The sequence below is a fragment of the Halichoerus grypus genome, chromosome 8 (genome assembly GCF_964656455.1).
Source record: "Halichoerus grypus chromosome 8, mHalGry1.hap1.1, whole genome shotgun sequence".
NCBI lineage: Eukaryota > Metazoa > Chordata > Mammalia > Carnivora > Phocidae > Halichoerus > Halichoerus grypus.
In genome coordinates this window covers 20,894,543-21,038,721 of record NC_135719.1, presented here as the reverse complement: position 1 = coordinate 21,038,721, position 144,179 = coordinate 20,894,543, and positions in this window count along the sequence as shown.

The window sequence follows — 144,179 nt, the reverse complement described above, 5'->3', positions numbered from 1 at the left end:
CAACAATAATCTAAAAGGAGGTAGCCAAGGGGCACCTGGGGGGCTAAGCTGTTAAGTGTCTGCCTTCGGCTCAGGTCATGATCCCAGGGTCCTGGGATCGAGCCCCACATCGGGCTCTCTGCTCGGCGGGAAGCCTGTTTCTCCCTCTCCCACTCCCTGCTTGTGCTCCCTCTCTCACTGTGTCTTTCTCAGTCAAATAACTAAATAAAATCTTCAAAAATAAATAAATAAATAAAACAAAAGGAGGTAGGCAAGGTGAATTCCTCACACGTTGCCCACTGGCAAAATCAATGAAGAATTTCCTTTGATTCATCCTTTCCCAGTACCAGGAAGCCAGTGGTGCTCAGCCACACAGTTTCTAGCCCCTCCAATCTCTGAGTTGGGAAAAGATCCATTTGAAAATTTTCAGTTAAGAATGCTTGATGGAGAGAGGAAGCCATGAAGCATTCATAATGCCATCTTTAATGCACAATAGTCCAAATCTTAACTTAATTTCTCATAGAAGCTCAGAAATGAAAGAAACAACCATTCTCTCTTTCAACCCTGTTTCCCTTCTCTGATCTGGAAAAAAAAAGTTCTCACAGAAACACCAAGGTTTTGACAATGCTTTGAAACTAGAACTCAATCACAAGAGGAAAGTCGGAAAGAACTCAAATACATGGAGGCTAAAGAGCATCCTACTGAAGAATGAATGGGTCAACCAGGAAATTAAAGAAGAATTAAAAAAATTCATGGAAACCAATGAAAATGAAAACACAACTATTCAAAATCTTTGGGATACAGCAAAGGCAGTCCTAAGAGGAAAGTATATAGCAATACAAGCCTTTCTCAAGAAACAAGAAAGGTCTCAAGTACACAACCTAACCCTACACCTAAAGGAGCTGGAGAAAGAACAGCAAATAAAGCCTAAACCCAGCAGGAGAAGAGAAATCATAAAGATCAGAGCAGAAATCAATGAAATAGAAACCAAAAGAACAGTAGAACAGATCAACGAAACTAGGAGCTGGTTCTTTGAAAGAATTAACAAGATTGATAAGCCCCTGGCCAGACTTATCAAAAAGAAAAGAGAAATGACCCAAATCAACAAAATCATGAATGAAAGGGGAGAGATCACAACCAACACCAAAGAAATACAATTATAAGAACATATTATGAGCAACTCTATGCCAACAAATTAGATAACCTGGAAGTAATGGATGCATTCCTAGAGATGTATCAACTACCAAAACTGAACGAGGAAGAAATAGAACACCTGAACAGACCTATAACCACTAAGGAAATAGAAGCAGTCATCAAAAATCTCCCAAAACACAAAAGCCCAGGGCCAGATGGCTTCCCAGGGGAATTCTACCAAACATTTCAAGAAGAATTAATACCTATCCTTCTGAAACTGTTCCAAAAAATAGAAATGGAAGGAAAACTTCCAAACTCATTTTATGAGGCCAGCATTACCTTGATCCCAAAACCAGACAAAGACCCCATCAAAAAGGAGAATTACAGACCAATATCCCTGATGAACATGGATGCAAAAATTCTCACCAAAATACTAGCCAATAGGATCCAACAGTACATTAAAAGGATCATTCACCACGACCAAGTCGGATTTATCCCTCGGCTGCAAGGTTGGTTCAACATCCGCAAATCAACCAACGTGATACAATACATTAACAAAAGAAAGAACAAGAATCATATGATCCTCTCAATAGATGCAGAAAAAGCATTTGACAAAGTACAGCATCCTTTCTTGATCAAAACTCTTCAGAGTATAGGGATAGAGGGTACATACTTCAATATCATAAAAGCCATCTATGGGCTCCCTGCTCAGCAGGGAGTCTGCTTCTCCCTCTGACCCTTCCCCCTCTCATGCTCTCTCTATCTCATTCTCTCTCTCAAATAAATAAAATCTTAAAAAAAAAAAAAAAAAAAAAAAAAGTCAGATAAAAGCCATCTATGAAAAACCTACAGCGAATATCATTCTCAATGGGGAAAAACTGAGAGCTTTCCCCCTAAGGTCAGGAACGCGGCAGGGATGTCCACTATCATCACTACTATTCAACATAGTATTGGAAGTCCTAGCCACAGCAATCAGACAACAAAAAGAAATAAAAGGCATCCAAATTGGCAAAGAAGAAGTCAAACTCTCACTCTTTGCAGATGATATGATACTTTATGTGGAAAATCCCAAAGACTCCACCCCAAAACTGCTAGAACTCATACAGGAATTCAGTAAAGTGGCAGGATATAAAATCAATGCACAGAAGTCAGTGGCATTCCTATACACCAACAACAAGTCAGAAGAAAGAGAAATTAAGGAGTCGATCCCATTTACAATTGCACCCAAAACCATAAGATACCTAGGAATAAATCTAACCAAAGAGGCAAAGGATCTGTACTCAGAAAACTATAAAATACTCATGAAAGAAATTGAGGAAGACACAAAGAAATGGAAAAACGTTCCATGCTCATGGATTGGAAGAACAAATATTGTGAAGATGTCAATGCTACCTAGAGCAATCTACACATTCAATGCAATCCCCATCAAAATACCATCCACTTTCTTCAAGGAAATGGAACAAATAATCCTAAAATTTGTATGGAACCAGAAAAGACCCTGCATAGCCAGAGGAATGTTGAAAAAGAAAAGCAAAGCTGGCGGCATCACAATTCCAGACTTCCAGCTCTACTACAAAGCTGTCATCATCAAGACAGTATGGTACTGGCACAAAAACAGACACATAGATCAATGGAACAGAATAGAGAGCCCAGAAATGGACCCTCAACTCTATGGTCAACTAATCTTTGACAAAGCAGGAAAGAATGTCCAATGGAAAAAAGACAGTCTCTTCAACAAATGGTGTTGGGAAAATTGGACAGCCACATGCAGAAGAATGAAACTGGACCATTTCCTTACACCACACACAAAAATAGACTCCAAATGGTTGAAAGACCTAAATGTGAGACAGGAGTCCATCAAAATCCTAAAGGAGAACACAGGCAGCAACCTCTTCGACCTCAGCCACAGCAACTTCTTCCTAGAAACATCGCCAAAGGCAAGGGAAGCAAGGGCAAAAATGAACTATTGGGACTTCATCAAGATAAAAAGCTTTTGCAAAGCAAAGGAAACAGTCCACAAAACCAAAAGACAACTGACAGAATGGGAGAAGATATTTGCAAATGACATATCAGATAAAGGGCTAGTATCCAAAATCTATAAAGAACTCATCAAACTCAACACCAAAAGAACAAAGAATCCAATCAAGAAATGGGCAGAAGACATGAACAGACATTTTTCCAAAGAAGACATCCAAATAGCCAACAGACACATGAAAAAGTGTTCAATATCGCTTGGCATCAGGGAAATCCAAATCAAAACCTCAATGAGATACCACCTCACACCAGTCAGAATGGCTAAAATTAACAAGTCAGGAAATGACAGATGTTGGCGGGGAGGCGGAGAAAGGGGAACCCTCCTACACTGTTGGTGGGAATGCAAGCTGGTGCAGCCACTCTGGAAAACAGTATGGAGGTTCCTCAAAAAGTTGAAAATAGAGCTACCATATGATCCAGCAATTGCACTACTGGGTATTTACCCAAAGATACAAAAGTAGGGACCCGAAAGGCTACGTGCACCCCGATGTTTATAGCAGCAATGTCCACAATAGCCAAACTGTGGAAAGAGCCAAGATGTCCATCAACAGATGAATGGATAAAGAAGAGGTGGTATATATATACAATGGAATATTATGCAGCCATCAAAAGGAATAAGATCTTGCCATTTGCAACGACGTGGATGGAACTGGAGGGTATTATGCTGAGCGAAATAAGTCAAACAGAGAAAGACATGTATCATATGACCTCACTGATATGAGGAATTCTTAATCTCAGGAAACAAACTGAGGGTTGCTGGAGTGGGGGGTGGGGTGGGAGGGATGGGGTGACTGGGTGATGGACACTGGGGAGGGTATGTGTTCTGGTAAGCGCTGTGAATTGTGCAAGACTGTTGAATCTCAGATCTGTACCTCTGAAACAAATAATGCAATATATGTTAAGAAAGAAAAAAAGAAGAAGAATGTAGCAGGAGGGGAAGAATGAAGGGGGGGAAATCAGAGGGGGAGAAGAACCATGAGAGATGATGGACTCTGAAAAACAAACTGAGGGTTCTAGAGGGGAGGGGGTTGGGAGGATGGGTTAGCCTGGTGATGGGTATTGAGGAGGGCACGTTCTGCATGGAGCACTGGGTGTTATGCACAAACAATGAATCATGGAACACTATATCTAAAACTAATGATGTAATGTATGGGGATTAACATAACAATAAAAAAATTTAAAAAAAAAAGAATAAAATCTCAGGCATAACAAATTGAAAAAAAAAAAAAAAGAAACACCAAGGTTTTGGAAAAATCTTGAACCCTTTACATAATTCTATTCGTAATTTTAATAATGGTAGGCATGAGCAACCATACTTAATTCATTCTAGCTCACTCTCTTGCCTTTAATTACACATCTGACACACACACTCACACACACACACACACACACACACTGCAATTCCAACTGAAGAACCATATTATACATAGCTTGAATCTTGCTACTTCTTTTCTGTTTAGTTAAAATTAGAAAATGTCTTAAATATCTTACAGTCTAGGTCTTAGGTAAAGACTTAAAATTTGTATAATTCCTTTTGTGAAAAATCAAATGACAAACTTATGTTGAATATTTAAACTTCTTAAAAACTCTCTACAGATGAATGAGCCTTACCCTTCACCCCGAAGCCAAGCCCAACTTCTCTCTGTCCAGCCAGAAGCTCATTGTCATCTTGACTGACACCTTACCTTCTTTTTGCTCTGTTATCTTTCTGTGTTGGCAGCCAGAGGGGTGGAGATTTACATGGGGTCTAGAACTGTGATTTGGACTTCTTTAACTGTTCTTGGGAATAAGTAAAACTGAGGAAAAGGGATGAGGTATGCGTAAAGAGTGTCTCTTAAACTCTGTTCCTTGTTTTCATCGTCAGTAAATTTGGGATGAGGAATACTGTTTTGAGGACTGAGTGGTATAGCATGGGTACAGCTTCCAGTCAAGTGCTTAGCTGTCTCTCAAGTGCCATCATCATGATCATCATCAGGAACATTAGCATCATTGTTTTTATTTTTTTCCTGTTGCAATCTTTCTCTTAAGTCCTAATGGAGTTCCATGATTCTTTCCCTCTGGTGTTCCATGGACTCCCTTCGACTCTGTTTTGAGCATGGCTTTGGCCTCACTGGTTTTCCATTTTTCTTAGCACTTCCTCTCACACTCCTATTTTAACCTAAGAAATAACACAATGGTAAGAACTTTCAGCGATGATCTTTCCAGTGCAATATATAGTTTACCAAGATATTAGCTGTAAGCCAAAGGGATAGAGTTTAGACAGTGGAACATGAAATAGCAGCTGGCCAGGAAAGAGTTCAAACATATAGGGTATTTGGAGCTTTCTCTGAAAGGAAATGATGATGGTCTTCTCCAGGATACCATGATATTAGTTATAAGCATGAGAAACTTATGGTGAGGTGGGGGGGGGAGGGGTAGGAAGGAAAGGGAGGGAAGGAAGAAGGAAGGAAGGAGAGAAGTGGGAGGGAGAGAGGGAGAAGGAGAGAAAGAGAGAGAGAACAGAAAATGGGGGAAGGAGGGAGAAAGAAAGAAAGAAGAAAGAAAGAAAGAAAGAAAGAAAGAAAGAAAGAAAGAAAGAAAGAGAAAGAGAGAGAAAGAAAGAGGTAAAAGAAGAAAGAAAGAAAGAAAGAAAGAAAGAAAGAAAGAAAGAAAGAAAGAAAGAAAGAAAAAGAAAGAAAGAGAAAGAGGTAAAGGAAGAAAGAAAGAGGTAAAGGAAGAAAGAAAGAAAGAAAGAAAGAAAGAAAGAAAGAAAGAAAGAAAGAAAGAAAGAAAGAAAGAAAGAAAGAGAGAGAGAGAAAGAAAGAAAGAAAGAAAGAAAGAAAGAAAGAAAGAAAGAAAGAAAGAAGAAGGGAAGGAGGGAGGGAGTAATGGAGGGAGGGAGGGAAATCAATTTACTGCAAGCTTTGTTTTCTCCTAGAAAAATGGAAAGATAATGGTTTTTTAAAACTTTACAAGCAGTTTATTCTTACTCTGAGTATCTGAGTCTAAGAAAATGTCAGCTAAAAAAGAGTTTCTCAGAAGATTCTGAATTCCAAGAAATTAGGGGAAACATCAAAGAAAGGGAGTCAATTAAAAAAGGTTATGACCAAATCTAAGTAAAATTTTCTACCGTAATAATCGATGATAATTGCTTTTTTTTGTTCTTGAAGGTATTTTCATTTTCCAGATCTATTATAACTTCCTAAAGTACAAAATTATCCATTATACTGTGAAAACTAGAAAAGCAAAATGTCTATATAATAGGAATTCCTAGAAATAATTCAGAGTCTTTTAAGGGGCTTTTGATTGAACCAGAGAGAAGAATGTACTTGCTTATTTTAGTTGAAGGGCAGAGCCCCAGAAGAATATCTTTCTGTATAGTGTTGGAAATAAATTTGCTTGATGGTCTTATGTAATTTTTATGTCATGATGTATCATGGAAAAAGGAAAAAGGGGGAGATATAACTATCTCTAGACTTATTGAGATATACAAATTTCCCCCAAATAATTAGCTAAATATTCTATTGCCATATCTTTAGAAGTTATTTATCAGGAGAATAATGATTGTATGCATTAAGGGAAGCCAGTTCGAGCTAAGAGAGATGGATATTTCTCATGCAGAACCCACTGGAAACTACGGGAGCTCTCCCTGCTTCCCGTCCCTTCACTTGGCATGTCTGTGTCATAAAGTGCCAGGCAATAAACACCATTCAAAAATAATGTGGTTATAATTTGCAATGGTTTGATCAACATGATCCAGGACCTGTATATGGATTCTCTGACCCACTTCCTTCTCCTATCGATCTCCATCCTGCCCCTCGCATACATTATAAATCCACCGGGTGGCATGCCGCGCTGCTCTTCTGTAACATGAATTTATGCTAATGGCTGTCTGCATATGCTTATATCACATATCTATATTAAGCTTAATAGTCTGTTACATTGCTTCTTAACCCTGTGTCCACACATGATTAACTTTCCTGATTTCTTTCAAAACCGTTATTAACACAGTGTAACATTTCACTCAACATGTCACTAAGTTTCTCTGCCTGGTGCTGGAGTTGGGGTGATTACAAAACCCCTCAGCTTTTGCAAGTAAAAAAGCACGTAAAAGATTAAGAGACCCTGAAAATAGGCTCCTTTTTTTATGTGTTTGTACAACTTGAAGCTGACAAGAGCCTAAAGTCTAAGCTTCTTAGGCAGTAAGCAAACCGACTAGTTCTCTCCAAGCCAAAGGAACAGGGTTTCCTGAGAATCTCACTAAGAACTTATGGAGAAATACAGCACTGGGGTGGTGACGACAGACTCATGTAATGAGCTATGTTATACTTCTCGTCCTCCGTTTTTGAGGGATTTTAGAGGAATTTCAGAAATGGGCATTAATATATTTTAAATGTTCCACTACATAGTTGATGATGAATGAATAATCCTCAAAATTTTTGAAACTTCATCCTTATTACTGTAGAGTTTAGAACAAATGAAGAAGGGTAACCAAGCTATCAAAAAGTGCCTAGGGGAAAAATAATCTTTGAAGTGTATATTGAGACATATCTTGAATGCATTCTCTTCATTCGGTAAACTTATAGAATCCCCTGGAAGAGAACTTGAAAACCCGAAAATGGTCAATATTGAGACCAATTCTATACCTCAAGGCACTGCAATCGGTCAGGAATTAGGAATTTTATTTTATTTATTTTTTTTTTTTTTTAAAGATTTTATTTATTTGACAGAGAGAGACACAGCGAGAGCAGGAACACAAGCAAGGGGAGTGGGAGAGGGAGAAGCAGGCTTCCCGCCGAGCAGGGAGCCCGATGTGGGACTCGATCCCGGGACCCCGGGATCATGACCCGAGCCGAAGGCAGACGCTCAACGACTGAGCCACCCAGGCGCCCCAAGAGGAATTAGGAATTTTAGAGATATAAGCATAGTAGGAATTTGCCACACATCAAACAACTTATGGGTCATGATTTGAGTTAAATGTATCTTGTGTGGCATGCAAACTTTGTCCATAGCCATGAATAAACTTTGGACTGAAATAATGATGTCATACATCTATGAATAACGAAAGAACAAACATTACTATATTTTTCAAAGCTGTGTGTGTGTGTGCACATTGTCAGTACTAAAAAGGGTACATAGCTATCTAAAAAACAAAACAAAACAAAAAACAAACAGACAAAAAACCTTAACACAGGGCACCTGGCTGGCTCATGTGACTTTTGATCTCAGGGTCCTGAGTTCAAACCCCACACTGGGCATAGAAATTACTTTAAAAAAAATAAACTTAAATAACTTATTTGTGTTTTTATATATTATGCACGATATACACATATTGGGATAACTTCTAAACACTGCCCTGAAGATAAATTTTATAAAAATGTTGAAATTGAGCAGTAGGTCACCATATACAAGTCTTTCTCTGATATCTAGTTCAATCATTTCTATATGTATGTAAATGACATAATGATCATTAAAAACCGTGCCCTAGGAATAAAACATGAAGGCTATCCAGTAAGTGAATAGATGGATCTGGGTATAATCCAACCACTGCCTCGCTAGCCTGTTGACCTTGGGCAAGTCACTTAACATGTTTTAACCTCATTTTCCACATTTACAAAATAGGTATGTTAACTCTCTTAATCTTGAATGCAATGTACCCCCACAATATTGTAAACATAGTATTCCGCCTATAAGCAGGAGAGCCGCATAAGCTTCTGCCTCCTGGAGAACCTAGCTCCAAGCACTGAGAAGCTCTGGTTCAAGTGAGGAGCACACATCAGCTGTTTCTGGGCTCCATTCTTGGACCCTTATTCCCTCCTGGCCCCACTTTTCTTTCCATTCATTTGCAAAGCACACCACTATCGAAAGTCTCTCAATTATAACATGCTTTACTGAAGGACAAGAAATGACAGTGGAATATCCTGGCAGAATTCAGACTGAGAAACTACTTCAATTTACCTATTAGATATCTCCAGGTTTTCCAAGGCATTTGCTGCTCAGGAAGTGTATCAATTGGGTTATTTCTTCTTTAGATTTTTGCCTCCCACCCCAGAGTCCTTGGGCGGTAGAAACTTTTCTTGTTCAATCTTCAAGTCGCTACTGCCACGCTCCAAATTTCTCTAACCTTAACACAAGAGCAGTTTTAACTCTCAACCTCTAAACCAGGCTAGGCATATTTTAAAAGGCCAAGTTCGGTAATTTATTTTTCTCATATTACATTTTTTACTTCCCATTAGAAGAGCTTTTATTAATGGCAGTTCTCAGATGGGCACATGCAGCTACGCTAAGGGACAAATCAGACATTTATTCTTTAAAAGAATATAGATTATAGTCCATATTCAACTGCCCAAGATAAGACCACAAATTGTATTTGTTCCATAAATATCTATGCAACACACATTTTAATGTGTTTTTTCAATTTTTTTTTTTTTTTCTTTCTCAAGTGCAACTGGGTGAAATTAGTCCAGGAATTGTAGGTACACATGTTAATAGGAGTCAGGCAGGTAACAGATCTGAATATGGTGAAATGAGCAGGCATGTCTTTTCAGACTGACTTGTTTCTCTCAAGGTCCACTATGTGTTAGCTCTCATGCCAATTGCTGCCACAGGTACTGAATTCTTCGAGAAAAGTCTGAAATCATGTTTATGTGAAATATTCTATTTTTAAAAATTGTATTATACAGGCAAAGACAAAATAAATCAGTTTGGCGACTGGCTTCAGCCAAGGGCTGCCTCTTTGCAAGCCTTGGTTCAAGCCCCCCACAGGTACCATTGTTTAATGAAATTTCCAAGATCCTGATTGGTGGCCATTTGCGGAAGACCTCATGGGTCTCTCTTGTCGGCAGTAGACTTAATTTGAGGTTAAATCCTACGGCAAGCTGGAGTTTCAAGATAAAGGAAATCTAACCTTTGAGCTTCTTCAAATATTTGGAGGACTGTATGAGCTGCTGAAGGTCCCAGAGAGCCTCTAGCAGCCTAAGGACCATTGACAAAATCTCACATTTTGTCTGCTATGAGAAACACGCCTCGTCAACATTTCTTCATATGATGCCTTGTTCATTAGTATGTTTAAACGTCTTTCTCCTATTGTTTTACATGAACAAATGTTCTGCACTGTAAGTTTTTGTTCTTGCTGATCATATACATATGTATAACTCTGAAATTGCTGAATATCAGAGCTTACCTGTTGATTAAACATATCATACCACCTCTTATGAGAGGACACTATCACAGTCTACTTTCCAAAATAAAGGTGTGAAGGTTTGAAAATATTTATGCACTTCACTCTTGACTTCATTGATACTAGTTATATAAGACAAAGCTCAAAATGTATTTCATACTAAATATGCTATAATAGACTTCTGTGTTTAAAATGCAGTCATCTAATGCATAACACAGAAGATATTAAATATGCCTGGTTGGATAATATTTATTTTGTTATACATTAATATTTATGTCAAAAGCATATGTAACACATATGCTAAATAATAAGAGAAAACATGTTTTCTATCAGATCAAAATTATCTCTGGTAATGAAACATGCTTTCATTTTAATAAAGATGTTTTATTAGATTTCAGAAATGAATAAATGATTCATCATCCTTGAACCCTGAGACATTTCCCTGTGAACAAGTGGCTTGATTTCAGTTCTCCTTTTGTCTCTACAAATTCCATGTGTGCACTGCATGGTTTTGTTTGAGACAAAATGCTTGGGAGAATCTTTCACACCACGTTGCATTAATGAGACCATGAGTTTTTTTTTTTTTTTTAAGCCAAGTTTTCAAATGACTGCTTGCTAATTTCAAATTGCCTTTCACATTGCCTGTTTTTTCTCATTTGTGACTCTGTTGCAGATTTCACAGAATAAGAAGAGTAGTAAGAACTACAATAAGAAGAATTTTAATGGCCCAGTAGTAGCGTCAGTCAATTCTAGCAGGTACTTGGGCAATTTTAAATATAATCAATGGGTTAAAATGGGAGAAACCATTTATTCAGAAACTAGATTATTTGTATTCATTATTCAATCAACATGAACTCCTGAGTGTTCTAGGACATTTTGCTATATTTTCAACAGTTAAATACCGTTCATGTATTAACAACAGGACAGTTATTCCAATAAATATATTAACCCTAATATCCCTTTTCATTACATAAGTGACAAAGGTTAAGAAAGTACATTGATTTTATTACTGAAACACTTTATAAGGATAAAGATAAAGATTTGTGAAATATTTCAAAGCAAGTTACCAATTAAAACATGGTTGAGACAGCAGATAGTAATAAAAGATGAGAACAATTCTTTATGACAAATACTTGACTATGGATTCTTTATTAGTAACTCTCACGCTTCAAGTTGTTTTTCCATTTGCCCTTTTAACTAACATTTTCTTTGACTGGACAGAGACACTTTGCTCAAGTGTAAAGAGTCATTTAAAAACGACATTTCCTAAAAGAAGTTCTCTAAGGAAGGAAAAGATTTTGAAATCCATTAAAGTAATGGTAAATACATATACTCCCACCCTTGGAGTATTGCAATGATTATTAGCATATTAAGAGGAGTGGAGAAAGTTGTTTAATAGCTCTTAACTCAGTGTATCCCAAATATTTGGTCAAGGAAATCCAATTTTCAGTAACACTTATTGAGCAGGAAAAGTTACTCAAATCCTGAGTATTCCTGAGAAAGACTTTTCTTCAGGACTGACCCTTGGCTGGCTCATGGGAGATAAGTTCCAGTCCTTGGAATATTCTGCATGACAAAAGTGTACACCTGAGGTCTTGGACCATTTTGTACCAGTTTGATCACATACATTTATCCTATCAGTGTGATTTGTGATGAAGGCCTATATTGCCCTGATGAGGCTGTGAACTGAGTATCAAAGATCCCAATAAAAACCCTGGCTTGAGTGAGCTTCCCTGGTTGGCAACACTTCATGTGTGTTGTCATGCATCATTGCTGAAAGAATTAAGCATATCTTTGACTCTGCTGGGAGGAACACCTGGAACTTTGCATTTGGTTTCTCCTTGACTCTGTTCCCTGTGCCAGCTATAGGCTGAATGTTTGTATTCTTCCCAAATTTATATGTTGAAATCCTAATGCCCAATGTGATGGGGGAAGTGATCGAGTCATGAGGGCAGAGCTCTTATAAAGGAGGCCCTTCTACAAGAGGTTACAATGAGAACTTTCCCCACGGAAAAGGGTCCTTATTCCACCAGGCTGGTATCTTGATCTTGGACTTCCAGTTTCCACAACCATGAGAAATAGATTTCTGTTGTTTATAAGCCACCTAGTCTGTGGTATTTTACTATAGCAACCCAAATAGACTAAAACAGTTTCTTTTCCCTTTGCTAATTTTGATCTGTATCATTTTGCTGTAATAAATTATCACCATGGGTATAGAAACTTTTCTTAGTCTTTTGAGTTCTTCCAGAAATTTGTCAAGCCTCAGGGTGGTCTTCAGGACCTCGGACACACCTACTCATTAATACTGAACAGAAAAGAATTCGGGGGGAAAATGTTGTAGCTATTTGCAACCAACTGAACTTATAAAACAAATTTTTTTAAAGACTGATGATCACGGTAATATTGAGTTCCCTCTGATGCAAATTTAAGAGAAGAAATAAAACAAACAACTATCAGACCAAAGCCGTCTTTGGTAACTTTGATGCTGGCCTGTGAATATTTTATTCATTAAATTAAGTTAAAAGATAGAGATATCTGACTTTGAATGGGCATGCATGCACATACAACATAGACACACACAGACAAATATTCTTTCCACACATTTTTCACCAATTGGTGAAACAGATATACCCAAATGAAGCCTTTAATGATTGATATCTGAATTACTACTTACTACTCTGGTTTGCGCTGACTGGTAAGGCGGTAAATAATTCTTCTCATTTAGAATCTGACCTGAAGACAAATGGAGTAAGAAACACGATGCCAGGGATATGTCTCCTAGGCTTGATATATACCAGTAAAATCATAACTCAGGTATGTCAGATTTGTTACAAACCAAAAGGTAAGTCAATTTTTTTATTGTTCATATAGTGGTTGAACAATCAGGAAAAATGTGTATCACTCAAATGCAGAACAGGGAGGCACCTCAACTGGATTAACTCCCTTATTGGACATTCTCTGGGATAAAAAGAGCATTGGTGATGAAACCAGATAAGAACTAAGAGACTTAAATACAGTGGAATGTTAGACCATTATGGGGATTGAGTGAATTGCATAGAAGAATAAAAAATGGAAAAGGAAATTAGACTTTTCACTAGTGGAAAAAAATGACTAAGCAACTCTGGGATATGTTACAACAAGCTCCTGAATAAAATAAATAGGAAGTATTTTTCAGGCTGTGGGGGATTGAATGAATGCAATCAATCTTTCTTGTGTGGGAACTGCATCACTCCTACCCATAAGCTCCCTCTAGTGAATTAAAATCTCACAGCAACTCAACCGATAAACAGTAGGCTTGAGCAATGGCCACTTAACTAGGGCAATCTCCTGCACATAACCAGTCAGTCCCACAGTAACACTACATTTTGTTGTGAGCTTCTCCTGCAGTAAACCATTTTATAGTCACATTTTCTTCCTTACTTTGACAATAAGATAATTGCATTATTTTCAATGTAAAAAAGCTGACCTCATTTTTGTTTTGTTCTGTATAGTATAGTTCTCTGTGTCTTTGGGAAATTGCTCTTAGTTAAGTATGGCATAAATATTATGAAATTTATTTAATAGGCCCAACACAGGTGGCTGGCTTTTGGGATACCTCTGCATTCTTTCCATTTAACAAATATATATCAAGCATGCAGTACATAAAAGGTCATCTACTAGACCAGTAAAATGAGATATTAATTCCATTGGCTCCTGATAAATTAGTAATCCTGTCATGAAGGAGTTAACACATATTATTAGAATAAAAGGCAAAACATATAAGAAACAAAATTATAAGCATTACAATAACCCATGTTCCTGCTACTGAAAAGAAGCTCTTTTATATCTGAATTGATGGGCTATAGACTTTGAGCTGAGCAGTACAATGGAAACATTTGCTTAACTGGAGATACCCAGAGAGGTCAAGTCACTTAATGAGAAAGTATGAGGAAGAGTAAAAGACAACTAGATGGAAAAGTAGGGAAGCAAAAAGAAGACAAGGATAATTAATTAAGAGACACAGGGAGTAAGGATGCATGAAAAAAGATGGAGAAAGAAAAAAAAAGTGGGGAAATGACAATAAGTTGAGTATTTGGCATTAAATAAGGAATTAGAAAATGTATTTTAAAAATGGTTTACTTTGAGACTATGCTATGAACTCTATCCATATCCCTAATAAATATTCACTAAACATCTATATTACTCTTCAGTAGAGTTGCTGGGTATTTAAAAATTCTTCTTTATGTATTTACTATGCCATAAATAATAGGTACTCAACCATTTGCTGAGTTGAATCTTCTTGGTATTCAATTCAGTGGAGAATATTTCAATTTTAAGTCTGTTGTGTTTAGCCTAAAAACAATGATAGAAAAATATAATTGTATGATATCATTTGTTCAGTGGAAGCAGTTAGTGAATTTCCAGTCTTGTTTAGGGGAGTGGTTAACCTGGTAGATTTGAAAACTTGTGTGATATTATAAGATGGCAGCCAGCTAGGGGTGGCATTCAGGATCACATGGGCTACACATAATATGCCATAGCTGTATGCCAACCCAGGATTAGCCATTTGATCAAAGACATTTAAAGCTTAAGCAGAGCACAGCATGTGAAAGAATTTCTAGAAAGTTTACTATATCAGAGATAAATAACTATTTTCTCATCCATAGAACCTCAGGTGTCTTCTTTGTGGCCCTGTCCCAAGTATGGTATACTTTAAGCAGTGGGGTATGTGCAAATAAGCCAGCTCTCTGGGAGGAAAAAAAAAAAAAAGATATAAATTAATAATTAAGAAGCATATAAATAAATGTCCTGATTTGTAGTTCTTGCCAACTTCTGTGGTGTACATATGTACATCCCAGTTGATTTCAAGCTACCATTGATTTAATAACCAGCTCACAATCATAAACTAGCTCCAGCTCACTACAAAAGATAAGCCCTAATGCTCTGAATGGATGAGAATGGCCCCAGCAGTCCATGATCAGGGCCTAAGTCAGACTTGGAGCCCAGATCTGGAGCCTGGGGAAAAGCCTATGACTCCTCGTCATTATGGCCATCTTCTGTGATCTGGCTACCCTCCTGGAACATGAGGACACTGCTGTGGACAAATACATCTTGCATTGACCAAGACAGAAATTTAGACAAAGCTGAAGCCAAAGGGAAACATTTATGGCCTGTTTACCACAGTTTTTAGATACTTCACAAATTTCTTAACTTTTCTAGATGTAACGTCACCATCTACAAAACCAAAATAATACTATGTGGAAATTATGAGGGTAGCACAGGAAGATAGGCTTTTTGAAATAACATCTCAAATCACAAGATGTATTATGGTCTGATATCTGTAAAACCAGACTGTGAATTAGCTAGAATGCCTCAAACAGGGGAACAGACTAGACATTTGCACTGTCTTCTCAGATACAAGGAAAGGATTTGAGGAACAGAGAAGTTGCTGAGGTGGCAGAGGGTAAAACTGGATCTGGAGGAAGGGCCCTGGAGAGTTTGGGAACAGAGTGTACTGCTCAAGTGGGGGACATGGCTAGGGGACTGGGGGTCTCAATGGATGGATCAGACCTTCCTGGGGAAAGATGCCCTGACTTGTTCCTTCCGTTCTCACCTTCTTCCCCTCTCAGCTGTGAACAGTGAGGAAATGACTGTAGATGATGTGCTAGTTTACAGCATTTTACACTGAGGCTCTTTCTCCTTTGCCTTTGACTTGTGAATGACTGAGAATTGTCCTATTGTAAAAAGTTTCTCAGAGAACAGGACTTCTATTTTACCTAATAATGCCAGAATGGACAGCAGGCAAACAGGCAGCGCTTTGTATCTAGCTGCCAGTCAGACTCTAGAATTGTTAATGGGGTCCCCAGGCTGGGCCAGCTCTCCCTCTCTGGCTTTTCTGTCACTGGCTGCAAAGACATGAAGTAGACACACTTCACAGATAAGCCACTCTCTTCTCTTTAATTCTACCTTTAATTTGTCAGCTGAAATATCAGGGGCTTTTAGCATCAAAAAATGAGAACCTCTCCTGAAAGCCTAGTTCTCCGTGGGGTTGGAACAGAGAGGAAAGGAAGGACTGCAGTTTATCCCCTTACACAAGGAAGTGCTGAGATGGAAAAAGGGGAGGAATGGAGAGCCACCGGGCACGCTCCGTATTAAAAAAGCAGACACTGAAACTTGTTTGCACCAATGTCATAACTGCAGGTTCATACTTGATCGCTAAATGTTGGCCATTTACAGCTTAACCAGACCTTTTTAACCCTTCTCTACAGCAAGGGACATTAGGATAAGAAATTACAGCATAGAGGGTGCCTGGGTGGCTCAGTTGGTTAAGCGACTGCCTTTGGCTCAGGTCATGATCCTGGAGTCCTGGGATCGAGTCCCACATCGGGCTCCCTGCTCAGCAGGGAGTCTGCTTCTCTCTCTGACCCTCTTCCCCCTCGTGCTATCTCTCATTCTCCCTCACTCAAATAAATAAATAAAATCTTAAAAAAAAAAAAGAATTCTGTTTAAAAAAAAAAAAGAAAAGAAATTACAGCATAGAAGGGAACTTGGAATGGGCAATAGCATGAACCCTGTACAAAAATGTCAGGACCCTTAAGAGAAGAAAATGTAAAAATATTATGCCAAGGGCGCCTGGGTGGCTCAGTTGGTTAAGCGACTGCCTTCGGCTCAGGTCATGATCCTAGAGTCCCTGGATCAAGTCCCCATTGGGCCCCCTGCTCGGCGGGGAGTCTGTTTCTCCCTCTGACCCTCCCCCTCTCGTGCTCTCTCTCTCATTCTCTTTCTCAAAGAAATAAATTTAAAAATATATATATTTAAAAAAATAAAATAAAATATTATGCCAAGTGCTGTAGTAACATTTGATGTCTTCAGCAACCAAGGATGAAGATTTTCCCTAGAGTTATCTTAGCTTAGATAACTAGAAAGAGTAAGACACTTTTAGGTTCATCTTAAGGGAATTTGTTTTGAATAAGAAAAGAAGGTTCGGTTCCCTTTGCTTATTTTAAGCTTATAGTGTTGTTTAATGGGTCTCATGGACAAAATATGCAGAAGTTCAAGAAGTAAAATTTATGAAAAAATAAAACTATAAGATTTCTAGCATTCCATTTAAAACACTAAAACAACAGGTAAAAATTTTATAATATATATTTAAAAATAATAAAAAATAAAGTATATATCTGTAGACATAAAAATATAAAATGACAGTGATTTAATTTAATTTAAAAGTTGAATTAGATAAATTATGAACATTTTTGTTATTTATTGTGCATGCATGTGTTTAATTTACAACCAAAACCTTCAATTCAACTTCAGAAGAAAAAAAATACATATATATAAACACACACATATATAATATATATAAAATTGGAGGGAGGAAACAGAAATATTACCCAACTGTTTAGAATAGCATCCTAAATTTAAGACAAAATTTTGTTTTACATATTAAGCTTCATCTTCTATATCAGAAAATATACTCATGAAAGGAAATATAACCATGCCTCTTTTTTTCTTATGTACAGAAATGCTTTTTCTCCAAAATCAAGATTATATACATATAAGGAACACCCCCACAGATATAAGCCCCTAAACAGCATTTATAGAGGATTAAATGTAGATTTCTACATTTAATATAGTAGATTAAATATAGATTTCTACACTATTACAATAGATATAAACTCCTAAACAGCAGTTATTGTAGATTAAATGTAGATTTCTAAGACTTCACATCTTTTCTACAATAAACCAGCCCCCAGTGCAACAGACAGAGGCAAGAGGAAAGGGGTGGGGTTAGATGTTGGGGACAGCAAGACAGAGGGTAACCCAGGTGAAATCACACCAATGTCACAATTTTGCCTAGAGGCAGTACTGGTAAATATTCAACTAGCTTTTTTCTATCCTGCCCCCTCCCCCTTTTTTTTCTTTTTGGCAGAAGGAGAAATGTCATCACTATGCTTATTGTATAAAGAGATCTTTTTGCAGTATATCCAACATACACAAATTTAAGAAAACCTTGAAATGACTACTCCTGAACCAGTCACATTAATATACATAGTATGGGGATTCATCTTCTTTCATTCAAAAAACATTAATCAGACAAGTGTCTCACGCTAGGACTATCTCAGCTTCTGGGTGAACAGAGTGAGAAATAAACAGTCATTGCTTATAGTCTTAGGGAGGAGACAGGTGTGTAAGAAAATATCATGCACTGAATTCTATAATAGACATGATGGATAAAGTATTATGGGACATCAGAGGAGGGAAAAATTAACAGTGCACCCCCGCTGAGTGCAAGGATTGAGCAATCCTTTGTGTGCAGAAAAGGTGACATTTGTGGCTCCCATAGTCTCCAACTTTGGATGGCAGTGAGGAAAATGTTAAATGAAAATCATCACCGTTGAATTCCACTTCTAGTGAAAGCAGAGTAAGTGACCACCAGACAGACTCATAGTCAGAAAATGAGGGTTAACCCTTCATATAAGGTAAAAAGCAGCAGACAGACCCTAGTGGACAGTGCATAATAGGAGGAGGGGGCAATGAATGAAGTCTGTTCCCATTTTTTTCAGCTTTTGGGGAAATGAAGCAAAAGGGGTTGCTACATGGCAAACCAGAAATTTGAAACTAGAGAATCCATGATTTCCAAAGAGACTGGGGGAATCATGAAACAGAAATGGCCAGAAATGGGATTCCCAAATTCTGTCTACCAACATTTCTGACTGATCCTCCACCATGCATCCATGGAAGAGACTGAAAGCAATGTAGATGAAGTCAAAAGATGTGAGAAAAGACCAAATTTAATGCCCAAGATCATATTTGTAGTTTAAGCTCAACCAAGATAATTCCTTGCTAAAACAAAACATGCATCAGAGAAAAGTAAAGAACTCAAAATCTCCACATTTTAACACTCATAATGCTTAAAACATAATCTAAAATTATTTTACATATGAAGAACCACAAAAACAAGTACATACCTCCAAGACAAAAGAAAATCAGCTGAAACCAGTCTAGAGATGGTCCACATGTTAGAACCACTAGGCAAGGTTTTTAAAGTAGCATGTGTAACCTTCCTCACTTAAGTAGAACTATACATGCTCACTATGAATGAAAAAAATAGAAAAGAATAAGAAATAGCTTTAAAGAAAAGCAAATGATATGTAAGAACCAAGATCAAAATAGAAGCTGCCTAGAAGAGATGCACTGCAAGTATAAAGTAAATGAATAGATAGACCATGCAAATAGTATGTATGAGAAAGAAAAAGATGGCTCTACTAATATCAGATATAATAGATTTCAAGACAAAAACTATTATCAGAGATAAGAGGGACACTTCATAATGATGAAAAGATCAATGAATCAAGAAGACATAACAATTATAAATGTATATGGATCAAATAACATAGCTAAGAATAATTTAACAAAAACTAACAGAATCAAAAAGGAAAATAGACAATTCCACCATCATAATTGAAGAAGTTAATATCATTCCCTCAGAAACTCATGCAAAATCAACAAAGGATCTGAACAATGCTATCAACCACTTTGACTTGAATAATACTAAGACACCAAAATCCTACAGAATATCCATTCTTTTTCAAGGGCACATGGTATCTTTATCAGGAAAGACCATGCGCTACACTATAAAACAAGTCTTAATAAACAAGAAAAGATTGAAATAATTCAGAGTACATTTTTGACCAAACTGGATTCATACTAGAATAATAATAATAATAGTAACAGTAATAATAAAGCAAGGAAAAAAAATAAAATTAAAGAACACAATTCCAAGAATATATGAATCAAAAGAAATTACATGGTTCTCTATAATCTAGAGAAGAAATTACAAGAGGTGATAGAAAATATTTTGAATGAGTATACAGTGTATCAAAATTTCAGGGCTTCAGTTAACACAGTACTCAGGGAAATTTTATAGCTTTAAGTGTTTGTGTTAGAAACAAAGACCTAAATCCAGTCACCTGAGTCTTCATCTTAAGAAATTAGTAAAGGAAGAAAAATTAAACCCAAATGAAGGTAAATAAATTTTTTATGAAAGCAGAAATCAATGAAAGAGAAAATAATAGGTAAGTTATAAAACCAAAAGTTGTTTCTTTGAAAAGATTTAAAAAATATTTTTTTTAAAAAACTGATCAAAGAGGGGGGAATAGGAATAGAATGATCAAAATTAGAAATGAAATAAGAGACATCACTACAGATCATGTACATGTTACAAAGAAATACCATGAAAAACTTTATGCCAATAAAGGTGACAATCTAGGTGAAATAGGCAAATTTCTTTAAAAACAAAGACTATCAGCTAAGCCAGGAAGATATAAAACTTAAATAGCTCTAATCATGAATTCTAAATGAAGAACCTTTCCCACTGCAGAGTTTAGCGAGAGAGGGATCCCAAGAAAACCTTGACTCTGAAACCACTTGCAAGTTTGGGGGTCTCTAATCCTACCCTCAGATTTGATAATTTGCTAGAAGGACTCACAGAACTCACAAAAGCTGTTGTATTTTTTTAAATATTTTATTTATTTGAGAGAGGGAGAGAGAGAGAGAATGAGATAGAGAGCATGAGAGGGGGGAGGTCCAGAGGGAGAAGCAGACTCCCTGATGAGCAGGGAGCCTGATGCGAGACTCGATTCTGGGACTCCAGGATCATGATCTGAGCAGAAGGCAGTCGCTTAACCAACTGAGCCACCCAGATGCCCTCACAAAAGCTGTTATGTAGAAGGGTATGGTTTATTGCAAGAAAAGGAGACAGATTAAGAATCAGCCAAGGGGAGACGCTTACGTTACATAGGACAGGAAATTTCCAAAAACTGTGCCATGGAGTCATAAGCAGTGCCAGTTCTTCCGGCAACAATGTGTATTGATATACATGGAGCACTGCCAACCAGGGAACCTCACCTGAGCCTTGTTAATCTAGTTTTTTTTGAGCTCAGTCTCTCCTGCGGATATGATTGACCATACAAGTGGTCATGTGGCTGACCTTTAGTCTTTTGCACTTATGGAGGTGGGGTTGTTACAATGTGACCCAAAGCCCCACCATAAATTACACTGTGAGACTATGTGGTGTGGCCCAAGGCTTCCAGGTAAACAATGGCACTCTTATCAGGCAGGACATTCCAAGGTTTAGAAATCACTTCCCAGGGTCTAAGATCAAAGGCCAGACCTTTGGATAGGCAAATTCTTCACTACACACCCATGAGGAAAACTCCAGATCTTGCTCTCCTCCTTAATAAATGCTATCAAACACCTAAGGAAGAAATAATATTAAGGCTACAAAAGCTCTTTCAGAACACGGAGAAGGAAATATTTATTAGGTCATTTTATGAGGGCAGAAGAACTGTGATCTTAAAATCAGGTAGAAGCATCAGTTTTGAGTACAGACACAAAAGTATTTAACAAAGTATTAGCAAGTGAAATCTATCAAGATATAAAAGGATAGACATCATACCCAAGAAGTGTTTGTCCCAGGATTTCAATGTTGTTTCCACATTTGGAAAACCAATCCGTGTAACTACCCAAGTGAACAGAATAAAGGAGAAAACCAGATGATCATTGAAGTAGATGAAGAAAAAAATCATTTTGATGAGGGAGCAGAAGGCTAGCTGAAGACAAAGCATAAGCTGACACCCTGCAACCTCCCCCCCTCCCCTCCACTCCTGGGTGTGATAGATGTGACATTCTTCTAGGAATCTCCCAACTATCTTAATGTTAATACCTTGCTAGAGGAGAAAACAACCTTAAGTGACAATGGCATGGGCTCCAGTATCTTGAGGTATCTTGTAGGTCAGTCCTCTTTAGCATATGAACTTTAGAAACCTCCCTTTTCCTTACTTCCCCCAACTCCCGAGTATATAATCACCACTCAAGACCCCGGTGCAGCAGCTCTTTTTGCCCATGGGTCCTGTCCCTGTGCTTTAATAAAACCATCATTTTGCACCAAAGACGTCTCAAGAATTCTTTCTTGGTCGTTGGCTCTGGACCTCACCCCACCGAACCTCACCTATATTCCAAAACCACGTCAATTTCACATACTTTGACATGGATTTATGAAGAAAAAAAAAAAAGAAACAAACTAAAAATAAAAGGGAAATTTTTCAGTTTTTAGCAAATGAAACATAGATGGAAATTTCTCCAATCTTAGTAAAAAGATGTAGGAAACTTACAGTTAAATCATCCTCCACAGTGAGTGGATCAAGGCTTTCTACCTAGGATCAAGACCAGGCAAGGATGTATCTTCTCACCACTTATTTGCAACAATATCCTACATTCTTAGCCAAAGCACCAAGGTAAGGAAAAGAAAAAGGCATACAGTTTGGAAAGAAAGAAATGGAAGTGTCTTTATTTGCAGATAACATTATGGCTTGCGGGGAAAATCCTAAGGAGTCAAGAAAAGACTTCTAGAAATAAAAGTATACTTAGTTAGCTTGAAGGATATAAGATCTGTATTAAAAAAGACATAAGGTAGTTGTATGTCTGCATGCTAATACAGAAAACTGGAAAATGAAATTGTCTCCATTTACAATAGCATTGAAAAAGTACTTTGAAATAACAAAAGATATGCAAGATATCTACACTGAAAACTGCATAACACGGCAAAAGGAAATTTTTAAAAACCTAAAAAAATGGAGAAATAGACCAGGTCCAGGGGTTACAAGATGAATTGAAACATTTTTTGACAAAAGTGCCGATGTAATTCAATAGTGAAGAGAGAGAGGGGTTTTTTGGGTTTTTTTGTTTTGTTTTGTTTTCAAGAAATGGTGCTGGAACAAATGAATATCTGTGTGGAAAAAAATCAACAATTTCTTCACATTATAAATAAAATGGATCAGATATGATAAAACTATTAAATATAAATCAGAACATACAGGAACAAAATTGTGCTATCGGACTAGGGCCATATTTCTTAAATAAGACACACACAAAAAAACCCACAATTCCAAAAAGTGAAAATAGAAATGACAATAATAATAATAATAATAACTATACAATTAAAACCATTTGCTTTTTTAAAAATGCAGTAAAAAAACAAAAGGAAAACCGCAGATAGGGTGAAAATGTTTGCAAAACATGTATCTATAAAGGGTTTATGAAATCAAGAATTTATTAAGAACTCTTAGAACCAAGTAATAAAGCAAGCCACCCAATTAAAAAGTGGGCAAATAGTTGTTTCAAACAATTCACAATAGAAGATACAAGAATGACATGAAAATACATTCAGCATCACTAGTCATCAGGGTGATATAGTTAAATCTGTGTGTGTGTGTGTGTATGTGTGTATATATATACATGTATAAACATGTATAAACATATGTGTGTGTATATATGTGTGTATTATATATATGTATATCTACGTATATACAATGGAATATTATTCAGCCATAAAAAATGAGTAAGTCCTACCATTTGTAAAAATAAGGCATTATGCTAAGTGAAATAGATCAGACATTAGAAGACAAATACTGTATGATCTTACTTATATGTGGAAACAAACAAACAAAAAAAAACCCACAAAAAACAAAAAAGCCAAACTTAGGGAAAAAATAGACCAGATTTATGGTTACTAGAGGTGAAGCGTGGGAGAGATGGAATTGAAGGAAGGTAGTCAAAAGATACAAACTTCCAGGTACAAAATAAATAAGAACTGGGGATGTAAAGTATAACATGAGACTCTGGGTAACACTGCTGTAGAATATAAAGGGAAGTTGTTCAGAGAGCAATCCTAAGAGGTCTCATCACAAAGGGAAAATTTTTTCTTTTTTGTTTGCTTTTTCTTTTTATTGTATCTCTACGAGATAATGAATGCTAACTAAAATTATTGTGGCAGGGGTGCCTGGGTGGCTCAGTTGGTTAAGCGACTGCCTTCGGCTCAGGTCATGATCCTGGAGTCCCAGGATCGAGTCCCACATCGGGGTCCCTGCTCAGCAGGGAGTCTGCTTCTCCCTCTGACCCTCCCACCTCTCATGTGCTCTCTCTCTCATTCTCGCTCTCTCAAATGAATAAATAAATAAATAAAATCTTTAAAAAAATAAATAAAATTATTGTGGTAATTACTTCACAATATATGTAAGTCAAACCATGATGCTATACACCTCAAGCAGTAATGTATGTCAATTATATCTCAAACTTGAAAGAACTTAAAACCATAATGACATACCACTGCATCCACATGAATGGCTAAAATTCAAAAGTTTGTCAATATAAAAAAAAAAAAAATGGAGCTCTCACATATTGTCAGTGGGATGGCCAAATGGAATAGCCACTTTGGAAAACAATATTGAAGTCTCTTATAAAGTTACACTTACACTTCTCATAGGACCCGGCAATCTGACTCCTAAGTATTTACGTAACCAAAGGAAGTGAAGGCACGATTTCAGAGAATGACTTTCGCGTGTATGTTCAAAGCAGGATTATTCATGGATGAATCTCAAAAATATACGCTAAGTCAAAGAAGTCAAATCAATGGCAAAATATTGCATGATTCTATCCTATGAAAGTGTAGGAAGGGCAAAACTATAATGACAGAAAGGAGGTCAGTGGCTGCCCCTGCCTGAGGGCAGGGGAGGCAATCAACTGCAGAAACCACGAGGAAACTCTAGGGCCTTGGAAACGTTCTATTTCTTGATGGCGGTGGTAGTCTCCTGATAGTATACAATTACCAAAATTCATCAAAGGTATAAACTGCATGTTTTGTTGTATGCAAATGGTACCTTAATAATGATAAAAAATGATAAATTCTCCAGCCATTTAAAAGATTAGTAAAGCTCTTAATGTCTGTTGGGGTATATACCCTGCTGTCCTTTTCTTAGTGTGGAAGGTCTGCAGAGTTGAGACTCTGCCTAGGAGCAATAGCTGAGAGACATCACCATAGCAGGAAGAAGAGAGGGACCTTCCTTCGGAGGCAGAGCCTCCTATCCCTGGGGCACTAACTTCTTTTGTCCTAAATTTGAGTGTGAAAGCAACTTCCATCAGTATAGCCCATGGATCCTTCACAACTGCTTGGACATGCTTTGCTTCTGAGGTCTGTGTAAATTGACATTCTCAGGTATTCTTTGGGCCCAGATTATCTCCATAATTGCTTTCTACACCAAAACAATAACCATGTGAGGAAAAAAAAAAAACAAGATAAAACTGAACACTACTGATGAATTTGACCATTTCCTTCAGGTAAATATAATTCACCGAGTGCAGTGATTTCTCCATGCATTTTTATCTGTGGATTCCCCTTCTATCTTTATCATAGAGAGCTCTTAGTTAACTATTGCTGAAATTGGAATCTCAAAAGCAATTCTGACCGAAAGAGCAACATTTCAATTAAATGAATAATCAAATTCAAAATGTTATTTGAATAATTTGAGTCCTTAAATTAAGCCCGCTGATTTTTTTTTTTTTTTTTTTGGCAAGTAGGCTATAAATTACATTTTCCGCTACATTGACAGTAAACGGGTAATTAATATCTCAACTTTTCCTTCTCAATGTTGATTTAAAAAATAAAATTAAATAAGCACAGAACATAAATCAGCATAGCTATTCCAGATTCGACGTGATTACCCATCCCCTGTTTATCCTACTTTCTCTGGAGTGTGTTCTTCCGTTTTGGAGTGCTGCCTGGACCTGAGAAAGAATGGTACACACAAGACAAAAGTTGACGTCATTGTGGAGGTGGCAACTGAAACTTTAGTAACACAATAAAATCTATTAAATAACCAGTAGATTTTTTTCTACTCCAAATATATAAATAATAGCCATACAAACATGGCACCTTCAACTTAATATACTATTTCCACTGTAACTGTCTTCACCATTGGAAAAAGATAATTGAATAAGAAACTAAAACATTACTCTTTACTCTGTGCTTTCTACATGTTCTATGATTTTGGTAAGAACAATAAAATGTTATTTTAAAATATCATAAGAGGATTTTTTGTGTGTGCCATGGAGTGCTATAAATGCTTTAGGCATACTAATTCATTGAGTTTCACTATAACCTTAGAAGGATGTTATGTTTACTGTTTTTATTTAATGGATGCTCAAACTATTAAAGGAAGGGTAGCTGTTTGTCCAAGCTGGGAAGTGGCAGAGCTGAGATCGAACACAGGTGATGTTTCACCAAAGCCTTAGAACCTATTTCCCGTGTCAGAGTGCCCGTTCCCACCACAGTGTGGACTCACTCCTGCACTATACATCAGAACAGGTATTTTACTTCTTGGTGCAGTATAATTCTGAACACTAACTACTTCGAGTTGGGGTTAATGTCTCAGGTTAAGGGCATGGTTCACCATAAGACTGCTCTGACTTCTGACACCAGCTACAACCGATGGGTTCCCAGATGACCAACTGGCTAAGAATTTGGGGGTATCCACTACCCCCTCAGGTTTGATAATTTCCTGGGATTACTTACAGAGTTCAGAAAAGCACTACATTAAGATTACAATTTTATTATAGTGGATACAGATCAGGACCAACCAATGAAAAGATGCATAGTGTGACGCCTAAAACTGTCCCAAATGTTAAATTTCCATGTCCTCAGGACATGTCACTTTCCCAACACATCGATTTATAATTACCAACCAGGGAAGTATATCTGAGAGTTGGTGTCCAGAGACTTTACTCTAGTGTCCAGAGATTTTGTTGTGTAGACATAACTAATTGTTACTTTAGGGAGACAACATAAGAGTTACATCCAACTTCTCAGAAACCATGCAAACAAGAAAAGTAGAGTGAAATACTTAAAAATGTTGAGAGAAAAACCCACAAGCCTATAATTATGCACCTTGCACTGGCTACATCATTGAACTCAATCTCCAAACTCCCTCTTCTCCTTGGATTTTGGGAAGTCAGGCCAACATCACATGGCTTGAAGTCAACCCTCCAGTGTTACGGTTGGTCTTTCTGGTATCACTAGCCCCCAACCTGAAATATCTGCAGACCTACTATGTGTTGACCTATTAGCAAAAAGTCAGTAATGGTCTAAGGGGCCCACCAAGAATAACAAAGACACTTCTATCACTTGGTAAATTCCAAGGGCTTAGAGTCCTCATCCCAGGAACCAGGAACAAACACCATGCTTTATTATACAATAGACCAATCTGATGAACTTTCTTCTCCTCTTGGAGCACTGTCCCTCTCCAGCTTTTTAAAAGGCCATACCACAAAACCCTCCTAAGGACTCTAGGAGCACATCTTGCTTGCTACCAAACCAACAGCATCTGTGAAATCCAAGAGTTGGTGTTCAAACAGTAGTAGGTAAAATCTGCCACCCTTCGTGTGACCCAAATCAAAAGGCAGGAATCAAAATTAGCCACTTCTCTGTCTCTTTCACCCTCTCTATCTTCAGTTCTGATAACCCTCTCACTTCTTCTAACCCATCTCTGTCCCTTGGTACCAGCCTCCTAGCACAGTTGTTCTTTTACACAGGTCTATTTCTTCTTAACCACATATTTTGATGCATTTCCATTCCCTCCAGTCACAGTTTGGCTCCATATGCCTTTGAGTTCCTTTCAGCATTTAAATGTTTTTTTCAAAATAAGATGTGATACTGAACCTAAAGAAATGTGGTATGTCCTCTGGCATATCTGCCACCAAACTACTTTTCTAACTTTATTGTCACAGTTACTCTATTTTACCACACTCTGCTCTTTCTTAACCAAATAACACAATACTGACTCTCTAGGGAGAAAGAAATATCAACAACTTTTGTTTCTTCTAAAATCTCTCTTAATTTTATTTATTTTTAAAGATTTTATTTATTTATTTGAGAGAGAGAGAGAGAGATAGACCAGGAGCGGGGGTGGGGGGTGGGGGAGGGGGACAGAAGGAGAAGTGGGCTCCCCGCTGGACTCAATCCCAGGACTCTGGGATTACAACCTGAGCCAAAGGCAGATGCTTAACTAACTGAGTCATCCAGGTGCCCCTAAAATCTCTCTTCATTTTGATATACTCAAACACATCACTTTACAATTGGACTCATAAGTTATATCTATGTGTCAAAATATCACTAAAATGTAAAGAAATAAAAACAATCAACTCTTTATAAACATAACTGGTTCCATTTTATTGTCTTCAAGGTCTTGGTTGTAAAGATACTTTAACACCCTTTTCAAAACTAAAAGATAATTTTATTTTTGATTTTTCTGTCATTCACCTGTTGATTAAATTAATGTGCATCCATCGAGTTTCAAGCATGTAGGGATGGGGAGGTAAGAAACAAGTGTAGGGGGGCACCTGGGTGGCTCAGTCGTTAAGTGTCTGCCTTCGGCTCAGGTCATGGTCCCAGCATCCTGGGATCGAGCCCCGCATCGGGCTCCCTGCTCGGCGGGAAGCCTGCTTCTCTCTCTCCCGCTCCCCCTGCTTGTGATTTCTCTCTCGCTGTGTCTCTCCCTGTCAAATAAATAAATAAAATCTTTAAAAAAAAAAAAAAAAGAAAAAAGAAACAAGTGTAGGGGCGCCTGGGTGGCTCAGTTCTTAAGCGTCTGCCTTTGGCTCAGGTCATGATCCCAGTGTCCTGGGATCGAGTCCCACATCAGGCTCCCTGCTCAGCAGGAAGCCTGCTTCTCCCTCTCCCGCTCCCCCTGCTTGTGTTCCCTCTCTCGCTGTGTCTCTCTCTGTCAAGTAAATAAGTAAAACCTTTAAAAAAAAAAAAAAAAGAAACAAGTGTAATAAAACATGGTATTTCTCTTTGACCCCTTGTCTCTGACACACCTGTGGTAAAAAGTAGAATCGTGAATTATTAGTTTGACAGAAACTTTAAACACCTTCTTCAATATCATGCTCAAGGTAGAAGTAGAGTCTAAAACATCCCATTCATCTAACTACATTTTGAGTACTTTCAATTTTAACCTTCTCTAATGCTTAAAAACTGTTTTAAAAATGTTTTCCCCTTTTCTGTCTCACCCCCATTCTATATAAAACAAAGAAGTATTCTTAGTTTTATTAAGTAAATCTCCCCTCTGGCTTCCAGTAAGGGATCCAGTATCTATGCTCATACACTACACAGAATAAATATAAACTCTTCTCAGCATGACAAAGTGCTCACTAGATTTTTGCTTTTACTGTCTTAATGCTACTATTCCCTTGGCAAAATTTGCTCATTGTTTCAACTGTTCTTCATGTGGCATGGTATCTTGATGCTTCATCATCCTAAAATCCTTCCTCTGAACCTACTTTAGTCTACTTTATGTCCCCCGTGAGACTCAACATAAATAGTTAAACCCATAGAGGCATAATGAAATGGATATGAGTTTGAGGGCCAGACAGACCTGGGAACAAATGATAACTTGGCCACTAAAATGAGCTGAGTAACCTTGTGTTAGATACTTACCTTTTCTCATCTGTAAGTGAGGATCGTTATCTTTCAAGGTAAGGATTTAAAATAGTATATGCAAAAAGCCTAGTTTAATATAATACATGTATAGACAAATATTTGGGATTTTTACTTTAGCTATCACTTATACAATGAGAATGCCATTGTATCCTTTTATCTTTCTGATAACTACACTATATTGTTGGCTTATTATCCATCTATCAATTCACTGAAGCCACAAACCTTTTGCTTGTTTGTTTTCTTGTTCTGTATTTTCTTACATAAACAGGAAATCTTTGCCATTCTGTTAATTTATGAATTTCAGAAGAGGATTTAGTTTAGTATTTTCCAAAAATAATATATTTTAAGACATGAAATAATAATTAATATACCCCTATTTCTACCTCCTCTACACACACACACACACACACACACAAAATCTAAACATACTTATTGGCTTTATTCTGGTGACTCTTTGTCACCACTATCCTCATATATACTAAAGAAATCTAATAACATCACAAGTGAATGATATCAATCATAACTTAAGAATAAATATCAACAAGCCAATAATCAGACTTTTGCTACTGGAGAATTACTTGACTACAGAACTGAGATTCAGGAAAGGTGACTCCACTTTCAACTTTGCTAGCTATTTGTATGACCTTGAAAAAGTTAGAACTTCATCTATAAAATGAGAGTAAATGATTTCTGAGGTCCCTTCCAGAGGAGACCACTATTTAATTGCTTACTGATTTGTAGGTTCACATTGTAAGCATCTTTGCTCAGAAGAAAAGAAAAATTCCCAATTTGATATTTTGATATATTAGGTTCTCATATTTGCCTTCTGTTCTACAGTTACTGTTATAATCATTAAACAAATGCCCCCCCCCCAAAAAAAAAGAAGTGAAAAGAAAGGAAAGAACACATCCATCACTTTTGAGTTTAATATTCAGGCTGTTACTTATAATTACTTTTAGGCAACTAATTCATTTGCCATCTAAAAAATCTTGCATTGACTGTTTTGGACTTTAAATGAACAATGCCATTATTCTTGAGAAATCAATTTATTTGCAAACATCTCTTTTACTCTCAATGAGCCAAAAAGTATAAAGATGCTTGCTTCAATGATAAAAGAAGGAGGATAAGAGGTAAATGGAAATTCTTGGATTATCTCATAATTTTTCAAATGTTCTTCCTAGAATATGTGGGTGGAAATAATTATATCCATTTTACAGAAAGGAAAACAGTGTCAAAAGAGTAAGGTAGGTCACCAAGATAGCAACATAGGTTGTTCCTGACTTCACTGCCCTCACAAGAACAACAACTATTCAAGAACAAGATACTACTAAGAGAATCCTAGAACGCAGGGGTGAGGCTGAAGACCGGCCAGAACCACAGAAACCAAAACAGGCTGTATTAGAAGGGTAAGAGTTGTGGCTACACATTGGCCATATTGCCCTTCCCTTAGGTCAGTCAGTACCATGTAGAGAGTTCTCCCCTGAGCCTCCAGATCCTCCAGTGGGAAAAGAGAACTCAGGGGGAACATCCAACCTCTCTCAACATTTGTGGGAGCCCCTACTCTGATCTCTCACCACAGGGACTGCAAGGGAATCTGTGGGCTCAACCACTAGGAATCTGCCTGTGACCAAGAAGAGTGGAAGGGCATGCAACAACCAGCACCCAGATCTGGGCACCAACTTCATATCTGCAGTGCCCAAGTAGTAATCCCAATCAACACCTTTGCTCATTGACAGAATCAATTTGGGGATATACTCTGACCAGGGAATTCAGAGGGGTGCAGATCTGCCTGATTCAGATCCTCAAATGAGTTTTGCTGCCCTAGAACCTGGCTTGCCCACAACTAGGCAAGGAGCTGACTTACAGCCCCGCCCACTGTGGAGTATGTCTTCTAGCTCCATTTGACCAGAAGGGCTGGTGAAAACTCCTGGAAGCTGTTCTGGACCAGTGGTGCTCTAGCAGAGGGCTGGTGGGGGCAGAGCTGATTGCCCCTAGGGCAAAGCCAGTACTGGGAGTTTGTCGATTAGAAGAATTGATATTGTTAAAATGTCAATACTACCAAAAGTCACCTATACATATAATGCAACCCTACCAAAATTTATGTGACATTCTCTACAGAAGTAGGAAAAAACACTGCTAAAATTTATATGGAACCCAACAGACCCTGGATAATTAATGAAATCCTAAGAAAGAAGAACAATGCAGGAGATATCACACTTCCTAATTTCAAGCTATACTATAAAGCTATAGTCATCAAAACAGTTTAGTACTGAAAGAAAAACAGGACCAATGGAACAGAATCAAGAGCCCATAAATAAACTCAAGCATAATATGGTCAACTAACATTTGACAAGGGAGCCAAGAACAGTTAAGGGAAAAAAGACAGTCTTCTTTTTTTTTTTTTTTTTAAAGATTTTATTTATTTATTTGACAGAGAGAGACACAGTGAGAGAGGGAACACAAGCAGGGGGAGTGGGAGAGGGAGAAGCAGGCTTCCCACGGAGCAGGGAGCCCGATGCGGGGCTCGATCCCAGGACCCTGGGATCATGACCTGAGCCGAAGGCAGACGCTTAACGACTGAGCCACCCAGGCGCCCCAACAGTCTTCTGAGTAAATGTGCTGAGATAATTGGATATTCACATGTAAAAAAACAAAATAGGACTCATGTCTTATATCTTCACAAAAATTAACTAAGAATGGAAGAAAGACTTACATCTAAGACCTGAAGCCATGAAACTCCTAGAAGCTAACATAGGAATAAAGCAACTGGACATGGGTCTTGGTAATAAATTTTTGGATATGACACTTAAAGCACAAACAACAAAATAAAGGGAGGCCTGGGTGGCTCGGTCGGTTGGACACCTGCCTTTGGCTCAGTTCATGATCCCAGATTCCTGGGATCGAGTCCCATCATTGGGCTCCTTACTCAGTGGGGAGCCTGCTTCTCCTTCTTCCTGCCATTCCCCCAGCTTGTGCTCTCTCTCTCTCTCTCTCTGATAAATAAATAAATAAAATCTTTAATAATAATAATAATAAAACAAGTGAGACTACATCAAACCAAAAAGCTTCTGCACAGCAAAAGAAACCTTCCCACAAAAGAAAATACAACCCATGGAATGGGAAAAATATATTTGTAAACTATATATCTGATAAAAGATTAACAACCAAAATATATAAAGAACATATACAACTCAATAGCAGAAAACAACCTAATTAGGAAATGAGCAAATGACCTAGCTAGACATTTCTCTAAAGAAGATATATGAAGTCCAACAGGTACATGAAGAGATAATCAACATCATTACTCAGTAGAGAAATGTAAGTGAAAACCACAATGAGGTAACATTTCACACCTGTTAAGATGGTCATCATCAAAAATACAAGAAATAGCAAATGCTGGTGTGGACGTGGAGAAAGAGGAACATTTGTACACTGTTGGTGGGATTGTAAATTGGTGCATCTACTATGGAAAGCAGTGTGGAGGATCCACAAAAAATTAAAAATAGAACTGCCCTATGATCCACTTCTGGGAATACACCCAAAGAAAACAAAAACACTAACTCGAAAAAATATCTGTATCCCTATGTTCATAGCAGCATTATTTGCAATAGCCAAGATATGGAAATAGCCTAAGTGTCCATCGATAGATAAATAAAGAGGTTTTGTCCATAAAATAAAAATGAGAAAATCTGACCATTTATAACAACATGGATGGGCCTCAAGGGCATTATGTTAAGTGAAATAAGTCAGACAGAGAAAGACAAATACTGTATTATCTCGCTTATATGTGAAATTTAAATCAAACAGACAAACATTCTAGAAGAGATTAGACTTGTTACCAGAGGTGGAAGGTTGGGGGGCGGGGGGGTTGGAGAGGGAAGTGTATGAAGGTTAAGTCAAAAGTTACAAACTTCCAGTTATAAGATAGTAAGTACTAAGGATATAACATACATGATGACCATAGTTAACACTGTTGTATAATTTATAGGAATGTTGTTACTCTCGAGTAAATCTTAAGAGTTCTTATCAAAGAGAACTTTTTTCCTTTTTTTTCTTTCGTTTTACTGTATTTATATGAGAGGATGAATATTAGCTGAAACTATCATGGTGATCTTTTCTCAATATATGTAAACAAAACTATCATGCTGTATGCCTTAAACTTAAACATGATGTATGTCAATTATAACTCAGTAAAACAAAAAAAAAAGAGTAAGATACTTCCTTAATTTAAAGCTCAGGAAGTTCTCAGACTTTATAAAAACTGATGTTACCACTTTTCCCTCCATATAAAATAATATGAATTGTATTCTGTTGTATATTCAACATTTTAGATAGTGTGGTTTGCCAATTCAAGAAAAACAAAACAAAAATTTGCAACATTGATTCTCAATGTCCGAGAATATTCCTGTTCTGTGTCATTTCTTATCAATAGTTCTATTCCCTGACTTATGGTTTATTAGAATGATCTGTGTGTTGAGCTCATTAACCTACTTACATGGAAGAATTTGTTAATGAAAAAAAAGAAAAGTCAATATCTCATAACTCATGAATAGTAAATCTTGGTATTGATGCTGCTTCCACAAAAAGAAACTTTAATCATTTTTGATACATAACTGTATTTGAATAAATAATTATCAAACATTTACATCCATTGAGTATTAAGTAAGTTCAAGAAAAACAATCCATAATGCAAAGGCTCCTGAATCACCATAGTAATCATATTAGTAAACCTGGTACTACACAAAGTCATGTCATATCCTGTTTTGAAATACATGTGTGTCTATTATCAGCATCTTCAATGGGAAACAACTGGGGCTTTATCTACATACTAAAACATAAAATAAGGAGTAGACATTACTATGTAATTTAACACATTAGTGATTTTTATTATCATTATTATTATTTATTGGATTAGGTAGTAGAACAGACATCATGACACCCTATAGAGGTGAGATTTTATAAAAATCACCCATCCCATGTCAAAAGGTTTTGATGTTACCAGCCCTTCCTGGGACTGGCATATCTTTGAGAAACACTTGCAATACTTCAGCGAGCTACTATTGCCAATGGAAATGTATTGTCCTCCTTAGGGAAAGGAAAATTAATAAAAAAGGAAGAGACTGAAAATCATTCAGTATAGAATTCAGGAGTGCAAACTCCAATTTCTGCAATAGTCAGATGGGTAATACAAAAGTGTGACTCTTCCAGGGGAAGTATTATAATACTAAGTATCGGTCAGAGACTAGAAGTCTATAGAGTGCATATGCTATTTAAGAAGATGCAATTTTTATTTGTTTGTTTTTAAATATGGAGCTAGCCAAATAAAGTACATGTCAGTGCTGTTGGATTTTGATCTTTAACAAATAATCAAAAAGGGAAAAAGCAAAAGGGAGCCCATAATACTTGGAATGGCTTATAATATTGATCAAAATAACTGAATGTCTCAAAGGTCTGTAGGAGGGTTACTCAACCTCAGCACAACTGACATTTCAGTCTGGCTAATTCTTTGTTGTCAGGAACATTTGTGTGCTTTGCAAGCTGTTTAGTAGCATCTCTGGCCTCTACCAACTAGATGGCAACAGTACCCTCTCCCACTCCAGTGCAAGTCACAACATTTCAAAATGTCTTCAGAGGTGGCCAAATGTCCCTTGGGAGGTGAAATTGCCTCCAGTTGAGAACGAGTGGTACCAGATACAATACAAAGTTTATAAAAGCTTATGAAGGTATTTTCATTAGTAAATAAGGGAGAATGAGGATAAAACATTTACATTAAGGTAAATATATAATCAAATAAAGATCCAAACAAGCCTAAGGTAAAAAGAAAGAAGAAAATAATAAAGAAAAAGAGATTAAGATACTGATTGAACAAGCAGAGTGAATATTGATCTCCACCCCCCCCAGAAAATTTATGGTTGATTTTTTGAGAGGGAAAAAAAATTGTTGACAAATGTAACATCAAAAGTAGAACAAAGAAAGCCTAACAAATATATAAAGAATATGAAAGGTATCAAAAAAGATATTGAAAGGTATCAAAAAAGATATTAAAAGAAAATATGTATAAATTTATGTCAAAATACTTAAAATCATCAGTGAAAGAAAATTACTAGAAAATAGAATACGAAAGTGACTAAAAGAAAGCTAAAGATATAAGATTTAAAAATTACAAAAAATAACCTCATAAAAAAAGATGCTGGGCTACAAAGTATTCTAAGTGAATTTTTAAAACTTAAAAAAGAAAAACTAAGTCTTACACTTCACAAATCTTAAAGCAGAGAATAATATGAAAAATTAATTTATTTTTCAGAGTTCTTAATATTTGCATATTAGGAAAACCTCCTCCTCAAAAAAGGAAGAAAATTTATATCTCTATCCCAACCAACAACCATCGTTACAATTAAAATATTAGAGGAATTCCCAGTGCCACCACTATTAATAATTATTATTTTGCTAGTACAATATTATAAGCAATATAAAACAGAGGTAAAACCACTGAAAAAGATGAAGATATATACATAGAAGAGTACTTCCTTAAGCTGAAGAGTGAGAAACATCTTCTAATAGAGAAATATTGAGGATAACTTCTAAAATAAGAAAAAGAAAATAATGCTCAATATCACCACTTTTACACAACATTGTTTTGAGATATTAGCCAGCACAATAAGAAAAGAAGAAGTTATTAAGATTGGAAAGAAAAAATGAATCTGATCATTCTGCAGTAGATATGGTCTATGTAGAATCCTAAAATATCAACAAATTATTAGAAATAATTTGAGTTTAGCAAAATGGTTAGATATCCATTGCCAATCTCATTTCTGTACACTAACAACAAATAACTAGAAAACATTTTTACAAAGTACAGCATTTGCTATAGAAGCCAAAATTATAAAATATCAAGTATAAACCTAACAAAAATGGTAAAGACCTATGCTCAGAATACTTTAAAACTTCAGTGAAATTCATTAAATAAATGGAGAAGTTGAACATATTCATAAAAAGAGAAAATATCTTCAGAGATCAAATCTCCTCAAATTGATGAATGTTTTTAATGGAGTCCCAATCAAATTTCCAATAGACTTCTTCAGGAAATTTGACACGTTTTTCAGAAGTTTATATGAAAAACAAGGGATTGTCTCCCACCAATATTTTCTGAGGTAGAAGAAAATGTAGACGGTTTTACCCCTATCAGATATTAAAACATATTAAAAAATATATTCTATAGCTATGTTATAGCTATAAAACATATTGTAGAGCTATAGCAATTAAGAGAAATTGTGGAATAAATATTAAACCAGAAATGCCCATGCTATACAGAACTTCAATATGTAACTGAAATGTATGTAAGATCATTGAAAATGAAAGCTGTTAATCAAGAAAAGGAAAATGAAAATACACAAAATAACATACTGAAAGATATTTGCAATACGTACATATATTTTTAAAGATTTTATTTATTTGAGAGAGGGAGGGAGCCTGCGCGCCCACGCACAGGCACTCTCACACACATGCACAAGCAGCAGGGAGGGGCAGGCAGAGGCAGAGAGAGAAGCAGACTCCCTGTTGAGCAGGGAGCCCTCCTGGTGGGGCTCTCGATCCCAGGACCCAGAGATCATGACCTGAGCCAAAGGCAGATGCTTAACAGACTAAGCCACCCAGGTGCCCCAGCAATACATATATTTCAAGAGGTTAAAACTCCCACAAATCATTAAGAAAAGTGAAGCTCAGTAGAAAAGTAAGCAAAAGATATGAGAGACAGTTCACAGAAGAGGAAACCTATATGTCCAGTAAACACATGATAAAACCTTCAACATCACAACATCAACATCATTAATCAGGGAGGTATAAATCCACACCAATTAAGGTAGTTGTTGACAATTATTCATATTGTAATAATCAAGTATTCTTGATAATACCAAGAGTTGAAGAGGAAGTGATTCAATGTAATCTTGTATTTTGCTTGTAGTAGTGTAAACCGCTGTGACAAATTTGGGAAATAATTTGGCATTATCTTATAAAGTTGAATACTTGCGTACCCCGGAATTTCCACACTTAAGTACACACACAACAGGAACTTACACATATGTACAAGAATGCCTACTGCGTCACTTTAGTCATCCAGAAACAATGTAAGGGTTCATCAACAAGCAAATGGATAAAAACACTAAGGTATAGTTACACAAAGGAATTGCAGTGAGGATAAATGAAGTGAAATAAAATGCAATGGAACACAGCCACACTTAATATTATGAATGAGTCTTGGTATCATTTAAGTGAAAATTCCAGAAGACTACCTACAGAATGATATATTCCCTTCATAAAGTTCAAACCCAGCAAAATCCCACAATATGTTAATCATGTATGTATGTCTGCATGTGGGGTAACTGCCTTGCTCTCTCTGGGAAGGGCTGTATGTCTTCAGCGGTTTCTCTCATTTCTTCTGATCAGCAGAGATCACTCTCAGCTCCCCTAATATGTCACCAGCTTTCAGTGAAGCACCTGTAAGTAGTCAGTGAAGATGCAGGAAGAATTGGAGGATACGGACAGGCCCGCTATGAGGCTGATGCGCTGTGGAATTCTAATCTGTCATGCCAGCCCACATAGAACCATTAAAAGACCATTAAAAGTTAGGCTGGTTTCTCCTTACTCTTATCTATGGCCTGCCCTCTTCCTCCTGAGCTCCATCAGAGAAGACAGCAGCTGTTGGTCTATTGTAATCTATCAAGGGATCTTAGCTTTCTAGAATTAATTTAACTTTCTTTGTGTTCTTGTTCCTCTGATGTTTTTAAAATAAACTATAATTTTGTAGCCTATCCAGTTTATTTTGCTTGTTGTGGTGAGAGCAACAATCTCTTTCCAACTTTCTACATCCTGAGCCTGGATGGTACAACATTTTAAGGCTACAAATTATTGAAAACAATCAACTTTGGTCAAATGTGTTATTGTCATTTACCTAATTTTGTCATTCACCTTTTATTTTTTTCAATATATATTGACTTATTAATTTATACATCTTTAGAATCGTTCCTTGAGGTTTTCTATTATGCTTAGAAAGACCTTCCTTAGTATGGGATTACTTACAAAAAACATCTTCTCATGTTTCTAATAGTACTTTAATGCATTTATTTTTAGCATAAAATCTTTGGTCCATCTGGAGTTTATTTTGGTGTTGGAAATAAAGTAGGAATACAATTTTATTTTTTTTCCAGATGGCTACTAAGTTGTCCTAACTCCATTTATGGACAAAGAATATGAACAGAGTTTTACATACAAGTAATTTTTAAACATATGAAAAGATGTTCGACTACAGTCATAATTTAACAAACTGAAAATAATAACTGTAGTTAAATATTATTTGGCACTCTACACCTAAATTAAGTGTGTACATATCTTTCAATCCAACAGGATTATTTCTGGGAGATTAGCCTTTAGATATTATCACATATATTTATAATATCACATGGATATTCATTGCTACTTTGTAAGTAAATAGGAAAAATGAAAGTACAACCATGTAAATGTCCTTTAAGATGAATTGGCATAGAAATTTTTATACACCCATAATAAAGGACTGTGAAGCATTTACAAAGATGTAGATTACACACTAATGTTGAGGTATGATATTTAAGACATATTATTAAACATAAAAAGCAAAGTGCTTTTATGTATGTACCATACACTATCAGCTCACCAAAAAGGAACGCACATACATACACATACATACACACACATACATATGTACACATGCAAGTTTATTTGCATAAACTGCTCAGAAAGGCTTGTAACAGGATTAGGTGGGGAACAGGATGAGTCTGGAGGGAGGAAGTCACCTCTAGTTATTTGAAAGTAATGAGTATTTTTCTGAATGAGATTTCAAGAATATTGTTGGGGCACCATCAAATCAAGAGAAGTGACTAGTCAACTTTGTGAATAAAATGGCCCACCTGTAAATTCTTGTGATACTCACAAGTTCTACTGGTTGTTTTTGTAAACAAAAGCCGAACCAGGAGCAGAACATCAGATTTAAAGTTTAACCTGCAGCTGAAATGCACTGTTTGCTTAATACAAATTTGCTAAATGTAAAAGAGAAAAATTCAGTTTCCAACACTTCCTTCTTCTATCACCACCATTACTAGTAAAATACCCCTACACACTCATTTTCTCAGCCACTGGTTTTTACAGTGAGGTTGGTAGGGAGCCAGGCTTTCCCCATACAGGTTTCAGGTGCTGCCTTGTGAAGTGGGGTTCAGAGAGGCCAAGGGCACATCCCTCCTCCCTCCCCGGCTTAACCAGCACAGCTCCACTGTTGTCTTCTTTTACTAATAAGGATGAGGGAGGATTCTAAACAATTTTTCTTTTTAAGAAACAAATCTTCAGTCAACTAAAGAAAGAAATCAAAGCCTATTCTCTGTCACTGTTATTTCAATCAACATGATGCATTTAACAATAAAACAACTTTATAAACTTTATGAACTTACAAACCTGGAAGTTTAGGGCTCGGAGAGACCATACAGATAATGTGGTCCTGTCCTGTCATTTCACAAAATAGAAGGACAGGGAAGTCACAGAGATGCAAGGATATGTCCAGAGCCACATTGAATTATTGGTGGCAGATTCAGAATTAGGGAGTCAGCCTCCAATTTCCTTGGGCTTTTTCTCTGTATTCCTCATTGGTAAATGATTAACCGGCCTCTCAATATTGACATTTGACAAGGGATTCAGACCAATATTTTGCTGCTGTGGCTATAAGTTACTCATGTGACCAAGCTCCCCAATTCCTCTCTTTGGTAAATATTTACTTTTCAGTTCAATTTTTTGAAGGTTCCCACCAATCAAATTCTGCCCAGGAAAGACAACGGCTCCCACTGGTTGTCACCTTTGGCAGTCATGTATAAATCCAAACCTAGTCAAAGACAAAGCAACTCATCCAAACAGGAAAACACATCTTTAGAATAGGTCTGAAGGTAAAAGCCTTGTGATCATTGTATCTATCTATGCATTTGTATTATCATTTCATAAGGTAAAACAGAAGGTGGCAAAAGCCTACTGCCATCCCCTAGTTTTTGATGGAACATATTCATCAAAAAAGCATCCAGTCCCCTGAGCTTGCAGCCATATGCTACAGGAAAATGTCACCAGTTAAAGATGTATTCATTTGCTGTTTTGAAAACTCTGTTTGATATTCATGCATTCCAAGTGTTTTGACCTAGATTTCTGTAGAGGCATTAGATCCAGTCTTGTGCAGGCAGCTAGACAGCTGTTGCTTATGTAGTCAAAGGAAGAATCTAAAGTTAAAAAAAGAGAGAGAATGAAAAAATGAAAACATTTATTAATGGGTGCCAACATTTCGCACAGCCAATATGTTTAATACTAGATGAACTAATATAAGCATATGGGGATGCATTTGTTGCAAAGCTTTAAAGAAAAGAACAAAGAAAAAAGTTGGAAGTAGCTAAAGTTCAAGGGGAATGGAATTTGCACTTTCTTCTGTAAATGAAAGCTTGGTGAAATGGCAACATACTTTAATTATAAGCAAGTGGCTAATGTCATAGCATTTAAGATATTTTCAGAGGAGATATATGATGTTCCATGCTCTGTGCACATCTTAGATAAACCTAAAGTCTAAGTATCACAGCACATCCTTGAAATCTTTTTGGATATCTATCTTGTTCTTAGCCAGAGTTGTCTATTTTTTTGATGTTTATAAGGTCTAGTGAGTTCAGTAGTAAATTCATGTTAATAATTTAATAGTAATGGTAGTAATAAATATGAATACTGATGTGTCCTCAGCTCTAGGTCCTTCCAGCAAGGAGAGAAAAAGGCTATGTTACTCATCTAACTACTTCCATGTCACGTGTCTACAAGTTCTACCAAAGTATTCATCAACATCTCCTCCCTACCTCAGTAGGATGATAGTAGTCAGTTGAGTTATACTGCAGAATCATTTAGCGACACACTCCCAGAGTGTCTTCCTCTACCTTTTAGGCACAGTGTCATCAAATATGTATTCATACAGCAACTGGGAGTGTGAATCCATTCATTTGCCCAACCACAAATGGTTATTGAGCATCCAGTAAGAACAGACACTGCATTAGATTCTGGGACCATAGAGATGAAAGGCAAAGTCCTTGTCTCCTACTGTGCTAGAAAATGATGGGTAATTACTCCTCAGAGACACAAAATAACTGTGTGAAATCAGGTCACTGGAAGAGTTTCCTTCAGCTAAAGTGTGGATTTGTTGGAAGCACAGTGAGAGATCACTATACTGGTATGCCATGCAGAGTTGTTCCATCTGAGCACCTAGGTTCTGACAGAAGAATGCAGAAGTTAGACTGACCACAAACCATGTATTTCTAATCGCTGTTTATTGTTGGCTATTCCCAATGCCCAGTAGGGGAAATTGACTGAAACTCTCCCTTTCACACACAGGTGTAATACTTATTCAGTAAATACTTATTGAGTGTGTACACTGCAGTTGACATTGTAAAACTAAGGTGGTCGCCCAAAGTCCTTGCCATTAAGATGCTTGGAGATCCAAAAGAAAGATAAGTATATATACACACCTGATTATAAAACAAAGTAATAAACACTGCTTGAGACTTTTGCAATGCCACTGAGTTGCAGAGTCGAGAATGATTTATGAGTGGGGAGGTAATATACGGAATGGGTCATAAAGGATGTGTATAACTTGGCCATTTGGAAACTTGGGAATTGGCATTTTAGGCAGGAATAATGGAATGTGTGTGGAGAGAGAGGCCAGAAAATGTAAGGTATGTTCAGGGAAGAGATTGAGAAGAAAAAAATGACTGGCTATCGTATGCTGGGATTGAGAAACCCAAAAACAATACGACCATGTCCTTGAAGCTTCTACAGATGTAGGAGCTTCCTTTCTTCTTCACAGGGGCAATCTTACTTTCCAGAATAGTTTCCTGAGGGACTTGAATAAACACTTTAGTAAATTTCTTGGGTAACTGGCAAGATCCTCAGGACATGGTTACTTAAGAAAAACCTTGCATGAATGTATCCCAGAAGAAAAAGGAACATATGCCTGATTGTGGAGGATGATGAAATAAGAGAATGGAAGGAAGAGAAAGAGAGAGCCATGAGATAATAAAAGTGACTGACACTGAAGACTTATTTGGGACCAGGAATGTTCCATATGCCTCATATGTAATAATTAATTCATTTTTTACAACAACTCTGAGATGGAAATTACTTGTGTTCCCACTTTAAAAGAGAGAACTGAGGCACAGAGAGATTAAGTAATTTACCCAAGGTCACATAGGAAGTGGGAATGGAAGAATTCTGGTTCCAGGGGCACCTGGGTGGCTCAGTCAGTTAAGCATCTGACTCTTTCAGCTCAGGTCATGATCTCAGTGTCATGGGATCAAGCCCTGCATTGGGCTCTGTGCTCAGTGGGGAGCCTGCTTCTCCCTCTCCCTCTGCTCCCCTTCTTCTCTCTCTCTCAAACAAGTAAATAAAATCTTTTAAAAAAATGTTTATGAATTCTGGTTCCAGTCAGCACTTTTAACTTTTCTGACCCACTGCCCAAGAAAGGTATGAGGTACATGGTATACCTCTGCCCAGGTCAAAACTTCAATAAGTCTTGGTGAAGTAGGTTTTTAGTGGAACTACCTGAGGAGCTAAAGTTAGCAGCTAGATTGGGTGTGAGGCAAATGAGTGGACTCAAACGAGGAAACACAACATGTCTAGGGTGGTCTTCATCTGGGATACCCTGTATAGTTGGAACTGAGAGAAAGAGATGATTTGGACTTTCCATTCTAAACAACTCTATTTCCACTTTGCAAAATACATGCCATCAAGCACAGGTAAAAAGGTCATCTTCAAAAGTGGGTCCTCCAGAATTTTTAATAAGTGGGAAGCCACATAAATCCCACTGTAAAGTAGTCAATGTTATTTATTGAGGACTAATCGGTGAATGCATTTCAATTCAACAGGCTGATAGTATATTTGAGATTAACAGTATCGCAGCTAAAAAGAGTTATTCTGCATTGATCAACCCTACTGTTTCCTGACTCAGGCTGCAGCCACTGCCTCTGATGGGACCAGAAGGGGCTCCAGCTACACCAGGCCCCATGGGGATCCATAGGGGGAGTTTTCATCAAATGGAAGCAAAACTGTCAGGTGGGCTCTTGCCTGTCGTAAGGTATAGGACCATTCGGTGCTGATCCACAGAAAGAGCTTGCCAAATGGGTATAACTTCCTTTGAATCCAAACAAGAGTTGAGAGTCTACTTTTTCTTTGTCATAACTTGGAGTTCAGAGGTAAGGCAGAGTAGAAACTGAGGCCCAGATTGGATTGGTTAGCAAAGGATATTTGGAGATGGACTCACAGGCCAGTGATTATCACAGAGTTGATTCGTGGTGAGCCCCTAGCAGATGAGAAGCTAGAATTAGGCAAAGTTCAAGGTTTTAAAATTGGCCTATATTGATTCCTCTGCCAAAGCCTTTTAAAATCCACCAGATACTCACGGCAAACAATCAACTTCCTTCAGTTGGAAGGAGGGGGCTCATGTAAAAATATACACATATGTTAAAGTTGAATTTAAAAAGTACATGAATTATGTGATTAAAATCATACATAAGACTTGAGATAATTTTTTTTTTTTTTTATGGTAAGATACATGCAGGACATGCCCACACCCTCCCCGCCTCCCTGCCTCCTAGAGAATAAGGTTGGTTTCCTCTGCTATTAGAAGAATTAGTAGAAAAGACTGAGATGGTCCCATGAAGAACATTTGCTTTCTGCAAGAATTGAGTATGAGACCTGGGGAAGAAAATGGCAGAAATGATGAGAAAGGAGCTGCCTCTCCCATCTGATTTTATTTTATTTTTTAAAAAAGATTTTATTTATTTATTTGACAGAGAAAGAGAGAGAGAGAGCATGAGCAGGTGCAGAGGGAATAGCAGACTCCCTGTTGAGCAGGGAGCCCGATGTAGGGCTCGATCCCAGGACCCTGGCATCATGACCTGAGCTGAAGGCAGATGCTTAACGACTGAGCCACCCAGGCGCCCCTCTATCTGATTTTAAAGACTTTCAGAGCTGGTGGCCTTATTAGTATTTTGCCCTGTTATGAAGGAGACCGGCTAAGTTTATTGCCCTGTTATGAAGGAGACCGGCTAAGTTTATTACTGCCAATAAAGAATCAGATTTTGATTAGAAAATGAAAGACCCCTGCCTTCCAAATCACAACTTTTCAAGGATATAATGAACACAAAGTCCAAATTCTTCTGCAATAAATGTTAAATTCCTTACCTATTACCAATACTCTAGATTCGGAAGGTTTTCTTCCCCAGTGTGATTGACTGTGTCAATTTTATTAAAATCCCTCCACCAATTATAATTAGAGTAAAATGAGAAAATATTTGTCTTAGCAGGCCAATTACACATGGTATTATTTTCAGTCCAGCAAGCTTTGATTGATGACTTGCCGTCTGCCCACATTGATTTCGTAGCAGTACCTGTGGTGTGTATATATATATATATATATATATGCACATGTGTCTATATGTGTTTACATCTGGACACATACACATATCATATGAATTTTTCCAGGTCAGAATAAAAGAGCATACTCGATTATCATGGGAGCAGTTGTTAATGAGAACATTCCTTCATTGTTTTTTTCTTTCTTAAGAAGTCAATAGAGTTTTTTTGGTGCAACGTATTTAGTGGGGTCCCTTGCTTTTGGGTTTCACAATCTTAGTGAATGTGGTCTTGGAGAAGCCACATTCAACTAAACTCATGCCACCCCATGTTTCACAAAATATTTTAGTGCCATAGATTCATGCTTGTCTCAACAGCCCTTAGGGACATTCTCAGAATAGACTCATTTCTACTCTGGCAATAACTACTTAAGCATCCATATGTAGCCTACCGGAGAGTCACGGGGAAAAAGCCCCATACACAGTAAGGATGTTTGGAGCCATACAACAGAGAAGATGAGTTGTCGATGTACATTCACTCCTCATGGTTACATGTGTACACATGGGAGGCAACTTTGCGTAATTAGGATTGCAGATCCGACAGTTTCCCTATGAGCTGCCACATTAGGTTAAGAACTGAGGATTACAGAAGACCAAATGTTTCTGTTTCAGCTCCAGAGGATTAATTTATTTTTTCCTCCTTTCTAAACTTGGCAAAGGAAGACATCTAAATGTGAAAACAGAGAGTAACTAAAGAACTGTAACCAATGCATCTTGGTTAGTCATCGTAAAGGTAACGGCCTATGTAGACCCTGTTTGAGACTTTTGAGAAATGGACCTGGGTGGGTATTGTTCCATTTCTAACTGAAGTAATTTCCCAAGGAGCTTTTAGACTGTGACTCTCCTATCCCAGGAGCCCAGATTACTGTATCAGAGGGGTGATGGGAAACTCTGAATATTTTTTTTTCATTAGTATCATGCCTATCTCTAGCCATAAAGCTGCATTTCCTAATGTGCTCCAATTTAAAACTACATGCAGCTAGCTGTATTACAGCCAGTTTGAACAGATGGATTTAAGAGAATCAGAGTCAAATATATTTCTTTTTGGAATTTGGCTGCTTCAGTCACTCATGTTACATTACTGAAGCTGTCAGATGTTTACTCTTTTGCAAAGCTCTCTAGTAGGGTTCCCTTACTCCACTTGTAAGTAGAATTACTGAAAAGATGAGCCTACAAGAGAATTAAAACATTCTCTGGGATCTGTCCTCTTCTCTCCAGTATCAGGTATAGAAGTGAGTATGTGTGTAGGCCAGGCAGGAGGTTGGCATCACCTCAGAGACATTCTCGCAGAGCTAATGGGATCAACAGGGAATCCAGAAACAAGAATCTGCAGAGTTCCGGAAAGCCTGACAGTAGAGATGGAGGTAAGTCCAGTCGGGTAGGAGCCAGCCTAAGGGACAGTAAGTGGAGGGCACAGTCCTTGGACCAGTGAGTAGCTGCAAAATCAAGCTAAGTCTCCAGGAATCTGTGAAGGGTATTAAGATAAGGAATTAAATGCAAGGAGAAAAGAAGAGGAAGCCTTTGCAAGAGCTGAGAAGAAAGGGTAACCAAGATTGAGGAATGACTTAATACCAGAAGGAGCCAACTTGGCCAAATGGAAAAAAAGTCAATTGAGCCTAACCTCAAAAAGAACTTTTGCTAACTGAAGCCTGTGCCATGAGACTCTTTAACAAATGCTAAATACTTATTCCCATGGCATTAGAGTTAATTTACTCGGAATTATTTGCTGCCATTATTTGGATGTAATGTTACATCTTATAACAGCATTAAATTCTGAAATCTGTATAAAGGGTGAAAACCAGCTATTATAAAGAAAACAGTTGAGAGAGTCTCACAAATCTCCTATATACAATTTAAAGAAGCATTCTTATGCACATGAAGCTTGAGAATACCAGTTAGACTATAGAAAGGAATAAAAGGAAAGTCTATATGCAATATTAGGGTGTTTAAATCAGGGTGCCTGGGTGGCTCAGTCGGTTGGGCGTCTGCCTTCGGCTCAGGTCATGATCCTGGATTCCCGGGATCAAGCCCCGCGTCTGGCTCCCTGCTAGGCTGGGCGCCTGCTCATCCCTCTCCCTCTGCTTGCCACTCCCCCTGTTTGTGCTCTCTCTCTCTCTGTCGAATAAATAAATAAAATCTTTTTAAGAAAAAAGGATGTTCAAATCATCCCCCTTATATTAGCAAATACTAACAAATCTCTCTTGACAATTAGGTGATACAGGAAGAGTTCCAGCATGGTGTCTGGCCTGCCTGCAAGATTATGTTATTCTTATTTTACTATCAAGTTTCTATGACTTGAACACATGTGCATAGATTGGCATTTTGTTGTAAAAGTTAAATAAGACAATCAAGTAGTGTCTTATAAGGAATCAAGAGCCAAAAGTCTAGAGGAAACCAAAGTACTAGGTTATAGTTCAGTATAATGTAATACATAGTTGTAGCAACTTCTTTCTTTCTTTTAAAAAAGAATAAGGTAGAAATAGCTGGGAAACCTTGGGCTGAATACATTGTGTACATTAGTTAGCTTAATCCTATGTGCAATCTGAAAGTTAGACATTTTTATGTCTATTTTACAGATGAGAAAAGCAAAACTCAGAAATATTAAGTGACTTCCAAGTCCATACAAATAAACCTATGATTTTTTAAATGTCCTGCCTCTGTAGACATTTTCACTTAACTTGCAAATGTAATTCAATGTTAATAAGTTACATTTTTAGAAGAGCTGCCATAAGAACCTCAGAAAATATCCCCCAAACTTTTCTATCCAATTTACACAGGACAGTTCAAGCTGGCTGAAAAACAACCATAGCCTTTTTGGACTTTTTTCCCCAACTTGTAAGACCCAAATAAGCAGGGAAATCATGAATTGCTGGGAACCTACGAGATGAAACAATCTAATAAACATCCATCTGTCTCTCCCAAATAATAATAATGATTAAAAATTAAATGAGGCAAGGTTATTTTTCAAGGACATGACTTACAAACCCTGTTAATTTCATTCAGCTAATTAGTGAAAGAAGGAAAGAAACTTCTCATTTTTAGCTGCTCACCGTGCCAAACTGCGTCTAGACAAAATCCATATGAAAACCAAATTCACTGACAAAAAAAAAAAATCAGTAATGTGGTAGGTGAGATTCTTTCCTTCCTTACAAAAAATAAACAGGAAATCAGGAAATATTTAGTGATTTTATTTGAATATTGGAGGATTAGATTCAACTTTCTGACTTCTGTTGAGTTTGCTTTGTGTGTGTGTTTGCGTTTTGGTTTGTTTGTTTTTTGTTCATTTGCTTGTTAAGTTTTTGGGGTCTACTTTTTTGCTAAGCCCTGTCCAAATGGAGAACTCTATCTTATTTTCAAGAATATGGATGTCCATTTTAGATCCTCGGCTGTCTGAATTCATTAATCTAGCAAAACACATGACTAACCAATGAGGCTCTGGGGTCTCAGCACCCCCTTTTGTGAGCTTTACAAGATAAAGGTGGATTTACGAACTCAGCCACCATTGGGGAGCAGACACCATGTCACATGTTTCCCATGAACTGGAGCAGGGTTATGCTTTTGGCTGGGTCGTCAGGGAAGGTCTCTCCAACCTGTGATCCAAAGGAAATGCTTCACAGCAACTCTCCACTGCATTTTCTCACATTTGATAGATGGGCAAGCTAAGGTCCAGAGAGATCAAGCAATTTGTTCAAGGTCTCAAAAGTATGGAGTGAAAAAGGTGAAACTCAAATCCAAGTCCAACCAACTTCAAAGCCAATAACCTTGTCACCACATAAAAAAGGTAAGTGTGAAATGATTCTCAGAGAAACAGACATGTGGAGAAGAAGCTCACACATCTACCCAACTTGAGACACTTAGAAAGAAAATAGGCTACCTTTTTATTTTATTTTTTAATGTGCTGAGCCTGCTTTTAGCTCAGAGAAATTTGTCTCATATCAGCCAAGTACAAGAGGGACTATTCAGAGAGACCCAAGTCATTAACAGCCAAAGAAAACTGGAAAAGTTGTTCTTCCCTAGCAAATTGGCTCTGGTTCTTCTAATATACACAAAAACAGAATGATAAAAAAGGAAGAATTTAGACAAATATTTATACATATGGTGGGTGAGGACACCTGGCAGAGCAGGTGAATCAGCTACAGAACGATATGCTGCCTGCAGATTCAACTATGAGGAGAAGTGACACATTTTACAGTTAAATTTAATGCAAACCAGATCTCCAAATTATCCCCCAAACTCGATAGAAACGAAGGATCTCTTTGTTTTCTCTTATGTGCACAAGGAGATTTTAAAAGTAGGTGCTTGTGTGAGTTGACCCTTACTCTGCACAGACCAATTTTTGAGGACAGAATTGAACATTTCTGCATCTTACCCAAACTTGGGATGATGCCTACATCATCCCAGAATAAAATCCAGCCTTTGCAAGTATAGTTCTTACATTAGTGTAATGCACAAACACGGGCAACTGTAATGATTATTTAATTGAATATAGAGGTTGGCTGAATACCAGGGCAAAACACCATGCATTTTAAATCAATCATGATCTATATTAATTCAGCACTCATAATAGGCTATTTCCTATAACAAATGTAAAAGGACAGAATCTCAGCCTTGTGGGAGTTTACAACTTACATGAACACATATTCTACATTTAAATCTTTCATATTTCCTTGGAAAATAAGGGGAGAGTTTAACAAAAGTTTTAATTTGGCATCAATGAGCAATTTATTTTTGCATAATGATGGTAATGTTTCTGAGAAAGCACTTTAAGATTTTGCAGTATTATTAATTATATAAATGGTCATTTTGCACAAATATTTATTGAGACACCTACTCTGTACCAGGCATTATTTTAGATGCTGAGTGAAAAGCAGTGAACAAAAGAAAAAGCGGAGGAGGGGGGTTGTCCTCATAAACTTATATACTAAGGGGTAAAGATACACAATAAAAGAAATAAATAAATGGACACATAAAACCGCAGACAATAGCCACTGCTATGACAAAGGCAAAAAAATAATTCAAGAAAATAGAAAGTAGCAGTAGGGAAGGGAAATGGTTTTATATAAGATGTTCAGAGAAAACTCTTTTAAGGTACTAATTCACTGTTGATTTGAAAGAACTCTAGAACTAGTTATGTTGATGTCTATGGATGGAATATTCCAGAAAGAAGAAATGCAAAGGCTGTATTGGCATGTACATGAAGGTGGGGTAGGAAAGGCAGTGTCATGAAAGCAGGATGACCTTGGAGGTCAGTGGTTGAAGGTGAAGACAGAGATTGGGTATCAACCAAATCACGGAAGCCTCTGAGGCCATTGTTATGATCCTATTTTCCTCCCAAAGAGATGCGGTACCCTTTGAGGATTGTGAGCAGAGAGTGATGATGGTTTTATATGAATGCAGAGTGGAATCCCTAGAAAGCAAATGTTCATCATTCAGAACTTGCAGAATTTCCAAATTGAGCTTTCTCTCCTAACAGACTGATGTTTTAGTCCTAGAAGCAATAAAGTTGAATAAAGCATAACTACTGAACTGATGTAGACATTCTTCTTCATTTACATCTTTCTCACCTAAATTTGAATATGCTTATAATTGCATGATTGTGCTTTAGCTGATGTGGACTTCCAGTGCAGAACTGGATAAGGAGGGAGATGTTCAAGAGATTGCAGAATGCTCTCCCACACCTTTAAAAATTGACTCTACTCATGTTTTGGTAAGTATTGAATGTTTAATGTCCAAGCACTTTACTTACGTTATAACATTTACTCTTTCTAACACCCTGTGAAGTAAACATTATCCTACATTACAGTGTGCCCATATTATAAGGTAAGGGAAATGAGCCTTCAAGAACTGTGTGACTTGCCCAAGTTCATGATTAGTAAGAGGCAGTCCTGCAGCATGAGTCAGGTGCCCTCTCTACAACTGCCTCCCTTATCAAAAGCAGTGTTAAGGAGACAAGAATAGAAGAGAAAACATGAAGAATTAAAAATGAGTAACATGCTGTAGAAAAGAGCTTGGTGGTTTCTCAAAAGCTAAGCATACAATTACTATCTGAGCCTGCAATTCCACTCTTTGGTATATACACAAAGGAACTGAAAATAGATATTCAATAGATATGTACATTAATTTTTTATACGGAACTATTCACAATAGTCAAAAGGTAGAATAAATAAAACAAATTGTGGTATATCCATACAATGAAATATAACTCCACCATAAAAAGAATGAAGTACTGATACATGTTACAACATGCATGAAACTTGGAAACATTATGTTAAGTGAAAGAAGCCAGAGACAAAGGGCCATCATATGGAGTAATTTGGTTTGTAGAAAATTTCTGCAAGAGGGAAATCCATCAAGACAGGAAGCAGAATGGCAGTTTCCAAGGGCTAAGGAAGAGGAACGGGGAGTAACTGTTTATTCGATACGGGATTTACTTTTGAGGTGGTGAAAATGTTTTGAAACTTGATCGAGGCAGTGGTTGCACACCATTGTGAATGTACTAAATGGCGCTGAACTGTTCATTTTAAAATGAATAACTCTATGTTATGTGGATTCTCCTTAGTAAATAGAAGGAGTAACAAAGGAAAGAAAGGCAAATTAGTAAAAGGCAGGAAGTGAATGGTTCAGGGTTTCTCACAACTGTTCAAAAAGAGCGGAACAGAACGGGAGCTGTATGTACATGGCCCCCTTTGGTTCCACTGTCATGGGCACTGGCTACACGTCTATTACACAGAATCAGCATAAAGCTGTATCTCTCCTGAACTACCTTTTCTATTTTATTTTATTTATTTATTTATTTATTTATTATTTTTAAAGATTTTATTTATTTATTTGACAGAGAGAGACACAGCGAGAGAGGGAACACAAGCAGGGGGAGTGGGGGAGGGAGAAGCAGGCTTCCCGCTGAGCAGGGAGCCCGATGCGGGGCTCGATCCCAGGACCCTGGGATCATGACCTGAGCCGAAGGCAGACGCTTAACGACTGAGCCACCCAGGCGCCCCTATTTTATTTATTTTTTAAAGATTTTATTTATTTATTTGAGAGAGAGTGTACACAAGTGGGGGGAGGGGCAAAGGGAGACTCCCCACTGAGCTTGGAGCCCAACGCCGGGCTCAAATTCAGGACTCTGAGATCATGACCTGAGCCAAAGGCAGACAAGGCAGATGCTTAACCCACTGAGCCACCCAGGTGCCTCTGTTTTATTTTATAATTCACAGATAAGAAGTCTCATTGCTTAAAAGTTCAAACAATTATAGTAGGGCAGAAAATAGTAAAAGGCAGTATTCCCCTGTTTCCACTCCTCAGTATTAACTGGTGTTAACAGTTATCCATGATTGTTTTTTGGTTTGTTTTTTGTTTTCATTTCGTGAAAAGTGATTGTCTGGAGGATCTAGGTCTTACTTAGGAAAACAACATCATAGTTTAATATTAATGACACTTCCACAAAAAAGCTACTAAATCCTCTGAATCTTACCAAGGTTTTATAAAGAACACTTTTTCTATGAGACATATTTACTTCTCACTAGTTGACCAGTTATATCTCAGTGAATATTAAAAAAAAAAGATAAAAAAATGAATAAAATCTTTCATAACCAGCCATTGACCTAGTTGAATGAAGTGAGGACTGCAGGTTAAATTAGATAGGCTGCCATTCCATTGTGCTAAAGATGACAAACAAACTGAAACAGATGGGGAGGCAATGAAAGTAAATGATCCCAAAGAGCTTGCAAATAAACCTTGCTTCACCTCATCAGAAAATACAAGAACTTCCAATATATTGCTGCCTTATTGTATATGGCTAGTTTTGACCTGCTGTATCACAAATAAGGGCTTATCATCTGAACAACTACTGCTTTTTTTATAATCTTAAACATAGAAGTCTTTCCTGTTCCAAGAAGAAAAGTCAAGTAAGTTGTCATAAATTCAAATAAAATATCTCCCATTACTATTACTATTAGCTAAATAAAAACAAGTAAGAAATCCAGAAGTCAAAATACACAAATATCACACACTACTTTTAGTGTTAAATTGAAGATTTTACAAGCTGTTAAGTTTAATATGAATAGTATTCTTTGCTAGATGAGCTCTTATAGTTGTCTAGCTCAAAATATACTAAGATGAAACTTTGATATATCTCTTCCCACAGAAACAAATATCATGACACATACACTTTTTTTAAAAAAAGTTATTCTTGAACCTAGCTATCACTGCAATAGCTGTATTGGTACAACACAGCTAATCATTTTATTATTATTAATTATTATTATATAATTACTTTCTAATTCTTGTTTGATTATTTTTCAGTACATATTTGCTCTACAAGATTTTTCAAGCAATGATTTGCATAACCAATCTGCACTCATTATGAAATGCAGCTATAATTATGATAACACAGGTAGGAGTATCATATGGACATATTTATTTTCTTCCTAGGATAAAGTTACTGAAGATTATTTTATGCCATTAGCAAAGTGGCACAGATGCCTAAAATTTGTTGTTGTAAAATTTATCCTTGGCTGCATTGAACACTTTGGTCAATATCCATGTCCATATATCCTCTGGTCATCCATGATGTACTATCTGTGAAGAGAACTGTGTGATCTTCTTTGTTCCTTAAGAATCCCAAGAAACTAAATATTTCTTCTCACTCATATAATATATTCAGTGTGAGATTTTTGTATAAATTACAGAACTTAAGAAGTCACCTGGGTTCCCATATAATTTTTTTTTTCAGAAAGAGAGAACACTCAAAGTGAGGGAAGAGGGGCAAAGAGTGAGAGAGACCTTTTTTTTAAAGATATATTTATTTATTTGAGAGAGAGAGTGCATAGGAAGGGGGAAGGGCACATGGAGAGAGAGAGAAATCTTCAAGCAGACTCCCTGCTGAGCCTGGAGCCCAGCACAGGGCTCAATCCCAGGACCCTGAAATCGTGACCTGAGCCAAAATCAAGAGTTTGGTGCTCAACTGCTGAGTAACCCAGGCACCCTGGGAGACAATCTTAAGCAGACCCCAATGTGGAGTCCAATGCGGGGCTCAATCTTACCACCCTGAGATCATGGCCTGAGTGGAAATCAAGAGTCAGATGCTTAACCAACTGAGCCACCCAGATACTCCCCCATATAATATTTTTGATAATGTACTAAAAAGATGAACTAAAACACTCTCCTGATGACATGTCTGATATAGTTAAATGCTTCAGAAAGTTCTGTACTGAAATTTAGTTGGTTTGTTAAAAATTTGTTTTCTGCACTCTCAGACACTACCTCCCAACAGGGAAATAGAGCATATCTCAGAAAAACTAGCATGAATGGCAATGTTTGGCAAGTAACTTGCTAAGTTGGATAAGAATGATTTACACTGAAATTTGAAAAAGAGAATGCCATTATACAATATAGAAGAATCTAATATTAGCAAAGATAACAGGTGAGACATGAAAAGATCTGTAACTATGATTCTCAACTGGAGAGAAATTTACCTGGGGAGCTTTTAAGAATATGAATTATCAAGGCAGAATATTTGAAATTAGGAAGTGTTGTGTTTTGTTTTGTTTTTTCCCTTAATTAATATCTCAAGGGTATTTGAGTGGACTGGATAAAATAAGGAGGATGAGTGCAGACAAGTATGAAAGGGAGAAGCTCCTGGGGGTCACAGTCACAGGTGGAATCTCAAACTTTTGTGGACTATCTCTCCATGAACCCCACCACCTTTTCATGGTGAATACAGGTAAAAGTTCCCCAAGCTGCCCTGTCAATGAAGAGGAAGAGGAGCCATAGTGAAGGCCTTCCAGACTTTTCTACCTAAAAATGCCTGGTCTACCTGGGGTAGGACATTTCCAAAGGGCACTTCTGAAACTTTATCCCAGTTGAGGGAAGAGAGCTCTGCCCCACATCAGCCCGCACCAGCTTTTCTATCACATCTCAGGAACAATAAATAAACAAGAACCATAGTTAACAGAGGAGAAGGCTTCGAGGAAATAGATTGCGATTGGGGTAGCTAGGGAATGGACAAGAGGTAAAAGGTAGAGAAATAGCTCTACTCCCGAAGGGACAAAATACCTCTGAACTCTATACTTCTAAGAATTGAACCTACTAGGGACGCCTGGGTGGTGCAGTTGGTTACACAGCCAACTCTTGGTTTTGGCTCAAGTCGTGAGATCAAGCCCTGGCATCAGGCTCTGCACACTCAACGTGGTCTGCTTAAGACTCTCTCTCCCTCTCCCTCTGCCCCTCCCCCACTTGTGTGTTCTCTCTCTCTCACTTTCCCTCTCCCTCTCTCTCTCTAAAGTAAATAAATAGGGCGCCTGGGTGGCTCAGTTGGTTGGGCGGCTGCCTTCGGCTCAGGTCATGATCCTGGAGTCCCTGGATCGAGTCCCGTATCGGGCTCCCTGCTCGGCGGGGAGTCTGCTTCTCCCTCTGACCCTCCCCCCTCTCATGTACTCGCTCTCTCTCATTCTCTCTCTCTCAAATAAATAAATAAAATCTTAAAAAAAAAAATAAAGTAAATAAATAAATCTTACAAAAAAGAAAAGAAATGAGCCCACTAAAAGACTGAGACTTGATAAAAATGTTAACTCCCTCCGCTAAACTCTACCGCCACATTAACAAACCTCCAGTAATAATAATAGTAAGCTATGACAGAAAGTGCTTCAGGACACAGACTGTTTCCGAGAAACAGTAAAAAGGGAAGCCACAAAGCAAGAGCAGATAAAAACAAGGACATTGAAGGTAGTAGAAACCTCTGGCGCCTGTAGCTACAACCATTAAACACAATCCACTCCCTAGCTAGATTAATTTAAATCCTCACTCTAAAGCCTTTTTTTTTTTTAACCTCAGTTCCTATTATCCCCAAATTTCAACAACAGCTGCAAAAAATCACAAAAGGAAAGAAAAACACTGTGTGAAAAGACAGAGTAATCATCAGAACAAGGCTCAGGTATGGCACAGATACCGACATTGTCTGACAAGGAATTTAAAATAAGCATAATTAATGTGTTAAATGATTTAATGAAAATAATTAGGCAAAATATAAGATCAGATGGATAATGCAAGCAGTGAGATGGCAACTCTAAGAAAGAATCAAAAGAAATGCTAGAAATTAAAAAACAAAACAAAACACAGTAACAGAAATGAAGATTCCATCAAGAGGCTCATCAATACAATTGACACAGCCACAGAAAGAATCAGCTAACTTGCAAATAGGTTGATAGAAACTTCCCTATTGAAACACAAAGAGAAAATTAAAGAATGAAACAAACATTACAGAACATCTAAGACTTATGCAATAATATTAAAAGGTGTAACATATATGAAACTGGAATATCAACAAGAAATGAAACAGTAGGGAAGAAAAAATACTTAAAGAAATAACAGCCAAGAACTTTAAAAGATTAATGACAGACACCAAACCACAGATCTAAGATTCTCAAAGAACACCAAGAAGGATAACAAAAAATTCATACCCTAGACATATGATATTAAACTCAGAAAACCAAAGAAAAAGTGAAAATCTCCAAGGAAGCTGGGGGTGGGGGGTGGTGGATGGGAACCTGACCTGCAGAGGAGTAAGGATACAAAGTAGAGCCAGTGCTCATCAGAAACCATGCAAACAGAAAAAAATTTCAGTAAAATCTATCAAGTATTGAAAGGGGAAAAAAAGAAAAAGAAAACCCTATCAACCTAGAATTCTATACCCAACAAAAGTATCCTTCAAAAAATGAACGATAATCAAAGACTTTCTTGGCAACAAAAACTGAGGGAATTCCTTATCAGTAGAGCTGTCCCATAAGAAATGTAAAAAAAATATTTTTCAAACATAAAAGAATATTATTCCTTTTTTTTCTTTGTCTTAACTGATTTAAAATGTAACTGCTGTTTAAGATGATAGTAGTAACAATGTATTTGGGTATTCATATCATATGGAAAAGTAAAATAAATAACAGCAATGTCATAGGAATGGGAGAGAGGAATTTTGAAGAGTCCTTTATAAGTTACCTGTACTCCCTGTGAAATGATATATTGTCATTTGAAGGCAGACTTAGATTAATTAAAAATATATCTTACAACTAGAGGGTAATTCCTCAAAAAATTAAAATACAAATGATAAGTCAAGAGAGAAGATAAATTGGAATCATCATATAAGCTGCTTATGTAAAACCAGAATATGCAGAAAAAGAAGTCTAGGAGAGAGGAAGAAACAAAATACAAAGGCCACAGATAGAAAACAGTTATAAAGATGGTAAATTTTAATCTAACTATATCAATAAACACTTTAAATTTGAATTGTCTAAACATACCAATTAAAAGAAAGAGCTTGTCCAATTGGATGAAGACCCAACTATGTGCTATCTACAAGAACCCAACTTTAAATATAATGACTCAAATAGGTTAAATGTAAAGGGACAGAAAGGGAAATGTCATGCTAATACTAATCAAAAAGAAAGTAGGGGGGAAATCGGAGGGGGAGACGAAGCATGAGAGACTATGGACTCTGAAAAACAAACTGAGGGTTCTAGAGGGGAGGGGGTGGGGGGATGGGTTAGCCTGGTGATGGGTATTAAGGAAGGCACGTTCTGCATGGAGCACTGGGTGTTATACACAAACAATGAATCATGGAACACTACATCAGAAACTAATGATGTAATGTATGGTGATTAACATAACATAATAATAAATTAATTAATTAATTAATTAATTAATTAAATAAAGCAAAATACAAAAAAAAGAAAGTAGGAAGAGCTGTATTAAATTTAAGCAAAGAGAACTCTAGAACAAGTAAGATGATCAGGAATAAAGGTGGGATATTACATAATGATAAGGTGGTCATTTCTCCAAGAAGAAAGATCTAAAATCAATAATGTAAGCTTTCTTCTTAAGAAATTAGAGAAAGAAGAGCAAACCAAACCTAAAGCAAGCAGAAAGGAAATACCCATTTGGAAAGAAATCAAAGAAATTGAAAACAAGGAAGCAAAAGGGGAAATCAAAAATACTGAAAGTGATTTCCTTGAAAGTAGTAGCAAATGTGTCACTTTCTAGCCAAGCTAACCACAAAAGAGAGAGAAGACATAAATTACACCACCATCAGAATAAAGAGGGTCATAACTATTGATACCATGGACATTGAAAAGATAATAAAGAATATATGGAATATGTTTCCATATGTTACCAGTAGGAATGAAAAATGATACTGTCACTTTGGAAATGAGTTTGGCAGTTTCTTAATCAGTTACTCATCTCTTACACATATGATCCATCAACCCCTCACTGCTCTATGGTATTTACCAGAGAGACATGTAAACTTAGGTTCACACAAACACTGTACACAATGTTTATATCAGCTTTATCCATAATTGCTAAGACATGGACATAACCCCGTTAATATAACATTCTGGAAAAGAACAGTTATAGGAAAAACAATACACCAGAGGTTTCCAGAAGCTATGGAGGTGAGGGGTGGGGTATTTGCTACTAAGTGGCACAGGGGAATGCTTGTGATGATACACTATTTTGTACCTTCATTGTGTTGGTTGTTATTTGACTGTTTACGTTTATGAAAAGTCATGGAACTGTGTATCAAAAAGAGTGACATTTTCTGTAATTAATTTTTTTTAAGTGAATTAAAAAAATCCAAGGTCCATCCATGTTGTTGGCAAGAGCAAGATTTCATTCTTTTTTTCTGTATAAAGTTTGGTTAAAACACAAGTCAACAAGGAGAGAGGCAGCTCAGGAAATATTCTAAATTTCTAGTATAGTGTTTGTATCTATATAACTATAATATATATATATATATATATATATATATATATATATATATATATATCCATATTTCCATAAACTTCATAGAGAGAGGGAATATATGTAGCTGTTTAAATCATGTGGGGAGATTCTTTGCTGAATCAAGTTCTCAAGAAAATTATCTAAAACAAAAACAAAATACAAAAACAACAACAACAGAAGAAAAATCCTTGAGGGCATTATGCTAAGTGAAATAAGTCAGAGAGAAAAAGACAAGTACTGTATGATCTCCTGTATATGTGGAATCTAAAACAAACAAAACCAAAAATCCCAAATTCATACAAGGTCATAGATACAGAGAATAGTTTGGTGGTTGCCATAACCCGGGTTGGGAGTGGGTGAAATGGGTGAAGGGTATCAAAAAGTACAAACTTCCAGTTATAAAATAAATAAATCATGTGATCGAATGTACAGCATGGCAACTATAGTTAAAAATAATGTATTGCATATTTAGAAGTTGCTAAGAGAGTAGGTCTTAAAAGTTCTCATCACAAGAAAAGTCAGTAACCACAAATGGTGACAGATGTTAGCCAGAATTATTGTAGTGATCATTTCTCAATATATACAATATACATGTTATATACTTTATGTTGTCCACTTCAAACTATAATATAGTATTGTATGTCAATTATACCTCAATAAAAAAAAATCCAAGACTGTTGATTAATCAGAAATATGTATGTCTACAGTTTCCATGGATACAGAACGAAAACAAACACACAAAATAGCAAGAGTCAAACAAATTAATCACACACATTTTGCCTGTGTTTTAAAAACTTGAGTATCCAGATTAACAAATTTAGTAGTGAGTTTCTAGAACTTTTTTTTTTTTAGCTTAATTGGGTGCCAGCAAATAGTTCATCTAACTCCCAAGGAACTATCTGCACTTGAGTATAACTAAATAATGCTTTCAAAGATGTACAGTTGGTAAGTAGATCAGCCCTGACTCTGCTCAGTGTCCTTATTTAGTATTTGTCAGTCATGCCTGAAGTATTGTGTCTGTATCTTACAGGAAAAAAGTATTTTTCCTGTATCTTACATGAATCATCCAGAGAAAGGCAATTTTGATAGTGAGAGATCTTGAAATCTATCACATGTGTAACACAATGAAATTGTTACACATGGTCTATGAGAGAAGGTCCAAAGAACGGTTTTCAGTGATTTGAGAGACTCATAAAACAAATAAACAAAAAAATAATTGGGCTTACCTCACATTTTTGAATGAGTTCAAAGAGAATACATGATAAATATCAGAAATCTTATGAAAAGGGTACATAATAGTACCTGAAAGTTATTGTAATCCCTTCAAATTCCTCACATTCTTGAATTTGAATTGGAGTTCTATTGATGAGATGGGTGTCTTGAAAAATAGTGAACTCATCTTCACATGAATTCTTAAAAACCTCAGTTGGAAGTTTCACCGGGATGACTTTTAGGTTTCCTATCAACCCAGAACTTTATGAGGTGTATCTGCCATGTTATAAAAAGGAAAGTCTTCACTGGGTGATGAATTAATGTTGGTGACCATGTTTTAACTCTAATACTCTGCAGGTCTTAAGAAATAATAGGAAACAGATTGCTTCAAAACTAGTGAGGTCGTGTTTGGGTTATGAGCAGAAAACTATGAATTCTGATTTTTCCCTCTTTACCTTCCTACTGATACTACTGAGAAAGCATAAAAGGAGATGCAGAGTTCAAAGAATATTGGTTGCTAACGTGTCCACCCATACGGGAGTTCTACTGTTGAAACAGAACAGCAATGACACACAAGAATAAAGAAAGGAGGCTAGTTCTATCCACCCAGCATATCCTTACCTGAGAGAAAAAATTTCCTAAGTAGAGGTATCATCTCCAACCCCATCAACACATGACACACACACACACACACATATCACACATCACATTCATACTGCACAGAAGCAATTTAAGGTGAATAGACTTTCACTTCTGTATTAGCATTCTGGGTCTTTATTTCTTAATTGCAAAGGGCTATTGTGAATATGGGGATGAATTAGAAAAACAAAAATGACTGTCCAGTAGTATACTCAGTAAGTGATAGTTATAATCATCAGGAAACCTTTTCCATCTGTGTTGCTCTCTTTCTCTCTGTCTTTACTTCTTACCCTTTTATTTATTTTGAAATATATATACATATATATATATATATATATATATATATTTTTTTTTTTTTTTTTTTTGAGAGAGAGAGAGAGAAAGAGAGTGGGAGCAGCGGGGAGGAGCAGAGGAAGAGGGAGAAAAAGAATCTCAAGCAGACTCCACACCCAGCACGGAGCCCAAAAAGGGGCTTGATCTCACAATCCAGAGACCATGACCTGAGCCAAAATCAAGAGTTGGATGCTTGGGCGCCTGGGTGGCTCAGATGGTTAAGCGTCTGCCTTCGGCTCAGGTCATGATCTCAGGGTCCTGGGATCGAGTCCCGCATCGGGCTCCCTGCTCCTTGGGAGCCTGCTTCTCCCTCTGCTTCTCTCTCTGTCTCTAATGAATAAATAAATAAAATCTTTAAAAAAAAAAAAAAAAAAAAGAGTTGGATGCTTAACCAAATGAGCCACCCAGCCGCCTCCTGAGACATATTTTAACTATTATTCAGATATCAAGTACCTAAAATATACACCAGGAATATGAAAAATGTTCCACAAAAAGCAACATTTGGCATAAAGACTGGGTTCTTTATTTCCTAGTGTGGACCTACCTTCAGGTTCTTCTGTAACAAAAAAGGGGTTATTTGTGGGTAGGGAGTGTCCCACATGTATTCAGACAAAGGCAAGATTTTTGAGGTTCAAAAGAACTGGTGAAGTGGAATTTTAATGGAATCTTGAAGAATTGGTACACTTGGAAAAGAAGGAAGTCATATTCCAAGCAAAAATAGCCCGCCACATCTACTTGATGATATCTCGATGACTCAAAGGCACCTGAAACTCAATATACCTAACACTGAACTCATCACTATACCTCCCTCCACAACTCTGACTATTTTCCACATTGCCTGCACTCAGGAGTGGTTCCATCCTCCATCTAGGTTCATAAGCTGGATAGTTGAGGTCCTCTTTGTCTCCTGTCTTTCCCTTCCATCTCTCTTCATGTTCTCATCTTAACTTTCTGAATACCTATGGCTCCATCCCCTCTTCCTTCCATTGCCATTGAATCAGCTCTCCTCTTGGAACTGAACTAATACAATAGAGCATCTCACAAATCTGTTCTCCATATAGCAAAGCCACCTAATGGGGAGGGGGAGACATATATATATATATATATATATATATATATATATATATATATATATATATTTCAATCCTTTTTCTAAATCTTTAAATGGCATTCATTGCCTTTTTCTAAATCTTTAAATGGCATTCATGATATAAAGACCCAAAGGTCTAGGGGCGCCTGGATGGCTCAGTCGGTTAAGAAGCCAACTCTTGATTTTGGCTCTGGTCATGATCTCAGGGTTGTGAGACTGAGCCCCACCTTGGGCTCTGTGCCGAGCATGGAGCCTGCTTAAGAATCTCTCTCCCTCCCCTCTTATCAACCCCCCCACATGCACATCTTCTCTCTCTCTCTAAAAGAAAAAAAAAAAGACCCAAAGATCTAGCATGGTCCATAGAGTGTGCATAGCATTGCCCTGCCCACACCCTAGCCTCATCTCCCACCACACTGTCCCCCTCACTCCACTAGCTGCAGCCACACTGGCCTCCTTCCATTCTCCCTTAAGATGCACCATGCTCCTGGGACGCCTGGGTGGCTCGGTTAAAGCATCTGCCTTCGGCTCAGGTCATGATCTCAGGATCCTGGGACTGAGTCCCGTATTGGGCTCCTTGCTCAGCGGAGATTCTGCTTCTCCCTCTGTCTGCCACTCCCCCTGCTTGTGCTTGTTCCCGCTCTCTCTCTCTCTTTCTCACTCTCTAACAAATACAAAAATAAAATCTTAAAAAAAAAAAGCGTGTTTTGAAACATTTGAACTCCATAGCATTCTGACCCCAAGGTGTAAGTATTGATCTCTCATCTGTGTTCTTCTTTCATATTATATAACACTTATCACATCAATTTTTAGTTACTGTTATTATCTTTCCTGGCAAGCCAGTGACTTATTGCTTTGGGTATGAAGAGTGTCTTATTCATTTGTGCATCCTCTGTCCCCAAAGAGCACTGGACCTTAGTGAGAACTCAGCACAAGGTAATTGGGGTGACCTCTGTGGCTCTAACAATGTAGAAGAAGGGGTTGCCATTTTTCTGTAACAACACAACCGAGGCCAGATGTATACAAAACAGACTCAGTCATTCTTCAGAGGGGAATTTAGACCACATTCACCCAACTTGAATAAAGCAGAAAATTGAAACTCCAGCCTCATTATCCAGGTTGATTAATAAATTGGTTTCAAATTTATTGGTGCTCATTTTGCTTTGATTTCCAGTTGAACACTTACCATAGAAATGACATGTGCTTTTCACAGAAGGGACAAATTCCATTTCAATTTGACAGCCCTTCATTAAAACCCCAGGGAGAGCCTAAGTCCTAAAAAGTGTAGGAAATCATTAATAAGGAAAAACATACTTAATGAAGTTCCTTGCTCCTCTGATTTGTGAATTTTTGCTGTTACCAGATTTCCTAGATAACCAGCTTCCAATTGGAGAAGAGCGTGGTCTTGAGAAATGTCCTTTATTTTAGGAATCAAAATTAAATTAAAATCAAAACCATGGCAACGTCTAGGTGAAAAAAAAAAGTTGCAAGACATCATTCCAGAAGTTACGAGTATGGATTCTGGAACTAGCAAACTCAGTTGCTATCCCAGCTACCCCATCTATTAGTTCTGTGTGCTCTTGGGTTTCCTCTGTGTTTTCCTCTCCTCATCTAGAATATGACGAACTCACAGGGTTGTTATGGAGAGTAAAGAATTAATACATACGAAGCGCTTAGAATAGTGCCTGGCACATTTTAAAACCAAATGAATGTTGGTATCAAAATCATCATCATCATCATCAAATTACTCCGGGGATAATCAGAATTTTGCCTCTTAGGAAATTTAAAGAATGCTCCCTCCCCAAATAATAATAATAATACATTTTTAAAAAGCTCAGTCGTAGCGTGAGAATCATAAATGATATCAAAGGCAGTGTTGAAACAAAGGGGGTAATTCTAGGATGGGCTTGGGATAGAATTCCTGGGGCTGGCCATCGCGTTAGAAACCCTCCCGGGCGCAAAAGCCCCGTGCTGTTTGTTTGGCTGTCGATGGGTTGATAAGCGGCGGCAGGATGTGTTAATTTCTTGTTAAGCGCGTGTGGATGTGCGCCCGGCAAACAATAGGCTCCGAGAGGGAGAACTGCGCCCGGCCCCCGGGCCCCCGGCCCCCACCGGCGCCCCGTTTCCGGACTTTCGGCCGCACACATCCCCCCTTTGTTTTCCCGGGCCCGGCCGCGCGTGTCGCTGCCGCGGCCACCCCACCAAGCTTTTCCGCCGGCCGCGCCTCGCCCGGGGGTCGGGGGGTCGCGGGGAGGAAGCGCGGGAGGAAGCGGAGGGCGGCGGGCGGCGGCGGCGGGGGCCGGCCGGGGGCCGGCGGGCGGCCGGGGGCTGGCGGCCCGGGGCCCGCGGAAGTGCCGCCGCCGCCCGCCGCGCTCGGGGAAGGCCTGCGCGCCGCGATAAGGCCCTGCCCCGGCCCATTGTCTGCGCGCCGCGGACGCCCAGTGAAAGTTCCCCGGGCCTGGCGGGATGCGCATTGCCGCCCGCACCTGCGCGCCGCGCCCTGCGGGGGAACTCTGCCCAGGGTGAGCCACCCCCACCCTGCCAAACCTCGAGGGTGGAGGGGCCGCACCCCGAGTGTCGCCGGCCAGTGCACTCCAATGGACTTTTAGGGGAGCCCTGTCAGACTGATCGCACGTCCAGCGATTTGCCAGGGAAAATGCCCTTGGTCTGGAGGCAACGTAGGACCTACCAGTTCTCAATTCTGGGAGAGCCCAGGCTTCTTGCACTGATAAGCCTCCTGGTCAATAAAAAAAGAAAAAAGAAAGAAAGAAAAAAGAACGATGCAACGCTGAAAGCAAAAGTGTTAATTTCTACAAATTAACGTGTTTAATATACACACACAAGGGGGCACACATGGATAAAAGGTTGCTATTTACAAAATAATTACAGGAGTTCAAAAAATAACATTTTTTAAAAACTCCAAGCGATTGTGGTTGGAAATGATACCGCACCGTTGAAAGATGTATGATGAAATTTTTTCTCTCTTCAGTACATTTGGTGTGTAGTTGTGACTGTTCAACGTCATTTGGAGACCACTGGGATTGCAAAAGTGTAAATGTGAGACCCTTTCCAGAAGGCAGGCCAGAGCCCTCCTACTCTCTACTCTCTTTCTCAGGCAAAGCCAGGATGGTCTGAACCCTTGTCCTCTCCAGGAGGAAAGGGTTTCAAGCCCATTTTCTCTGCTTTGGTAGGCTTCTCTGTGTTTGCCTTTTGCCAAACCTACCGGGAGATTAATTACAGAGACCACCACGCAGAATCAGGGAATACCATAGAAAAGAACATGCCATTCATTCGGAAACTATTATATATGAAAATGTCGCATTGTGTTTCTTTCAAACTACCTGCTTATCTTTGACTACATATAATGCTCTAAATGAGCTACTCAATACTACACCAAGAGCCAGATGGAAAACAAAATGTACTTTAATAAAGAAAAATGTGCATCATGTATAGACCACCCTTCCAGCCCTGTTCGTCCTCTTTGAGCTATCTGGCAACTCTTTATGAATCGTAGGTTACTGATAGTAATGTAAATTCTGTCCTATCTGGTAAAGATTTCTTTTTCTTTTTTTTAATTTTTATTATTTTTTTAAGATTTTATTTATTCATTTGAGACAGAGTGATACAGAGAGAGAGAGAGCATGAGCAGGGGGACAGGCAGAGGAAGAGGGAGAAGCAGGCTCCCGCTGAGCAGGGAGCCGGATGTGGGGCTCGATCCCAGGACCCTGGGATCATGACCTGAGCCGAAGGCAGACGCTTAACCGTCTGAGCCACCCAGGCACCCCTCTGGTAAAGATTTCATTGAACACTAGTGATGTGGTTTTAGAATACAGGTGAGGTTTGGTGGGGTGAGGTCCAGAGCCGATGGCCAAGAAAGAATTCTTGAGACGTCTTTGGTGCAAAAGGTGGTGTTATTAAAGCACGGGGACAGGACCGTATACACACCTCAGCTAGCCTTCTGCTCCCTCCTCACTACCACCTCATTTGTGGACAAACCAGGGTAGTTTCATTCTGCAAATCCAACTCAACATCCTTTTATGGACCTGTGTCTGTTGTATATGTGCCATATACCTTTGTGGTCTTTTGACTTTCCCTTTGAACTGGTTATAAAATCTGCCTGATTCCTTCATATCATAGGAGAACAATAAATTCTTTCGTATGTTTTCATATTTGTATCTGTATGAGGATCATGATTTTAGCTATTTCTGAGAACTACTTTTAATCAAGCCTCCCAATTAAGAGTAACACAGGTCAAAAGGAACACATGAAGGAAAAGCAGTCAATAAATAAATAAATAAATAAATAAATAAATAAATAAATAAAATAGTGACAGCTTTAGTTCACCATTAGATGCAGAAGCTAAATTCATTAATTTGTTCACTATATATATATGGATCACTACCTGAGAGCTTATTACAGCAGGAGGCAAATGTGAAGGAATTATTATCTTGCTGGATTGTTTTTATTGATCAGTGAAGAAGTTGAGCAGATGTAGAAAGAATTGGGGGCAAAACATCTGTATTCAAATCCTGGATGCTGCCACTTAAAGTGTGTGGCCCAAGCAAGCTACTTAAAACTTTGAACCTCAGTTTTCTATTCCATAAAATGGGCAGAATATTTACCCCCCGGGGTTGTGGAAGAAATAAATGAAGTAGTCTTTGTGACAGTGCTGCTACTGGGTCTGATGTTCCCGAAATGCTGGCTGACTCCATACTCTGTTGCATTCTGCTAGTTACTTTGGGTACAGATACAGGAAATAACAATATAGTACAAGATCCTCAAATTGAGGAGCTATCAACATAGGGTGGAAATAAGATTTGGAGGCAGAAATACTTTTTTTTTTTTAAGTCCTTTCCTTTCTTTTTATTTTTTAAATTTTACCTATTTATTTATTTAGAGAGGGTGGTGGGGAGGGCCAGAGGGAGAGGGAGAGAGAAAAATCTCAAGCGACTCCCCACTGAGTGCAGAGCCTGAAGCGGCGTCACAGGGGCTCAATCTCAGGACCCTGACATCATGACCTGAATCGAAATCAAGAATCAGATGCTCAACAAACTGACCACCCAGGCGCCCCAGAGGCAGAACTTAATTTAACATTCATATCTTGTATTTAGCAGTGGACCTTCAACAAGTAAAATGATCTCTCTGAACCACCACTTCTTCATCTGAACAGAGATTAAAATGTTTACCTGGGATAGTTGTCAGAAGTGAGACCAGGAGTACAAAATGTGGGTTGGGACAGTGCCCAGCAGAAAGAACACTCTGTAAAATATACCTATCAATAAGGTGTATCCAAATAATTAAACTCAACATCTCTCTAATTATGATTATAACTTCTGATTTGCAGCAACATATTTCATGGACAAGCCAAACGCTGTATTCCTTCTTTTCAAAGAAACCACCAATTAATCAAAAGTCTTCCTTCCAACCTGGCCATACTCTATTTCCTGAAGTGGCTGAAGACTGAAGAAGGGAACTATATTTTGAGAATTAAAATAGCAGGTGCTTGGGTGGCTCAGTTGGTTAAGTATCTACCTTCAGCTCAGGTCATGATCTCAGGGTCCCAGGATCTAGTCCCCATCGGGATCCCTGCTCAGCAGGGAGTTTGCTTCTCCCTCTCCCTCTGCCCTCCCCACCACTCATCCTCTCTCTCTCCCTCTCTCTCTCTCAAATAAATAAATAAAATATTTTTAAAAAAAAGTAAAATAACAAATCTGTTTCTACATGGAGAAAGGGATGTTTATTTGTCATCTGTAACCAGGACCACCACTGGGGTATAAGGAAGCAGGAGCTTCAGGAACCAAATAGAAATATCCGTGTGGTTTAGTGGTTCCTTAAGGTGACATGGAATGTGGAATATTTTCAGTCTGTGGAAAGCTACATAGAGTCTTCATTACACTGTGTCTGATATTTGATAAGTGGGGGTTGGGGGAGAGGAAGCTATAATACAACATGTAGTAGACAAGTAACATCAAGGGTGGTCAGAATTACTTCTAAGCAAAACTTCATCAAATGCAGCCACTAAATGGTCACCCAACTCCCAAACCCCTACCCTGCACCATAAACGAATGGCACAGCTGGTTAGATTAAAGGTGTACAGCAAACATACAGGCCCCAGTTGACAGACCCCTCAAGTAGCCTATCATGGATGATATCAACAAGATTCCCTTTCTGAAATTCAAATCGGAAAACAGAAGCATCAAGTAGTTGAGAGTAAAATCTAAAGTTCTACAGAAACGTAGAGAGGCACCGAGAGGTGTCAGGAACCTAATATGTCAGGCTGAATCCAAATTATGAGTTAGCATCAATAATAAGTAAGTGGCTATATTAGTAGAGAACAGAGAGCCAAGCAAACAAATAAGCCAGAGTGTTATGTGATTAGCCAGAGATTACTGGCTGTGCACCTCCTTTTCCAGAATGGGCAACAGCCCAGCCAGGGACATTTCCCAGCCTTTGTGTACCCACAGAAATTATATGTGGTAGCCCCTGGGTTGTGAACTTTAGGATAAAAGAGTTGATTCATCTCTCTTTCTTTTACACTGGTAGATGCAGAAGAGCTCAAAGCTCTAAGGGACCGAAGAGCCACAAGACAGAAGGAGCCTGGATCCCTAAATCCTGATGGGAGCTGCTCACTGACTGGAATTCCTGCATGGGACTGTTTCTCGAGTGAGTAGCGCACCTCTACTGCAGTAAGTCACCTTCACGTCTATGGCCTGTGAGGGCTCACTGCCCCAAGTTCTAGGCCACGTGTATCCCTAAAACATATCTCCACTTATTTGAGGTGACTTGAGACAATCATCTCTGACCCTTATATTTATGGAAAGACAGATAGATGGATAGATAGATAGACCTATACACACACACACACTTATGCACTTAGAAGAGACTTATAATTTTTATTTTTTACATACATTTCAAATTTTCTAACATGAACATATGTTTTCTATAAAACAAATATGGGCATGCACCCATACATACAAATACAGTCACTCTATATTTGGTGTAGCGAGTCTTTTCGTATTCATTGAGGCCCTAACATTCCTGATAAGTAACATGCAATATCTTGATCCTCCTTGATAAAATACTTACTATATTAGAAGTGGGGCAAATAAGCAGTAAAAGAGTTCCTGAACTTGCTGAAACAAAATATTTTCCTATAAAATGAATAACTAAGATTAGGGTTCTTGTTTTCCCTGGAGACTTTCATGTCAATGATATGCTGAGAGGCTACCTATTGTTATTTATTACTGAAACATGACTGGAAATGGGTCTTTTGTTGAGCTAGCGTCATTCCTTAATGATTTGAACATGTCATTTTTACACTGAACTGTTTCTAGAATAAGCCTGGGATTTAAAAAGGGGGGGTGTGCATTAGCCCGTTGAAACTTCCAACTCAGGAAAGAGAAAATATTCTGCCCAAGTTAGGGGTTCCCAGGAACTAATTTTGTGTCAAGAGGTGTTTGGGATCTCTCCTGTGACTCAAAAATATGTCTAGAACCTTAAAAGAGAAAGAGAGAGAGAGAGAGAGAGAAGAGGGAAGGGGGGAAAAAAGCGAAATCAAAGGAACAAAAACGCAGAGCTATATTTTCCCTTGACACCCAAGGCCACAGTGTACGAAACAGGGGACAAGTGAGTGTCAATTTCTGTTGCGGCTACAAGGTATAATAGCAGTGTGACAACCTTAATGCAAATAAATGAACATCACAGCCAACTTCGAACATCCTTTAAAAGTTAGTGGAAAAATGTGGCATTATATAAATTTGTGTGTGTGTGCAAAGAACAGCAATAAGCAACATATATTTCAATAAACATATTTGTTGTAGCCAATATTCATTGGCTCTCGATTCTAAATATTCATTCAAACTTCTGGCACAAAGGCATGAAACATATGAATTATGGAATCCTGACTGATTATTCTATCTTTATGTTTTGCCTTTGAAATGTGAATTTCTGCCTACCAGAATTAACAAACTCCATCCTAATCCCATGCCCCTTTGGGAAACCCTGTGCTTACGGTCTTTTCTGAGGTACTGAATCATCTCTTTTGTAATACGATGCTCCTGGAACTTTTTGAGACTTCCCAAATATGGGCTGGGAAGGAACACATCTGTGTAGCGTAGAAAGCATAAGGTACTTAATTTTAATGGAAATCTCTTCTTTTCTTTCTTTTATTTTTGATAGAGGCAGATCCTGCTGTGTTTGACAAATATGTTCTAGAAGAAAGCTCAATCTAGATGTTATGTGTAACTTTATCTTATTCCCCTCTGAGCACTACCGTTCTTACAAAATGATCTCTCCACTGCCCAAAGTCATTACATTCCTTCCCTTTCACATGGTCCCTTTGTAAATGTCAGGCATAACCACATTTGTATTTGCAGAGATACCACTGCTATGAATGAGTAAAAATTTTCTGCTCCCCCGCCTCTTTCTCTTTACCCTCTGCGCATTCTACTAATATGATTTGTTGAACAAATTGTTCCATTAATCTGGGGCTGTTTGACAGAGTGAGAAAATAAGTGCCAAAGTGAGAAGATTCACAAGAATCGGAAATCTCCGTGCCTCTTTCTCAAGGTAAATAGTTATTATATCAGGGTGTCAGACTGGTGAAATGGATGTGCTTTCATTCTCAGTTTGTAAATGTCACTTTTCCTCAGCCCATCAGGGTGACAAATGAGGTGTGGGTTACAGTAAGAGTTCATTCTTTGACAAAGTTCTTAACAGTCTATTTCAACAGAAAGCATCCAACCTTCCTCACTTTTACAATCTAAACCCCGCACCACCGCCAGAAACTTCCCAGGGCTTGTCTTACTGCTTCATCACCATCCTCAAAGAGAAGCATATCTATAACACAATACAAAATCTCAAATGAAAGTAAAAGTAAATAGACTAAAAGCGAGTTTATAAGCCGTAACCCTGATTTCCCAGGGAAATTCCATTGACTGCTTCTCAAGAGTTTATGATCCCAGGGAAATTTATTATATTTTGTTTTTTCTTTAAATGTTCTTTCACTTTTCTTATATGCATTTAATCTCAAAAGAGATTTTTTTACACCTTTTTTGTATGAGTTAATTAATGAGTATATCATATATATGGGACGCCTGGGTGGCTCAGTTGGTTAAGCGACTGCCTTCAGCTCAGGTCATGATCCTGGAGTCCCGGGATCGAGTCCCGCATCAGGCTCCCTGCTCGGCAGGGAGTCTGCTTCTCCCTCTGACCCTCCTCCCTCTCATGCTCTCTGTCTCTCATTCTCTCTCTCTCAAATAAATAAATAAAATCTTTAAAAAAAAAAAAAAAAAAAAAAAACAAATAGACAGAAAAACATCGTCATTAACGGCCACACATACTATGATGGGAAGTTCGATGCTAAAATATGGTGTGTAAGTTGATGCTATTGCCCCAGGAATCACATCCAATTGTCTCTTGAGTGCAATTAAACATAGTTTGTTGGTGAGGCTCATCATCACTGTGATCTATCATCTGCCAGTTTGCCACATCGGCACTTCTGTGATTAACAACGGAACCACAAGATTCGATTAGTGATGCCTCATGGTCTACCTCATACCATACCATTTGCCAACCCAGTTTTCATCTCTGTGTCATTTAAAATCCCTGAGCCTTGATTCCATCTATAGAATGGATATGATCGCAGTGTTTAACAAGACTCACAACTGTGAGGACCAAGTAAAATAATAGAAGTGCACCCTATATAAAGCACACTTATTTTCAAATATGTATTTTTCCTGGGATGAGCATCAGTAGATTTCTAAAGTTCAGGAATCCCCAAAAGGTAACATACCACTGATTTTAAAATTGTTAGATACAGAGAAAAAGAAAAAAAAAATGAATAGGAAGATAGGAGAAAAAATCTGGCCTACTAGAAGCCAAGAGAGAAGAAAGATGTATTATGGATCAACAATGTCAACCTCAACAAGAGAGACAAGTCCTTGGTGTTGAAGAACCAGGATGTAAAAAAGGAACAAGAAGATGAAAACTATCTGCCAGTCCAAAGGCTCCAAGTGAAGATCCTTAAGGAATGGAGGATGACCAGCAGACCACTATGAGCAAGCTCTAAGACAGAAGAAGCAGAGGGGCAAAGTACCTCAAGATGCATGAGCTGAGGAGGACAATCACTCTGCCATGGATCCTCAGGCTTTGGACCACATGAGTGTTGCTATGGTGAGCAAGAGGGAAGTTCACAGCTACAAAGACAAAGGATGAAAACACAGAGAAAGTATTTTCCCTGCTTCTTTCACATGGGTCATGGAACCAAGCTTCTTAACTGTACATACTTTCAAAACTCATCAGTCCTTAATTTAAAAAAAAAATACAGAAAGCAGTAATAAAGGGAAATTTTATTGAATTCAACCAAATTATAATTGAAAACTTTGTCAAAAGATGCCATAAACAGCGAGAAAACAAGCCACAAGCAGGCAGAAGTTGTTGTCAATGCATAAAGCCAAAGAGTCTACTATCTAGAATATATATTTTTAAAACTTACAAGTCAATAAGAAAATGACAGTCAACCCTAGAAAAAGACTTCAATGGCACATTCCAAACTAGAAAATCCACATGACCAGTGAATATAAGAAAAATGTGCTCAATGTCATTAGCATTCAGGGAAATTAAAAGAAAACTGCAATTGGCGATATTTGAAAACTGACTGAGGCTGCTTGAGACATTGTAGCCAGGGGTAAGGACTTTATTGTAGGAAAAGAGCAAAAGAAAAGGACTTCACCAGGGATGAAAGGTGAGCTAAGACCATAAATGAGGTGATAAATAGTGATGTCACCATTTATTTATTTATTTAAGCTCTCTGCCCAACATGGAGCTTGAACTCATGACCCTAAGATCAAGAGTTATCAATGAGGTGATAAATAGTGATGTCACTATTTATTTATTTGTTTGTTTATTTGTTTAAGTAAGCTCTCTGCCCAATGCAGGTCTTGAACTCATGACCCTAAGATCAAGAGTCACATGCTCTACTGACTGAGCCAGCCGGGTGCCCTAAGGAACACTTTAGAGTAAAGCTCCCATAATGGTTTGTGTCGGGCAGTTAAGGACTAACCCCTGAATGGTGAGAGTATTTTAGAAACCAGTCATAGTGATGCTGCAGCTCTGAGCGTGAGTCAACCAGGCAAGACAGGGAAGGAATGGATTTCAAATATCAACATGGTACGTAACATGGGAAGATTTGAGTTCTGCTTCTAGACCACTGCCTTTCTTTAAATAACCAGAAAGTGACCTCTAGCCAACTAACCCATGTAGTTATTTGGACAGCAGTACTTCCAAGTAGTTAACAGTCCTCTTGAATTAATGTCAGAGGTTTCCTGTCTTGCCCTGTGCTCATTAAATATTATCTGGGAAAGCAAAAGAAGTCTAACAAGATAGCTTCCCACTGTGCCAGAAACCTGGGCTGGGTAAGAAACTCCCATCAAAATGTACAGGTGGAAACTGTGCATATAGATTTAGTCAACAAGAAGTCAGAATTTGCTATGGTGAAATAATATTCCTCAGAAAGTAATAACTGACTTACTCAACTCAGATTTTAAGGCTATCAAAAATTAGTAGTGGAAACCTGAGTGACTCTAAATCCTTTTGCCTTGTTTTGGCTTTGTATGTATTTTCCAATTCTTAGAGTGTTAAGGAGGTATGTTGATGGATTGAGAGATGTGATTACAATCCCATTGCCTTTTTTTGATAAACTGTATTCATATGATATTATCTTATGTTCCCAACAAACTTATAAAGTAGGCAAGACAGGTGTTAACGTTCCTCAATTTACATTAAGGAAACTGAGGGGGGGCGGAGCAAGATGGCGGAGGAGTAGGAGACCTGGATTTCGTCTCCTCTCAGGAATTCAGCTGGATAGGGATCAAACCATTCTGAACACCTACAAACTCAACAGGAGATCGAAGAAAAGAATAGCAACAACTCTCTGAACAGAAAAGCAACCACTTTCTGGAAGGTAGGACGTGCGGAGAAGTGAATCCAAGGCGTTATTCGGGAGGATAGACGGCGGGGGAGGGGCCTCCGTCGGCCGCTTCTGGCAAGTGATAGAGCCACGGAGCACAAAATCGGAACTTTTAGAGTCTGCTCCGCTGAGGGACGTCACTCTGGTGGCGAAGTGGGGGTGGAGCCCTCGCGGGACAGTGGGGTCTCAGGACCCTCGGGGTCACAGAAAGACCGGGGGTGCCTGAGTGCGGCAGAGCTCCCAGGTATCGGAGCAGGGAAGCCGGCTGCAGAGACAGAGCCCAGGAGCAGGCTCTCAGCTCGGAGTTGCTATAAACCATGATCCGCGGCACGGTCGGGCCACTGCTCCTCCAGCAGGGACCCAACAAGCGGCAGATCCGGGGAGACTCACCTTCTTCCCCCGGGAGGAGAGGTGCGGGAGCGCACCGCGGGGATCTGCTGGGTTTGGAGACTCCACCCGGGGTCGGGTGCCAGATAGAAAGGCGCGGTCACAGGCCGGGTGAGTGCGGAGTGTGGCCGGAGACCGGGGACACGGGAGTGACTGACTGCTTTTCTCTGGGGGCTCGCTGAGGAGCGGGACCCCGAGTTCTCGGCTCCGCCGGGGCGGAGACTGTGAGGCCGCCATTTTCACTCTCCGCCTCCAAAGCTGTACGGAAAGCTTGCAGGGAACAAAAGCTCCGGAGAGCAAACCTGAGCAGATTACCTAGCCCGGACCGGCAAGGGCGGGGCAATTTTGCCTCCGGCAAAGACATTTGGGAACCACGGCAACAGGCCCCTCCCCCAGAAGATCAGCGAGAACAGCCAGCCAAGACCAGGTTTACCGATCAATGAGAACGGCAGAAATCCAGCGCTAGGGGAATACTGCACATAGAATTCATGGCTTTTTTACCATGATTCTTTAGTCTTTCATAGTTAATTATTTTTTTTAACTGTCTTTTTTTCTTTTTTCCTTTTTTCTTTTTTTTTGGATTTTTCTTTTTCCCTTTTTCAACCAACATCTTATCAAAAATCCCTTTAAAAAAAAAAACATTTTTATTTTTCATTTTTAAAGTCATATTCTATCCCTTCATAGTAGTTACCCGTATTTTTGGCATATATATATAAGTTGTTCTCTCTTTAAAATCTTGAGATAGTTTCTTCTAACAGATCAAAATATACTCTAAATCTCTAGTGTATGGTTTTTTTCTACTCCCCTGCCTGATCACATTCTCTCCCTTTTTTCTTTCTTTTTTTTTTTTTATCCTCTTCTTTCTTTTTTCAAACAACTTATCAAATCCTTTTTTAAAATTTTTTATAATTTCCATCTTTACAGTCATATTCCATCCCTTCATCATATCAACCCTTATTTTTGTACATATATAAGTTTTTCTTTCTTTAAAATTTTGGGAGGGACTTTCTTTTAACAGACCAAAATACACCCAAAATCTAGTGTGTGGCACTGATCTATAATCCAGCCTGATCATATTTGATCACATTCTGTTTTTGTTTTGTTTTGTTTTGTTCTGCTTTTGTTTGTTTTTATCTTTATCTTTTTCTTTTTTCTTTTTTTCTTTCCTTTTCTTTTTTCTCTCTTTCCCTTTCTTTTCCCACTGCTTCAGGTCTTTTCTGATTTGTTTAGAGTATATTTTCTGGGGACGTTGTTACCCTGCTAGCATTTTGTTCTCTCATTCATCTATTCTCCTCTGCACAAAATGACAAAACGGAAAAAATCACCTCAACAAAAAGAACAAGAGGTAGTACCGACTGCCAGGGACCTACTCAATACGGACATTAGTACGATGTCAGATCTAGAGTTCAGAATCATCACTTTAAAGATACTAGCTGGGCTTGAAAAAAACATGGAAGTTATTAGAGAAACCCTTTCTGGAGAAGTAAAAGAACTAAAATCTAACCAAGTAGAAATCAAAAAGGCTATCAATGAGGTGCAATCAAATATGGGGGCGCTAACTGCTAGGATAAATGAGGCAGAAGAAAGAATCAGTGAGATAGAAGACCAAATGATGGAAAATCAAGAAGCTGAGAAAAAGAGAGATAAACAACTACTGGATCACGAGGGCAGAATTCGAGAGATAAACGATACCATAAGACGAAACAACATTAGAATAATTGGGATCCCAGAAGAAGAAGAAAGAGAGAGAGGGGCAGAAGGTATAATGGAGCAAATTATAGCAGAGAACTTCCCTAATTTGGGGAAGGAAACAGGCATCAAAATCCAGGAAGCACAGAGAACCCCTCTCAAAATCAATAAAAATAGGTCAACACCCCGACATCTAATAGTAAAACTTACGAGTCTCAGAGACAAAGAGAAAATCCTGAAAGCAGCTCGGGAGAAGAGATATGTAACCTACAATGGTAGAAACATTAGATTGGCAACAGACTTATCCACAGAGACCTGGCAGGCCAGAAAGGACTGGCAGGACATATTCAGAGCACTAAATGAGAAAAATATGCAGCCAAGAATACTATATCCAGCTAGGCTGTCATTGAAAATTGAAGGAGAGATAAAAAGCTTCCAGGACAAACAAAAACTAAAGGAATTTGCAAACACGAAACCAGCCCTACAACAAATATTGAAAGGGGTCCTCTAAGCGAAGAGAGAGCCTAAAAGCAACATAGACCAGAAAGGAACACAAACAATATACAGTAACAGTCACTTTACAGGCAATACAATGGCACTGAATTCCTATCTTTCAATAGTTACCCTGAATGTAAATGGGCTAAATGCCCCAATCAAAAGACACAGGCTATCAGATTGGATTAAAAAACAAGACCCATCGATATGCTGTCTGCAAGAGACTCATTTTAGACCCAAAGACACCCCCAGATTGAAAGTGAGGTGGTGGAAAACCATTTACCATGCTAATGGACACCAAAAGAAAGCTGGGGTGGCAATCCTTATATCAGACAAATTAGATTTTAAACCAAAGACTGTAATAAGAGATGAGGAAGGACACTATATCATACTTAAAGGGTCTATCCAACAAGAAGATCTAACAATTGTAAATATCTATGCCCCTAACATGGGAGCACCCAATTATATAAGGCAATTAATAACAAAAGCAAAGAAACACATCGACAACAATACAATAATAGTGGGGGACTTTAACACCCCCCTCACTGAAATGGACAGATCGTCTAAGCAAAAGATCAACAAGGAAATAAAGACTTTAAATGACACACTGGACCAAATGGACTTCACAGACATATTCAGAACATTCCATCCCAAAGCAACGGAATACACATTCTTCTCTAGTGCCCATGGAACATTCTCCAGAATAGATCACATCCTAGGTCATAAATCAGGTCTCAACCGGTACCAGAAGATTGGGATCATCCCCTGCCTATTCTCAGACCACAATGCTTTGAAACTAGAACTCAATCACAAGAGGAAAGTCGGAAAGAACTCAAATACATGGAGGCTAAAGAGCATCCTACTAAAGAATGAATGGGTCAACCAGGAAATTAAAGATGAATTAAAAAAATTCATGGAAACCAATGAAAATGAAAACACAACTATTCAAAATCTTTGGGATACAGCAAAGGCAGTCCTAAGAGGAAAGTATATAGCAATACAAGCCTTTCTCAAGAAACAAGAAAGGTCTCAAATACACAACCTAACCCTACACCTAAAGGAGCTGGAGAAAGAACAGCAAATAAAGCCTAAACCCAGCAGGAGAAGAGAAATAATAAAGATCAGAGCAGAAATCAATGAAATAGAAACCAAAAGAACAGTAGAACAGATCAACGAAACTAGGAGCTGGTTCTTTGAAAGAATTAACAAGATTGATAAGCCCCTGGCCAGACTTATCAAAAAGAAAAGAGAAATGACCCAAATCAACAAAATCATGAATGAAAGAGGAGAAATCACAACCAACACCAAAGAAATACAAACAATTATAAGAACATATTATGAGCAACTCTATGCCAGCAAATTAGATAACCTGGAAGTAATGGATGCATTCCTAGAGATGTATCAACTACCAAAACTGAACCAGGAAGAAAGAGAAAACCTGAACAGACCTATAACCACTAAGGAAATAGAAGCAGTCATCAAAAATCTCCCAAAACACAAAAGCCCAGGGCCAGATGGCTTCCCAGGGGAATTCTACCAAACATTGAAAGAAGAATTAATACCTATCCTTCTGAAACTGTTCCAAAAAATAGAAATGGAAGGAAAACTTCCAAACTCATTTTATGAGGCCAGCATTACCTTGATCCCAAAACCAGACAAAGACCCCATCAAAAAGGAGAATTACAGACCAATATCCCTGATGAACATGGATGCAAAAATTCTCACCAAAATACTAGCCAATAGGATCCAACAGTACATTAAAAGGATTATTCACCACGACCAAGTGGGATTTATCCCTGGGCTGCAAGGTTGGTTCAACATCCGCAAATCAATCAATGTGATACAATACATTAACAAAAGAAAGAACAAGAATCATATGATCCTCTCAATAGATGCAGAAAAAGCATTTGACAAAGTACAGCATCCTTTCTTGATCAAAACTCTTCAGAGTATAGGGATAGAGGGTACATGCCTCAATATCATAAAAGCCATCTATGAAAAACCTACAGCGAATATCATTCTCAATGGGGAAAAACTGAGAGCTTTCCCCCTAAGGTCAGGAACGCGGCAGGGATGTCCACTATCACCACTGCTATTCAACATAGTATTGGAAGTCCTAGCCACAGCAATCAGACAACAAAAAGAAATCAAAGGCATCCAAATCGGCAAAGAAGAAGTCAAACTCTCACTCTTTGCAGATGATATGATACTTTATGTGGAAAATCCCAAAGACTCCACCCCAAAACTGCTAGAACTCATACAGGAATTCAGTCAAGTGGCAGGATATAAAATCAATGCACAGAAGTCAGTGGCATTCCTATACACCAACAACAAGTCAGAAGAAAGAGAAATTAAGGAGTCGATCCCATTTACAATTGCACCCAAAACCATAAGATACCTAGGAATAAATCTAACCAAAGAGGCAAAGGATCTGTACTCAGAAAACTATAAAATACTCATGAAAGAAATTGAGGAAGACACAAAGAAATGGAAAAACGTTCCATGCTCATGGATTGGAAGAACAAATATTGTGAAGATGTCAATCCTACCTAGAGCAATCTACACATTCAATGCAATTCCTATCAAAATACCATCCACTTTTTTCAAAGAAATGGAACAAATAATCCTAAAATTTGTATGGAACCAGAAAAGACCCCGCATAGCCAGAGGAATGTTGGAAAAGAAAAGCAAAGCTGGCGGCATCACAATTCCAGACTTCCAGCTCTACTACAAAGCTGTCATCATCAAGACAGTATGGTACTGGCACAAAAACAGACACATAGATCAATGGAACAGAATAGAGAGCCCAGAAATGGACCCTCAACTCTATGGTCAACTCATCTTTGACAAAGCAGGAAAGAATGTCCAATGGAAAAAAGACAGTCTCTTCAACAAATGGTGTTGGGAAAATTGGACAGCCACATGCAGAAGAATGAAACTGGACCATTTCCTTACACCACACACAAAAATAGACTCCAAATGGTTGAAAGACCTCAATGTGAGACAGGAGTCCATCAAAATCCTAAAGGAGAACACAGGCAGCAAACTCTTCGACCTCAGCCGCAGCAACTTCTTCCTAGAAACATCGCCAAAGGCAAGGGAAGCAAGGGCAAAAATGAACTATTGGGACTTCATCAAGATAAAAAGCTTTTGCAAAGCAAAGGAAACAGTCAACAAAACCAAAAGACAACTGACAGAATGGGAGAAGATATTTGCAAATGACATATCAGATAAAGGGCTAGTATCCAAAATCTAGAAAGAACTCATCAAACTCAACACCAAAAGAACAAAGAATCCAATCAAGAAATGGGCAGAAGACATGAACAGACATTTTTCCAAAGAAGACATCCAAATGGCCAACAGACACATGAAAAAGTGTTCAATATCGCTCGGCATCAGGGAAATCCAAATCAAAACCTCAATGAGATACCACCTCACACCAGTCAGAATGGCTAAAATTAACAAGTCAGGAAATGACAGATGTTGGCGGGGAGGCAGAGAAAGGGGAACCCTCCTACACTGTTGGTGGGAATGCAAGCTGGTGCAGCCACTCTGGAAAACAGTGTGGAGGTTCCTCAAAAAGTTGAAAATAGAGCTACCATATGATCCAGCAATTGCACTACTGGGTATTTACCCCAAAGATACAAAAGTAGGGACCCGAAAGGCTACGTGTACCCCGATGTTTATAGCAGCAATGTCCACAATAGCCAAACTGTGGAAAGAGCCAAGATGTCCATCGACAGATGAATGGCTAAAGAAGAGGTGGTATATATATACAATGGAATATTATGCAGCCATCAAAAGGAATAAGATCTTGCCATTTGCAACGACGTGGATGGAACTGGAGTGTATTATGCTGAGCGAAATAAGTCAAAAAGAGAAAGACATGTATCATATGACCTCACTGATATGAGGATTTCTTAATCTCAGGAAACAAACTGAGGGTTGCTGGAGTGGGGGGTGGGGTGGGAGGGATGGGGTGACTGGGTGAGGGACACTGCGGAGGGTATGTGTTCTGGTAAGCGCTGTGAATTGTGCAAGACTGTTGAATCTCAGATCTGTACCTCTGAAACAAATAATGCAATAATGTTAAGAAAGAAAAAAAGAAGAAGAATGTAGCAGGAGGGGAAGAATGAAGGGGGGGAAATCGGAGGGGGAGAAGAACCATGAGAGACAATGGACTCTGAAAAACAAACTGAGGGTTCTAGAGGGGAGGGGCGTGGGAGGATGGGTTAGCCTGGTGATGGGTATTGAGGAGGGCACGTTCTGCATGGAGCACTGGGTGTTATGCACAAACAATGAATCATGGAACACTATATCTAAAACTAATGATGTAATGTATGGGGATTAACATAACAATAAAAAAATTAAAAAAAAAAATAAAGTCAATGATGACACCAAAAAAAAAAAAAAACAAAACAATACATTAAGGAAACTGAGACCCAGAGTTTCTAAATTATTTATCTAAGAACTCAAGAGTAAGTGAGGAGCCATGATTGTGAAACTCCAACCTTCTTGTGCTAAGTCCAGCTCCCTTTTAGTGATACCATACTGTTCCTGAGGGATTTTGCTGTGAAACTATGGATGCTACCTGGAAGGAAACTTGTTTAACATGTTCACCTGGAGTCATTTATTGTGCATAGTCCTTGGTTCATATAGTAGTCACAGAGGTGACAGAGTAGGTGGTGGTGATTTGCAGGATCTATGCCATAAAAGACAGGTGTGGAGGGTCTTGGCTGGGGTGGATGGTGATACTGACAGAAGACACTGATAAAAAGGGACTAGGAAGAGTAAGGGTGGGCTGGGGTGGGGCTGTCAAAGATAAACCCTATCTCCTTAAATTATTTGAGGCCAAGTCCTATAACAGGGACTTTATATCTCTTCTCCAAATGCATACTCATTACTTTTATTTTCACAGGGAAAAATTAACCTATGCATCCAAGGATGCAAATGTTGAAGCTAAGATTCTGATTTTGAGAAGGTCCCTATATATAGAGACCATTTACCACCATATTAGATATTTTTAGATTACTTCTATCTGTGTTCTTAGTGGTTGTGGTTGAGAAAATAACAAACTGGGAAAATATTTGCTACATATTATTAACATGCTTAATCTATAAAGAGCTCTTTTAAATCAGAAAGAAAAGGAGGAATACCCATGAGAAAAAGTATAAAGATTGTGTAAACTCAATTCTCAAAAGAATGCAAATGACCACAATAAATATATAAAATAATATTCTCCTTTGCTAGTGATCAAAGAAATTCAAATTAATAAGAGATGATTTTCATCTTTCATTTAAAAAAATTAATGATATTTCCTGGTGTTATGGAAGATATGGGAAAAGAGATGTTATATATTGCTGTTGGAAGGTAATTGGTATGTTTTTCTGGAGGGCAATTTGGTAATATATATCAAAAGCCTTAAAAATGTTCATAGTTTTGATTCCTTAATTTCCACTTCGAAGAGGAAAAAGTAAAATCAAAGTGATTAACTCCTTGTATGCAGCCAGAACTATCCTGATTTTACAACCAGACAATGACATTACCAGACAAAACAATTAGAGATCAACATTCCTCATCAATATGGATTTAAAATCTTTAAGAAAATACTTGCAAATCCAATCCAGCAATATATAAAAAGTACCATCAATATCAATTACAGTTTATTCCAGGGCCACAAGTATGGTTTATCTTCTGGAATAAATCAACGTAGTTCTCCATTTTATTTTTTATTTTAGGGAGAGCGTGAGCAGGGTGGGAAAGGGAAGGACAGAGGGACGGGAAGAGAGAGAATCTTAAGCAGGCTCCATGCTGCGTGAAGCCTGATGTAGGGCTCGATCTTACAACCTTGAGATTATGACCTGTGCTGAAAGGAAGAATTGGACGCTTAATGGACTGAGCCACCCAGGCACCCCTAATTCTCCATTTTAATAAAATAAATAAAAACATATTTATTTCAGTAGGTGTAGGAAAAATTCCCTGACAAAATTCAATGCTCATTCATGATAGTTTCTACATACTAGGGATAGTAAGAAACTTCCTCAACTTGATAAAGAACATACATGATAAATCTATAGCTGTCATCATAAATTATGCTAAAACTGAGAACATTTTCCTTTAAACTGAGAACAAAGCAAGGATGTCTGTTCTTACCATTTATGATCGGCATTTTACTGGAAGTCCTAACCAATGCAATTAGGTAATAAAAAGAAATAAAATACATGCATATTAGAATCAAACTATCTTTTTAGATGATGACATTATTCTATACTTTTAAATTCCAAGTAATTAAAAAGAATGGAAAAAAGAAAAAAAAAAAAAAAGGAGACAAAGAGGAAGGAAAGAAACCTGTTCTTCAAAAGACACCATTAAGAAAATGTAGTCAAGCCATAGGCTGAGAGAAAATATTTGCATTGTGTATCCAAATTGTTTCAGTTGCTCTTGAAACTAAATTATAAGACAACCCAGTAAAATGTGGGGCATACAGTTGAACAGACACCAGAAAAAAACAAACAAACAAGAGGAATGATCAATAAACAAAAGGAAAATGCTCAACTTCATTAGTGACAAGGAAATTCAAATTTAAAATCACAATGAGGTACTATTCTCCATCTACTAGAATGGTGAAAATTAAAAAGATTATAGAAGCAAGTATTGGTGAGGATATGGAACAACTGAAATCCTTAATTGCTGATGGGAGTGTAAATGATTCATCTATTCTGGGACACATGTTGATCATTTCTTACAAACGTAAACATATACTTAACATAGGACACAGAAATTTCACTTCTAGATATTTACCCCCCAAAATGAAAATGTATGTCTACAAGAAAATCTGGATGCAAATATTTGCAACAGTTTTATTTATATTATCCATACCAGAAACGTTCGAATTGTCCATCAGCCAAGGAATAAACTGTTGTTATAAAATCATAGAATGGAATACCACCTAGCATTTAAAAGAAATGAACTACTGATATACACAATAACATGCAAGAATCTCAAAAACATTCTTCAGAGCAAAAGAAGTCACAAACACACAAAAGATTACATCCTGTACAATTATATATATATAATGGAAAAAACCAATCAATAGTGACAGAAAGGAGATCAGTAGTTGCCTGTACTGAAGGCAGGGATAGATTGACTATAATGGGTTAAAAGAGAACTTTATGGAATGAACCATTTAACTATGGTTTCTAAAGGAACTTTGCACAAAGTACTTTATTTTTTCTATGCAAGGGAAATAAAGTAGGTATTATTATGCCCATTTCAAAGATTTAAAAAATCGAGTTCACAGAGTTGGAATAAATTGGAACAGTCACAAGGCAATTAACAATAGGCCTACTAAAGCTACAAGATGGGTCTCCTGGCACAGTCTCCCCAGGCTCTGGAATATGCTGGCTCTTCATCCTAAACAAGTAGAGAGCAAAGAGCAATATCCAAAATAGGGCAATACACTCGACAGACCGGATTGTGATGGGATAGACTTCTAGAGCCATGGCCTAAGGGATCCTGAAGATAGAGGATGGCAAACATCATCTTTCAAAAAGTCAAGGTCTTTTTGTTAAAAATGTTGTCCCGGAATTGGGTGTCAAGAAGATAAAAAGGCAGCCAGGTAGATAACAAAAGGTAGTTTGTCTTTTATGATGCAGTGATGGGAGACATGAAGAAAGCAAAAGGAAAGTGTACTCAGAGTTCATTGTCTGGAGCCGAGAAGTGTAAGAGGGTCTGGAGAAGTGAGAGTACTTGACTGAACTCAATAGCGCCTGCCATGTGACTGTCATGGCAGAATTAAAGCTGAATGCCAGATAGTTTGCATTTCTCACTCTAGACCCACTTTCCACTTCTTGTAAATCTTTTGGGATTGAGATACTGACTCTTATGTGATAAATCAATGAGACTCCCTGGCTTTCTGGCTTCCAGCTGGGTTCAGACAATAGGAGGCACTGAAGAGAGATTGGAGGTAAGGAGGAGTATGAGAAATCAGAGTATTTATGTTCCTATCCCCATGACGCCATTGCTTCCTAAATAAAAAGTCCTCTCCATGCAGCTTATTTTGTCTTTACTCAAGTAACTGTTCCCTCTTCTCGCTGGTTAGACTTATGGATGGCAATGGCTAAGTGTTACTAGTTCTAGAACAATTTGTTATCCTTTGTAGGTTCCTTAAGTCCTACTCAGACCTCAGTAAATACTACCTGTGTTAAACTCCACAAGTCATCCTATCTGAGTCTGTGATCTGTCTCTTACTGTGACAGTAGTTACCTCTAAATTGGGGAGATATTTCCCAGATATTTGAGTTAAATTGCTTAAGTAAATGATACTTTTTCTTCTTTTATTTTCTTTTAATTTCAGACAGCAATTTTATTTATATCAATTTTCTTTTTTTAGCATGTGCACCAGATTATCTTGTTTGAGACGAACTTTCATTTTGTCAACCATACTCAGTACTATTCAACTTCATTTTACTTTGGTTAATAAAGGACATCCTATTTAAATGCTGTACCCATGACTGAAGATTAGCTTGCTCTTCTTATTCAAGCTGAGCCTCTGCTCCCATTCAGTAGGGACAAACACAATAGGAAAATTATTTTCCCCATCCCATTAAAATGTCAAGATCTTCCTGGCTGACCAAAGAACAAAACGTTGTTCCTAGAAGGGAGAAATATTAATCTCTTTAGCTGTTAGATTCTTAGTGTCCAGTAGTACCGCTTTCATTGCATATCAGTTTCCTCTGGCATTTAATCCCCAAAGAATATAGACCCAGAAGGTAACTGTAGCTCTGTTCTCCCATTATAGGGGGGCTCTTTAATCTACAATCCTCATGTATATCTTTGGAATAACTAATTACTTATGTGTGACATAGTTTATCAGAAGATATATTATTCCCAGAAGCTGTTCAATGTTCCTTCCCATTCTTTCCTATAGAAATGATTAGTTCAGGACTCCTGCATGTAGTTTCCCTGTCTGATCATCAACATGGATCAGATAAATGGGGACTCACACCCACCAATGTTTGAGTCAAAATCTTAAAGTATCTGCCTTTGGGGAGCGACAGGGGACCTCTTAAAAATCCCAGGTTGTGTAATAAATACATATTTTATTTTAGGAGTTCAATGCCTATTTTATATCACTGCATACCTTCTTTTTTTTTTTAATTAATGTATTGTCATGTGTTAGTTTGTTATCTATCCTTTTCACTTAGGTAATTGAGAAGACAGGCTATTTTTGATTTTGCTAAAATTGTAATTGTAAAAAATAAGTTTTCTGGTTTAGGGTGAAAATGTCATGACACCCTATGGCAACTTGAAAAAGCACATGGAAGGTATCAGATAAATATTTGCTGTCATATCAATAATAATAAAAAAACACACTTCATAATGGTAGTATATAAGATGAAGTTGTGCTAAATACCCCCAGAAGACTGACATAAGGCACACTCCTGTTACAATATTTAGACTTTGAAGTCATGCTCTCTATTAACATACATTGGCTTCTATCTGTGGGATCATATTTGCATGTGATATTCTGCTTTTTTTTTTTCCTCCCTGCTCAAAGCCTGTTGCCCAAAGAGGATGGCCAAATCAGCGAACAAAAGAAGGATATCAAGAACAAAATCTGTCATGCAACAACACCCCTTTATTTGTAAACACCATGCTTTACACATCATTATCAGTGATTTATGTGCTCACCAAGCATATAGCTTTATTACTATAATGTGAGCAAATTGCCTGTAATTCGTGGTCCTGGGAACACATATCTATAATTTGGGTCAAAATATGTCTGCTCACTCTAATTTACAATAAACCCTTAATGTAGTTCCATTCACAGTGGAAATTTGTGAGTTTTCATCTTCACTGTAACTCATAGAACTACAAAAAGGAAAATAACCAGAGAGTAGTTCCCAGCTTTGAGTGAGATAAATACAACTAGGATTGGAATCCTCCGGGACATACTAAAAAAGAAAAATCTTGCCTTTACCTAATATCAGGAGAACATTGTATTCATTGTAGGAAAAGCCTGGAATTTGAAGTCAGGAAGACCTATGTGTAAATCCTTGCTCAGTTAAATATTTCCTGAAGGCCTACTTCAGTCTTCTCATTGTGGCATTAATAATGCCAACTTTATAAGAATCTTTTGCATGCATTTAATTTAGAGCCTAGCAAAGTACCTTTCACATTGTGTTTATAGATTGTGAATTTTCCTCCTTTCTTGTATTTGGACTATCTTTTCAGGGAAAAAATAAAAGTCAGTTGCCAATTATAGATGACAAAAATGGCTCCAAATGCTTGCCCTCTTATGATCCATACCATTGAGACATGATGCTGTGAATCCTCTCACCAGGAGGTGGAATCTGTTTTCCTACCCCTTGATTCTGCATTGGCCATGTGACTTTCTTTGGCCAGTGGATATTAGAAAACATGATGCAAGCTTAAAAAGCACTTGCACTTCAAGACTTGTGCTCTTGTACTTAGAACTGAGAGACCACTGTGTGAATGACTCCAAGTTAACCTGTTGGAGGATGGGAGGCCATATGGTAGAGGATGGAGGTACCCCATCCTCCAGTCAATTCAGTAACTGATAACCACCCATCGGCAAGAGCACCACAGCCTTGGCCCAGACCAGAAGAGCCATCCAACTGACCCACAGAATTATGAGCTAAAGAAAATGATTACTGTTTTAGCTACAAAGTTTTGTGGTACACAGAAAAATCTAACATACAAATGAAATTTCTTATACTTAGAATGCTGATATGGCAGGAGTGGCTCTTCAATAATGTATACTGCCTATGTGTGTGTGTGCTGTAAATTTGGAAGAACCAGAATTATGGTGGTCCTTTTAGGTTTGGCTAATAAAGGTATAGACATAGTGTATTCTCAGTATCTTAAGACCAAAGGGAAGTAAACTCTGGCTGGTCCTATGAAAAGAAACAGTCATTGAAGAGAAGAGAGAAATAAAAGAGAGAGAGAGAAGAGAGAGAAGTAATGTGTAAAGGTGCTAATTTACAGGAGGAACCAAGCCAAACATCCATGATGTCTAAAGAGTTTGTAAGGCCACCGGCAATGGGCTCTACAATCAAAACAATGGATGAGTGCTACCAACGTGATAATATGGTAACTGATTAAAACAAAGGCAGGAGAGCATCTCAGCAGAAATGTTATAGAAATATTCCTATAAACACAGAACCTATGAGAAGGGACAGAAATAAAGGGGTACATGGAGAATATGAGGTTTTGAGCTACCTATGCCCAAAGACCTCACTCTCCAGGAATCAAATCTTGAACCTGGCACTTATGAGGGAGATGCTGAGAAATATGAGTGAGACTGTGACTTCAAAAATCTAGTCAGTGTTGGCTATAATACTTTCTATACATTTCCTGCTTATAGAATGATGGACATAGGACTGATGGGGATTAGGAAGAAGTGAATTTGCTATTGGAAGATTTTAGTGGATTTAACTCTGAGAAAGTGGCACAGAATTAGTCTGTGGGAACAAGGAGGAGGACTATTAGTGCAGATTTTATAATAGAAAAATTAATATAAAAGGGATACAAAAGGTGTTTGTGTGTAGTAGATTATCACTCAAGGACACAAGGACCTAGGCTGATTTATTAACATATATGTCACCCTTCACCTCATGCAATTTTAGACTTGGGGAGAAAATATCCTGATCATTTTCATTTCTTTTTTAAACTTTGGACACTTAACCGTCAACACTTACAGACTTAGTGCAGGGAAAGAACCCCAACTCAAGCAGTGTGTGGTGCCACCTGAATGCATTTGGATGAACTAGTCCAGCACTCATTCATCTCATTAAACCACAGAATATTATATGTTAATATATAACATAATATAACATAATATAATATGTTAATGTTACAATGCATTGGTGGAGCATCATACATATTTATGAGATTTCATTTTTATTTGACTTATTGTACCATTCAACATTATTTTGAAGTTTTTGAACATGGCAATAAGAAAAAAAAATGAGGCATATATTGGACAGGAAACAATAAAGTGATTAGAAATTAATGATATTATATTCACATACCTAAAATTTCCAAGAGGATTAACTGAAAAATTACTAAAACTATTACTACCAAAAGAATATTATAGGTAGCCAGATATGATACAAGTTAGCTTTCTTTTTTTACAATAAACAACCAGTTATGTCATTTTAAAAGCATATTTAGAATGCAACCAAAGTTATGAAATACCTAGAAATAATTAAATAAGGAATATATAAGCCTCATAAAAAATAAAATTTTCCTGAAGGACATAAAATAGGACCTGAATTGTTGACGAGATATTGCCTTCCTGGATGGGATAACTAAAAATTGTAAAGATGTCAGTTTCCCCCAAATCATCTTATAAACATGGTGTCACTCACATCAAAATCCTAATGTATTTTTTTAAACCTTGACAACTTGATAATAACTTTTAACTGAAATAATAAATACATGACGGTAGGCAAGAAAATTGTGAATAAGAATAATGAGAAAGGACTTGCTCTGTCAGGTATCAAAATTTACTGTAAAGCTACAGTAATTAAAGTAGCATGTTGCAGATAGAGAATCAGCAGATAGATCATTAGAAGATTAGAAATTCCCAAGATTTATCCATGCTTGTATACATTATGTATTTCGTAAAGGTTGAATTTCCATCCCAGGAGGGAAAGATAGTTATTCAACAATTGGCTTGGCATTTGGAAATAAAATTAGGAATAACCCACAACCTCTTAAGTAACATCAAACACAAAAATACACCTACTAGAGTAGTTGCGTAAACTGGGGGAGAAAACCAATAACAAAAGCCCTTTGAGAATATCTTTTATAATTTAGATACAGAAAAGACTTCTTAAAGCATTTTAGGAAGGTAGGAAGCAACAGCAAAAAACACAGTAGACTTGGACCAAATAAAAAATGTTTAACTTGTATTTTAAGACAAACAATAAACTAGGAAAACATTTGCAAAGAAAACTGCAGAGAAATTTGATGCATGAGATAGAAAGAATCCCTACTGATCAACTTTTAAAGATCTATCCTTAAAAAAAAAAAAGTGGCAAAGAGCACTCCACAGAGAAAGTAATGTAATTATAAATATAAAATATCCTCTCATTAACAAAGAAATGAAAATTTTTGAAAGCTCATATAAGATTTCCCATCATATTAGCAAGCAACTTACAAAGCGTGAGTCTGTAAGTGGGTAAAACAAAAACCATCAGGTACATCACTTGATCTGTACACCTAACATTGTATGATTTTCCTCTGCTATAATTACTCAATAGCTACTTGCTTTTGAGTAACCCACACACCCACTCAAAAAAATGAGTTAATTTAATGTACATGCAGAAAGTAATGTAACCATAATAAAAGTCTAATTTGGACTTAGACACATACAAATTATTTTGAAGTTTCTAACTTTCCATGAGCTTATCCCTGAACTGTTTGCAATGAGATAAATACTGAAATTGAGAGAAAGCATTAGAAGTATTTATAGCAATTTGGCAGAGTAATTTTATGTCCATTGAACCTAGCAATCAAAAATCACACATTGTATTTTTTATTTCACTTTTTAGTAATACATTTTTACAATATTTTACAAAAGTATTGGACCCCTTTCTTTCCGTTTTCCCTTCCTTCCTCCTTTTCCTTACATCTTCCCTTCACATCTTCTCTTCCATGAACTTCCAATCTCCCCATCCCTCCCCTTGCCTTTCCCAAATGCAGGAAACAGCAGGGTGGATGTGTACAAGGAAAGGTGAGGGGTGACACAGGTATGCAGGGGCAAGGAAGAGGTGGACAGGGGTAGGGATGCTGGTAGTGAGTAGAGGAAGTAGCCAGAATATTTGTAAGGGTGGTTCCATTAAACAAGTAAGTACAATGATTAAGCAAAACAATAAATATATTGAAGATCATGTGGACAAGTTTCTCATTTACAGAGAAGATATTTACAACCATTGCAAAGGGGGATAGAGCAAGAAACAGTGATATATACATAGAGAGATCATTGTGTGTATGTATATACATCTATAGGCATATGTTTGTATATATGTGTGGGGATATACATAAAATATTTCCTAATCCTGTTCACTCTACTGATAACAGTGATCTGACCAGCTCAATCTTTTCAGTCTGGAAAAATAATGCTAAAAATCTCCTTAACTGAAGGAGATTCTCACACTGAGTGGCTGAGAACAAGATACTGCAACAGGGTCTCTGGAGCCCTGTGGATATTCATTCACTTTTTGCTTGGAGGCCTCATCGGATTAGGAAATTTGAGGAAGGGAAGGGTAGGGAAGTTTATGAAGAAGGGTCTTTGGAAAGTCTCAGGACTAGAGAACCAGAAACCACAGGCAGAAGCAGAAAGAGCAGGAGACAATGACAACACTCGGCAGGCCAAAATTCACTATGTCTGAGTTTATTTAAATGAAGACACTACCAGTAAGAAGGCTGAGGTCTGCTCTGGGTGATGTGCCCATTCCTCACTCACCAGGGCCTGCCATTGTGTGAGGTGGGGCTATAGAGAACCCCCTGAAATTGGAGATTCAAGATTTTTGGTTTTAAACTTTTGCTGTGCATCCTACATCCCTCATTTAATGTCTATCTAATCCTTCTCAACTCTCTTGCTGGCTGCCAATACTGTTTCTGCTTGCTCTGTACTAAATGGGTCAACCTTGCATCAACATGGCCTCAGAAGAGAAACAAGATATTGTGTCAGATAGACTCAAGGAAGAAATTTCATAGCAGAAAAAAATCATCAGATAGCATTAGGTTAGGATGCTTCAAAGCAGATGAGACAAAAATGAACTGTGGCAGAGAGCAAAGGAGAGCTTCAGAAAGCTTGATTTGATGAGAAGATTTGAAAATCTTTAAAGATATTTATCCCTCTCACTCAGAGTTTGCTGTTAAGTTCTGTTCCTGGGAAAGATCTTCTGAAAGTATTCAAGAGTTTTATTTTTCCAGACCTTGCTCACCACTAAAGGTTAGATATCTTTGATATATGCAGGAGCTTTCTTCTCTGAACAGGCTCTTACCCTATCTGTGAGCTCTGCCTGGGTGGGATTTCTGGATGACAAATACAACATTCTGCCTCTTGAAACACTTTCTCCCCCTGGGCCTCTCAGTTCTAGAAAAAGAGAAACAGTCCTGACCAGAACACAGGCCACCATTTGACAATTAATAGATTTTTTTTTTTAAGTTTATTTTAATGAAGGAAGCAGAATATGCCACTCCAAAATATGCCGATTTGGCATAAGGATTATTTTGAGTTGAAGGCAATTGAGATGAAGCAGTTACAAGAAAAGCTCCTGTCTTTTCCTTCTTTGCCCCAAAGCAGGATATAAGTTTATAAAGGTGTCTCTCCTTTTGGCAACCAGGAAGGACAAAGGTTAATTCCTGGAGACAACTTTAGGTTCTTATCAATGGAGAACAAACTCACTTAAATATGCATAAAAGACTCTTGCTTACCTTGCTTTTCCAGGTAATCTCCCCATTACTGGTCTCTTCAAACCTTTTTCCTTTTGTCTTTAGTTAGATGATATTCAACTATACAACCAAAGCTGGAGTTCTAAGCTACCTCTGAGAGTTACTCATTTTCCCTGGTTATGTGAACTGTATACACAAAGTATGTCTATTAATAAACTCCTATTTGATTTTCTCTTGTTAATCTCTCTTTTATTACAGGGGTCACAGCTAAGAACTCAGAAGGGTAGAGGGAAAATTATTATTGCTCTTCTATACTAATGAACTATGTTTTTGTTTTTAAGTTGGACTTTAAGAAGCCTATTATATTAGGAAAATGTGTTTGCAAATTTTCTATTCAAAGAAGATTTTAGACCTTATATTTCTGCAAAAAAGAAGTATCTCGCATTCTGTGATTTGCCAAATTTTTGGATGAGGCCTCAAGTCACCCAAAAGAGGACTCCCTAAAATGTCATATGGTATCTTCATGACATAGGTATGTCTGACACATTGTTTGGATTGGTTTGAGAGTGATGGATGACTTTTTTTGCATAGCTTATTTTTCTCGGATAGATCTTCAAGTATGTATTCAAGTTGAATACAATTTGCATAGTTAATTATTATTGTGAAATATAAATTTGGAATGATCTAGAGTGCACATTAAATCTAGTTTCCAAGTTTGGCCTATAGGTTTAAGACACAAATAAAAGAGAGGTCTGCAGGAACCTTGACTTTATCTAACACATGCATATACAATTGTTGCTAAATGCCAAGCCTTTTCAAAGAACTTTATAAACTCTTCTCTATTTGAAGATTCACAACGTTTCACCCAATATGATTTTCTAATTTTTTTCTTGAAAACATATTTAATGTTTAATGAAGAAAGGCAATGGATTGAGAAAAGGGTCACAGGTAGAGAAACGTGGCCCTTGTTGATATGTCTTTTCTTTGAACTTTGGATGGAAACTTAGCTTGATAAATTAGCTGCTTCACATTTTTTGACCACTAAAGACTACTGAAATTTCTTTGCATCATATTACTTTTGTGTTTTTAGACCCACAACAGATTTGCCTGTATTTTGAATTCAGGCATTTTGACTACCGTCTTCTGAATAAATTATCAATTTAAACTAAAAAAAAAAAAAAAAAAGGAACAAATGTCCATTTTGAATCATTGCAGAACAATTAGTTCTCTCATGAGATAAGGAAATTTGAAACATGTTGATGTAAACTGTAAACAATGTCACCCTTGCCCATAATCCTTTCACAACAACCCGAGAGGAAGAGAATACAGCATGAAATATCTATGCTCAACAGCTTGGTAGCTAATTTCATGATTTTTGTGAAAAGAGAGTGGAAGGAAACAGAAGCATTCACTCATGTTGAATAGCCGTAGAAATCTTGACAGGTGGTTGAAGAAGAATACTCTCTTCTTTACAATTAACCAGAAATCCGAGATTATGGGAAGATTTACAAAGCAGCATATAAAAACAGGCTCTTGATGATAGGCATAACCAATAAATGGCATTTAAAAATCTCCCTACACTGATCTGAATAATCTGAAATTGGTAGGTGGGTGAACCTGGCTTGTTAAAGGAGTAACAGGAGAACTTCCTTCTTTGACGTAGAAGAGATCATTGTGTTGTATTATTGAATCACACAGGGCAGGTATCACAGATTCATACCCTTGCACCCAAAAAGTTTTTAATTAAAATTGGTAAACTGGAAGCCTTCTGAAACACTAGTTTCTATTCTATGTAACTTAAGAAGAGCTGGAAATAAGAGATAAGAGAAGATGGAATGCTGTGGTTGCCTACCTTCCCCAAATAGTCACATTTAATGGTTTCCTTCACTTGTTTACTCAGTACATACTGATTAAGGATCTACTATGTGCAGGTCCTTGTTTTTTAGTAGATGTGAGCCTTGGAAAAATATAATATAGGATAAAAATGATTAAATAGGTCATCATGCAAGTTTCTTAATTACATGTTGGGCCTCCCTAAAAGAAAGAAAACATGTTGGATTTGATTATTTTCAGTAACATTGCTTAATGAGAGTAAATGTTCTATTATTTACCCTCTTGGGGGAAAAAAGAAAACATCCTTTTTACTAATCAAATCATCCAGTTCATAGAGAGGTTCTTTTTAAAGAAAATATGCTTTATTTGGACAATATTTTTATTCAAAAATAGTTCTCATTCACACTTATTTCTTAATAAATACTATAGGTCATTATATATTTTGTAAAAAAAAATAATAATAATAATAATACAGCAAATTGGCCTGGGAATCAAAAGCATCTGTTGTAGATCTGGCTCTACTTAACATGCTCAATGAACATGACCTTTTCATAAAGTACATAATTTCTCCTGGGCTTGTTATCTTTTTTTTTTTTTTTTTTTTGTAAAATAACCACAAAAATTAAGATATCTGTATCTATAGAATTCTACTACAAACAATGGAAAAGGAAGCAATACTCTTAGATTATTTGAAACCCTATATCCTTAAACTAAAATGCCCACAGAATATATATCTTGCCTTCTATGATGGACTGAATATTTGTGTCCTCCACAAATCCATATATTGAAACCTTAATCCCCAATGTGATGGTATTAGGATATGGGTCCTTTGAGAGATAATTAGTTCATGAGGGTGGAGCCCTCAAGAATGAGATTAGTGCCCTTATAAAAAAAGACCTCACAGAGCTTGCTCTCCACTTCTACCATGTGAGGACACAGCAAGAGAGCAAGTCTGTGAACCAGGAAGTGGTTCTCACCAGACACTGAATTTTCTAGAGCCTTGATCTTGGACTTCCCAGCCTCCAGAACTCAGAGAAATAAATGTTGCTGACTTAAGCCACCTAGTCTTTGATAGTTTGTCCTAGCAACCAAACAAACTAAGACAGCCTCTAAATCCACTCATGGATTTGAGTTTCTTCTTTACAGACTTACTTCACATTGCCACATTTTATCACATCTTTGTGATAAAGATCCCTTTGCATTTACCTTTGAGGTCTGGGGACCTTCCATAAACATCCAGCAACAACATCAATTTAAGAGGAAAAACACTAATTTGGAAGTAAACCAAGAAGAACCTCATTTCTTTCTATTCTAGAAATAAAAGGGATCTGGGATCTGAATATGCCTGTGTTTTTAGGTGTTCTCTGACAGAAAAAATAAAAGAGAGAGTCAAAAAGAGAAAGCAAACCCCACAGATCATTGGGGTCATGTTAGACAAACCCTCCACTAAAATGCCACCTGCTATCATTGATCTGGAGATGTTTTGTGCCTCATGAAGGAGAGAGGAAAGCTGCCCTAAATGGGGGCTCCTACCTTCAGCATCTTGAAACTCCTTTACCCTTTCCTGTATTAAAATATTTAATCAAAATCAAATGCTGTTGCCCCTATTTATACACGTGCTTTATTATCCTGTACATTATACCACAACCTGTCTGGTTCTTAATGTGACCTAAAGAGCTAGTCGGCATTTATTACAAATGCGAGGCAGTAAGCTTCTGGCTGAGCAATTAATCACTGACACCAAGGAACTTCTTCTCTTCAGGTGGGGAACCCATCCAAAAACTAAGAAAAATAATCGGGCTAATTAATTCTTATCTGCAAAGAGCAATTAGATAAATGACCTCAAAGAAAGACTTGTCACCCCTAGTGAGACACTCACTTTCTAAATAGAATGTGTCTGAGTCTCTTTTCACTGGGCCAGTGATACTGTGAAATGGAAATGACAGAAATGAAAAGGAGGGAAATGATAGGGGAGCAGGTTAATTAGAATGAAGGTCAATGAGAGAGACAGAGACAGAGATGGAGAGACGTTGAGAGATTTGGCATGATCTCATCACCCCACTCTCCTTTCTCTGTATACAGGTAGTTAACAAAAGAAGACATTTTTGTATTCCCAAACACGGTGGAATTTATGAAGCTAGATTGCAGTCTGCTTTATTCTCTGCGACACTTTGCTTTCTACTAGTGAGCTGCATTTCCCCTGCCTGGCTCTCCATGGCATGCTACTGTTCATGGAGGTATAAAATACTGTTAAAAAACACAATGCTGTCTTTCTTTTCTTCCTTTCTAAGCTCCTCTTTGATTATGGTTCTCTGGTCATATCCACAACTGACAATAGAACCAGATCATAGAATAGTTCAGACTTAAAAACTGGCTACCACAGCTTATGTTTTTAATGTCCAAAATGAAACTTTCATGTGTTTTTTTATAAATACAGATTTGGCTGTTCTTTCCTTCCTTCCTTCCTTCCTTCCTACCTTCTTCCCCCCTTCTTCCTTCCCTTCCTCCTTCTTCCTTCCCTCCCTCCATCGTTCCCTCCCTCCTTCCTTCCTTCCTTCCTTTCTTCTTTTTTTTTCCTTCAAGAAAATGAGAAAACATACCTCTCAATGGTAGGTTAATTTGTTCCTTTTTTTTCTCTTCCTCCCCTTTCCTCCTCTTCATCTTCTTTTTCTCCCTTCTTTTCCTTTAAGTAAACTGATGTGAATCACAAACAACCTTTATGGAGCATCCTTCTATAATCATCATCTGCTACCAGTCATCTTAGAATGTAAGACTCTAAGGGTTTCTGCATTGTGAGGTCTAGCCAATCTGAAGAGGCTAGCTAGGGACATTAGCTCTAAGGGATGCAGGATCACCATAAATACATCCCCAATCATCACCTCACATGTATCTTGGTTCTACTATACTCAATGTGGACACATCAACACTTTGTCTTTAAGGAACTCTATAGAGCTACACTTTTCTATTTTTCCTTCCTATAAAGTCATTAAAATCTTCTGTTAAAGAAATAAAGTGGGTGTAAAATCAAGGCTAATCTGAGGTTAGGTAGGGCACCATTCACATCATAGGGAAATAATGCCTCTGTATACTGCTAACGCATTTTCTGTCTCCAAAAACTCCTTCCAAGATATCTCCACCACTGGCTCTGGAAAGTGCCCTAAATCATTCCTTTACCCAAGGACAACATTTTTCCTTTATTATATCTTCCATTTTTATATATAATAAATTTTATTTTATATTTTTATATTTTACAGAAAAATTATAAAGTAGTATATAGAGTTCCTATGCATCTCACACTTAGTTTTCCCAATTATTAATATTTTAATATTATTATGGCATATGTGTTACAATTAAAGACCTAATAGTGACACATTGTTATTAATTAAAGTCCAACTTTATTCAGATTTTCTTAGTTTTTATCTGATGCCCTTTTTCTGTTCCAGGGTGCCATTCATGATGCGACATTATGTATAGTTATCATATCTCCTTAGGCTCCTCTTGGTTGTGACAGTTTCTCAGACTTTCCTTGTTTTTGATGACCTGGACAATTTGAAGATTACAGGTATGCAGCTGCATCCCAGCAGACTCTAAACCTGGGGTGGTGATGGCCCACTGAGGCCAAAGAAAAGACCAGGAGACAGTAATTGAGACATAAGTTTATTGGGGGAACATGCATACAGGGATTCCAGGAGCAAACTGGACAAAGCATCTGCTTCTGGGTTCTACATGCTGCAAGTTTTTATATCATAGTAACTTATCCTAGCAACTATCATTGGCTCTTCCCTTCTTTGCACAGTGTTTCCAAGGAGATTAAGACCTGCCACTTGGACACTTCATCACAAAAGAGACATTGGCTGTTGGCCATCTGTGGAGCCCCTGACCTTCAACGCTGAACAACACATTCTTCTCACATTTTGCTTGATGGAAATATAGGACAGGGTCTCTACATTTGAGATAGTGATTAACAGGGACATTCTGTGTGTGCTTGCACAAACTAGCTATCCAGCATGTACCATACAACAGGTCAGCTACTTTGTAAAGATGCCCCTCAACTGGGATTTATCTGATTTTTCTTTCATGATTAGAGGGGGTTATGGATTCTGGAGAAGAAGACCACAGAGGTAAAGTAGCATTCTCATTGTATAATATCAAGGGCACATACAATCCACATGATTAATCACTATTGATGACGACCTTGATCACTGGGCTTAAGTAGTGCTGGTCAAGTGTCTCCCCTGTAAAGTTACTCCCTCATAGTTCCCACATTTCCATACTGTACCCTTTGGAAGGAAGCCACTATGAGAAGACCATACTTAAGGAATGAAGAGTTATACTTTACTTCCTTGAAGATAAAGCCTCTACATCAATTATTTAGAATTCTTGTGCATGGGAGAGCTTCTGTTCTCTTCCATTTATTTAATTTATTCAATTGTTTACTTATGTCCATATGGACTTATGGTTATTCGTTTTATACTTTGGTCTATAATTCAACACTATTTTGTCACTTAAGTTGTTCCAGCTTTGGTCACTGAGAGCTTTTTCATTTGGTACCTGTGTCTCTTGGACATATCTATATCATTGTAGATCTTTAATTTTTGGAGAAATTTCTTACTTTATGGCAGTAAAAGTTGCTCAAGTCCCCAAGAACCACTTTTTAGTCCAAAATTAAAGCCAAATATTAAATTGACATAGAGGTAACACAAATACTGGATTAAATTCAGAATAAAGTGTGTGCATGTGTGTGTATGTGTGTGTGTGTGTGTGTGTCTGAGGTTATGCAGGGCTGTTTCACATTAACACTCAGAAAAGTATAAAGCAGAAAAAGTTGTTTGAAAAATGTTCCCCTAAATATTAATGACTAAATAGAAAAAAAGAGTGATTGGAGATAGGGGAGAGAGAGAAGAAAAACAGTGAAGGTCAGAAGAAGATGTAGAATAAGAGCCTAAGGAAAAGACAGAAGGCACAGGAGGTAGGCTTGGTCTGAATTTCAGGTTTGCTCAAAGCTACTCCCAGGTACTGCTCTAAATTTGATTTTCCTATGTAATTAACAGATTATTCTATTCTTCATTTTTATTCCCCAAATAATTCTATGTCCTTGGAAAAATATTATATCATGATTGTGAGAGAGAGACAATGTGCTGAATATAGAAAAGTGTTATCTTTAGAATATGAAAAATAAAAGTTTAAATTTTTGGTTTTTCTACTCACAGGCAGTGTGAACTATGGTAGGGTTCAATGTCTCTGAGGTTCATTTGACTCAAAATGGACTTAAATTCAGATGTATAGATGATAGATAAGCATATAGATGGAGGGATAGATGATAGATGATAGACAGATAGATAGATAAATAATAGATGATAGATAGATAGAAAGATAGATGATTGATAGATGATAGATAGATAGATAGATGATAGATAGATAGATAGATAGATAGATAGATAGATAGATAGATGATAGGTAAAAGAGAAATAGAAAGTGGGATCCATCTAATAAGTTGCCATATTAAGTGCTGAACATAAGGACAAGCACATTGACTGTAAGTAATCAGTCAATGTCAGCTCCCCTCCACAAATCTAGTTGTCCGGTGTGCTGACTTGTCCACACAAGTATCTGCTTCACCAATTTTGGAAGACACAGAACTCAAAGTATTATGTGTGCACGTCAATTATGCTGAAAGCAGATGAGGTCTTTGAAATACTAGGTCATGTCCAATGCTTTGAGTTTTCATATAATTCTTTGAATATTTTTGCTCCCATAAAAATTACAAGGGAGAAGAGATAGATATTCACAAAAGTGAATGACACTTAAAAACCTCTAAAATTCACTGTTTTCAAAAACAGCTTCTCTGGCAACAATTCTAATACTGAAGATTGATATTTGCCACTTCTATAAAACAGATGCATATTGTAATTCAGCCCACCAATTGGCCATGACATTTTGATGCTAGAAATAAATAATAAACAATTTGAAATAAAGAATAAGATGAGAGCATTGTTACAAAAGCCTGAGTATAATTTTAAGGATCAGATATTCTTTCTAAACGGGGGGACACTTTACAATCAGTGTATTGGATTTAAGAGAAAATAAGGAAAAATGGAAAATTTCTCCACATACAATAGCCAATCATGTACGCAATGTTTAATTTTAAGCTATTAATGAAAGTTCCAATGGCCATACATTGACAATTCTTAATATCAACAATTTAATAATTGATATAATTTCAAAAGTTGAGATACTACCTAATAGTTTAACATCTTTCAAGTCACTAAACTAGACCACAAAGACCCCTGGTTGCCCCCCCTTTTTTAAGTGATTTTGATTTCAGCCACGTTAAATATTCAGTGGAATGTTTAAATATTTCAGCTTTTATAATCCTTGTGAGACAAGGCTGAGGGGAAAAAGTGAAGAGGAATGATATATGCTTCATTTTTTTTTTTCAAGGTTTATTTCAGGCCAAAGACAAAGTAAAAGGTTAACTTAGAGGTTACTTCCAGCACTACTCCAATATGTTTATATTAGAAAAATAAGTAAAGCCTCCAAATGATGCAATTTATACATTAGCTCAAAGAACTATACAAGCTTCTGCAAGTGGTAGAATTCTCTTATCTGGCTTACACTAACATGGTAATGTGTAGTAAGAGGTTTGCAATGGATGCAATTCGTTTCCATTAAGATAAGTTGCTAACAGAGGACTGCACCTCCACAGGACTCCAATCAGACTATTATATAACTAAGGCAGCTATTCAGTGGGTGGGAAGTGTACCTGCAAATGAGGTTCTTATTAAACTGCAATTCTATTCCATAAAACTCCACTGGAGAATAGTACATGTTGACAGTAAAACATAGGACATACTTAGTGCTAACCCAAGGTCCCTCAATCCCATTAGAGACATTTTTTTCCCCCAGTAGATGTAGTGCCAGTGTATGATGTGCATTCTCTTGTTTAGCAAAAAATAAAATGTCTCTTCGAATACCTCTTAGATGCACATTGGATATTGAAACTTTCGCATTCAGACAATTTCTTTCTTGAGCTCATTAAATAAGCTGGGACATCAGGAGAGAAGGCAATGAAATGTAGATGATGATGAGAAGGAGGAGGACAGCTATCATTTCCTGATTTTTCAGGTTATGATTTGTAGTAGGCCATTATAAATATTGGCTTATTTATGTATTCTAGTTTTTAAAAAATTAACTGTTATTAGAATTGCCTCACTTTTATATGAGCTATTTGGAATACTTTTCACACATTTCTTTTCTCTTCACTTTTAGAAACCAGAACTTTAGAGGGGATTGAAATCAAACCAATAAAATCTCATTGAGAGAGATTTTTGTTTTTGGCAAAGTTGCAGAAAAATAAAATTATTTGATTTTAAATCTTATATTGTATAATACATAAAACATATGGCTTTGTTATTCTGTCACATAAAGAGTGTGAAATGTATATGCAATATTGCACATACAGAAGTACTTATTTAAGTAATCCTTTTCATTGTTTTTATGAACTAAAAATAAAATAAAAACTATTCAGAAACTAAAATCTAACTGAAGTCAGAGGTAGTAAAGTTCTGTCCTGGCCTAAAACTTTGAGAGGGTGTGCAAAACCAGGTAAATTTGAATTAAAGATTACAGGGATTTACTGGGTCTGGGAAACAAAAGACAAATCCTAGAGTTCAACAAAGGAGGAACATCTAATAGGACACCCACATATAAAGCTGGCACTCTAGTGTCCTGCATTTCAGTACCAGAGTAAATAAATAAAATTGCACAAAATGATGCCTCACTCAGTAGTTAGCATGACAAGCATAGCTTGTCAAATCTTAGCACTGAAGGGGTAAAAGAATCCCACCATAGATTTGTCCCAGAAAACTGGCCTTCCTATGGATTTGAAGCTTGAATTTGTGATACCCAAATAATCTGAAAAATCTCAGGCTGAGAATTTATTTTAATGTGCTTCTGACTGTGTAATGCCTTTAAACACTTACAGAAACAAAGCCAAACCAAATCAAACCAAAATAAAACAAAATGATAAAACCTTGCTATAGAAGACCTCACAGTCAAACCAGGACTCAAAGAATTTCTGCTATGAAGTTCCAAAAAAATAAGATGACAGTCAAAAACCAAATAACACAGAAACAAAGTCACCACGAGCTAAAGAGTAGAATTAAACTGCAAAAGTCCTCTGAGTTTGGAATTATCAGCCACAAACTATAAAATAAATTTGTATAATATGTTTAAAGAAATAAAATATGTAAAATATGAGAAAAGAGAGAGAGGTAAGAGAACCATGCATATTTTTAAAACTAACCAAATATTTCTAATAGAAATGAAAAATGTAATAAATTAAAATTTGATAGACCAGTTTAACATTGGATAAGACACAACTAAAATGAGAATTACTGAAAAGAAGAGAAAGCAAAAGAAAGCATCCAGAAAGCAGCATAGAGAAATAAGGAGGGAGATGCACGAGAAAGAGACTTAAAAACATGGAAGAAAAAGTAAGAAGTTCTACCAAACATATAATTTGCTAAATGAGGGAAGAGAAGGAAAGGAGGGAAAGAATACAGCAGAGGTAATGTCTGAAGAAACTGATACTTTTTTTTAGAACTGGTGAAAGATGAATTCAGATTCAGAAAGCCTAAGGTAAGACAAAAAAAAAAAAAAGAAAGAAATCCAAGTTTATCCACACCATAGTGAAATTGCAGAACATCAAAGACAAATTCAAAATCAAAAATGAATCCAGAAAGAAAAGAGTGATTACTTTCAAGAGGGGAACAATAAGGCTGGCAACTAACTTCTGTCAAAATGTATTAAGGAAACAACCCAAACCTGATTCAGAAAGCCATGAAGGGAGGGATGCCAACACACACCACTCATCATGTCTTACATAGTCCAGCAGGAAGAAGGAAGATTTCCTCTAGGCCAGGCAACAGCAAGCTGCCCTCACAAGCAGCCAATGAGAGGCCACCACCACTTTGATCACCTGCAGCCAATCAGAAACCACCAATACTTCAAACTCTCATTTTCCTCTAATGAACTTTTGTTCAAAATAACTCCCCAAATCTCCTCCTTTTCTCTATAAAAGGATGCTCCCCTTCTTTGTTCTCCAGACTTTCCTATCCTCATTTCTCTGCTATTGTTGAATAAATTTGATTTTACTGGCTAAATTGCTTACCATTTTCCTTCAAAAGATTGACATCTCATGGTGTCAAAAGCGGGATCCAAAGAGGTTAATCCCCATGCCCCACCAAGGAATTAACAACCCCACAACCACGTGCGGTACCTACTTGTGCTCTCTATTTCTGTGAGTCATCTTCTTCCTTCAGGTTCAGTGAGTCTCCTCTTAGATTTGAGCTCCCTCCTTCTAGTTGAGCTCTCTGACTTTATCTAGGATCTGTTTTCTTGAAGGCATCTTCCTTTAGGTGAATTCTCATTTGTTTTCTGGACCTCTGATTTTGAGGTATGGGATGCTAATATAATATATATAGATATATTTCATAATATATATAATCAATATATATCAATATATAATATATATGAACATATATGTATATATACATATATATTATATCTCTTAGAAGTTCTCCTTCTGAGATCCCAGTTGGTTTTATGTTCAAAAACTATTGTTTCTCAGCAAATTCTTAACTAAATAGACCAACTTAACCAAGGATAATTTAGAACGCTCTAATGGCAATTATAAGGAGATTTCAACCTCCCTAAAGTTCTTTTTTTTTTTTTTTTTTTTTTTTCCAGAACCAATGTAGAAGACCATGGCTCTAAAATTAGATAAACTGAATGAGATGCTTATTTTAATTGAGGTACCTGGGGGCTTTCAAATGCATCCAAGATTCTAAAATCACTTACAAAATACCAATTCTAACATAACCAAAGCAAAAAAAAAAGAAGAAGAAGAAGAAGAAATAATTTTAAAAAGCTTCTGAGGTCTCTTTTTCTCTTCCCCTGTCTTCTTTGCCTCTGGCACAGATTCCTCTTTTTCCTCTGCACTGTCCGCACCTCTTCCACACCCTCCACTTTCTCATTCCAATCTCTTCACTGCACTTCCCTTTTTCTCTGAACCTCTTCCTGCTTCCTCCTTCCCCAGACCTACAGAAACCTGCTGCTTGAAAATCAGACCCTCTGAGAAGACAAATGCTAAACTCCTAATTTAGTATGTTCCCTGGACTAACCTGAACAACAAGACACAGTAGAAGATTTCCCCCAAAGGATCTGAGGAGATTTTCTCAAAGTAATCACGGATTTGCTGAGGAATTTAATATAGTTATTCACACTTATCAACATGGTTTCTCTGAATTATATCAGCTAGTCCACATGCGTGTTGGTGAAGGTCAGACCCAACACTGGATGAAAACTGCCAATGGGAATGACTCTGAGAAGACTCTAGAATTAGAACCTGGGGACAGAGAAATCCTTGTGCCTTATGTGACCAGGCTCAGGAATTGCCAAGTGACTCCGCTTGGCCATTCCTAGGACCTACCCAAAGCCAGCCAACTGGAGTAAGATTCAGGTTTGAACCCAGAAGCCCAATGAACCTGTGCATAATTACAATAGTTGGCTCCTAATTATCTTTAAAGAAAATTCTGGTCTTCATTTGGATGTTGAATCCACTCAGGTAATTTTTAATTCTATGTTTATTGTCTGAACTGGGATCATGTCTTCTAGTTATAAGGGCCAGGAAGGAATGAGAAAATCTGTCCATTCCAGATTTAGTTAATTTAGCAAATCAGATCACCTGCACCTTAGCTGATTTGAATAAAAGGAAGACTTCTAAAATCCTTAATTTTCAACTTCAAAAAGTGGAAGTGCCTAAAAGAAACTAAACCCCTCATTGTCACTGCAATTATTGCAGAGAGCCAGGACATTGGGAGAAAGACAGCTACAATCTTGAGCACTTCAGGTTAGCCCTCTAACCAGCCTTTCTAGTGTCCTCCCAATCCCTAATATCAGCACTCCAAGGAACAGCAGGGCCTCCCCCTTAATTGACTCAGACAAACCATTCTCCAGATTGAGAATGAATCTCTCTTTGTCTTTATCAACACCAGAGCTACACTCTTGGTGCTTAACCCCACTACTGTTAAACAGCCCTTGCCTCAGAGTAATTAAAATGGTATAAGTAGTGGGAGTGTCTAATAAACCTCAAAAAGTTTCTATCGCTAAACCTATCCCCTTTTGCTTAGACCTTCTAAGAGATACCCACCCTTTTCTCCTTAGTTCCTCTGTCCCTGTTCATTACTAGGCTGAGATTTATTAGAAAAAAAAAAAAATGCTGGAATTTCTCCTCAAAGCAGGGAAATAATTCTAAAATTTGACAGCAGCAACCAATATAGCAAACATGATGAATTAAATGACCTTTTGATATCTTTTATTTGCTCTTTCTCTGAATACACTAGAGCTAATTCCAAAGACACTATTCATTTGTCCTTATTGGATCAACTACCACCTGTCTTATGGACAAAATCCTCAACTGATATTGGCAGAACCCACCATGAACCTCCCATTAGGACTCAAATAGATTCCTCAAAACTTCTCCTCAGAATTAATCAATACCTTATAAATAAAAAGGCACTTCAAGGAATTAAGCTAATAATAGAAGACTATTATGCCCAGGGCCTCATTTTGCTCTGTACCAATCCTGCAACGTTTCTGTTTTACCTGTGAAGGAGTCAAATGCCTATGGATAGAGGCTTGTCCAGGACCTCTGAGCAATAAATAATATTGCCATCCTTTGTCATCCTGTTGTCCCCAAATCCCACATTTTATTAGCCTTCATCCCTACTAAGAGCACTTTTTTTCCATGATTGATTTATGTAGTGGTTTCTTTAATACGCCAGTATTTAAAGGCTAGTCAAATCTCCTTGCCCTTACTTGGGAAGGACAGCAATACACCTAGAAAGTAATGCCTGGAGTTTCACTGAAAGCTTTTTTTATTTCTCACAAATTTTTAAGGCTGACCTTGCTGATATCATGTTTCTGTGGCTCCACTTTCATACAATATATGGATTGTACCTCTCCATTCCCCTTCCCAAGCCTCCTTCCAAGAAGATAGAATCAATTTGCCCAAACTCCTAGCCAAATAGGGACATAAAGTCTCTAAGGAAGAATTACAATTTACCCAACCTCAAGTTCAGTATTTAGGGCATCTAATCTCACAAGGACTACATCTAGATCTATACAGGTGCCAAAGCATCCTGAAATTCCCAAAGTCCAAAACCAAACATCAACTGAGAGGTTTTCTCAGATTGGCCAATCATTGCCACAGCTAGAGTCCAAACTTTTTTCTTATGACCCAGCTTTTATATGCCCTGTTAAAAACTATCATCTGGAAAGATTTAGATGACCCTATCATCTGGAAAGATTTAGATGATGTGACTTTTCAAATATTAAAGGAAAGCTTAATCCACCCCCACCTTGGACACCCCAACTATCAACTCCTTTTCTTCCTTTTTAAATATGAAAAAAAAAAAAAAAAAAGGAATGTCCTTAGGATATTCACCTGAAAGCATGAAGATCACCAGTCCATAGGATGTTACAGCCAACAACTAGATTCTGTAGCCCAGGGATACCTTCCATGCTTCAGAGCTATCCCTGCTGCTTCTGTTCTTATAAAAGCCACTGAAGAAATAGTCATGGGATCCTGTTTGACCATCTTTGTGCTACATGCTGTCAAAGCTCTTAACTCTTATCATACTCAGTATCTTTCAGTAAGCTGTTTACTTCCTATGAAATTGTCCTGTTAACTGCCCCTATATCATTCTTGCTCATTGTAATAACCTTAACCCTGTTACTCTTCCCCACTCTTGTACCTACAACCGCCTCCATAACTGTTTAATACTGACAGAACACCTTCTGACCCCCTGTGATAACTTACAGAAAACTCCTTTGGATAATGCTGACTCTTCGTGGTTCACTGATGGTTCTTATTTGAAAGATGAAAATGGTATATATTGCCTGGATTTGCAATATCAAGTCCGTTTAAAGTAATTGAAGTGGCACCTTTGCCTTTGACTACCTCAGCCCAACAAGCTAAACTATTTGCACTCACATGGGAATGTATCCTAGCCAAGGACAAAACTGCCAACATTTACACTGATAGCATGTATGTATTTGGAGTGGCTCATGATTTTGGAATTTATGGAAACAAGATGGCTTCCTTACTTCCAGCAGAGATAAAATTAAAAATGGTCCTGACATTCAAGAATTATTGGATGCCATACTCTTACCTGCTGCTTTGACTATTATTAAAGGCCTGAGGCATTCTAAGCTTGACTCTTCAGAAGCTAAAGGAAATTACCTCACTGACATTTCCACAAAAAAAAAAAAAATGCTCTTCTCAAAGGGTCCAAAAGTCAAACCTCTGTCATGGTCCAAAGGAACTCACCTTCAGATGATAATTCAGAGAAACTGACTAGAGACACTCAACATTCAGCACCAGAAAAGGAAAGACAACATCGACACTCAAATGGGTGTTCATAAGATAAGAAGAGGCACCTCTGGTTTGGACCAAATGAAAAGCCTGTCCTACCAGAAATTCTAATATCCCCACTATTGATCACTATACATTGATGAAACCATTGGCCCATGGATAACATGACAACATTTATAAATCAGTATTGGTGGGGACATATTAACAAGGCCATGAAAAGTGCCTACTTTGCTTGTCCCACGTACCCAAAATCCAATTCATGGAAAACTGTTTGCACAGCTCCTGGGCATTTTAAATTGCCTAATAGACCATTTGAGTTTTGGCAAATGGACTTTACTCAGGCTAGCCCCTTATGGTTACAAATATGTCTCGGTAATGATTGGCATATTTTCCCACTGGGCCGAAGATCTTCCATGTAGACAAGCTATCCCTCTTGAGTAACTAAAATCCTATTTAAAAAATCATCCCTACCTGGGGAACCCCTCTTGAGCTCCATAGCAACCAAGGAACCTATTTTACTGGTCAAGTATTATGGCAAGTCTGTGTTGTTTGGGAGTATATAGCATTTTTAATGCGCTAACCCTCCTCAGTCGTAAGGACTAGTTAACAAACTAATGGCATAAAAACTCAATTGGCAAAATTTGTGGAAGACTTCCAAATATTTTGGCTAAAAGTATTGCCATCGGTTCTTCTAAATCTCAGATTCACCTGCCTTGGAACTCACAAACTTATGTTTTGAGATAATTACTGGGCACCCCATGCATCTAGCTTCCACATCTTTTTTGTTCCACACCTAATGAAAGGAGATATACTTCAGGATTGCAAGAGTTTAATTCTATCCCTTGAAAATATCATGCTCTAGTAGGGCAGTCTTTTCACAGCATGCCCCAAGGAGACAAACACTTCGGGTACCCCACCTCGCAATCTAGAGATTCCACTTATTGGAAAAGACGTCTCCAAAAGACTCTCTTTGACCGGGGGCACCTGGGTGGCTCAGTTGGTTAAGCGACTGCCTTCGGCTCAGGTCATGATCCTGGAGTCCCGGGATCGAGTCCCGCATCTGCCTCCCTGCTCAGCAGGGAGTCTGCTTCTCCCTCTGACCCTCCCCCTCTCATGCTCTCTCTCTCTCTATCTCATTCTCTCTCAAATAAATAAATAAAAAATCTTTAAAAAAAAAAAAAAAAAGACTCTCTTTGACCATGTTGAAAAAGCCCTATCAAGTGTTACTCGCCAATCCTTGTGGCACCAAACTCTAAGGCATTGACTTCTGGACCCATGTGTCTTATCAAAAGAATGTCCCCGACTGGACCTGCACACCAACTGGTGATCTCAAATTCATATTTCCAATGACTTGATGCGGATGACCCCCGAAGCAGACAGCTTTCCCAAGATGACAGGCTCAGGCCTGTATATTCTCTTCTTTCTGCCTTTTCTCACCTCATTTTCTCCTTCCCTATCCTGGAGAGGCAAAGCTCTTGTGCAAATTTCCCAAACCCTTGCAAAAGGAGGGAACTTTTCTGACTGTTAGATCTGTTCTCAACAGCTGTGACCTTTTAGCCTTCCCTATAGCAAGATTTTCCTTCATCTCCAATGCGACTACTAATTATTCCTGCACCTCTCTGTATATTTCTTACCAAGTCAAACTTCTACAATTAGGTTTTCCTTTACCTTGCTTTGACCTGTCCTCTATCATAACTCTTACAGCAACTAATCATACCTATTCCACCTCTATGATTCCTCAGTCTCACTACTACCTTAGGTCTGTTTAGGTCTAACACTTCCCCTCTGTACTGCCTTTGAGAATAAAGTCCACAAAACAGGCTGGCTTTTCCCTAATTGTTCCCCAAACATCACTGCCCTTGGCTTGAAAAGGCTAATCAAATAATCTTAATTAATGGCACTATTAATAATCAAACCCTAATAAAAGTCTTACGTGCACCACTTGGTTTTATCTTTGTCTGTGGTGAATGAGCTTCTTAGTGAGTCTATGAGTGTTTAGACTCACTGGCAATAGGTTGGAGGCCAATGCTTACTAGGATTTCTAACTGTCCCTTTGGACATTCACAATGAATTTGAGGCCTTCCATTGGTCTTGTCATTGGTCTTCTTCATTACACCTTCATCATCACCTTAAATAGGAATTCCCAGGAGGTATACATGGCTCTGGATTTTCCCCCATCAGAAGGGTCCTTATCCCTTTTGTGGGAATTCATGTTAATGAAGAAATGATTGGAAATCTCTCTCTAGAATTGGGAAAATTGGGAAAACTTGCTGATTCCACCGCTGAGCAGCTAGCCAATAGTCATGGGACTTGTTGGCTTAAGTAGCTTTGGGCAATCACATAGCCCTCTATTACCTACTTGCTGAACAAGGAAGCAGTTGTGTGATAGCAAATGCCATCCATTGCACACAGATAAATTCCTCCAGAGAAATAGAAACCTAATTACACGAAATTAGAGAATAAGCACATTGGCTACAAATTCCACCTGATGAGCAATGGTCCTTTGATCTCTTCAGTTGGTTACCTTCAAGTTTGGGCTCCTGGTTTAGAACTATTTACAAACTAGGGTCGTAAGTCTGCTCCTTATCTTATTTTGTATATCATTTTTATTTTTTAAGATTTATTTTAGAGAGAGAGAGAGAATGCATGGGTAGGGGGAGGGCGAAGAGGGAAAGAAAGAACCCTCAAGTAGTCTCCCTGATGAGAGCTCAACGCAGGGCCTGATCCCAGGATCCTGAGATCATGACCTGAGCTGAAATCAAGATCCTGTCACTTAACCGACTGAGCCACCCAAACATCCCTGTATAATCATTTTTAAGTTATGCACCTATTGCCTGTCAAACTTTTGTAGAAAGGAAATACCCAATAGGGTAATGCTGGCTCAAGATTTCAAGATGATCTCCAATGCTTACAATCTCTCTCTTTTATTTTTAAGATTTTATTTATTTATTTATTTGAGAGAGAGAGAGTGAGTGGGTAAGAGAAGGAGAGAGAATCTGAAGCAGACTCCATGCTGAGCACAGAGCCCCATGCAGGGCTTGATCCCACAATGGTTAGATCATGACCTGAGCCAAAATTAAGAGTCAGCTGCTTAACAGACTGAGCCACCCAGGTGCCCCTCCAATGCTTACACTCTTGATAAGGTATAAAGTTTAGATGGGAAATGCCTGAAATTTTCCCCTTCTGCCCTTCCTTATTACTGAAATGTGGCCTCAACAGTTTCCAGTCTGTGCACTTCCCTCAGATGTGGGACGTGACACCCAGGAAGGGTCCTTCCTGGCACTGAGGGACAAAAATGATTCTAATAAGAAACAGATGACCCAACTTCTGATCAAAGAAAGACCTTGATCAGAAGGGGGGGATGTGAAAATGAGTTAAGGAAACCTTAATGAGTGGGAAAAACATCAGGGAGGGCTCTCCTGCACATACCACTTGTTGCAGCTTGCATAGTCCAGCAGAAAGAAGACAAGCTTCCTCTTAGCTCAGCTACAACAAGCTGGGGGCACCTGGCAACAGCAAGCTGCCCTGGCCTGCAGCCAATGAGAAGCTGCCAGCACTTCAAATGCTCACTTTCTTCCAATGAACTTTTGTTCAAAACAGGCCCTCCCGACTTCCTTCTTTCCTCTATAAAAGGATGCTCTCCTCCTTTTTTCTCCAGACTTTCCTATGATTCACCATAGTTTGCTTGTCCCAGATTGCAATTTCTCTGTTATTCCCAAATAAACTACATTTTGCGGGCTAGATCGCTTACCTGTTTTGTTGCTTTAGATCCTGACACTTCTTAACATCCAAACTGGAAGCCAGAAATCCAAAAGAATGTGCTAAAGGATAAATTTATTCAGAAAGAAAGAGAGACAGAGGGAGGGAGGGAGGGAGGGAGGGAGGGAGGAAGGAAGGAAGGAAGGAATGAGTGAAGGAGGGAGGGAGGAAGAAAGGGAGAGATAAAATCCTGAAATGAGAAGGATTGATGACCATATAAAGTGTTTCTAATATGCATATTGTATTATAAACCAAATACATATTAGACATAAGACAAAAATAATGATGTATAACTTGTGGAGTTAAAAGATAAGATTAAAAATATTATTGGACAAAATAGAACTTGAGAGTGATCTAAGGTAAACTATTTAAAAATTTTTGACTTGTTTGTGAAAAAGTTAAATATATTGATGAATTTACACTTTGATGATTTAAATATGGATGGTAATGCTTCTAAGACAACCAATTACAAATATACATTATGCATGTAATTTTTTTTGGTCTGGTAGAGAAAGTGAAAAAAATACTGAATCAATACAAAAGAGGACAAGAAATGAGAGAAAAAGGATACATAACAAGAGCAGGATAAGAAATAGACTGAAAATATAAAAGTACAAATAAATCCAAATATATTAGCAATCAGAAAAATTGCAAATGTGTTTAAGGCTTTATTTAAAATGCAAAGACTGCCAAAATGTTTTCTAATCCAAACTTCATGCTGTTAATAAATGAAATATTTAAACATCAGAATATGGAAAGGATAGAAGTAAAATAATAAAAACCAAGCTGTTACATGTTATATATATAAAACATACAGATATGTATATGTATATATATACAAAACAGAATATCAGGCAAAAATCCTATAGGAATTAAAGAAGGATTTTAAAATTTAGATATTGATAAATCTGGACATTTCCCAAAAGAAATGATTTTATAACATATGTGCCATGTAACTAAGATGGACAGAACCATAGTCATCAATAGACAAATTCACCTTTCTATTAGGAGATTTGATGTCAGACTGATAAAAAAAAAAAAATTGCTAAGGATAAAGACAATTTGAACAGCACAACTAACAATCTTCATCCAGTGGGCTTGTATAAAAAATTATATCCAATAACTGTAGAATAAGCTATCTTTCCAAGGACACACTGAACATTTATGGAAATTGAATACATATTGAACCATAAAGGAAGCCTCAATGAATTGTAAAGGATTGCTATCAGAAAGACCATATTCTTTTTGTGACAGACATTTAAACATACGAAATTATTATGAACAAGTTTGTACTGATAAATTTGAAAGCATATTTTCAGTTACTCCCCTACATACATATCCCAGAGAGTCTTATATCTCTGTGATAAACTGAAAATAACACAAATGTCTATCAGAAAAAAGAATAAACAATTTATGTCATAGTCATGCAATGGAATACTATACAACCATGAAAATAAATGAATTACAAATACATTCTTTTTTTAATAAGATTTTATTTATTTATTTGAGAGAGAGAGCATGAGCGGGGGGAGGGGCAGAGGGAGAGGGAGAAGCAGACTCCCTGCTGAGTTCCAAGCCTGATGTGGGGGCTCGATCCCAGGCTCCTGAGATCATGACCTGAGCTGAAGGCAGATGCTTAACCGACTGAGCCACCCAGGTACCCCACAAATATGTTCTATATAGGGAACAATATAAAATATCTAAATTTATAATAGTGAGCAAAAACCCCCAATAACAACAAATTGCATTGATAAGAAATTCAACAACACCCAAATGAACAATATCTTGGTAAGTTCATATATATGTTATATCTAAATGGCAAGGGAGCAACAAAATTCAAAATTCAGAATAGCATTTACTTCTGAAGGGAGTGCAAAAGGGTGCAATTAAAGAGGCATTTAAGAAACTCCAAGGGTAATGATAATGTTCTAATGTTCAATTTCTTGCACTGAGTTGTGCTTATCATCATTTCTTATATCACATACCTATTTTTTTAAGTAGGTTCCATAGGGCTCGAACTCACAACCCTGAGATCAAGACCTGAGCTGGGACCAAGAGTTGGAGGCTCAACCGACTGAGCCACCCAGGCATCCCTATCTTGAACCTATTTTTCAAAAATCGTTCAATGTTTAGAAAAAATTAGTTGTCTCAATTCTTAACACCGAAGTCTAGGCTAATAAATATATCATATTAAATCAAAACGGACCTTGTATAACGAGTGTATGATGTAATTATTGCCAAATCACATGATTAGTTCCTTGCATAATTCAGAAGTAATGGAAACTTTTCCCCCAGACTTTTTATTTTAGAAAATTTCAAGCAACGAGAAAAGTTGAAAGGATAATAGAGCAAGCATGTTTAGCGGCCACATAAAAAACATTTGTTGATAGTCCCTCTCTCTCTCTCATCTCATCTCACTTTGGGTTTTTATTATAGCATAATAAGTTTAATATTTTTTAATCCATTATAGTCTCAAATTTGGCCAGCTGCAGCTCCTCCAAAGCTGGCTTTTGGATTCTTTTAGCCCGTGACCATTAGCATTTGAGCACGTCCTTCTTTTACGGCATAATGTGACGTCCTGGGCTCACCGCACTTTCTCTACCCAATGGAACAAATTTTGACCATTAACTTTTCATTGAAAGCAAGCATACATCTTTGGTGTTCTGATCAGTGTTTGCTCATTTATTGTTATCCTTCTGAAATCGTCTTCGGATTCCGTGGATACAAATCAAGCCTCAATGTATCTATCACAAATGGTTTTTCCCAGAGAAATGTGCTTACAAATAAAATCTGTGTGTGTTTGTTTTAATGAATTTGAACTCAGAATTGGCCCTTTAATCTTTGTGAGTACGTGAACTATGTCTTCCTCTCTTCTTCCTCCTCCTGAGTCTGGCAAATATAGATGTTCAATTAATATTTGTCAAATGGCATTAAATACCAGGCAGCTGTGTGTGTGCGTGTGTGTGTGCGTGTGTGTGTGTGTGCGTGTGTGTGTGTGTGTGTGTGTGTGTGTGAGAGCACACATGAACAGAATTGAAATAAGCTGGAACGAGGCCGGGCAGCAGTCTGTAAGTTAACAGAAACCACATTTCATCTTTATCTCTGCACTTAAAAGCTGATTGGCCTCTGTTTTTCAAGGTTATCACCCTTGTCTGAGAACTGAAGAGGTTTGAAATGCTCCTCACAAATGCGGTTGTTGACTTTCAAGCCAGAACCTTCTCCCTGCCCCCCACTCCTGTTATCCGCCCCTCCCAGAAACCAGGGGGCTTTTGAGTGACTTATGCTTCAGTGGCTGAAGCGATTGGAGCTGACTGGAACACTGCAGGCGGGCCTCGGAGCCACACGCTCGGCCTCACTTACGTGAACACTGTCCTGGTAACAGCATTCTCCTACCCCATCTGCAGCTGCAAGGGAATCCATTATTTTTCCAGTCCCTGGGGAAAGGAAAGGTCTCGGGCATCATTACTCCTAGGCAAATGTAACTGACTCTACCCCATACCCTAATTTGCTTGCCATAATTATAGGTCGGTCACCCGCTTTGTTATTTCCAACATACCCCCTCCCCGTTTTTTGTTCTTATCAATAATAAATGGAGCCCGTGAATCACGCCGCTGTAATATCTGGATATTATGAAAATGCTAATAATAATAAGGTAGCGTCAGCAACACCCTGGTTTTATCAGCCGATCAGATGCTCTATTAGGCAGCCAGTGAGGAGTTGGAGCAAATTGGTTATGTTAATGTCCTGTAGTACTTGGAAAAGATGAGGCGTTGGCAATTAATTTTTTCCAAGAGGCAGGCGGACAGGCAAATTTATATTCCTCCCTCTCCATGGGATCAAGCTAAGAGAAGGTGAAGTAGAAAAGTGAGCTTCAAGTAGCTTTCTAGGATCTAATTGAACAGTGCTAAATAAAGCCTGGAGAGGAGAGGGGAGAGGGGAAAAAGTGCGCCCAACAATGGGCCAGCGATGTTCTTCTCTATTCATTCTGCTGACAGGGCTTTTGCAACTTAAACCTGTTTTATTAATTATGTTTGACATTTCCTTAATTAGTTTCATTTACATCCCATCAGCCCCTACCAGATGATTGCTCCATACATCATTTTACTAGAGGAGCATGATGCCTACAGAATTATAACAACAACAGGCAATTTTATGTAACTTATAGAAAATCAGTGGACAGTCCTTTCCATTTTAAGTGGTTTTATAGTAAAGGGGGAAATTCATTCCATCGTTTCTTTTTCTCTTCTGAATTTCTAAGATACCTAATCTAGTTACAAAACTAAAGATAATCCAAATTATATATTGATACACTCAAGTTCATTGTCCAGTTGTGGGATTCACAACATCTTAAGAAAGTTACTCTTAAGAAAAAAAAAAAAAAAACATGAATAAAGGAAGTAGGGTTAGAAACATACCAGGGATGGCCTTAGGCCTTATAACCTATGTCCCCTGCTCTCACCAGCCATGTTTACCCACGTGCTCCTTACCTAAGAACTCAGCCGTTACTCACACAGCAGCCCCAGCCTCACCAAGCCCTTAGGTACTAGGTTGAACACAATTAAATTGATTGAATCAATGAATTAATGAATGAATAAATTAGGAGCCCCAGGGCCTGATTTTATCTGCCCAAAATCACTTTGTGTCAGTGAGTTATCTAACCCTCTGGCTTTGATATGAGAGTCATCAAAGGATCTAACATAGATGACAGTCATTTGTAAACATGAAACACTGTGCCTCATGGAAGATACTATTTTTGTTGGTACTGTTGTTCAGGTCTGTGCTTGTTATAGAGGTGCTTTGCCGGGCTCCTGATGCCTATGACTGTGGGTTGGTGCTTTAGAAGTCTGACTTCTAAGGGTCCTGAGTGGCTTGGTTGGTTAAATGGCTGATTCGTGATCTCGGCTCAGGTCATGGTCTCAGAGTCCTGGGATGGAGCCCAGTGTGGGGCTCCAAGCTCAGCAGGGAGTGTTTGAGGATTTTCTCCCCTCCCCATGCTCTCTCTCTCTCTCTAAAATAAATAAATAAATCTTTAAAAGTCTGACTTCTAGTCCACAGATCTTTTGCAGAGACCCCCAAGCCTTTTTCTCAGCTTGCCAACCTGAGGTTCTGATTTCAAGATGTCTTACAAAATGGCACCTCCCCTTTGTTTGTTGACCTGACTGAGTTTCTTGGGTTTAACTCTGGCCTTATTGCACTTTCCTTATCCTCTCTCTGCTATCATCTTGGCGGTTGACCACATGGAACCAACCAGCCTCCTTCGTTGCCCCATTTCCCTGATTATTTTGACCTGTTACTACCCAGGTCCTCGAGTGATGTTTGCATAAAATATATATTCAGAATCAAAATGAGAGAATGACCTCTGGAAAATTATATTTTTCCAAACAACTAGAGACTATAAGACTTGGTTATTTTCACCACCATTTAACCAAAACCATGTTGAATAGTGTCTTCCTCATTATTACTACTACTGATCCAGCTCACATTGCTTTCATTCCCCAAAGTTACTGTTACTTATTGAAATCATAGTCTAGGGTCATGACCATTATTGCTTGACAGTGTTTTGCTGAGCAATGGTCAGCCAAGGTAAATGCATGGGGCTGCTCTTCTTGATGCATGCTGCGTGTTTTAGGCTGAGCTTCAGAGACATGAGTTGGCATTGCTTCCAAATAATAGCCACAGCATGGACCTCAGTTAATTGGTAACTTCTACTTAGGTTAATCCATAACAAATTAATGAGCATCAAAGAACCATCATTATCACATAATTCATTATTAAATGTATTAGAGATTACATTTAATGAATCTCCCCTTTCTGTAACCACCATCTCTCCAGATCTATCCTTTATTCCTTCTTTTCTGTCATACAGAAATCGGTGATTCTCTTGTTTTCTAAAACCATCTCTGGTGTGGAATTGCCCATTCACACTTTCTTTCTGAAGTATCCTTTTATTTTTTCAGATTTTTGTCATTAATTACATCCACTTTTCCCTTTTTACTGAGGGAAAAGGAAAGGAGAAGAAAATTGCAATTTTCCCCTATGAGCTTTTCTCATTTCCACTTTGCTTTACTCTTGTTTTCACTGGTAGAATTCTTAAATAAGTCATTTGTACCTCTGTAGCCTTTTCCTCTCTCTGACTCTATTACAAACTCCCTCTGCAATATCTCTCAAACATTTCACCATTGATGTAGGACTGTTGAAAATCACTATTTCCATCCTAATCAGCATCTGATTCTTAAGCCCAGTTTTTTTTGAGAAACTTCATGGGAAACTAACCCTTCCTTGTTGAAACTCAACTGTTTCCTCTTTCCTTTCTCCCAATCTATTAAAAAAAAAAAAAAAAAAAAACAATGCCTACTCTGCACAAGAAATAATGCTTGTGGATTCACATGGGGGAAAAGTTCTGTTCCTCCAGGAGTTTGATTCAGGAAAGGAAAATAGATACATAAACGTGGATATTAGCATGTGGAGAGTGAAAAAGTCCTCCAAGGAACATACAGTCCTTCCTTCTGAACCATCCAGCCTTCCAATGCTCTATTCCTATATTAAGGCTGGCATAGCTCTCCAACTTACCCAGTCACTTGTCTTGTTTTTCCTTTGCTTTTTCTTTCTCTCCAGCTACTCCTTTATCCACTAAATTCCTAAGTACCAATTGTTTTAGTGTTGTTTACTAAAACTTCAAATCTCTCAATCCACGAATCCAGACTTCACCCCTAGAGCTCAGCTCAGTGTCCTCCCAGTGAGTTCGTGTCCAGCTCATGCAGGGGCCACTCCTCACCCAAATTCTCACTCCTTCCTCTCCACTTTTGACTTCTGCTCCTGCCCTGACCTTGGACAGCTCTTGTGCTGTTGTTTTTGAGTGAATATTTTTTCTCTTCATGTATCATTCAACTTGTTAGCTATTTATGCCATATTTTTCCAATAAGATTGTAAGTCCTTATGTTTCCATATATTTATTTTCCTCATAGCATGGACACGGTGCTCATTAAATACTGATGAAGTACAGAACAGCATGCTATTCTCGTCTGTGCCAAAACAAATTAACTGGAGTATCACCACATACTGATGCTCAGGAAATATGTGATGAGAGAGGATTAATACCTTCAGAAAAAAACATTTAAAAATCAGTAGACTCTAATAAGATCTATACTGTCATAAAGAATCATTTCTAAAACTATCAGGACACCATTTACCACATTTTGTTTAAGTAGGCACTTAAAAGGGAAGTATAATTCTGCTCATATAATTGCCATTTAGAGAATAATAAGTAACACCAATAGGGTGTTTTCCCAGGTATCAAACATCGCGCTAGGTACTATACATGCATTATTTCAAATGTACACAGTACAAAATGACCATTATTATCAATGCTTTACAGATAGAAAACCTTGAGACGTAGAAGACAAAACTTTCACAAGTTCAACAAGCTACCGTAAACACTCGAGCTAAGCTGAGACTTGAATTTGTATTGGCTTGACTATAGAATGATATTCTGTCTGGTTTGCTATGGGTTATTAATCATACTAGAAATCTACACCAATCATATTAACATATAGTCATGTTGCTCAGGTTGGTGCAGATGGAGAACAAGATCAAGTACTGCTTGTGATCTTGACTTACCTCAGCAAGTATAATAATAACAGCCAATATTTATTGAATATTTACTACATGCCAGGCCCTGTTCTGGGAGCTTTACTTGTGGTTTTATTAAATACTCCATGTCTACTTCATAAGATGGGCACTATGATTCTTGCTTCATAGAATAAGAAATCAAAGCACAGAGAGTTTTGATTCCTGGCCAACGTCCTACAACCGAGAAGTCACAGAGCCATGATCTCACTCATGCAGGATAACTCCAAGGAATTTAACAACAGTGTCCATTCAAAAAATATATTACTCCATTACTTCCATTGGAAGCCCTGTAGGGGAGCCCTTATACAATTGGACGGCTCTGTACTTTTTTTTCAATTCTCATATCTGCTAACACCTCAAAGTGGTAAGAAGCATTTCATGCTAAAACAACCCTTATATCATTTTTCACCAGGCTAGCACTACTCTTCTCATACATATGGAGGAAAGCACAAGAAAAGGAAGAGAAGAAATGATCTTCTCTACCACTGAAACAGGAGCTCTTGAATTGGTCCTTGTCTACCATGACCTGACACTTTGCAGTGTGCACATGGTTACCAATTTCTATCTTCTTTAGCCAAGTATCCTATGTGTTCCAAAAATTGGGCCATAAAGGTCATTTTCTGTTCTATTGCTTCTATTTCAATAATTCTATTTTACATTTTAATGGAACTTTAGAGAGAGTACTTTTGAAAAAGCTTCTTGCATCCAGGGAGGTAGGACAAAGGCCAATTAAGAGACCACATGGGAAGTGAAAAATACAACCGAGGTCATGAGACCCAGGGCCATTAAGGCCTCTTCATAGGGTTCATGGCAATAGATTTAAGTAGTCTGTTTCTAAACTAGATAATTATATTCTGCCTTTTTTTCTTTCCTCCTGATTTCTTAGTGATGTAAATTCATCACACAAAGTCCAAAATTATCACTTATTGTCTATTTTATAGTACTTGGAACTGGCTTTATTTTAGTATGTGAATGAAATGAGGTCTGATATCTATCTTCTGATGCTTCAGAAATCTGGCTGAAAATAGCACCAAGTATGAATTTAGCAACAACCTACATGGTTATGTCCACCTAAAACTGCCATTAAAACTGTTTACCCAAAAGTTGCATCTGTAGCTGGTAATCATATCAGTCTGGGTCAGTACAAATCACATCCTCCCTTTTTGTCTCATTTATACAATACATTCTTGGGTCTTTCTTTGGTGGTGAATCTTTTGGGTTAACTCCAATGAACAGGAGTTACTGAACACTTACTATGCCTAGACAGTGCTGATAGAGGAGAGAAGAAGACAGACAGGTAAGGCCCTTGATGCCAAACAGTTGACATCCTACTGGGGAGAGCAGATAACATACAGAAAAATAGCATGAGATGGTGAAAAGATATAATACAAGTGGCTGGTCCTGGGAGGAGCCAAGGACTTTCAGTCAGGGTGATCAAGGACAGAGTAGATACAAAGAGGCAAGGTGTGCCAAGATACGAGTTGAGAGGGGTCATTCAAAGCAGAGGAGAAGGCACATGCAGAGCTCTTCAGCAAAAAGGAGTTTGATGTGTTCAAGGCAAAGAAGCCAGTATGGCTTGACCTGAGAAGCACAAGAAGACACCTGAGGTGGACTTAGGGGAATCATTCTAAGCTTGATGGGAAGCCACAGAGGATACATCTGTTTTATTTCACAACAATTAAAAAATCAACATCAAAAGGACATGAATTTAAATTAGAAAATAATTTCTGTGATAATGAAAGTTTAATGCAATTTTAATTTGTTTTTTTTTAGGTTTCAAATCTTGTGAATAGCTGATGGGAAGAGACTGGGTTGAGATGTGGAGGGGCTTATGGTGAGCTTATTAAAAAGAGTTTTCCAGTGGATTTTTTCTTCCTGTCCCCTAAATCATTGTTAGTTGTGTGCTCCCAGAATTTGTGAAGAAATGAAAATAAGAAGAATTTTAAAATGTATTTTAAGTTTTAAGTAAAAGATTAAGAAGTTGCACCCTCTATTTTTCTTTAATACCCAAGAGGCCACTTGTAATTCTTCAGAAAAATGAAGAGAAGATGTTTACATTTCCTTGGAGCCTCTGACCACTCTGGGTTTTGGGCTATGAGTTCATACATATTTTTTTTTTTTCCTGTTCTAAGCAAAGTCCTTGAAGTCACTGATGGTCTACACGGCCTGTTACTCTCAAAATGTAAGACTCATTTACTCACAGGATTCAGCTAAAAACCAAAAGAGACAGAGCTCCCAAGACAATTAACTGCCTGTATCATTTTTCTATAAAACACCGTGCTAGTTTCTGAAGGACTTCAAGAGATCTGAAATATCATCAAATGGTGAAAAATCAAAATATTTTGCTGTCATATGCTGTCACATACTGTCAGAAAGCCTTGTGCCGTGGCCACAGTTGAGTTGAATCCGATTAAAAGATCAGCAAACAAGGCAGGTTTAGGGGTATTTGACCTCATCAGGCCTGTGCCTGCGAGTACCTGTCAGCGTTTCAGTTGTCCTCTGCTATAACACCATTGCTTATGCAGCTTGCCAATGGACATGCCTGATGACATCCTGGAGAGGAAACAACAGATTCATGTGTTCAATTTTCTATTTTCAAATACTATTCAGTGCTGCTAAGACGGAGCTTAAATTTAATTCCAATTACCAGTTCCACAAACAATGAATTATTCAAGATAAACTGCCCAGTTTTACTGAAGCATGTGTGTAGTATGCATATATTTGCTTCTGTCTAACATATGTGGACAGAGATGGAGAAATTAAATTAGCCTATCTTCGGTTTATTAGAATTCCATAATGCTATGTATTTCAGAGAAGCTGATCAATATTTGCTGAGTTAGGGTTGCATAACTCATGAAAACTCCACAGCCCCAAATATTCTCATATCCACTTAAAAATTTAAAAATTATAAATAAATCAAATGAGAAAACATGAATTTTTATCTCCTAAGCAAGAAAAAGAAGCTCCATGTAATAAATGTGTGTGTGTGTGTGGGTGTGTGTGGGTGTGTGTGGGTGTGGGTGTGTGTATACATATTTTCAGGAATGGGGTGGAGTGGATACAATCATAGAGACAGGTCTTTTTTTCTTGAAAGGATTCTTATATTGCATTGCGTGAGTGATGCTATCATAGTGTTGTGTCACTGAGTTAGTAAAAATAAAATTTTAGCCAGTTAGAGAAGAACTAAAGCCCCCCTTTCCATTGTGACTTATATGGTGAAACTATATACTCCACTTTCAGTGATTCTGCCCTAAGAATTTTCATATATTTGCCCTAGGCAAAACTAAATTTTTTTTCCCTCACTTAAATTTTTTCACATTTCACAGGGAGAGAAAAAATTCTTGCATAGCTAGAGCATCGCAGTTTCCCCATCTGTGAGAAGTTGCTCCGTAAACACGGAAATAAATCTAAAAATGACTTCCATTTTTTAAAGCCCTTAATTTTTTACCAAATTATAAAAATAGAGAGAGAACGTGCACAGATCATTAGGGTAAAGTTGGATGAATTTTCATAGCCAACACACTTGTAGAAATACCACACTGATGAAGAACCAGAAGGTTGCCCCATAACAGTCCCTATCATCCCCTCCTCCTGATCACTAGCCTCACATCTATGACGATAGGTAATGTTCCTACTTTGAAATATATATGGAATCCTACAGTCTGTCTTTTTTTGTGTGTGTGTTTGGTTTCTTTCATTCAACATTATATTTTTGAAATGTATCCATGCTGCTGTGTTTAGCTTTGGTTCACTCTCATTGTTGTATAGTACTCCATTGATCAATCAGATCACCATTTTTTTATATGATCTTTGGTTGATGGAATGTTTTTAAAAATTTTCTTGTAAATAGTATTACTCTAATCATCCTTGCCCATGTTTTTTTAGTACACATTAGTATGTACCCGTTAGGAATATACCTAGAATATACCTGTTAGGAATATACCTAGGGTGAAGTCCCCGTGACACAGGGCACAAATATGTTCAACTTTGATAGGTTGTGTTAAATAGGTTGCTGAAATCCTGTCATAAATTTGCACTCCCCGTTCATAAGCATGTCAGCTGTTCCACATCCTTGCCAGCATGTGGCATGATTAATCTTTTTAATTCAGCCACTTTGATGGATGTACATTGCTATTGCAATGTGGCTCTTTTTATACTTAACCATTTGACTGATGTGTTGCGACTCCTTTGTTTTATGTATTGACACTTGGATATCCTCCTTTCCATTGTTTGTTCCACTGTTTGTTGTAGTTTATTTTTTCAATATTGTTCTATTTGTTTTGTGCATCTTATATTTTGTTTAATAAATCTTTGCCTACTTCAAGGTTGTGAAGATATTGCACCATGTAATCTTCTAGAAGCTTCATTCTTTTAGTTTTTACCTTTAGATCTTCAATTCATCAAGAATTGATGTGAGATAGGGATTGGGTTCATTTTTTTTCTCTAAGAATATCCATTTACCTGGCACTATTTGCTAAACCGGCCATCTTGACTCCCACCATACTGCAGTATTAGCTTTGGTGTAAATCAAGTCAACATATATGTATTGATCTGCTTCTAGTTCTTTATTTTGCTCCGTTGGCTATTTGTCCATCCTTACAAAAATGCATTTTATTTATGAATTACTGGAAGTTGATAATATTGTAATGTCAAATACTGTTAATATCCCAACTTTATCCTTTTTTTTAAGATTGCCTTTGTTATTCTCCACCTTTTGAATTACCATATATATACTTGTGAAAAAAACTTGTCAATTTTCACAAAGACCCCTTCTTGATTTTATTTAACTGGATGGCCTTGAATCTATATATCAGTTTGAGAAAAGTTGACATCTGTATAGTATAGAGGTTTACATCTATTAGCTTGGTATATAACTCCATTTTTTACAGCTTTTTAATTTCTTTCAATTTTGGTAAAACTTTTTAGAAATTTCACATATCTTTTGTTAAATTTGTTCCTGGGTATTAGATTTTTTGATGTTATTATTTTAAATAATATTCTTAAATTTCATTTTCAAATTATTTATGCTAACATAGAAATATAGCTAATTTTTGCATATTGACCCCATTTCTAATGACATGGCTGAATTGACTTAGTAGTTTTATTTTGTATAGGTATTACAGGTTTTCTATGTACACTATACATATGTTTTCTTATTATAAATCTTTATGCCTTTTATCCTTGCCTATTGCATTGATTGCACTGTCCAGTACTGACAGAACAGTGTTGAATACAAATATCCATAATAGACATAACTTTTGTAATCTCAGGATCTCAGGGAATACCTTTTAATGTTTCACTGTTAAGTATGAAATTTGCTATAGATTTTTATGGACACTCTTTTTCAAATAGATCGTTTTCTTATAATCCTAGATCTTATGTGTAATTAACATTTTTAATTATGAATGGGAATTGAATTTTTCAAATGCAGAATTTAATCAAATATGAGACGTTCATACTACCATCTTACTTACGTTAATGTGCAGAATTCCATTGATTGCTTTCTTAATTAAAATAACCTTGCATTTCTGCAATAAAACCAACATGCTATGATATATCATTTTTTTTATACATGGATGGGTTCAATTTGATATTTTATTTCTGATTTGCCTCTCTGTTTAGGTAGGTAATTCATCTATCACTTTTCTTTCTTGTAATGCCTGTGTCATGTTTGGTTACCAAAGGTATGCTGGCTTAATAAAACAAATTGAGAAATGCTCTCTTTTTTCTATTATCTTTAAGAATTTTTATAAGAATGATGTTATTTATACTTCTCTAGAGAATTTATTAGAAAAACCATCTGGGCCTGAATTTTTGTTTTTGAAAGATTTTTAATTATAATTTTAATGTAGATAAAGATATAGGACCACTGCAATTTTCTATTTTGTTTTTGTGTTAGTTTAAGCGGGTTGTGTTTTCCAGCAATTTGTATATTTTATCTAAATTCCCAAATTAATTGACATGAAGTTGGATGTAATATCATTTTATTATCTTAATTATGTCTGTAGGATCTGTAGTGTTTTCCACTTTGTCTTTTCCAATATTGGTAACTGGTAATCTATCTCTTTTGTTTTAAATCAGTCTTTCTAGCAGTTTATTATTTTTTGAAATCTTTACAAAGAACTAGCATTTGACTTAGTGATATTGTTTTCCTTTATAAATTTTATTATCTTTTTAATTTTTGTTCTTTTACTTGTTTTAGTACAATTTACGGTTTGATTTCTAAATTTTTAAGATGGATACTTAGATCATTGATTTTTAGCCTTAGTTCTTTCTGAAAGACACACACATACACACACAAAGTGGGCATGGATGGTGTCCTTTTTACTAGAGAGACTTCAATAATTTTTTTTTTCTAGTCAGAGAGGATAGGGACTTGATCACTTTAGTTAAAACATAAGCTGGGTTGGGTTGATAGTAGGTTAGAATTTTGTTAATGTTTGGTCTACCTTTGATTCATTTCTGTTCCTAGAGTGTGACCTTCCAGATATTGGCAATCTCTGTCCTTCTCGTATTTATGGCTTGATGCCCTTCATCATTTTGGAGGTATCCATGGCAATAATCTGTTCAGATATTGCTTCTTCCCCATTTTCTCTCTCTTTTTCTTATGGAAATTTTAAGTACAAGTAGGTTACAACTTTTGCTAGATTCAATATATCTCTTATACTTATTTCCTAATCCTTATCCCTTTCCATTCTGTTTTCCCTCCAGGCTTCATTGTGGACATGCTCTACAAAAGTGAATACTAACTCTTTTTTCGATGGTGTCCAATCTGCTGTTAAACCCATCTAAGCTCTTAAGTTCAAAAAACTGTATTTTTTAAGTCCAGAATTTGCATTTGTTTTTTTAAATAGATTTTGATTTTTTTTTCAATTTCTCAAGTTTATTATCCATCTTACTGAGCACATTATTTTCAGTTATTTTACAGCCTATAATTGATAATTCTGTTATTTGTATCATTTATGCCTATTCCTATTGTCAGTTTTTATTCTTGGTTCTATTTCTTGGTATACCTGGTAAATATTTATTACATTCTAGGCCTGTACACACAAAAACTAGAAACTATGGATTTTTTTTCTTTTCTAGTGAGAATCCATTCTATTTCCCAGAAGGCAGCTACCAGAGGGGCATATCATATTCTAATAAGATGTGTTAAGTCAAATTTAAGACTTTGTAGCACTTGATCCACCCCTGGTACATTCCTACTGCATGGACATAGTTCTCAGATGATTTGAATAAGAGCCTGAAGTTATTTTTCAAGTTCTTACTGGGTCCTGGACTTCAATTTTTATCTCCTTAGTACTGTGGAAGTTCTATTCAGATTTTTAACTACTTTTTGCCTGGCTTCTTAGCATCTTGCCTTGCACAATTTTAGAATTTGAAATTTTTTCATGGGGAAAACTGGAACAAAATAGTAAACTTACTTCACTGTATCTCACTTTCTTCTGGAATAACAGGCTTTTAAGTCCTGGTTGCTGTGGCAAGCCCAAACTTGACATTTTGTCTTCAACTCTGTGAGATTGTTGCTGGCTCTGTTGGTTCATTTTAACGGTGGCCTACTATCTGGCCTCTCAACTTCTTTTGCATGGTTTACAAGTCAAAAAATGCCCTGAGCAAAAATTATGATGTACAACATTGGGCTCATTATAATGCATTTCTCCAAAATCTTAGTTCCTCAAGTATTAGCTGGCTTGGAAGCTCTCTGATTCCTTCAAACACAATATTTTTAGTATTTACATAGATGTACTAGTTGTTCTTAATGTGAGTGCTGATCTGCCTCAAGCTACAGCACCATAGCTAGAAACAGAAACTGTCAAAGATTTCATTTTTAAGTTATGAAATATTTCATTTTTATTTTTCACCAACTTTCTCCCCACAAATACTACCTATGGACTATGATGTCTTTGTTTCTTAAATTATGCAAAAAAACAGATAATCTAATGGAACATCCAATAACATATCAGTGAGGATAAAAATGTCAATAATATGAATGGAATTTTGCACATATACAAAATAAAAAATGTCTTAGGCAAATACATATCAGTATTTTGTGTTCTGAGTTGACCACTTTTTCATAGATTTAATAAAACTGCACACATTTTACACTTTTATCAAGATAATTCAATAAACAAAAAGTAAACTCATGAAAAATAAGTAGAATTTCCCTTTGGGTTTTGGAAGACCTCTCATTACATATAATGTCATGACATACTGACTGGCAGAATATCTGATGGGTTGTCATTTATGACAGAATGACTTCAATTAAGTTGACAACAGGAAGACATGTTCTATAGTTGGTATCCTACTCAGTCTTACCATTTTTTCTAATAGCAACTCTGACTTTAAAGGGTCATATTCTTAGTTATTTAATTAGAATTTATTTCTTTGATTTATTTTCAGAGTCAAAACAAATATTCATTAAAAATATTTCCAAATGTAACCTTGGGAAACCCTTTTTTTGAAGAGGATTTTTCTGCAACCTGGACCCCTTATGCATCATATCTGCCTAACAGCTTCCATTTTCCAAACACACACACACACACACACACACACACACACACACACTCATGCACACATGTGCTTTTGCTGCTTCTCTCTTTTCCTCTCCCTTTCACTTCCCCTTTCCCAAATAGTTAAGGCAAAAGAATGACTGAATTTCTTTTTTAAAAATTATAGCTGAATAGTGTTTGTTGGTACTCAAAATCCTTCCTATTTAATTTTTAATCATAAAACTCACCCTTGTTTAAGCTTACCTAGACTGATGGTGTCCTTATCTTGAAGTTCCTTTATCACCTTCTTGAATTCTGGTTTGGCTTTATATTGCAGAGGGCATCCTTGGAGCTATCTTTCTCTTGTGATTTGTTTTTCCTACATGAGTTAAATTAGGTCAGGCTCCCTAGACTCAAAGCCTGAGGTAGGGATTTGGATGCACATAATCGACTGAGGGAATACTCTTTAGATAAAAGAAAAACAAAACAAAAACTACAAAGTAGAGAATGAAGCAAGATGGAGAAAGGCAAAGAACCAAGCAAGAACATGGTCTTGAATAATATCTTATGTTCATTTAATTCACTGGGTTCTATGGAGTATAAATTCCAATGTAGAGTTGTACCCATAAGGCAAGAGGACTGGACTTTTGTGTCTGTCACTACAAGTCATTGTCTTTGGGACACTCTGGAGAAGGTTGCATAACTTCCCAAGGAGGCAGCTCCAGTCAACTGAGGGAAACTCTGTGGAGAGGCAGATAACTCTGGACCTTTGGTAGCTAACACTCATGGCAACTGACAGGACACCCAGAGTCTAACCTGTGAGCCTATAAAAATATAAATTAAAATGTGTCACTCTTCTGCCTAAGTCCTTCCTATTTAGAACAAAACAGAAATTTCTTACAAAGATTCTTCTCTACAATGCCCTATGTAATCTGGCTCCCATCTACTCTCAAATGCCATTTTGTACCATTCTTACCTTCATTTATTTTCTTAGCAAAAAATCTTCATTATGGATAAACTTTGTGCCATGTAATTTTCTAACATAGAGAGTGCAGCTGTGAACAAAGCAAAATTCCTACAGTTAGAAAGCTTCTTCTTGAGTCTTTTCATTCATCTCATTTGAGCCATGCATGCCTCTGTTTTGTTTTTTTTTTTTCTTCTCAGAAAACGTGACAAATTGGAAATTTGTGTCATGGTAGACTCATTCCTATTCTCCCTGGTTGTGTCATGGTAGACTCATTCCTATTCTCATCTCAGGCATTATTTCCTCAAAGAAGACCTGCCCCTGACCTTATCTGAGCCAGCAACCCCTCCTGTCTTAGTCCACTCTGGCTGCTATAGCAAAATATCATAGGCTGGATGGCTTAAACAACAGATATTTATTTCTCAAAGTTCTGGAGGCTGGGAAGTTCCAAGATTGAGGTTTGTATTCTCTAATTCAGTTCTGGCAAGAACTCTCTTCCTGGCTTACAGACCACCATTTTCTTCCTGGCTGCTCACATGGCCTTTCTTGTCTTCCCTTTTTTTTTTTTTTTTTTTTTTTTCTTTTTCCTGTTCTAAGGACACTAAATTCATCATGAAGGTCCCACTCTCATGATTTCATCTAAACCTAAGTAGCTCCCAAAGGCCTTGCTTCAAGTACCGTCGCTTTGGAGATTAAGGCTTCAAATGAATTTTGGAGGGACTCAAATATTTAGTCCAAAACACCCCTTTATTTTTTCATTTTTCTTTTTTAGATATTTTCTATTAGCTGATTACCTTAGTCATAATAATCTCAATGTACAATTTTTATCTAATTAAAGTTTTACTTACCAATGGACTATCTCCATGCTGTCTGTTAGCTCTGAAAGAAGAGGTACCTTGACTCTCTTTTTCCCTAGGATAATCTGTAGTTACTGGGCAATTTCTAGATGCTTAGAAAATGATTAATGTTTGAAAATAAGCATCTAAGTTAAAGAACATAACCTAATGTGTAGTTTGGATGTGGTTTTTTTTTTCTTTTTCTTTTGATTAGTCTAAATTTTGATATAAGTGTCAATATTAATGACACAGCCTGTATCTCTACTCTCTTTATATCCCTCAAGGCATTGCACACACATATGACCTTAATAAGTACCAATTTTGATTAATAGAATTCACCTACTTCAGTTGGGTAATCCACGTTGCAGCTACCAGTAACAGAAGTCCAGAAGTACTTTGATACACTATGATGCAGACCTCAAGTAGGAGGAGTGAGTCATAGAAACCCTTATTCACTACAGCTTCTGTTTGTCAAAATTAAAAATGAGAAGTTTCCTAACTTGGGTACGCAAAGGGTTACAAGAAAGATAATGCCTGGAATGAGTTGCCAATGCTACCCCAAGGGATGAACACACAATTAGGATATTTTATCCCCATTTATAAAGAAGTGTGTTTCTATTATGTTGGGGTGGGGGCAGGATCAGCTGCTTACAAGTTAGAGGGTCATGTGTTAGGGACGAGGACTTTGTATGAATAGATACTTTGATCGACACAGGTTGAGGAGGAGGAAGACTCATAAGGCAGGTAGATATTGGGAAGTAAGGCATGGTTTTATCACCCTGTATCTTGCTGGCACCTTACACCTCCAAATCAGCTTCTTTTGGAAAGGAGCATTTCCTTGATATATGTGTGAACATACCTTTAAGGATGAAATGCTACTGAGGGTACAGCCTATGCTCAGTGTCCCGGGGGGTTTCCAGAAGAAGGAAGTTGGTTGTAGTGAGAAATCATGTGAAGAGAGAAAGAAGAGAAAACCCTGCTGAGTTTAATCTGAACAGTGTATCCATCACCCAAAATGATACAAATCAGCCATTACTGGATCATGCAAAAGCAACTCTCCTACCTGCGATCCCTTCTTTGCTTTCTAAACCTCTTTGCAGCTCAGCCTAATGAATTGTCAGAACTGTCAGACAGCTCTAAGGAATGACAAATGTCTATGATTTGCTGCTGCTGCTATTTTGCTAGAAACACCTGATGTATGGAGTCTTGCATTCTTCAGTTTCGAATTAGAGACTTGGAAAACAAAATCAACCTTGATAAATATAGCAATTTTTCCCCTGTTCTGTAAGCTGAACTGAATGGATATTTTTAAAGATAAAGAACTCTCTTTTGTTCTTATAATATGTACATGGCACAGGGTAAATCTCAAACAAAGAGCTAATACCCTAGTGGGGGTGGTGTTGGGGGGGTAATCGCCAATTCATGAATTAGAGTTCTGTTTACATTACTATTGTCAAGATTAATCATGTGTCCCTTTTAAGTAAGTTGTGCTGCCTTGATTAATGCTATTAGGGACTATAAGAAATTGAAAACCTTGGATTTCCATAGCAGGCATCCAGGTTCAGCCATCACTTCATAGACCACTGGTGATATTTACTGATAAAAGAAATAGGATCGATGTCCCAAGGTTACTTGATATCTTAAGAAATGAAAGAAAATTCCTTACCAATAAATAAGTTCCTCTAATGACTCGAAAATAATTCCAGATACTGCATGTTATATTTGTTTAACACAAAGCAGTTGAGGCTTCGGTAAAGTAAAAAATAAATAAGTATATATATATATATATATAAAGATCTTCAAATAACTGGAAATTTAGTGCAAATTTCAACACTTTGGAATAAATAAAATATCCTAATTGTGGGCATTCTTCTCTAGTCTCTCCATTACATGTTTATGCATATGTACATATTCTGATTATGTGGTTTTAAAGCTGAAACTTCTAAATAAGCTTTCTCTCTTCTAGTAAGTAGCTCAACATTCCTTTTCCCCATGCAATGAGTTCACATTAGCTGTAACAGGCAGAAAGGTTTACAATGCTTTTAGAGATCACCATATCCCTAAATAAATATCTCTTTTAGCTTATCAGTCCCACCAGGGCCCTCAGCCAAACTCATCCCAATTATAAAAATGTTATGATTCTATCTAGTAAAATTCTATTTCGTTCTGTAACTATTGCAACAAGAGGAGTTACGTCAATTCCTCAATGAGCATGCTTTCCATCTACAGTCCTTTCTTTTTGGTCATCTTCTAAAAGAGATTTCACAGAGCCAACAATTACTACGCTGAGGGGGCCTTGAGGTCATACTTTGAATGGTTACAAGTAAGAATATCTACTTTCAACGCTATGTGTCCTTATGCAAAGGATGGTTATCTGAGCAGAGGTCAACAAGTCAGTGAGCTGACACATGCCCCCACAGTGCAAAATTGAAATCTGAAGACTGTGTAGATGGTTGGGGTCATGCTACTTTGTCTGTATTACTCAGTAGTGAGTGGATAAAGGAAAGAAGCATGTGTGGAAAATAGAACACAGGCTTTGCATTCAGAAAGATTGGCGTTTTCTTCCCTTCACTGTGGAAATTTGGGCAGGTCCATTATCTATGAAATGAAAGCATAGTGTCTTCAGTGTTGTTGCCAAGAATTCTAAAAAAAATGCATATTGCATGTGGCATATTATAGGTCCTCATCAACCCGTTGGTATGGATAAGCAAATATTTACACCTTGGCCTTATATGACAACAATAATAGATTCTCCTTGCCAGCTGTTTTTGTTTCTAAGAAGTATACTTTTTGGGTCTTTTAAAAATCAAACTTCTTACTTCAATATCCTATATCTCTAGAAGCCATTCAGATTCACATGTTGGTGACAATTTTCTAGTTGAAAACTTTTGCACTTGAATTGACAAGTAATCAAAGAGTTTCCTCTCCTGCCCTGAAGACTCTCTCAAACCCTTAGTCATGAGGGAAGGAGAAAAATTGTATTTCTCTACATAATAATGTAAAAGGAAAAGCTAGAAAAGGGATAAAAAAAAAAAAAAGATAAATGCCCAGAGAAATACAAAGGCCAAAAATATTATGCTTGATAACTGTATAAAATTTTATGCTTTCACGAATTATTTAGACTATATAAAGCACTTCATATCTGTAAAATGCTTTATAATGGTGAACCAGATAGTTTTTCTCAATAACCCTTTGAAATATGCTAATATTATGACCTCCATCTCACAAGAGAGGATGCTGTGGTACAAGAAGATTAAGTGATCTATTCAGGGAAAAATGCTTTTGAGCTTCCATGGAGAGCATAGAGGAAATACTGAGGTTGGTTCTTTCCCCAGGGCCCTGTTCACTCCCCAAAAGGAAGTTAAGTGCTAGAATGCTGCAGAGATGTTGTGGTGGTGGATTAAACTTTTTGAGTTAACAGCATGACTTGTTAAAGCAAATGACTACAATAAGTACACGATTCTTCACCTCTATTCCCCAACTTGGTTCCTGGGTAGGTCTTTTGGTTAAGGGGAGGGGACCGACGAGGTCAAATGGTTACAGGTACTTCTTTATCTCAGACACACATTAGCACATGACCTCATTCACAAAGGGAAGCAGGGCTCTGGGATATACCCATAGCACCACGGTTGGAAAAATATGTCAAATACATTTCTTTTCTTTTTTTTCGTATTATTTTCATAGATGAAAGGAAGCCTGATTCCTGAATTTGAGGTATTTTGGGTCTCATTTTTAGGCTAATAATAGTGTTCTTTTTATTTTCTATAAAATTTTCAACTATTCATTCAAACTATGGAGAACCGTAGGGGAATTAACCTTTTATTTCATATCCATTTTAACTCTAACCTCTCCCTAACCTTGCTACAGAGTCCCTTCCTCTCCTTAGGTGGATGATTAAAATAATGGGTAACTAAGCTGAAAAGGGGACAAAGATGTCGATGGGACTAGAAAACTCGGCTTTAAAAAATCAGCTTTGGTCTCTGCTGCAGCAAGAATAAAAGAGCAAAGCTTGGAATTTGGGCAATGGATTTGGAAGTATTGAACAAGAAAGAACCAAATGGATTTGTTCTTGCAGGGCACAGAATATGAGACAGGCCATGTTTAAATGCTGGGCCAGGTCCAGGCCACTTCATAATATAGCTGCATTATACAGGAATGAGAAAGATGGAACTGAACGCAAACAGAATGATAGAGGGACTTGGGGAGCAGAGATTCTCAGGAGGGATGGGCAAATGGTGTGGATAAAATAAGAACCAAACTGAACTCTCACCCCAGCTGAAGAGAAATCAAACTCTTTTAAGAAAAAAAAATTTCAAACGTTATATCATTTCTTTTCTCATCACATTATGTTTCATTTTTGCCCCCTTTGACATCTAGAAAATCCCAGCAATATGAGAAGATGAGAGGATGAAGGAATGACAAGACCTCTTCTGGCGTTATTTCCAGACAAGAACAAAGAAGCCCAGTGCTACAAGAAATATCATCAAAGCCCAAATATATATGCGTAGGCGATAGAGATGCATGTATATATGTGATACCCGGATGGATAGAGAGACTGTAGACATATCTATATTCATGCAAATTCCAGCAGCCAGGAGGTTAAATGCATTCAATCACATCCATGCTCAAACTCTCATCTTCCCATCTTCTGAGCTCTCAATCATCTCTACACACAAACTTTGGCAGATAATAACTCTGGCCCCTCACTCTCCTATCTGTGGTGCCAGAGCCCTTGGTTTATGAGACTATCCTAAAGTGATCTGTGTCAGATGGCTGGTGAATGGACACTGCTCCTGATCTATAGCCATTGAAAGGTCCAGACACCACACATCAGCTGACAATGGATGTTCCTCTCCTTTGTCACGGACTGGCCGGCGTGGCACCACTGTGTGTGTGTGTGTGTGTGCGCACGTGTGTGTGTGTGTGTGTGTGTGTGTGTGTGTGTGTGTGTGTGATGATTAGGCACTGACATTTCAGAAATGGTGACCTCTCTGCCCCAGCAGTTCCTATCCCTATTCCTAGTAACTCGCCAACACTATGAAACCTCAGAAACCCCAATGTCCCCCTTGAGACCAGCAGCCCCAGCCCAAGAACTTCAGGTGTGGAACATGCAGAGCTGTAGAGAGGTGTGTTTGACCCTCAAACTCCTCTCTCTGCACTCGCCCCACTAACAAACATCGCTATGGATGCTGTCAAAGGCACAATTCCAAGGAGCCCCGGTCATCACACCATGTTATAGTCTATCTGTGGCTGCTGCCACTGAGCTCTCTTCTGAATTAAAACCTGAAGTTTGAGATGAGACAAGAAGGATGGTTGAAGGGACATCGGTTCCTGTAAGTCCCTTGTCTCTTCAGCTCTGAATATGAAAATAATCCTAACACAATCATAACTCCAAGGACGGGGGTGTGTGAGAGACTTCCCATATTGTATCTTCATAAGAACCATCCAGATGAAGACACTTGTGTCAGAGGAAAGAGTGCCCAAGCTGTTGATTACCCCTGGGAAGGGACAGCTAGGGAACCCACACTTAGAGGACACGCCACTGCTCCTCAAGCCTCCATCTGACACCATTGCACAATGAAGGGAAAGGAAGACCTTCATGCAGCCATTTAACATTATTGCTAAAATTGGTAAATAGCAGCATGCTGGAGAAAAGCCGGTGCTCAGGAATTTAAATTCAAATAGCCCTATCATTAGGGAGTTTTCTGGGTTTTGAAAAGATGCATTTGAAGTCTATTTTAAAATCAGCACAACAAGAGCTCTGATTTTCTTCTACATGCTTCTTTTATTTGGTCACCATTATAATCATCCAAGTGATGATCATTTTCACTGGGGACTCCCACAGATGAACTGGACACAAACACTGGTGGAATGTACTGGATAGGCCGGCACCTGGAGGCATCAGCCTGTAATCCCCTCACACACCTGGGTTTGGTTCATGTCAATTTGCAGCAAGAAAAAAAAAAATCACAATAGTCTTGTCATATTGCCAGAGGAAGTGGGTGACCCTAAGCAATGCGAAAAGTTTGAGCATCTTATCTGGATTGCTAAATGAGGCTGGGGACGTGGGGCATGGTGACTTGAGAATGAATTTTATGTTTGAGAGCACACTATCGTCATTAACATCATTGTGATTGCATTCTTCTGTATTCATTGATTCTTATCTTTGTTCATCAAAACTTGTGTCCCTACTCAAATTCATATATTGAAATCCTAACCCCCAGTACTTCAGAATCTGACCTTATTTGGAGATTGGATCTTTACAGAGATAATCAGTTAAAATGAGTTCATTTGGATGGGTCCTAATTCAAAATGACTGGCACCCTTACAAAAAAGGAAATTTGGACAGAGAGATATACCTACAAGGAAGACAATGGGAAGAGACAAAGGGAGAAGCCAACTATCTCCAAGCCAAGGAGAAAGACCTAGAACAGATTCTCCCCCACAGCCTCAGAAGGAATCAACCCTACGGACCCGTCCATCTTGGACTTCTAGCCCCCGGGACTTGAGATAATACATTTCTGTTAAGTCGCCTAGTCTGTGGCACTTTATTATGGCAGCCCTAACAAACTAATACCCAATTATTAACATTCTGTTGTGTACCAGGGACCTTACATTAAATGACATTTAATCTTACCAAATAACTCTATAAGCTTTTTATTTTCCACACAAGGGAACTGAGAATTACCCATTAAATAGCTTGTTGAAATCACCATCTGGTGAGCATTCTGGCTGGGGTACCACCTTGGACCTGCCTGCCTTCAGAGTTTATGTGCAGCTACAGGTGACAAGGAAAATAGTATTTTAGGCTATACATTCACATTCTTAGGGCTTGGGTTATGCCTATAAGACTATATGTATATATATATGTATATATGTATGTATGTATAGTCTTATATATATACATATATATATATATAAAAGCATGTACACACATAGGCACAGGAACAAGCTTGCCAGGGGTCTTCCTGAATCCTTTGGGGTTATAACTCATAATCAGTGGATATCCATAGACCCAACAGATCTACAACATTGAGGACAACGTGGAGAGGACTGATCGGAAGATGTGCAAAAAGAAGGATGATTGTCACTCTGTTGGATCTGCTCTTCCAAAGGCGTTTGGGCCACTTGTAAAACCCTAGACAGCCCCTCAGGAGCAAGGAGAGGAATCAGAATTGCTTCCCAGTCATCACTGACTTCTTGTATTGCATTAGCAGGTAGATCATAGCCAAGTCCGCCAGGACTGAACCATAAGAAACCCCCTTAAGTGGCCTGAACCTCGCGCTATATCATCACTTGCTATTGTCACAGAAATAATCATGCAGATTCGGCCGCGGAGGAGCGTCTCTGGTAGAACAGAGTTCATGCATGACATATGATGTATCTGTTCAAAGGGACAGATACATCTTTCTTACTGCCGCCACGCAGCGGTTCTCATCCGCCGGCCCTCCCGTGCAAATCACCTCAAATAAATGTGAGTACTGCAGTGCTCACAGTAATTCCTTCATTTTTAAACACATAATGGAAATGTATAACTAGTCCTCATAAAAATTTATATCTCAATCCGTCCCCTTAATTTATAACAGGCCCTCTAGGCGGTTATTATTCAAACATTAATAAAATGCCTATGGATCACCACAAGCTAGCGTCTCCAAGTTCCCTTCTCTTCCTATTTGTCCGTATATAAAACTAGACTAGCATTAACGCCACTTCTGGTTCTAACAACAATTACGCCTTTAATAAGAGAGGCCCGTGTGATGTATTATCTTAATCATGTTAGGAATCCAGGCTCCTATCATGAAACCGAAGTTGAATTTTTCATGCCCTTTGCAACAATTGTTACTCTTAATGCCCTATACGTTTGGATTCTGCAGTTTATGTAAATGCTCCCTTTCTATAAATTTTAGATTTATCTCCATTTGTCATTGTATGTATTCTAATATAAGGTGATTGTTATTTTTTTTCCCTAAAATATGATTAAAACCCATTTCAATTATTTATACTGGGCAGGGAAATAAAATAAAAGTAGATGGGATTTTCCTATATGGCAGGGTTAATTATGTGACTTTTAAAATGTTAATAAATTTAACACAGGTCCAAACCTCTCCTGAATTTTTAAAAGTAGTTGTCTCGAGAAAAGACTTCATTGAACTAAGAAAAGAGCAGTAATGAGCGTGCAGCTCCTATTTTCATTACACAGTGGAAATGTTTGATTCAGAATGTTCAGGAGAGCGTTTTTCACTCTCCTGATAATGCGGTTCAGTTCCTGTTCCTGTGTTTGCCCAGAAGCCTTACAACCTTGTAGCATGTGTTTTCCTGAATTAAAGAATAAATAAATAAATAGCTGACCTGTGTTTCTCCTGTAAACTTGAGTGATGTGTTTCAAACTGTGCTTGATGCTTTCTAGCGAAGTGGTTTCGCACAGGGCTGAGCTATCCCCCCTAGAACAACACAACCGTGGCTGGAAGTCTTGCTCTAACATCTTATTTTTATAACAAATCTTTTCGATATTAGCAGCGGGTCTTCGTCAACGCTCAACCACCCCTGGGTTGGAGAGATAACCTTTCATTCTGTGAGAAATCCAAGGCTTCGGTGTGATATGTGTTCATAAGAGAAGTTTATTTTGTAGTAAGTTACATCTCTTCCCATCCATCTCTCTCCGCAGCCATTTAAAAGTACCAGGGGGAAAAATAGATGAGAGGTTTCCAGTGAACCAGGAAAAATCTTTAATAAGGCCCGTGAGTTCAATATATTAGCCGATTTCCCACAGATTTTATCTTGACTCTTGATTTTTCACCTGTGATCCCCTTTCAATAGATTTACGGCCACTAAGCTAAAAATCACAGGTTGATTCTGGTTAAATGTTAGTCGTTACTGCTAATGAGATCCTGCACCTTTAAAAAGCTAACTCCGCTTCAGTCCCTTTATATCCTGCTACTCTAATGGTCTTTCCACTAATTGGTTCTGTGTAAATGAAACAAGCTGAAAAACACTGTGGCACCAATAAATATTAATAAGTTATTGTTTGTTTTCTTTACCTTGCTTATGAATTCATACAAAGACAGTGCTAAGACATTAACTCCAGTCTATTAATTGCCACCTGATAATTGCCACCTGATACTTTTCTCCTGGATAATTAGGTACCCATTAGTTCTAATCAAGTAGTTACTTAATTATTGCAGTAATTAGTCTAATGGACTAGCAAATTGAAGCTTTATCACTTTTGGATACTTAATGTTCCTGACAGAGTACTTCACAAGTGTCAGGGTTCCGGATTCAGCAACCTGTCATCCAAGAACCCCCTCCTCCACTCCCACCCTCATCCCATTATCACTGCATCCACTTTCCCTGACATTGTTGTGGAGCCTTCCAAGAGGCAACCTAAACCCACATTCCTCCGGCAGGGGCCCTTCCTGGTGAAGCCCCATAGCAACTCGAGGCTACACCTTCCTAAGGGCAAATGCACATTGATCGGCCCAGAGTTTGGGCCTCGTGAACTGCAGCCGATGTGCAGAGACCATTCCAGGGAGATGCAGAGAGACTGCAGGCAAAGTGTATAGATGAAAGGAAGACTTGTTTAGGAACACTAGGGATCTAATTAATAATGGTATGTCATATCTTCCCCCACTGAACCAAAAGAGGATGCATAACAACCAGAGCAATGCAAAAGCTTAACAATTTGTTTACACAGGAACTGAAGTAAGCTGCAAATCCAAATAAAATTCATATGATGGACCGTAAGAGGCCCTGAAAAGTGATAAAATTGCTTTTCAGGACAATTTTATGTCCTCCTCTGTTCCAGAATTTTCAGACATTGAATTTACTGATTACCTTCTTCCCTATAAAGGGCAGTCTATATTGCTCAGATATTCTAGAAATTCCTTCTCGGAGTGTGCCTCCTCATTTCTGTTGCTGATCGTTGCTTATCTTTCCCAGTGTCCCCTTCAAGAAAGTCACTGGGCAGCTCTATTCAGGGTCCTCTTTCTTCGTTGGTCACCATTTCCCCATTTTTTGTTTGTTTACATTACAAACAAATGTAATGTCTGCAAATGTCTTTATTTTGGGTGATCCCTAGGGCTGTGTCCTGGGATCCATTGACTGATGACTGATCTATTGATTGCTGCAGTTAGGTAGGTAGGCCGCTATTTGTTTATTTATATCTATGTTCTCTCCTTAGGTGATCACATGTCTGTCAATAACCTACAGATCTGATCCTGTCATTTTCTTCCTTATAATCTTTCAAAAGTTGTCATGACACTCAGAGTACATTCTGGACTCCTGACCCAGGAGGTCCTGCCCTGATTTGGTCCCTGCTATCTCTCTGATTCTCTGTGTATTGCATGTTTCCTCTCTTGGGTCATGCCAGCCACTTGGATTTTTCTAGTCTTGGATCACACCCAAGTGGTTTCTGCTTCAGGGCCTTTTCACATACTGCTTTCCCTATATTTGGAAAGCTATTCTCAGCTCTTCTCATGACTGGTCCTTTCTTGTTTTGGCCTCAATTCCGGTGTCACCTCAAAGAAGTCTTCCTTGAATATCCTTTCTAAAAACACCTCCCCAAGTAAATCTCTAATTCAGAGCTCTGATTATTTCCTTTAGGGCTCGTAACACCAACTGCCATCTTCCCCATTAACATTTAACGGCATGAAAAGAGACCCTGACTGTCCTGCTGGCCACTGTTGTGCCCAGACACGTGAGCACATCGGGCACAGAGCAGGTACCAAACACTTTTTTCTAAATTCATCAGTAAATGGATGAATGAAAGATGAGAGCTGTTCTTCAAGCCTAAGACATGTAGAGCTAAGATATTTCCTTGGAAGTTCTTCCTGCTCTGAGTGGCCTTATGTTCTTGTTAGATTCTGGTGACAGAGGAAACTCCAATTCCATGAATTGGTACCCAATCCGATCCTCTGAGTTTTACTCTGTAAAAGACTCCAGAGTGTATAGCGGTGGATTAAAAGAGAGGGTACCATGGTTAAAAGTGTAGAGTCAGACTGCCCTGCTTTCACAACACAGCTTTCCTGGTCATGTGACCTCAGGCTTTGCTTTCTTAATTGTTAAAATAGAAATAATAACACCTAAAGGAGAGAGTCTATTTGAGTGTTCTTTGGGATAATGAATACAAGTATTGTTAAGCCTATCACAGCAAAGGCTCCCTGACGATAGTTATCATCACTTTGAAAACATGGCCTTGGGTTGCAGAGGCTCCCACCATTCTAGAAAGCTCGTCTTTCATGACCTAAAATACCACCTACAAAGGTGATCTCAGGGATTGGAGGCTCACCAGAATTGCTTCTCTACATCTGCCTTTAGACTCGTTTTACTCATAAATGTGCTAGGGATTTGTTTCTGTAGCTTACTAGGTCTCCACTGGCATCCGATATCCCTTTGTGCGAAAAATTGCATCATAAGGCAAAAGTCACAGAAATTTAAAGAAAGCAGATTATGTAGGCTGTTTCCTCTTCCTTTTTCTCTGCCCTGCTGCCTAATTGAAAGCCTAATGAACATAGTGCTGGGAAGACAGACATGATCCAACCGCAGGCTTCATGAGAAATGATGAGGCCTGGGAATGTCAACCCCAGGGGACGGCGTGAGGCATTATCCCTTGAATGGTGCTGCTAACCATGTCACCGCACTAAACCTGGACTTTATCTCATACATCGATTTGATTCGGATTTTTTCAGTCCTCAAGTCAGATTTGTATCTGAATTGATCACCGAGCCTTTGACAAGTGTCATCTGCCATATATATTGCAATTCATGACATTTAAAGGCCTATTGACCTAGAAATTCTGCTCCCATGTGGGGAACAAGATACCAATTTCATTTAAAAATGTGGTGCAATTGACAAATGCTCATATTAACTCAAATATATACCAAGAGGCAAAAGATTAAGTGTTATGAAATCTATTTGATGACTCTATTTATATTTTACCACATCTTTATTCTTTCACTAAACAAGAATATGTTTATTTAATGTCAAATGAATATCAGAAACTACAACTAGGTTCCCTTGCTACTGTGGAAGTGTTTCAATTTTAGAAATCATAGGAATTTTAAGAAGGAAGTACTAGATGTATCAGATTCTTTTAATAAAAAAGGTCAATATTTAATACATTATGTAATTAGTTTAATGAAAAAACATATTTTATAATACTAGTATATTTGCCAAGGTATATTAAGAATTGCATAAGGTAGGGGCACCTGGATGGTTCTGTCAGTTAAGTGTCTGACTCTTGATTTTGGTTCAGGTCATGATCTCAGGACCCTGAGATGGAGCACAGTGTGGGGCTCTGCACTCAGTGGGGAGTCTGCCTGAGGATTCTCTCTCCCTCTTCCTTTGACCCTCCCCCCTGCTCATGCTCATGCGTGAGCACTCTCTCTGTCTCTAAAATATGTAAATAAATCTTTAAAAAATTGCATAAGGTAACAATAATAATAATATGCAGACCCAGTTTTCTGAAGGAAATATGCTAATCTAATCATGAAACACAAATGATGCTATAGAATCAACCTCAAGATATATTGTTAAACCCATACTTTGCCTAATCTCAGTTATATTATCTGTGAAACGGGAACATGAATCTCTATCTGCCATACTCACTTCACAAAGATGCCATGAGGGTCAACTGGGTTAATATAGAGGAAGAAAACTATTTGGAAAATTAAAAATTTGCTTTATAGGAAAGCAAGAGATCGTAAAGAAGATAGCATACACTTCATTTTTTTCAAAAGAGAAGTTATCCAATCTCATGTGTCTTTGATTCAGAGCAACTCCACATGCTGTATCTTTCCTGCATATTTTTTAGATGTGCAAAGGTAGGAGACCTGAGCCATAGGTTCTTCAAACCCAGCCCTCAGTGCATGGCCCATTTGCTAACACAGGCATGCTGACTCCAGGACTGAAGATCTCGTCCAAGCAAAAGAACGGAATTTCAGTGGGGAAAGTACCTGGGACAAACTGATGGTTGTTTTTTTTTTTTATCCTTGCTTCCAGTTTGATGGGGTTCCATCAGTCTTTCCCCACCACCACCAATCCTGAATGAGAATGACAAGATTACCATTCATTGAATTGCTGCCGTGTAGCAGACACACCCTACGTATCTTCAAATTAGACATCACAATTGAGCGGCTGGAGCTCAAAGAACTTTGGGTGGTTTCTCCAGGATCACAAGGGCTAGATGACGGCACTGAATGGATATCAGATGGTGATTCACGGGGCTAGAGTTCAGGGTCTACCAGAACAGTGAACTTTTCTACTGGTAGCTGTCCAGACCCTAAAGAGCCTAGGGCATTGCTGAGTTTTCTAGACCTTTTCTTTGAGGGAGAAGAATCAGAGCTCATACATCTTCGCCTCCCACATCGTTTCTAGCTGAGTGCTCAGCCCGTGGTGAATATCTAAAACATGCTGGCTGCCCTGACTTTATGGAACGCATCTACCCGCACCTACTTTCTGTCATGTGACCTGAGAACAATCTGCTCTTTTCCCTCATTTGTGATATGAAGTATCTCTGCTTGCACTCTAAGTTCCCTCAAACTTCATCCTGCTCAGTGGAGACAGCCAACAACACCAAATTAAATGCCTGTATGGAGATGTTAATTTCACAAAATGCCCCCTTTGAACTCCAAGCAGTATAACTGTCATCACTTCGCCAACAGGGGCATGAGGAGTTGATTGTTCACTGGCTTCCAGCCTTGTGCTAAGTTGCTTTAATGGCATCATGTTTTAATGACTGTGGGGTATTGCTTTTTTCCCTAAGGATGAGCACCACTTGCGTACGATGAGTGCAGGCTTCGGAATATGGAAATTATGGGAGTGACTCATGCATTGAAGTCTCTGGTGGGTAGCACAGCTGGGCTCATCCTGTAATGTTCACCATCTTTTGCCCTCATCCACACAACCAAGGGCATACACTAGTCTTCAGGTGCATGCACTGACGGTAGGTGGTGAGTAACAGAAATTGGAAGAAGAGTGCAGCACTGGTCTCATTATTATGCTCCAATCACGTGAATTTAAATAGACATAAAATCTGCTCTTACGAAGTAGTAACCTATCTCTCTTTTTGAGCCAATGTAGTTTAGTAAAGAACTTTTTTTTATTGAAGTATAATTGACATGAAATGTTATATTCATTTCAGGTGTGCAACATAGTGTTTTCACGATTCTATACATTACACAATGCAATGCGTACCATGATGTTAAGTGTACCCTACACTAAGTGTAGTTAGCATCTATCACCATACAAAGTTATTGCAATATTACTGACTGTATTCCCTATGCAGTACTTTACATCCCCACAACTTATAAGTGAATTATAACTGGAAGTGTGTACCTCCTAATCCCCTTCACCTATTTTGCGCATCCCCCCATCCGCCTCCCCTCTGGCAACCACCAATTTGTCCTCTGTGTTTATGAGTCTGTTTCCGTTTTATTTGTTTGATCATTCATTTGTCTTTGTTTTTTTTTTTTTTAAAGATTTTATTTATTTATTTGAGACAGAGAGAGAGAGCACATGAGATGGGGGGAAGGTCAGAGGGAGAAGCAGGCTCCCTGCCGAGCAGGGAGCCCGATGCGGGACTCGATCCAGGGACTCCAGGATCATCACCTGAGCCAAAGGCAGTCACTTAACCAACTGAGCCACCCAGGCGCCCTTGTCTTTGTTTTTTTTAGATGCCACATGCAGGTGAAATCATCCAATATTTGTCTTTTTCTTTCTGACATGTTTCACTTAGTACGATACCCTCTGTGTCCACCCATGTTGTCGCAAAGGACATGGTTTTTGGCTTGTGGTTCCACCACTTTCGAGCTGTGTACTATTGGATGAGGTATTCATTCTCAGTGTGGCTTAGTTATGCCATCTTCAAAATGTCTTCTTCATGGAGTTGTGAGGATCACAAAAGCTAAACGAACAGAGAAAAAGTATCTTGTTAATCATAACACACTCTGCAAATGTTAGATATTACTGTCCCTGTGAGAGTCAATTTTTTAGTTATCAGAGGAGTCTTTCGATGGTTTTACTTCCTACTGCACCCACTAGTGTACTGGAGGCTGGCTCAGATAGCTCAGGAGACTGTCTGCATCTCTTCCCTGCATTCAGTAATGTCAA